Source organism: Phocoena sinus, chromosome 17 (genome assembly GCF_008692025.1).
Source record: "Phocoena sinus isolate mPhoSin1 chromosome 17, mPhoSin1.pri, whole genome shotgun sequence".
Lineage (NCBI taxonomy): Eukaryota > Metazoa > Chordata > Mammalia > Artiodactyla > Phocoenidae > Phocoena > Phocoena sinus.
The window spans coordinates 38327908-38451239 of record NC_045779.1 but is presented as its reverse complement, the minus strand read 5'-3'; the positions used below and the strand labels follow the sequence as shown (position 1 = coordinate 38451239).

Below are 123332 nucleotides of genomic sequence, written 5' to 3'. Positions count from 1 at the left end.
ACATCTAATAAAATCTGTACTTTATATACAGAAATGAAGTTTATACTTTGAGAAAATAGTCATAGTTTCCTCAAGAGATATCACACTGAGCCTATATAATCTGGCATAAAATATAGAGTTCTCTGGGCTTCCCTGGTGGCGCAGTGGTTGAGAGTCCGCCTGCCAATGCAGGGGACACGGGTTCGTGCCCCGGTCCGGGAAGATCACACATGCCGCAGAGCGGCTGGGCCCGTGAGCCATGGCCGCTGAGCCTGCGCATCCGGAGCCTGTGCTCCGCGGTGGGAGAGGCCACAACAGTGAGAGACCCGCGTACTGCAAAAAACAAACAAACAAAGAAAATACAGACTTCTCTTAAACAACAAAGGAGTATATGAGTCTCATTCCATCCCTTTATAATGCTGTTTTGTTGAGCTATTTGTGAGTGAATAGAAAGTTTGTTTGCTAGGAAAACCTTGAAGAAAAGCTCAGCTCTAAAGATTCTGTTATTTAAGTGAAAGGTAAGGGAAATTTTTTCATAACTAATGGCCTCAAAAACCCAAGGTAACCTAAACCCCTTTTAATCCTGAAACTAATAAGCTCATTTTCTCTAAATACGCATTTTCCCACTAGATAGAATTTGAAGTTTGTCCTTAATGTCTGACACAATATATGTAAAAATAATTGTTTAAATAATTATGTTTCTTAATAAGAATATATGGCCATATATAGATATGTTTCTTGATTTTCTTTTTTAAGCTTTAGGTTGAATATAAACTCAGAAATATCAGAGAGCCGTTGCTGCTTGTTTGTTAGGTTAGTACCCAGTAATTCAGGCCAGCCAAAGTAATAAATTATTAATGTAGAAGCAAATTAATACCAGGCATATATCACTCAGTCCAGCGAAGGAGGTATTATCCTAACTTCACAGATGAAGAAAGTTGAGGAACTTTACTCGAAAGCGATAGAAACAGGATTTAAAACCAGGTTGGCTGGCTCCTAATTCTTTACTTCTCCTTTGCGTCATGGAGAGCTAAGAAGCTACTTTTTAGGTTGAATGGTATTAGAGATCCTATTAATTTATTCCATGGAAGTGGAGTTCCAAAGACCTACCAGTCTGTTTTAGCCATTTCAGAAGTGCGCCAGGTAGGTACTGGGGGATAGTTGCTGTCATATACATTTAGATGTGTATGTAAGACCACATACCTTCAAAAATAAACATCAGTTTTATGAGTACTTTGGTAGAATAGGTATATGTATTATTTGCAAAATTTTTTTACGTTAAGAGATTTCAGGAAAAGTTTCAAGTGGTGTTTAGAAATTAATGTAAAACTCAGAATACCTTTGCAAATAAAACATTTAATCTATAACACAAGGAGTTGATAGAATGATCTGTATTTGTTGTTTTCTTTTAAATGATTGCTTTTATTTATTTATTTATTTATTTAATTTTTGGCTGTGTTGGGTCTTCCTTGCTGTGCACGGGCTTTCTCTAGTTGCATTGAGTGGGGGCTAGTCTTCGTTGCGGTGCATGGGCTTCTCATTGCGGTGGCTTCTCGTTGCGGAGTATGGGCTCTAGGCACACGGGCTACAGTAGTTGCGGCACGCGGGCTCTAGAGCACAGGCTCAGTAGCTGTGGCGCACGGGCTTACCTGCTCCGCGGCATGTGGGATCTTCCCGGACCAGGGATTGAACCCGTGTCCCCTGCATTGGCAGATGGACTCTTAACCCCTGCGCCACCAGGGAAGTCCCAAAGAAAAAAATGCCCTGAAATATTGCTATGCTTCATTTAAGAGCAATGGTAGTAATCAGGGTGTGTGAAGCAGTACCAGTTCCAGTTTAGTTTTATTGCTTAGTGCAAAGAAATTGCAAAAACAGAGACAGAATGTAGGAACGAGAGTAAGTCTTCTAAGTATCGTGTTCCATATACTGTAGTACAGCCTTGGGAATATAAGGATGAAGAAGATGCAATTTCTGCCCTCAAGAAACTCATATCTAATAGAGAAAACAATCATGTAAACAAGTTTTTTTTTAAAGTAGGTGAGTGTATGAATACGGAACAACTTGGAGTTCTTGACTAATCCAACTAGTACATTTCAAACTGATTTTATTGTGGAGTTTTTAAAGTAAGTGTATATTTAAAATAAGCAAAGGAAAAAAAGAAAAGACTTGACATTACAATTATATTGTTAGACCATAAATAACATCTTTGAAATGGTTTTTGTATAAAGCCTAGTTAGGATGGAAAAAAATATGCATGTGATTTGTATTTTTAAATTCAAAGGACAGGTTGGTAAGTAATGAGCAAGATCTTTTTTTTTTTTTTTAATTTATTTATTTATTGATTTATGGCTGTGTTGGGTCTTCGTTTCTGTGCGAGGGCTTTCTCTAGTTGCGGCAAGTGGGGGCCACTCCTCATCGCGGTGCGCGGGCCTCTCACTATTGCGGCCTCTCTTGCTGCAGAGCATAGGCTCCAGGCGCGCAGGCTCAGTAATTGTGGCTCACGGAGCTAGTTGCTCCACGGCATGTGGGATCTTCCCAGACCAGGGCTTGAACCCATGTCCCCTGCATTGGCAGGCAGATTCTCAACCACTGCGCCACCAGGGAAGCCCAATGAGCAAGATCTTATAAACATTCTGTAAATTCATGAGCCAGAGAAAAGGATGCAAACTCAAGTACTAGCAATGGCCTTGAAAGTAACAAATGAGAGAAGAGAACCAGGTGAAGAATAGGCAGTGAAAACTGCGGAAGAGTTGGCCGTTGACACTTTGGCCTTGGTATGAGGGAGAAAACTTGGAGAGTTGGAGCTGGTGGTCCTGGAGAGGGCTTACAGTGTTAAACTACTCTGCTTCAGCTGATTGATACGTTGGAAAACTGAGAGATACAATGCTGATGCATCTTCTAAAAAAATTTGTTTTTAATGTTTTAAGTTTTAAAATTAAAAAATAATTTGTGGTTAAAAAAACAAAATTTACCATCTTAACCATTTTTTAGTCTACAGTTCAGTAGTGTTAAGTATATTTACATTGTTGTGCAACCAACCAACCTCCAGAACTTTTTCATCTTGCACATCTGAAACTATACCCATTAAGCAACAACTTCCCCATCCCCTCCTCCTCCAGTCACTGGCACCCACCATTCTACTTTCTGTCTCTGAATTTGACTACATAACTTATTTAAGTGGCATTTGCCTTTTTGTCACTGGCTTATTTCATTTAGCATGATGTCCTCAAGATTCATCTATTCTGTAACATATGTCAAAATTTCCTTCCTTATAAGGCTGAATAGTATTCCATTGTATGTATATACCACATTTTGTTCGTTCATCTGTCAATAGACATTTGAGTTGCTTCTACTTTTTGGCTATTATGAATAGTGCTGTTATGAGCATGGATATACAAATATCTGCTCAAGACCCTACTTTGAATTCTTTTGGGAACATACACAGAAACAGGAATGCTGAATCATATGGTAGTTCCTTTTATATAAGTTTTTTAGGAATCGCCATACTGTTTTCCATAGTGCCTGCACCATTTTGCATTTCTACCAGTAAGAATTCTAATTTCTCCGCATCCTCACCAACACTTATTTTCTTTTTGTTTATTTTAATAATATCCATCCTAATGGATGTGCTTTCGACTCTTAAAAAGAAGCCAAAAATCTGGATTGTTGATGTGTAATCAATTTTCAAGTATGGCAATTGAAATTAAATAATTTAAAACATTACATGAGCCAAGCAAATGTGCAGGGCAAAATGTGGCCAGAGGGTTCCAGCCCGAAGATAAGATCAGTTTTAGAAATTGGAACTTGATTACTATAAAAACTTATTTTCATTTGAGATGGTAAAATTTACCGAGTAAGTTTGTGATAGGACATGATACTGTAGAGAAGTACTTTGGAGCCAAATCTCTGCTATGCCTACCTCACTGAATTTTGGAGATTAAAGTCCATATTTATTTGATTTTTTAAAAAATATGTAGAGCAATATTGGTTCAAGTGTTTTCCTGGAAAAAAGTATACCATATATGACGTTCTTGATAAATTATTTCTGAAGTCATTGGAATTAATGCCTGCTTGAGAAATAACATGTAAGTTAGTAGAATTATACTAATTTATAGCTCTACCAGACAAGTTAGATTTTTAGTTTGGGGGAGAGTTTTAGTTTGGGGGCACTATTTTATAATGGTCTTATAGATTGTAAGTGAAAATAGTCTACTTTCTAAGAATTTCCAGGATACTTTGGGGCATGTGGTAGTATTTTTAAAATATAGTATTTATACTTTATAAAAGGTTGTAGATGGTATGAAAATGCAGAGAACAGTGAGTAGTCTACTTTGGCCAGTGTAGAATGCAGGGGTGGGAGTAGAGGAAATGGAGGAAAGGTGTACTTGGAGATTAGGCCTAAATTATGAAAATTATTAAAGGTCGTCTTATTTGCTATATAAGCCATAGGGAGTAACTAAAGTTTGGTTGTTGTTAATTTGAATGACTTTTTTTTTTTTTTTTTTTTTGAAGTACGCGGGCATCTCAATGCTGTGGGCTCTCCCGTTTCGGAGCACAGGCTCCAGACACGCAGACTCAGTGGCCATGGCTCACGGGCCCAGCCGCTCCGCGGCATGTGGGATCTTCCCGGACCGGGGCATGAACCCGTGTCCGCTGCATTGGCAGGCGGACTCTCAACCACTGCGCCACCAGGGAATCCTGACATTTGTAAATTTGGTACATTTTTATGAGGATCTACTATTAGCCAGTCGCTATAAAAGGCGTTTTCCATAAATTAATTCGTAATCATCTGCGTTAGAAAGACTCTTCCTCTGGTGCAGCAGGGAGGACGGATTAGAGAGGGAAGAGTCTGAGTCAGTAAGAGCAGTTAAGCAATTACAGCAAAGATCTGTTGATAAATCAGTGATCCTCAAAGAATGGTTCTCAGCCCAGTAGCCCAGCATCAGCTGGAAATCTATTAGATGTTCATATTCTTAAGCACCACCCCAGACGTAAGAAACTGGAGATGGGGCCTAGCAATGTGTGCTTTGACAAGTCCTGCAAGTTATTGTGCTAAAGTCTGATGCCCCCCAAAGTTTGTATATCAATGGATTTCAAATTTAGGAATCATCTGGGGAGGTCATTAAAAATTCAGGTTCCAGACAGAGGAATGGATATAGAAGATGTGGTACATATATACAGTGGAATATTACTCAGCCATTAAAAAGAATGAAATAACACCATTTTCAGCAACATGGATGGACCCTAGAGATTGTGATACTGAGTGAAGTAAGTCAGAGAAAGAGCAGTATCATATGATATTGCTTATATGCAAAAAAGAAATGATACAAATGAACTTATTTACAAAACAGAAAGAGACTTAGAGAATGAACTTATGCTTATGGAGGTGGGGGTGGGAGGAATAGTTAGGGAGTTTGGGATTGATATGTACACACTGCTATATTTAAAATGGATAACCAACAAGGCTTACTGTATAACACAGGGAACTCTGCTCAATATTACATAACAACCTAAATGGGAAAAGATTTTGAAAAAGAATAGATACATGTATATGTATAACTGAATCACTTTGCTGTACACCTGAAACTAACACAATATTGTTAATCAGCTATACTCCAATATAGAATAAAAAGTTTAAAAAAATCCAAGTTCCAGGGGCTACAAATCTATTTTTAAAAACTTCTCAGGAGATTCATCAGCCAGGTTTGGATCCAGTGACCTAGATGAAAAGTAATGTCTTCAGCTAAGATAGTGGTAATGGAAATGGAAGGATCAAATAGAAAAGATATTTCTAAGACACTCTAATACCTCTAGGATTATGTTAGGCCATGATGGCATAAAATTATATGAAGCAGTTACTGGTTTGAAAGTACTTTCTAGTGGGAAAAGAGACGGGCAGGTGCTTGAACAGGTTGAGGAATAAGTTAGCATGTTAGTAAAGCAGAACTGAAACAGCTGAAGAGACCTGAGGTTTAGGGGTGGTAAGTATGTGCCACATGCTCCAAATGATCACAAAAGGTGAAGATGAAAAGATGGCCTAGATTTGGCAATTTGAAAGATTTTATAACTTGTCATGGCAATTACATTGGAGTGTGAATTTGTGGGAAGGTACGCAGAATTCATAATGCTATTTGTAGCATGATTGAGAAGTAAGAAAGTATATGTTCAATTTGTGGGGAACAAAGAAGAGATTGCTAAAAGCTATGTGTGCCAAAGCCCTCCTCTTTCCAATAGTTTACATATAAAGATTGCCTTTGGGTTTATTGTCCTAGATTGTAACTGCAGAATCTAGTTGTACTTTTTGTGGTTACCAACTGCTTTGGAAATTCCATTTCTGATTGTTGTGTTCTAGGTTCTTATATCTGCTTCTTTCATATCTAAGATGTTCTTAAATATGCTGCATTGTTTCATGCTGCCTAAGTATCCTCGAAGTGTAGTTTTTTGGTTTGTTTTTTGTTTTCTTAATTAATTAATTAATTTTTGGCTGTGTTGGGTCTTCCTTTCTGTGCGAGGGCTTTCTCTAGTCGCGACGAGTGGGGGCCACTCTTCATCGCAGTGCACAGGCCTCTCACTGTCGCGGCCTCTCTTGTTGGGGAGCACAGGCTCCAGACGCGCAGGCTCAGTAGTTGTGGCTCACGGGCCTAGTTGCTCCGCGGCATGTGGGATCTTCCCAGACCAGGGCTCGAACCCGTGTCCCCTGCATTGGCAGGCAGATTCTCAACCACTGCACCACCAGGGAAGCCCCGAAGTGTAGTTTTTTAATGACCCTATTCTGGTTAGTATGTTTATCATATTATGTATTCTTGGGTTTTTGTTTTATTTTGTTTTGTTTTGTTTTTGGCCAAGCCACACGTGGAATCTTAGTTCCCTGACCAGAGAGATTGAACCCCATGCCATGGCAGTGAAAGTGGCAAGTCCTAAACACTGGACCACCAGGGAATTCCCTAAGGGTTTTTTTTTTTTTTTTTTTTTTTTTTTTGCGATACGCGGGCCTCTCACTGTTGGGGCCTCTCCCGTGGCGGGGCACAGGCTCCGGACACGCAGGCTCAGCAGCCATGGCTCATGGGGCCAGTCGCTCCGCGGTATGTTGGATCTTCCTGAACCGGGGCACGAACCCGTGTCCCCTGCATCGGCAGGCAGACTCTCAACCACTGCGCCACCAGGGAAGCCCTCCCTAAGGGTTTTAAATGGAATAATGTTTTGAGGTATTAATTTGGAAAAATATAATGCTGAATTGCAAGGTTTTCATTTTAAAGCAAAGGAGAAGACCAAAATAGCCAAAGAAAATTTCAAAAATTTTTAAAGCTAGTAAATCTTTTCTTTTTTTAATATTTATTTATTTAGTTAGTTTTTTGGCTGTGCTGGGTCTTAGTTGTGGCACACAGGATCTTCAGTTGTGGCAATGCGAATTCTTTGTTGTGGCATGTGAACTTTTAGTTGCAGCATGTGGGATCTAGTTCCCTGACCAGGGATTGAACCTGGGCCACCTGCATTGGGAGCATGGAGTCTTTAGGCACTGGACCACCAGGGAAGTCCCTCAAGTTAATAAATCTTAAAAAATGATTTGTGTTGACAAACTGTATATTATTCCTCAGTGAAGTTCTCTTTGTTTGCTAAAGAGAGGCTTTGGGAGTATTTTGGTAAAGGTTTGAACTAAAGCAGGCCTAATGGTCCCCCTTAAGTCTGCAGCTGCTTTAAGTTGTTTAGGGATGAAGCTTTTCAATGTTCTGGTAAACCTGGAACAGTACAATTGCTACTTACTCTGACTAAACATTTCACCTGGCTCTGCTAGAACAATTTAGGGTCCTCTGGAGTCATTGTTTCCTTTAAGTTAAATAAGGAATCAAAAAGAATTCACTTGTAAGCCAAAGTCATGTAAAACAAATATCCAAAGCTGCTCCATAAACATGTGAAATTTTAAAAAGCTGTTCAATAACTGTATCTCCAAAACTCATTTTGATGAAAAAGCATAAAAATTAGGAATGAAAAAGGCTAGGCACTAGTCCTGACTTTCTTATTCATTAACTTGCTGTGTGATATGAACAAATTAAACTATCAGTGGACTTCTGTTTTCTCATATATTCTTAAGTATAAAATAGGATTCAGGTGATAAACCATAATGGAAAATAATATGAAAAATTATTTTAAAAAATATAACTGAGTCACTTTGCTGTACAGCAGTAACTAACACATAGTTGTAATTCAACTATACTTCAGTAAAAAATAAATTAAAAAATAGGATTCAGAATGTATGTACTGTAGAGTATGAATCATAAGAGATGTTATTACAGATATTTATTGAACAGTTGAAGTAAAAAGTAGCAGTCCAAAATTGATGAAATGTAGTGGCTAAGAAATAAGTGGAATAAACACAACTGAAAAAAGAAGGGTAATCTCACGAAAAGGAGGCATTCAAATTCTTTTTCTCCTCTCCATTCCCCCTGGGAGAAACATTCAGCTCTGATGTTGGTGTTGGTTAATCAATTAGCCAACATTATCAAAACCCAATTAACAAATGTTAATTCAAAATTTAAAGTTACAGAAACTTTTACTTTCAGTAGTTCTGAAGTTAACTGAACCTGAGGACACAGTATAATGTCTTTATAAAAAGTATTTAATTGTGATAACACTTTAGTATTTAATTAATCATTAAAGAAGGAAAGGAACTAAAGTTTACCAAAATGTTTTTTTTCCAAAGATATCTGTATCCATAGAATTGCCTGGATGAAGATTTTTTATTTATTTTTATTTATTTTTGGCTGCGCCTCACGGCTTGAGGTATCTTAGTTCCCCGAACAGGGTTTGAACCCAGGACACGGCAGTGAACGCGCTGAGTCCCAACCACTGGACTGCTAGGGAATTCCCCCGATGAAGATTTTTTTTTTTTTTTTTATAACTATATTCGCTATCTTGTCCTTATTCAGAGTCATGGCTTTATTTTATTTGTCTGTTTTTTAAATTTTTTGTTCTTGGGGTCACAGCTTTAAATAGCACCTATACATGCTGATTCCTCTAAATTTCCAACCTAGACTTCTCCTGTGATGCCCCAGATTTGCATCTTGACATCTCCACCATTGCCTAGTAAGCACCCAGCAGGAACCACCTCACACAAAAGGGCCCACAACACAAAGGGGATAAGGAACCAAGCAGGAACCACCTCACACCAAAGGGCCCACATCACAAAGGGGATGAGGAACCCATTCCCTCCATGGTAACTACTCCTCTGATATTTTCTTTTTCTCAATAAATGGCAACTTCATGTTTCTAGTTTCTCAGGCCAAAAACCTTAGTCATTCTTATCTACTCTTTTTCTCTCACACTCTGCCTCCGATCTGGCTTCTACCTTCAAAACATATCTTGACTCCAAATGTTACCGTCTCTGCTGCAGCCACCCGGGCTAAGCCACCATTGTTTCTTGTCTCAATTATGTAAATAGTCTTCTAACTCAGCTCAAAACCCTCCCATTTCAGAATAAAAGCCAGAGTTCTTATAATGGTCCACAAGTTTCTACATGATTTTCCCCCTCGTTATCTCTTTGACCTCATCTACTACTCCCTGAACTCACTCTGCTTCAGCTACCACTTCCTGATTTTACCAAAATAAAGTCCAAAAAATTGTAACAATTTATTATATAAAAAAGATAGCTACTCTACTACAATTTGGTAAGATTTAATACTGTAATTCTTCACGTATTTTAGAGTTAATGTCTTTTGAAAATCATGCTAAATAATGAAAATTATTGTATTCACACGTTTTAAAGTGTTTTGTTCAAACCGGAATATTTTTCTACATATTAACAGACGGTGACCTGGTTTGGGGATACTTTTACATTAAAGGGCCCACGACCTATGTATTTCTAACTAGTCACCATATTAAAAGGTGTTGGACCAACTTTAAAACGTCAGTTCACTTATTTCAGCTGGGTACCTAAAAGGAACATATTAACAAAGTCGTTGAAATTCCCTCATTCCTAAAATGCGGCATAATTTAGGAGCTATATGGTAAAAATCCATTATATTTGTATATTTTTACAATGCAGACAGACCATCAAACTGCACGAACATATCCATGTAGATGTTCTCAGATTTAAGAAATATGCCTCATCTATCTTAGGATGTGGTCTGTAGCCTCAGCATGAACATCATGCCTGACCGTAGGCAGCAAATAAATACTTTCCGAATTGAACCATAATCCCGAATCCAACTTGGCAGAGGTCAAGGAGAAACGCAAAAACACTTGCGCAGTGATGCGATAAGGTCGTCCAATCAGAGTCGAGCTGGACTGGGATCTGCGGAAGGAAGGTAGTGCGCACGCGCGATGGGCTCGTCCGCAATTGGCAGCGCCGAGGCGGGAACCTTGAGCTGCTCTGTCGTTGAGGGAGCGCTGTCTCCTCCGGTTCCTCCTGGCTGGTGGCACAGCTTCCTTCGGATCCTCTCTGGTGCGTCCCTGGAGGGGGAGGCTTGTGAGGCTGCGACAGCCTGTAGGCTTGTGTGGGACAAAGAGGGGAGAGGCGCCGGAGTAGGCCTCCGACAGAGGAGGGAAGAAAGGCGGCGGAGCGCCTGTGGCCGCCTCCTGCGGGTCTGGGAGCGCGGAGGGGTCTCAAGTGTGAGGGGCGCCTTCGCTGCTGGCCGTGGGGTGGCTGGTGGCGGAGGGCGCGCCCTGGGGGTGTGTTTGTGGTGGGGAGGCCGACGCGAGAGGCGACTCCGGACGGTGGTGCTTCCGCGCCCGCACTGCGGTCAGCCCGCTCGGCTTCTGTGGCGCTTGGGTTTCTTTCCCCAGGACTAATCTCCACTCTCCTGCACGGTATTAATTAATAGTAAGTAACGGAAGATTTTTGTAGGCCGGTTTAGCGAGGCCACAAAATCAAAGGAGCGATTTAAGCCACGAAGTGAAATAACTGCTACCTAATGTAGTTAGAAGGCGAAAAGCAGAAACAGCAGGGGAGGTGCGTTGCTGGTTCTTGACTGTTTTATTTGCATTCTTGCGTCCTAGAGGTTTTTTTTTCATACTAGAGGTTTGATGGTTGCACCCCATCCCCCCTTCAAAGCCAAACCGAATCCACAGATTCTGGTCATAATCCCCTTTGTCGAACTTCATCCTTTGTTATCCCCCCTCGCGGAAACTTTGTTATCTCTGCTCTTATAGGACCTTATGTATGAAACATCTAATAATGATTATCATAGATAGTAATATTACAGGTAACATTGAGTGCTTACTGTGTGTCAGACTTTGTACTTTTAAGTATTTCATTTAATCCTCCCAACAATCTTATGAGTAATTATTGTTGTACCGCCTGTCATAGATGAGGAAAGGGAGATACAAAGAGGTTATGTAAACTGTGCAAGATCACATGCTTGGAAGTGTCAGTCCAGATTTATATTCAGGCATTTGCCTCCAAAACTGTATTCTTAATTATTACACAGTGCAGTGTATTAAATTGCCAAGTACTGTAGGCCTTGTGATGTATCATCAGCCTGGATTTGACCTTTTACTTGGGAGAACAGAAGCAGTAGGTGTTAAGGGTGTAAGAGATGTTGGAACATCACAGTAGGGCTGCCAAATGGGTGTTATTTTTAGGGCCTGGGAAGAGGGCTCAAATAGCACTAATTTAAGAAGTAATAATGATCCAGAAGCATTTAGGGGGAAATATACTGATGTCTGCAGTTTACTTTGAAATGCATCAACAAGTTAAATGGCTTGATGGATGCCTAAGGTCATATATAAATGGCAGAGCTAGAAATCAAGCCAAGGCAGGCTGGCTCCAGAGTGTTTTCTTAACCACTGCCCTGTGCTGCTTCTCATATGCCTGCATACTCAAATTCATTATTATTTTCTTTAGTTTACAGGTTAAATAGAAGGGTTGAAAAATTAGACATTGTGTATTAGGTGTAGAAAAGTTTAAGGGTTTAAGGTAGTGATTCTTAGGATTTAGTGTTGAAAGAAGTTTTAGCAGCTAGTCTGTTCTCTTTATTTTATAAATGAGGAAGTTGATATACAGAGCATTTAAATAGCTTGCCCAAAGTTTCTAGTTACTGTATTTTTCTAGTGTTCCTCTTAAAAAGGTGTCAGTCTGCAGGCGGGTCTGACTAAATGTAGAGAATGGAACCTGTTAAATTTCATGATGTGGACATCATGTTTTTTTTAATTTTAAGTAATTAATATATTTTTATTTTTGGCTGTGTTGGGTCTTTGTTGCTGCGCGTGTTGCTAGGCACGCGGGCTTCAGTAGTTGTGGCACGCAGACTCAGTAGTTGTGGCTCGTGGACTCTAGAGAACAGGCTTAGTAGTTGTGGTGCACGGGCTTAGTTGCTCTGCAGCATGTGGGATCTTCCCGGACCAGGACTTGAACCTGTGTACCCTGCATTGGTAGGCAGATTCTTAACCACTGTGCCACCAGGGAAGTCCTCTGGTCTGTATTTTAATTGAGGTTTCTGTTTATTAATTCTTACACCACTACTAATCCCTCAAACTATATAAAGCCTGGTTATTTATCGAATACTCATGTATGTCATCATTTTTAAGTTGCTGTACTTGGGAAATGTCTAACCATCAGTGATGGCGTGTCACAGCTTAATTGGCTGCAGTTCTTTTTTTTTTTTGGTAGAAAATTGGAAATATGTAGGAAAGAACTCAGAAGAAAATAAAAAATCACTGGTAATTCTAACATCTAGACATAGTCAGTGTTAATGTTGTGGCATGTGTTTTTCTAGTCTTTTAAAAATCTTTATAGATGTGTAATTTACAGTTTATAATTCAATGCGTATACTTAGATGAGTTTTGACAAACTTGTAATCATACTACAATCTGATGCAGGTTATCTCAGTCACCCCGAAAAGTTCCTCATGCCCCTTTGCTTTCTAGTCTTTTAAAAAGTACAAACACACATACTATTTTTTTAAATAAAATTGGAATGATGCTGAACATGTTTGGTAGCCATTTGTGAAATTAAAACTTATTATTTTTAGAGCAGTTTTAGGCTTACAGCAAAGTTGAGGGGAAGGTGGAGATTTCCCATATATCCCTGCCTTCCCTCATTATCAGCATCCCTCACCAGAATGGTACATTTTTTACAGTTGACACACATAAGCACCCAAAGTCCATAGTTTACAATAGTGTTCATTCTTGGCATTCTACATTCTGTGGATTTGGACAAATATATAATGACATGTATCCATCATTAGGGCATTATACAGAATATTTTCATTGCCTTAAAAAATTCTGTGCTCTGCCTTTGCCTCCCTGCCGCTCCCCTAACTCTTGGCAACCACTGATCTTTTTAATGTCTCCATAGTTTTTCAGGATGTCACATTGTTGGAATCATACAGTATGTAGCCTTTTCAGATTGCTTCTTTAATTTAGTAATATGCATTTTTGGTTCCTCCATGTCTTTTCATGGCATGACAGCTTTTTTTTTTTAAAGTGTGGAATAACATGCCATGGTCTGGATACACCACAGTTTATTTATCCATTCACCTACTGAAGCTTGGTTGCTTTCAAGTTTGGCAGTTACGAATAAAGTTGCTATAAATATTTGTATGCAAGTTTTTGTGAGGACATAAATTTTCAACTCTTTGTTGAAAGGAGTTATCCTATGTTAAAAGTATGTTCAGTTTTGCAAGAAAGTGCTAAAATGCTTTCCAGAATGGCTGCACCATTTTGCATTCCCACCAGCAATGAACAAAAATTTGTACTGCTCCACATCCTCACCAGCATTTGGTGTTGTCAGTGTTCTGGATTTTCTTCATTCTTGATGACATCTGATGTGGAGCATCTTTCCATGTACTTATTTGTTATCTGTATATCTTTTGTGATATGTCTTTTAAGGTCTTTGGCCCACTTTTTAACTGGGTTTTCTTATTGTTGAGTTTTAAGATTTCTTTGTATGTTTTGGATAATAGTCCTTTATCAGATGCACCTTTTGCAAATATTTTTTCCCAGTCTGTGGCTTGTCTTTTCATTCCCTTGACATTGCCTTTTTTCAGAGCAGAAGTTTTTAATTTTAATGAAGTCCAGATTATCAGTTATCGTCTTTCATGGATTGTGCCTTTGGTGTTGTAGTTAAAAAGTCATCACCATACCCAAGATCATCTGGCTTTTCTTCTATATTATCTTCTAGGAGTTTTATAGCTTTGCGTTTTACATGTAAGCCTCTGATTCATTTTGAGTTAATTTTTGTGAAGTGTGTAAATCTGTTTCTAGATTCATTTTCTTTGATGTGAATGTCCAGTTGTCTCAGCACCATTTGTGGAAGACACTGTCTTTGCTCCATTGTATTGCCTTTGCTCCTTTGTCAAAGCCTGTCTTTTTGTGGGTCTATTTCTGGCTCTCTATTTTATTCTATTGATTCATTTGTCTATTTCATCAATACCACACTGTCTTGATTACTGTAGCTATATGTTAAATCTTAAAGTCAGGTAGTGTCAGTTCTCTTTGTTCTCTTCTTTCCATATTGTGTTGGCTATTCGGGGTCATTTGCCTCTCCATATAAACTTTAGAATCAGTGTTTTGATATCCACAAAATAACTTGCTGGGATTTTAGTTGGGATGGTATTAATCTATAAAGTTGAAAAGAACTGACATCTTAACAATATTTAGTCTTTCTATCCATGAACATGGAATATCTCTCCATTTATTTAGTTCTTTGATTTCGCTCAGCAGAGTTTTATAGTTTTTTCCCATATAGATCTTATACATGTTTTGTTAGATTACACTTAAGTGTTTCATTTTTATGGGGTGCTGATGTAAATGGTATTGTGTTTTTAATTTCAAAGTCCACTTATTCATTGCTGGTATGTTGGAAGACAATTGACTTTTGGGTATTAACCTGGTATCTTGCAACCTTGCTAAAATTGCTTTCTGTAGCCATTTTTTATTTGATATATAAAAAACATTTCTCACATCATTAAACAGTCTTTTATTTTTTTTAATTTAAGGACTTATTTTTATTTTTAACTTGGAAGTATTTTTGATACCAGTTTTTATTATTTTTAAAATATTTATTTATTTATTTGGTTGCACTGGGTCTTAGTTGCGGCAGGTGGGCTCCTTAGTTGTGGCATGCAAACTCTTAGTTGCGGCATGATGTGGGATCTAGTTCCCTGACCATCGATCGAACCTGAGCCCCCTGCATTGGGACCGCAGAGTCTTATCCACTGCACCACCAGGGAAGTCCCTAAACATTCTTTTAAAATGTGATTTTTTTCCCCCATTAATGGCTGTAGAATTATTTATATAACAAATACTGAATGCCTTCTTGTGTTGGTACTGGCAATATAGTGATGAATGGAATGTAAGACTTCATGCCTGATCCAGGAGTTTACAGCTTGGGTGAATTAATAGGTAGTTTCATTACAGTGTGAAAAGTGCTTGGGTAGTGCACACGTAGGAAGGGTCTCTAATCCAGTCTTTGAGCAGAGATGAAGAGGGCTCATAGTTAAGAGTCCTAAAGGATAAATTGGAATCAGTCAGGCAAAGGAAAATGCTAAAGGCATTCCCAACACTGTATAGGGGAAAGTTTGTTCAAAGGCCTAGAGGAAAAGAGAACATGGCTTGCTTGGGAAACTGCAGTACTACTCACCATTTTAGTGGTGTATGAAGAGAGTGTGTTCCATTTTGTGGATGTGACGTAACTTATTTGTCTAGTACCTTGTTATGGATCTTCAAATTTCCTTTTTTTCTCTTACTATAAGTAATATTGGCATGATTACCCTTATACATAATTCTTTGAGTATATCTTTGGTAATTCCTTAGAGTAAATTTCCAGAAGTGGAATTTCTGGATTAAACAAATAATTTTGGTAGCCATGTACATCCTTGTTGATGCCATATCTTGTGTAGTGTTTTGTGAGATTACTTTGAATAAGAGTGCTTACTGCCGTCCATTGCAGAAGCCTGATGTGTGCATGTAATGTTCTTGCCTTTTATCTGTCTCACCTGTCCTGTCCTGGTGGAAATAATATTGAGCAAAAGTTTGGAAACCTGGTTCTAGTCTCTTGATTAATATATTTAACATATCCCATGGTTTTAAAAGGAGATTGAACTGTAAATGTGTTCTTTTAATTGCCAGGATTTTATTCATTCATTCAAAAATATTCTTTAGTGATTATAATGTATCTGGCTTTGTGGTCGAAGCAGCTTACAGAGTGGTGAAGAAAAGAAGAATGATTGCTACCCTCATGCAGTTTATGGATTAATGGAATAGAAAAAAAGCAACATGTTGGATGTATGTCTGTGAATAATTATGTTTCTTTTGATTTTGAAACTACTATCTAAATTGAGTTTAAGGCTATATAATCATTATCTAATCTATAGTTTTATCAAAATTGATACAATATATGCTCAGGTTTACACCATGTAATTTAAATCTTAAATATTTTTCAGAAGCCTTTTGTGATGGAAAATAAAATGCTACCAGCTGTTGAATTTGTTTCCTAAGGCTTTTTACAGGTTTATTCTCTTATATTTTTAAAGATGTCATGATTGTAGTTATGATATACTTGGAGGTGATTCTAATCTGACTTATGATTAGATCATTTTTGTTTTGGGTATTTTTCAGGTTAATACTGCTGAATATGAGACGATCGGCAGCACCAAGTCAGTTGCAAGGGAATCCCTTCAAAAAGCCAAAATTTATACCGCCAGCAAGAAGTAATCCAAGTCCTAATGAAGAGGTTACAAAGCTGAATTCAGATGTAAAATTATCTGAGGTAAAAAAACAAAACAAAACAGGAAAGGAAGTATAATCTAGAGAAGCATGTATTTTTTAAAAAGTGCCATTTAAACAGGTAGTAATACTTAATGCCTGTATCTCTGATAAATTCTTCTAAAAACCTTAGAAATAATGACTAAATATATATATTTTAAAGGAATGACATAAAATAAACTTGGGTTAGGTCTGTAAAATAAACTTTTGTTAACAGTGAAAAATACCTCTGCAAGGGAAGGGGTGGAGATTCTTGTTAAAAAAAAAGTTGTTCTGATCAGTGTTCTTTTTAAAGGTAACACATAAATACGTGAAAACTTTAAGGCACTTTAAAGAGAAAACATATAAATAATGCTTTATATCACTGTTCTGGACACTCCCTTTCATTTATGCTTGTAAAAGTAAGTGCTCGAAACAGTCTTTTTTTTAAAACAAATCTACATTATTTATTTATTTGTTTGTTTGTTTATTTGGTTGCGTCAGGTCCTAGTTGCGGCACACGGGATCTTCTTTGTGGCCTGTGGGGTCCTTTGCTGTGGCAAGCGGGCGTCTCTCTAGTTGCGGCGTGAGGGCTCCAGGGTGCGCAGGCCCAGTTGTTGCAGCATGTGGGATCCCAGTTCCCTAACCAGGGATTGAACCCATGCTCCCTGCATTGGAAGGCGGACTCCCAGCCACTGGACCACCAGGGAAGTCCCGAAGCAGTCTTTTTTTAAAAATTTTATTAATTTTTATAAATTTATTTGTTTTTTTTGACTGCGTTGGGTCTTCGTTGCTGTGCGCGGGCTTTCTCTAGTTGCGGCGAGCAGGGGCTACTCTTCATTGTGGTGTGCAGTCTTCTCATTGTGGTGGCTTCTTGTTGCGGAGCGTGGGCTCTAGCCACACAGGCTTCAGTAGTTGTGGCTCACGGGCTCTAGAGTGCAGGCTCAGTAGTTGTGGCGCATGGGCTTAGTTGCTCCGCGGCATGTGGGATCTTCCCAGACCAGGGATCAAACCCGTGTCCTCTGCACTGGTGGGCGGATTCTTAACTACTGTGCCACCAGAGAAGCCCCTGAAGCAGTCTTAATATATATTCTTTACTATTAAGATGAAGGATTGTTTTAGTCTTAGGTATATAGAAGTTATATAAAGGTTATATAGAGCATATATAAAATGGGCAGTCCACACTTCTGCTACACTACAGTTCTCTGATTCATTTATGTTATGGAGATTAAAGTCTACTAATATTTCTTCTATTTTTTTTTATTATGGTAAGATATGTATAACATAAAATTTGCCATTTTACCATTTTTAAGCGTGCAGGTAGGTGGCATTAATTTCGTTCACACTGTTGTGCAAAAATCACCACTGTCTGTGTTCAAAACTTTTTCATTACTCTAAACAGAAACTTTGTAACCATTAGGCAATAATTCCCTGTTCTCCCCTCCGGTCATCACTATTCTACTTTCTGTCTCCATGGATTTGATTACCCTAGGTACCTCATATAAATGGAATCATAAATATTTGCCCTGTTGTCTCTGGCTTATTTCACTTAGCCTGACGTTTTCAGGATCATTCATGTTGTAGCAGGTATCAGAACATCAGTGCTTTGTATGGTTAAGTAGTATTCAGTTGTATATGTATATACTGTATTTTGTTTATTCACTCATTTATTGATAGATACTTGAGTTGTTTCCACTTTTTGGCTATTATGAATAATGCTGATGTGAACACTGGCATACAAGTTTCTGTTTGGGTACCTGTTTTCAGTTCTCTTGTGTATATACTTAGGAGTGGAATTGCTAGATCATATGGTGATTCTGTGTTTAGATTTTGAGGAACTACCAAATTGTTTCCCTAGCTACTGAACCATTTTACATTCCCATCAGCAATGTATGAGGGTTCCAGTTTCTCCACATCCTCAGCAACACTGGTTATTTTCTGTTTTCATTGCTGTTGTTTTTTTTGTTTGTTTTGATTATGGCCATTCTTGTTGGTGTGAAGTGGCATTTCATTGTGGTCTTGATTTGCATTTTCCTAATGACTAGTAATGCTGAGCATCTTTTCATGTGCTTATTGACCATTTGCTTATCTTCTTTGGAGAAATATCTGTTCAAGTCCTTGGCTTTTAACTGGTGTTTTGTCTTTTTGTTGCTGAAAACATCTATTGATTTTTGACTCTGTGTTTTTTGGCCTGCATCTGTTTATTTTATCTTACACTCCTTTAGAATTCTGGCCACAATGTAAGGAGAAAACTATGTAAGCATAGTTTTTAATTTTAAATAAGGTTTCTTTTTGTACAAGCAGCTTTATTTAAATACAATTCACATACCTGTAGTCTACCTACTACAATTCAGTTGTCTTTAGTATGTTCAGAGTTGTGCAGTGCTCACCAAAAGAACATTTTTATCATTCCAGAAAGAGACCTCATACACATCAGCCCATCAAAATCCCCCAGCCCTTAGCAACCACTAATCTACTTTCTGTTTCTATATATTTATCTATTATGAACATTTCATATAAATGGAATCACACATGTGGCCTTTTGTGACTCACTTTTTTCAGTTAGCATAGTGTTTTTCAAAAGACTCATCCACATTGTAGCATGTATCAGTAATTCATTTCTTTTTATTGCTGAATGTATTAGTTTTCTATTGCTGCTGTAACAGGTTACCAGAAATTTAGTGTCTTAAAACAATGCAAATGTGGGACTTCCCTGGTGGTCCAGTGGTTAAGATTCTGCCTTCCCATGCAAGAGACGTGGGTTCGATCTCTGGTCAGGGAACTAAGATCCCACATGCTGCAGGGCAACTAAGCTCACACACCACAACTACTGAGCCTGCGCTCTCTTGAACCCACACACCACAACTAGAGAGAAGCCCATGCGCTACAACGAAGAACCTGTGCACCACAACAAAAGGTTCTGTGTGCCGCAACTAAGAACCAATGCAGCCAAATAAATAAATATTTAAAAAAAAAGAAAATAATGCAAATGTATTATCTTACAGATCTGTAGGTCAGAAGCCCAACGTGGGTCTCACTGGGCTAAGATCAAGGTGTTGGCAGGGTTGCATTTATTTCTGGAGGTTTTAAGAATGTTTCCTGGGCTTCCCTGGTGGCGCAGTGGTTGAGAGTCCACCTGCCGATGCAGGGGACACAGGTTTGTGCCCCGGTCCGGGAAGATCCCACATGCTGTGGAGCGGCTGGGCCTGTGAGCCATGGCTGCTGAGCCTGCATGTCCAGAGCCTGTGCTCCATAATAGGAGAGGCCACAACAGTGAGAGGCCCACATACCGCAAAAAAAAAAAAGAATGTTTCCTTTGCCTTTTCTAGGTTCTGCAGACCACCTACATTCCTTTGCTCATGGTCCCCTTCCTACGTTTTCAAAATTGGTAATGGTGGTTTGAGTTCTTATATTGCCATCTTTTTGGTTCTCTGAAACTGGAACTCATTTGGTTAGATTGAGCCTGCCTGGATAATTCAGGATAATCTCTCTATTTCAAGGTCCTTAACCTTAATTGCATCTGCAAAGCGTCTTCTGCCACATAAGGTAACATATCCACAGGTTCTGGGAATTAGGGTGTGGACACCTTCTGGAGGCATTATTCTGCTTGCCACACTGAATACTATTTCATTTTATTAATATACCGTATTTTATTTTTCCATCTGTTGGTTGATGGGTGTTTGGTTTGTTTCCATTTAAAAAATTTTTTAGGTATTATGAATAATGCTGATGAATATTAGCGTATAAATTGTTGTGTAGACGTATTTTTTTTTGTTTTTGTTGTTTTTGCGGTATGTGGGCCTCTCACTGTTGTGGCCTCTCCAGTTGCGGAGCACAGGCTCCGGACGCGCAGGCTCAGCGGCCATGGCTCATGGGCCCAGCTGCTCCGCGGCATGTGGGATCTTCCCGGACCAGGGCACGAAGCTGTGTCCCCTGCATCGGCAGGCGGACTCTCAACCACTGCGCCACCAGGGAAGCCCCTAGATGTATGTTTTCATTTCTGTTGGGTGCATTTCTAGGAGTGGAATTGCTGGATCATATGATAATTCTGTGGTTAACCTTTTAATAAAATGCCAGACTCTTTTCCAAGGTGGCTGTACTGTTTCATTCCCACCATTAGTGTATGATGGTTTCAGTCCTCCACATCCTTGTCAATACTTATTATTATCTATTTGATTATAAACCATACTGTGGATGAAGTAATATCTCATTTGGGATTATGGTTTACATTTCCTTGATGGCTGATGTCATTGAGCATCTTTATATGTGCGTATCAGCCATTTGAATATCTTCTTTGGAGAACTGTCTATTCAGATCCTTTGTCCTTTTTTTAAGTTGGATTATTTGCTTTTTATTATAGAGTTGTAAGAGTTCTTTGTATATTCTAAACATAGGTCCGTTATCAGATATATGATTTGCAAATATTTTCACCCATTCTGTTTTTGCCTTTCACTTTCTTGATGGTTTCATTTGTAGCATAAAAGTTTAAAATTTTTACGAAGTCCAGTTTATCTGTTTTTTTTTTTTTTTGGTGTTGGTAGTACTTGTGGTTTTAGTGTTATATCTAAGAAGGTCATGAAGATTTACTATATTTTCTTCTAAGAGTTTTATAGTTTTAGTTCTTACATTTCAGCCTGTGACCCATTTTGAATTAGTTTTCACGTATGGTGTGAGGTAGGAATCCAATTTTATCTTTTTTCATGTGGATATCTAATTGTTCCAGGACCATTTGTTGAAAAGACTGTATTTTTCCCCCATTGAATCGTCTTGACACCCTTGACTTTATGTTTATTTTCTGATGGAGTTTCTAATGACTAATTCCAAACCAAAAATGCTGATTTATTCTTTTCCTGTTATAATTAATATCAAGAATCTAAATAGTTGTCTTTAAAAACTAATGAAGTAGGCATTTTTTGAAATTATACAGCTATTTTAAGCAAGGCAACATGCGAAGCGCAAAAGTATTAAGCTTAGCAGTCAACTTTAGTGTCCCGTTACTTTGTTTATTCCATTCTTAAATTTTTGTTCTTGAATTATTTCTCATCTTAGATTGGATTAATCCAGACTGAGAAAGTATTGTTTTGGTGACTTCAGGGGTTTTATACTTGAGTGGTCTGATAAATACAAAATCTGGAACAGATTGAGCATCAAAATAAATATACTAATGGATAATAACCCACTGAATAATGTGGGTTATTTTAGGAGTCTGAATCCGTACTAATACAACTAAATAACTAAATGGGGAGGAGCGTAAGCTCTTTCTCAGAGTGGAATGCTAAATCATAAAAATAAAAGTAATGATGGTGTTGGAAAATATTAATGGATTCCAAAACAAGTGGGTGAATGTTTGGTCAGGAAATAGGATATTTGAATAGACTCAAGCATCTCCTTACAACATACTTAAAAAAATTACAAATAGAAAAATACTAGCTTTGCAGGAATACCTGGTAGACACCACTTTAATCAAGTGAATGCCTCCTGTAATGGGACAAATTAATATTATGTGCCTCTGGTATGATGAACTGTGATATTCCTGTCCAAAATGCATAACCTGAAACTCATCATTAGGAAATATCAGACAATCCAGATAGAGGAGCATTCTACAAAATAACTGGCCTGTAGTCTTCAAAAGTGTCAAAAATCACAAAAGATAAATAAAGGTTGAGGAACTGTTCTAGATTAAAGGAGACTAAAGAAACTTGTTGATTAAATGTATTGTGTGACCTGGGATTGGATCCTGGCTCAGGGAAGAACTATCAAAAGACATTGTTGGGGTAAGCGACCCCATTTGAATATGAACTGTGGATTGGGTAATAGTACTATACTACCAATGTTAAATTCTTGGTTTTGATAATTTTACTGTGATTATGTAAGAGAGTGTCTTTGCTCTTTGCAAGCACACTTTGTAGTATTTAGACATAGAGGAGCACAGTGTGTCCAGCTTACTTTCAGATGTGTATATACACACACACACACACGGAGAGATAGAGGGAAAGTAAAAGGAGCAAAATGTAAACAAATGATGAATTTGGGTAAAGGGTATATGAGACTTCCTTGTATTATTTCTGGATTGTTTAAGTTTAAAATTATATAAAAATAAAATGTTGCAAAAAATAAAATTTAGGCCTTCATTAGTTTATTGCCATGACTTACTTTATTTTTTATTTATTTTTTGGGATCAGCAGTAATCTTTTTTTAATTAAAAAATTTTTTTAATAGATCTTTATTGGAGTATAATTGCTTCACAATACTGTGTTAGTTTCTGTTGCACAACAAAGCGAATCAGCCATATGCCTACACATGTCCCCATATCCCCTCGCTCTTGGGCCTCCCTCCCATCCTTCCTATCCCACTCTAGGTTGTCACAAAGCACTGAGCTGATCTCCTTGTGCTTTGCTGCTGCTTCCCACCTGCCAACTATTTTACATTCAGTAGTGTATATATGTCGATACTACTCTCACTTTGCCCCAGCTTCGCCCTCCCACCCCATGTCATCAAGTCCATTCTCTATGTCTACCTCTTTATTCCTGCCCTGCAACTAGGTTCATCAGTACCATTTTTTTAAAATTGCATATATATGCTTTAGCACATGGTATTTGTTTTTCTCTTTCTGACTTACTTCACTCTGTATGACAGACTCTAGGTCCATCCACCTCACTACAAATAACTCAATTTCTTTTCTTTTTATGGCTGAGTAATATTCCACTGTATATATGTACGATGTCTTCTTTATCCATTCATCTGTTGATGGACATCTAGGTTGGTTCCATGTCCTGGCTATTGTAAATAGTGCTTCAGTGAACATTGTGGTGCATGTCTCTTTTTGAATTATGGTTTTCTCAGGGTATATACCCAGCAGTGGGATCGCTGGGTCATATGGTAGTTCTATTTTTAGTTTTTTAAGGAACGTCCATACTGTTTCTGTAGTGTTTGTATCAACTTACATTCCCACCAACAGTGTAGGAGGGTTCCCTTTTCACCACACCCTTTCCAGCATTTACTGTTTCTAGCTTTTTCAATAATGGCCATTCTGATGGGCGTGAGGTGATACCTCATTGTAGTTTTGATTTGCATTTCTCTAATAATTAGTGATGTTGAGCATCTTTTTATGTGCCTCTTGGCCATCTGTATGTCTTCCTTGGTGAAATGTCTAGTTAGGTCTTCCCCCATTTTTTTAACTGGATTGTTTGTTTTCTTGATATTGAGCTCCATGAGCTGTTTGTATATTTGGAGATTAATCCTTTGTCTGCTGTTTCATTTGCAAATATTTTCTCCCATTCTGAGGGATGTCTTTTTGTCTTGTTTATGGTTTCCTTTACTGTGCAAAGCATTTAAGTTTAATTAAGTCCCATTTGTTTATTTTTGTTTTTATTTCTGTTACTCTAGGAGGTGGGTCAAAAAAGATCTTGCTGTGATTTATGTCAAAGAATGTTTTTCCTTGTTTTCGTCTAAAAGTTTTATAGTGCCTGGTCTTAAATTTAAGTCTTTAATCCTTTTTGAGTTTATTTTTTTTTTTTTTTTTTTTTTTTTTTTTTTTTTTTTTTTGCGGTACACGGGCCTTTCACCGCTGCGGCCTCTCCCGCTGCGGAGCACAGGCCCCGGATGCGCAGGCCCAGCGGCCATGGCTCACGGGCCCAGCCGCTCCGTGGCATGTGGGATCCTCCCGGACTGGGGCACGAACCCGCGTCCCCTGCATCGGCAGGCGGGCTCTCAACCACTGCGCCACCAGGGAAGCCCTTGAGTTTATTTTTGTTTATGGTGTTAGGTAGTGTTCTAATTTCATTCTTCTACATGTAGCTGTCCAGTTTTCCCAGCACCACTGATTGAAGAGGCTGTCTTTTCTCCATTGTATGTTCTTGCCTCCTTTGTCGTAAATTAGGTGCCCATATGTACCTGGGTTTATCTCTGGGCATTCTATCCTGTACCATTGATCTATATTTCTTTTTTGTGCCAGTACCATACTGACTTGATTACTGTAGCTTTGTGGTATAGTTTGAAGTTGGGGAGCCTGATTCCTCCAACTCTGTTTTTCTTTCTCAAGATTGCTTTGGCTGTTTGGGGTCTTTAGTGTTTCCATACAAATTGTAAGATTTTTTGTTCTAATTCTGTGAAGAATGCCATTGGTAGTTTGATAGGGATTGCACTGAATCTGTAGCTTGCTTTGGGTAGGATAGTCATTTTCACAATAGTGATTCTTCCAATCCAAGAACATGGTATATTTCTCTGCCTGTTTATGTCATCTTTGAGTTCTTTCATCAGTGTTTTATAGTTTTCTGAGTACAAGTCTTTCACTTCCTTAGGCAGGTTTATTCCTAGGTATTTTATTCTTTTTGTTGCAGTGGTAAGTGGGATTGTTTCCTTAATTTCTTTTTCTGATTTTTCATTGTTGGTGTATAGGAATGCCAGAGATTTCTGTGCATTAATTTTGTATCCTGCAACCTTACCAAATTCATTGATTAGTTCTAGTAGTTTTCTGGTCACATCTTTAGAATTTTCTATATATGGTGTCATGTCATCTGCAAACAGTGACAGTTTCGCTTTTTCCTTTCCAATTTGGATTCCTTTTATTTCTTGTTCTTAGATTGCTGTGGCTAGGACTTCCAAACTATGTTGAATAATAGTGGCGAGAGTGAACATACTGTTCTTCTTCCTGATCTGAGAGGAAATGCTTTCAGTTTTTCACCATTGAGAATGATGTTAGCTGTGGGTTTGTTGTATATGGGCTTTATTATGTTGAGGTATGTTCCCTCTATGCCCACTTTCTGGAGAGTTTTTATCATACATGGGTGTTGAATTTTGTCAAAAGCTTTTTCTGCATCTATTGAGATGATCATATGGTTTTTATTCTTCAGTTTGTTAATGTGGTGTGTCACATTGATTGATTTACTTATATTGAAGAATCCTTGCATCCCTGGGATAAATCCCACTTGATCATGGTGTATGATCCTTTTAATGTGCTGTTGGATTCTGTTTGCTAGTATTTTGTTCAGGATTTTTGCATCTATGTTCATCAGTGATATTGGCCTGTAGTTTTCTTTTTTTGGTGGCATCTTTGCCTGGTTTTGGTATCAGGGTGGTGGTGGGTTCGTAAAATGAATTTGGGAGTTTCTCCCTCTGCAATTTTTTGGAAGAGTTTTAGGAGGATTGGTGTTAGCTCTTCTCTAAACATTTGATAGAATTTGCCTGTGAAGCCATCTGGTCCTAGACTTTTGTTTGTTGGAAGATTTTTAATCACAGCTTCAGTTTCATTACTTGTGATGGGTCTGTTTATATTTTCTAATTTTTCTTGGTTCAGTCTTGGAAAATTGTACCTTTCCAAGAATTTGTCCATTTCTTCTTGGCTGTCCATTTTATTGGCGTATAATTGTTTGGAGTAGTCTCTTATAATCCTTTGTATTTCTGCAGTGTCAGTTGTGACTTCTCCTTTTTCATTTCTAATTTTATTGATTTGCATCCTCTCCCTTTTTTTCTTGATGAGTCTGGCTAAAGGTTTATCAATTTTATCTTCTCAAAGAATCAACTTTTAGTTTTGTTGATCTTTGCTATTGTTTTCTTCGTTTCTATTTCATTTATTTCTGTTCTGATCTTTATGATTTCTTTCCTTCTACTGCCTTTGGGTTTTCTTTGTTCTTCCTTCTCTAGTTGCTTTAGGTGTAAGGTTACATTGTTTATTTGAAATTTTTCTTGTTTCTTGAGGTGAGATTAAATTTCTGTAATCTTCCCTCTTAGAACTGCTTTGGCTGCGTCCCATAGCTTTGGGTCATCGTGTTTTTGTTATTTGTTTCTGTGTATTTTTTGATTTCCTCAGTGATCTCTTGGTTATTTAGTAGCTCACTGTTTAGCACCCATGTATTTGTGTTTTTTACAGTTTTTTTTCCTGTAATTGATTTCTGATCTCATAGCGTCGTGGTCAGAAAAGATGCTTGATATGATTTCAATTTTCTTAAATTTTCTGAGGCTTGATTTGTGACCCAAGATGTGATCTATCCTGGAGAATGTTCCATGTGCACTTGAGAAGAAAGTGTATTCTGCCACTTTTGGGTGGAATGTTCTATAATTATCAATTAGATCTATCTGGTCTATTGTATCATTTAAAGCTTGTGTTTCCTTATTTATTTTCTGTTTGGATGATTTGTCCATTGGTGTAAGTGGGGTGTTAATGTCCCCTACTATTATTGTGTTACTGTCGATTTCTCGTTTCATGGTTGTTAGCATTTGCCTTATGTATTAGAGTGCACCTATGTTGGGTGCATAAACATTTATAATTGTTATATCTTCTTAGATTGATCCTCATGTAGGGTCCCTGCTTATCTCCTGTAACAGTCTTTATTTTAAAGTCTATTTTATCTGATGTGAGTATTGCTACTCCAGCTTACTTTTTGATTTCTATTTGCATGGAATATCATTTTCCATCCCTTCAGTTTCAGTCTTTATGTGTCCCTAGGTCTGAAGTGGGTCTCTTGTAGACAGCATATATATGGATCTTGTTTTTGTATTCATTCAGCCAGTCTGTGTCTTTTGGTTGGGGCATTTAATCCATTTACCTTCAGGGTTATTATTGATATATATGTTGCTATTACCATTTTCTTAATTGTTTTGGGTTTGTTTCTGTGGGTGTTTTTCTTCTCTTTTGTTTCCCACTTAGAAAAGTTTCTTTAGTGTTTGTTTTCTTTTTTTTTTTTTGGCCACGCTGCACCGCATGTGGGATCTTAGTTCCCTGACCAGGGATTGAACCCGTGTCCCCTGCATTGAAAGGTGGATTCTTTACCACTGGACCACCAGGGAAGTCCCTAGTGTTTGTTTTAAAGCTGGTTTGATGGTGCCGAATTCTCTTTGCTTTTGTTTGTCTGAAAAGCTTTTGACTTCTCCATGGAATCTGAATGAGATCTTTGCTGGGGAGAGTAATCTTGGTTGTAGATTTCTTCTCTTTCATCACTTTAAGTATATCCTGCCATTCCCTTCTGGCCTGCAGAGTTTCCACTGAAAAATTAGCTGGTAACCTTATGGGGATTCCTTTGTATGCTATTTTTGTTTTTTTCCTGTCTGCTTTTAATATTTTTTCTTTGAATTTAATTTTTGTTAGTTTGATTAATATGTCTCTTGGTGTGTTTTTCGTAAGGTTTATCCTGTATGGGACTCTTTGCTTACTGGACTCAGGTGACTATTTCCTTTTCCACATTAGGGAAGTTTTCGACTATAATCTCTTCAAATATTTTCTCAGACCCTTTCTTGGGACCACTGTAATTCAAATGTTGGTGCATTTAGTCTTGTCCGAGAGGTTTCTGAGATTGTCTTCAATTCTTTTCATTCTTTTTCTTTATTCTGCTCCTCAACAGTTATTTCCACCAGTTTGTCTTCCCACTCACTTATTCGGTTCTTCTGCCTCCATTATTCTGTTATTGCTTCCTTCTAGTGTATTTTTTATTTCAGTTATAGTGTTGTTCATCTCTCTTTGTTTGTTCTTTAGTTCTTCTAGATCTTTGTTAAACATTTCTTGTATTTTCTCAATCCATGCTTCCATTCTATTTCTGAGATTCTGGATCACCTTTGCTATCATTACTGTGAATTCTTTTTCAGGTGGGTTGCCTATTTCCACTTGATTTATTTAGTCTTGTAGGGTTTTGCCTTGCTCCTTCATCTGTGACATATTTTCTTGTTGTCTCATTGTGTTTTTTCTTTTTCAGGTGGGTTGCCTATTTCCTCTTCATTTATTTGGTCTTGTAGGTTTTTACCTTGCTTCCTCATCTGTGACATACTTTTTTGCCATCTCTCTCTCTCTTTTTTTTTAAATGAGTGGGATTGTGTTCCTGTTTTACTCGTTGTTTGGCCTGAGGCTTCCAACACTGGAGTTTGAAGGCTATTGGGTAGAGCTGGGTCTTAGTGCTGAGATGAGGAACTCTGTGAGACCTCACGCCAATAAATATTCCCTGGGGTCAGAGGTTCTCTGTTAGTCCAGTGGTTCGGACTCGGAGCTCCCACCGCAGGAGCTTCCCCCAGCCCCAGGCTCATGAATCAAGATCCTGCAAGCCGTGTGTGGTGGCAAAAAAATAAAAGAGAGAAAAATAACAAAGTAGAAAATAAAATTAGACTAGGAGACTAACAGATATGTTAGAAAGAATGTAAAAATAAAAATACAGATGAATCAACAACCAGAAGGTACATCAGTACCACAAGAGTAGAAAAAAGGAGGGGGGAAAGGAAAAAAAAGGGGTGGGTAAGGCCTTGGCTGTGGAGAGCAGGGCCTAAGCAAGGGCGAAGTTTGGGTGGTGGGCCTGGCGCATGATCAGGACCCACAGGGCTGGAAAAGGCCCTGGCAGTGCGGATTAGGCTCAAAGAACAGAAGGGGCCCAGTTGTGCCCCCAACCCTGGTCTCAGAGGGCAGGGAACCGCACCTGGGAGCCTAGCAGGCTTCCTGGGGTTGAGTGGGTGGGGCAAACGCCCTCCTCTCCTCTCCTGCTCCTCCGGTCTGGGGTCTGGGAGGGCCCTTCCTGCCTGCCTCTCCTGATCTCCCTAGTCTCCCTCCTATGCCCCAGGACCAATGCAGCCAGTATGGGGGGGAGGACAGGAGAAGGGGGGGCCTTGGAGGGCAGGGGTCCGGCCTGGGAGCTCAGCAGCCTCCCCTGCCCAAGAGGGCCAGACAGTTGCCCTCTGCTCTGTCTAGGTAGGAGAGTCCCTCCTACCTGCCTCTCCTGATCTCCCTGGCCTCAGAGGTGCTGATCTTGTCTGGCCTCCACTTCTCCCCACTTTGTATCTCTCTGTCCTACTGGTTCACCTTGGGGTTCCTCCCATCTCCTTGGGGGTCAGAATCCCCCACCAACGGCCAGCAGGCACCCTAGTTGTGGGGAGACGCTAACTCCGCATCTTCCCACACCGCCATCTTGACTCCTCCCTCACCTGACTTACTTTAAAATCTTATCAGACAGGTTTTTGAATGTCTCTGAAATTTATTATAATGAATATTTATAGAGATATGACGACTGTGTCTGTTATTGTGAGTTGTTATTTTAAAAACATTTCAAACATACTATGGTAGGCAGAAAAATGGCCTTCTAAAAATGTCCATGTCCTAATCCCTGGAACCTGTGAATATGTTACCTCACGTGGCAAAAGGGACTTTGACTAGGTGATTAATGTTAAGGACCTTGAGATGAGGTGGGGGGTGGTCATCCTGGATTATCCAGATGGGCCCAGTATAATCACAGAGGTCCTTAAAAGTAGAAGAGGGAGACAGATGAGAGGGTTAGAGAAAGAGATGTGATTAAGGAAGCAGGGGCAGAGAGATGCAGAGGAACTGGCTTTGAAGTAGAGGAATGGGGCCACAAGCCAAGGAATGTGGGTAGCTTTTAGAAGTTTGAAAAGTCAAGGAAATGTTTTCTCCCTTAGAACCTCCTGAAAGAAATGCTGCCCTGCTGATTACCTTGATTTTAGTCCATTAAGAGCCAAGTGAGAGTTCAAACTTACAAAATTATAAAATAAATTTATGTTGTTTTAAGCCACTAAGTTTCTTGTAATCTGTTACAGCAGCAACAGAAAGCTAATACATATACAAAAATAGAGAAAAGAGTATATGAAGAACCCCCATGTACCCATCATCCAGCTTCAACAATTGTCAGTTTATGGCAGTTGTTCTTGCTTCATTTTTTCCTCTCCAGCTCCCTCCCCGCTTCTTCCCCTCTCATTATTTTCATGCAGATTCCAGGAATATCTTTTCATTTGTAAATATTTTAGTATTTGTCTTTAAAACATAAGGTACTGTTAAAACAACAACAATACAGTACAGGTATCATTATCACACTTAAATTAACAATATTTAAGTGTTTCTTTTAATATTGAGAAATTTAGCAAGAAAAAAAGCAGTTGACTGAGAATGGCATATTGTGACTTGTTTAAAACCTTATTTGATACGTTGCTTAAAATACGCTATAATTGTAAGCATAATTTTCATTTTGTGATGTCTTTCAGCTTTTATTATGTAATAAAAGTAGCTTAAAAAACAAACAATAAAAATTATAATTTTTATGTTTAAATATTCCCCATTTAGGTATGAGAAACTAGTAGCTCACATTTTAAATTAGGAATCTATTAAGTAAAAATATGGGAAATTAAGTTTAATATCAGCATAAAATACATATTTTGTTCTTTTAGGTTGCTGCAAATAAGAATACTTTTCTGCAGTCACAAAGTGATCCCAGAATATGCAATCTGCCTACTGAAGAAAGTTCTAGAGGAATTAATCATGAGGATAATTACAGGGAAAAATATTGTTTGGAAGCATCTGCAAAGACAACATCAGACCCACATCATACAGGTAAGACTGTTCAGGTTTATACTTGACCAGGCTTATTACAGTATTATTTAAATTGATTATTTACAAGAATGAATATGTTATATTTGAAAATAGTTGATATAATACCACTAGGTCGCTGGCAATTCAGATTTTTTGTTGTTGTAATTTATCTTTAATGATGGATTAATAACCACATCATTCAAATCTTGCATTTTGTAGTAGGCATATGTCTAACCTTATTCATTGTAAACTTATTGGTCAAATAATGGTCTTTACCTCAAGTAGCAAAATAAATAGTGTTTAAAGATTTTTTTTTAACTTACTTATTTTTACTTATTTATTTTTGGTTGCGTTGGGTCTTCGTTGCTGCATGTGGGCTTTCTCTAGTTGCGGTGAGTGGGGGCTACTGTTTGTTGCAGTGCGCGGGTGTCTCATTGCAGTGGCTTCTCTTGTTGCAGAGCACAGGCTCTAGGCATGTGGGCTTCAGTAGTTGTGACACGTGGGCTCAGTAGTTGTGGCTTGCGGGCTCTAGTGCATGGGCTCAGTAGTTGTGGCGCATGGGCTTAATTGCTCCGTGGCATGTGAGATCTTCCCGGACCAGGGCTTGAACCCATGTCCCCTGTATTGGCAGGTGGATTCTTAACCACTGAGCCACCAGGGAAGTCCTAAAGATTTGATTTTTAAAAAAGTTTTAAAATGCATTAACAGCACTAAAAGGAGTGGTGAACTTTAAATGAGTAAAACTGTTGATTCATTTTAGTCCATTGGAGTAACTTAAAATCAGTTAGATTTGAATTATGAAAGTATATAATTGCAGGAAAACCAAGCATTTAACAAGTTGAATTGAGTTAAAATAATGGCTATGGTTCTTTTTGCATCTGTAAGAGATTAGTATTTTTCAGGTAATTAAAATTTATCTAGGATGTTCATGGATGTTTATTTGGCCTGTGAAAGGCACCATTAAGACTACATTTTTCTAAATAACATTTTATTTTTTGGTTGAATAAGGAGTGTCAGGGAGAGAGCCTCATTTGCTGGTCTATAGAATATAACTACTATTTTAAGATACCAGTGCAAATCAACAAAGTGCCTTAAACGCTTAACCCTTTTGAAGGAAGTTTTGGAGCTTTGTGATAATTAATACATTTTACATATAAATGAGTTCATTTCTCGTTGGGCAGAAGGGACTTCTGATTTTTCTCAACTGGCCAGGATCCTTAGTACCATTTACGTGCTCTCAAATTTGTAACAAGTGTCAGGATGAAGTTGAGAAGGACTTTTGGTGGTATCAATTTAGGGAGATCCCTAGAGATAGCTCTGGGTATGGCAGTTTAGCTTCTGCCCTGTTTCACGGATTTGCTCTCCCTTTATTACTTTCCTCCTTACCTCCCTCCTTTTCTCTTTTCTTCCTTCCATCTTCGTTAGGTGAATATCCTATTTCCCCAGACTTTTTTCTCTACTGTCAAGCCTGTGATGGATAATGATCCATCTATGCCTGTTTCTTTTCTATCTTGGTAGCTAATCTCTTCACCAGAGAATGATATTTAGACTCTAGAATATAATACATTTCATGTTACTGATTTGGGTCTTTTTTTGCGTTCTACTATAGTTTCTCATTCTGTTCCCTGTTAAATATGAGAAGGGAGTTAAGAGTTAAAATAAATTGAAGAGGGAGTTAATTTACTCAACCTTTAATCCCTTAATCCCTTCTTTTTTTTAGTACATTCACTGGACTGGGGAACCTGTGCCAACCTCCTGATACCCTCCTGCCTCTCATTTAGAGAGAGGTTAACTGGGGAAAAGAGCATTGTGAGAAACATCTTGCTTTCTATGGTGATTGCTGGAGAGGAATGTTGTATATAGAAAAGTATGGAGATGAAAGACCTGTGTAGTATATATTCACCTTTTGACATTCTTTCAATTCCAGGTCTAATCCACCTTGAAGTCAGGTCCAAGCCTGCATGTCCCAGTTAAAATATGTCCTCATTTCCTGTTACCTTTTTATTTTGAAAAGTTTCCTACATATAGAGAGGTTGAAAGAATAATCCAGTTATCATCATAAATTCAATAGTTGTTAACATTCTGCCTCATTTGTCCCTCCCCACCCAGCCCCACCCCATGTATGCAATTTTTTTTTTCTGGACCATTTGAAAATAAGATGCAGATATCATGCCACTTCACTTCTAAATACTTCAGCATGCATATCTTAAAATAAATGTTTTCTCCTATATAACCACATTATTACACCAAACAAGATTAACAATAATTCATAATATTTAATATCTAGTTCATCAGGAAAACCATTTTTACTTAAGGTAGTTTAAGTTTGGTTTATTAACAACCAAAAAAGCCCTAATAAGTACATTTTCACTCTATTGAATTTTACTGTGCACTTCAAGTCTCATCAAGTCTGTTGAGGTCATACTGGATTAGGGTGGACCCTAAATCTGTTGCAGGAAGGGGGACCCCTTCCAAGGGCCCGAGAGTGGGCTCTTGTCTAACACTTGGAAATGAAATGTCCGAGGGGACACACGTGCTGACAAAGCAAGAGACTTTAGTGGGAAGGAGCACCCGTGTGGAGAGCAGGAGGGAAAGGGAACCCAGGAGGACTGCTGTGCCACGTGGCTCACAGTCCCGGGTTTTATGGTGATGGGATTAGTTTCTGGGTTACTCTCTGGCCAATCATTCTGACTCAGGGTCCTTCCTGGTGGTGCACGCATGGCTCAGCCAAGAAGGAGTCCAGCGAGGAGGATTCTGGGAGGTTGGTAGGACATATGGGCTGGTGTCTCCTTTTGACTTCTCCTGAATTCTTCCGGTTGGTGGTGGCTTGTTAGTTCCATGTTCCTTACCAGGACCTCCTTTTGTAAAACAGCTCATGCAGATGGTTACTGTGGTGCCTGGCCAGGGTGGGCAGTTTTCGGCCAGTGGTTCCCCTAACAAATCCAATGGCTGGTTATGAGGAGAGAGACATAGAAATACAGAGGGAAAAAGGCCTTGTGACAGTGGAGACAGAGATCAGAGTAATCCAGCTGCAAGCCTAGGAGCACCAAGGATTGCTGGCAACCACCAGAAGCTAGAAAGGGGCACGGAAGGATTCTCCCACAGATCCTTCAGAGAGAGCATGGCCCTGCTGACGTCTTGATTTTGAACTTCTGGTCTCCATGTTGTGAGACAATAAATTCTGTTGTTTTAAGTGTTTGTGGTACTTTGTTATAGCAGTCCTTAGAAATTAATAAAGGGAGCCCTAGACCTTCTGATACTCAACGGCTATACTTACATTCTTTAGAAAAACAAAGAAATTTTTTCATTCTTTCTGATTCCTTTTCATTGTGATGAAGTGTAAGATGAGACCATTAATTCTCCCTTAGGCTGTTCAGCTATACTCTTTATATTTTATCTATTTACCTGAGTCTCGTTCACTAAACTGTGGCATACAAAGGCAGGAACTTTCTGTTGTTCGGGTTTTAAGTCAAACAGTATGAATTCAAAAACATTTTATGACTGATATAAGGGATCTTGAAAAACTTGTAGTTCAGTCCCTTGGCTAAGCCCTTTGGCTCTGAAGTACTTCAGATAAGTCAGGAAGTCAAGAAGAAGTTGCTGGAACATTATAGTTTGCAAGTATTGGTAATACTTAGAATAGTTTCAGAAAGTGTTTGGAACAAAAGCCATATTGTAATGGATAGGTGATGAGTGGAGACAGGCAAATGGAGGCAGTGAATGTAAATAAATAATGTATGTAAATCAATAAAGAAATTTGGTTTTGAAGGGAAGGAGTAGTATCTTGAGGGATAGCAGGGAACCATAGAGGTTTTTTGGTTGTTGTTTTTAAAGGTAGTATGTTGTAGAGGAAAGAGGTATTGAAGAGGGGAAGATTAAAGGTATAAAAAGGGAGTGATAAAACCTCTGTTGGAGAGAGAAGTGTTTTTCTAATGATTTTTAGGTCCCTGGAGATGTTTGGACATATTTTCAGGGGTTTATAAATTCTCAGAGAAGCTTAGAATTCTGTGTTTTCTTTTAAATAATATGAATAAAAGTATATAAGCCTATGTTGGATCTTTCAGTTGGCCACCATATAATTGAGTTTTTCTTTTAAGTGCTACTTGATTTTTTTTGTATTAAATAAATTTATTTATTTATTTTTGGCTGTGTTGGGTCTTCGTTGCTGCGCATGGGCTTTCTTTAGTTGCGGTAAGCGGGGGCTACTCCTCGTTGTGGTGTGCACGCTTCTCATTGTGGTTTCTCTTGTTGTGGAGCACGGGCTCTAGGCGTGCGGGCTTCAGTAGTTGTGGCACATGGGCTCAGTAGTTGTGGCTTGTAGGATCGAGAGCGCAGGCTCAGTAGTTGTGGCACAAGGGCATAGCTGCTCTGCGGCACATGGGATCTTCGTGGACCAGGGCTTGAACCCGTGTCCCCTGCATCGGCAGGCGGACTCTCAACCACTGCGCCACCAGGGAAGCCCTAATTGAGTATTATTACAAGATTTCATGTCGGCAAATGAGAACAGAGGTAGACAGAATGGGGTATACTCCTACCAAATGAGGTTTTGTATATTCAGATTAAGGATAGTTAAAGAATTGAGCCTTCATATGCTGTATTGGAGAAGAGGCTTGTTGGACACAAAAGGACTTGTATGTGCCAAATCTTTTGGTACCATACTTATATTGTGATCAATAGCAGTTTAATTTCAGTAAAATAACACTGTCATTAAATTAATGTGATTTTTGAATTTTATTGGTTTATAATTAATTTATAAATGTTTGATTTATCTTTGAAATCTTTTTTCAGTACATTTAGAACTCCTGCATTCTTGTTTTTTTTTTTTTTTTTTTTTTTTTTTTGCGGTACGCGGGCCTCTCACTGTTGTGGCCTCTCCCGCTGCAGAGCACAGGCTCCGGACGCGCAGGCCCAGCGGCCATGGCTCACGGGCCCAGCCGCTCCACGGCATGTGGGATCCTCCCGGACCGGGGCACGAACCCGTGTCCCCTGCACCGGCAGGCGGACTCCCAACCACTGCGCCACCAGGGAAGCCCTGCATTCTTGTTTTTTTCTTTTTTTTTTTTTTTTTTTTGGCCCTGCTACATGGCTTGCGGGATCTCATAGTTCTGTGACCAAGGATTGAACCCAGGCCATGGCAGTGAAAGCCCGAAATCCTAACCACTAGGCCACCAGGGAACTCCCCTACCTCATTCTTTTTAAAAACTATATAATATTCCATTGTGTGGATTTGCCAGATGTACTTAACCAGTTCCATATTAATGGATATTTAGGTTGCTTGGTATCTTTTCTTATTACAAACAAAGCTACAATGAATAGCTGTATATTATAATCATATGTGAGAATGTATTCATAGGATACCTTTGAGTATCAAAGGTCTCAAGGTATGTGCATTTACCTAAGTGTCCATTGACAGATGAATGGGTAAAGAAGATGTGGCACATATACACAATGGAATATTACTCAGCCATAAAAAGAAACGAAATTGAGTTATTTGTAGTGAGGTGGATGGACCTAGGGTCTGTCATACAGAGTGAAGTAAGTCAGAAAGAGAAAAACAAATACGGTATGCTAACACGTATATATGGAATCTTAAAAAAAAATGGTTCTGATGGACCTAGGGGTAGGACAGGAATAAAGACGCAGACGTAGAGAATGGACTTGAGGACATGGGGAGAGGAAAGTGTAAGCTGGGATGAAGTGAAAGAGTAGCCTTGACATATATACACTACCAAATGTAAAATAGATAGCTAGTGGGAAGCAACTGCATAGCACAGGAAGATCAGCTCGGTGCTTTGTGACCACCTAGAGGGGTGGGATGAGGGAGGGTGGGAGGGAGACGCAAGAGGGAGGGGATATGGGCATATATGTATACATATAGCGAATTCACTTTGTTATACGGCAGAAACTAACACAACATTGTAAACCAATTATGCTTCAATAAAGATGTTAAAAAAAATAAAATAAAAACAAAGGGTGAAGTTGTGATTTAAGCAAGATAAAATAGGCCAACAGGATAAGCACAATGGAAAGAAAGGAAACAATTTTTTAAATATCAGTTAATATGCTTTTGGTTCAAGTATTGTTAAAAATACTGGATTATAAAATTGAATTTTATTAGCATGTATATTTGGAAATTGCAGGCTTTAGGATTGACTGATGTAGCAGTTTAAAGGATGTCATTATGATCCCAATTTCTGTCTACTTCTGTCATCCACAAGATTGGCTTCATTCTTAGACTGGTTCTCCTCATGTTAAATGATAGATACCAGTAACCACTGGGACCACATACTTCCTTTTTCTCGTCAATCTGATGATATGTAGATGGTCCCTACTCATAATCGTTAAATAAGGTTTCTTAACTTTGTGCTGATATAGAGTTACTTTCCTGTGTCCAGAGGGATTCCTAACTTTAGACCTATTGTACCTCAGTGAAGAAGAAGCCTAAGTGGCTTCTGAGAATCATCAGATACACACTCTCCATCCCTTCCTTGGATGTGGGAGCTATCTCACCAAAATTTCCTTGCTGCTACATGCTGGGGGAACACCCATGTTAACTATACTGAAAAATGATTAAGTGAAAAATGTTAAGTTAAAATAAAAATGAATAGCTTTAGCAACATTTTTAGTGTACAAAATTTAACAAAAGGCTAGTTCCCTTTAGCTTACAATGTTTTTACCCCAAAGATAAGACTTGGTCAAACTGAGTTCCTTAATAGGTGGCTGGGAGCTATTTAAAGAAAATGTATGTAAATTTAGATTGTATAGAGTAGGTCTGTGATTCACATAGCATGGCTGGATTAAGTTTTCATAATTTGACTCTGTGAGATAATAGAAAATGTCTGTATTGGTCTCTACCCCCAGTTCCTGGCACAGAGGTCCTAAAACCCTTGTAATTTCCTCAGTGATAAGAGCTTTAGGAGCATCTTTTTTTCTTCTAATACTTGGTCTTTGACCTTAGTTCCTGACACAGAGTTCCTAAATCCCTTGGAATTTCCTGGGTGATAGAAATGTCTTTTGTTCTAATGAGGTGACTCTGGGTGGGCTCCTGGTTGAGGGCTGGTCACCAGAGAGACTAAGCCATGATTAGAAGCTTGGAATTTTCAGCCCCATTCCCATTCTCCAGAGAGGGGAGATGAGTTGGAAATGGAGTTGATGGTTGATCATGCCAATGTGATGAAACCTCTGTAAAAATCCCCAGAGACCTTCCGCGTTGGTGAACATATGGAGGTGCTGAGAGAGTGGTGGTGCCCAGAGAGGGCATAGACACTCCGAGCCTTTTACCTGTGCCTTGCCTATGCATCTCTTCTGTCTGAATGTTCATCTTTTATCATGTACTTTTTGTTTTTTTAGTTTAATTTTATTTATTTTTTTATACAGCAGGTTCTTATTAGTTATCTATTTTATACATATTAGTATATATATGTCAATCCCAATCTCCCAGTTTTATCATATACTTTTATAATTAACTTGTAAAAGTAAGTAAACTGTTTTCCTGAGTTTTGTGAGCTGCTCTAGCAGATTAATTGAACCTGAGGAGGGGGTCCTAGGAACCTCTGATTTATAGCTGATTGGTCAGAAGCACAGCTTAGAACCTGGACGGACTTGTGATTGGCATCTGAAGTGGTGTGGGAGCAGTCTTGTGGGACTGAGCCCTTAACCTGTGGGATGTGATGCTATCTCCAGATAGATGGTGTCAGAATTGAGTTGAATTGTAGAACACCCAGCTGGTGTCGGAGTGGTATGAAAGTAAAGGAGAAACGTAGCAGAAGCACTGAGTTTTTCCTTCTTAGACTTCTTTCAGTTCTGTAAGGGTTTTCAAGATCCCTGTTAACCTAGGTTTTGATTGTCTTTTTTTGGCTGCACCGCGTGGCTTGCAGGATCTTAGTTCCCTGACCAGGGATTGAACCCAGTCCCGTGGCAGTGAAAGTGCTGAGTTCTAACCACTGGACCGCCAGGGAATTCACGGTTTTGATTGTCTTGAGTGCTTAACATTACAGGGTATCATCACCAAAGCACAGTGCTGAAGTATGAGATATAAATGCTATAACTCAGAATGATTCTTAGGGTTTGGATTCACCCTGGTTTTAACCCTGTTTTTATGTGGCAGATTTATAAAGTGTCATCTTCCTCACATATTGCAGTGTGATATATGCCTTCTCAGATTCTCTTGCCACTGTGTGCTTCCTAGACTGACTGCTTCACTGTACCGCACTGTGCTGCCTCACTTGAGCCACCACCTCACGGTGGCCGCCACCCCACCGGGCCGATGAACCACACTCTGAGAGGGTCTGGTGGATGACATGCCACACCAGGGCTTAGGGGTAGCACCCTGTGCCCCTGTGGAGGCTGGATGACACAGGCTGAAAGTGCGGTAGAGTTTATTCCTAGTGGGGTGAGCTTGGCCACTGGGAAATGGGAGACAGGAGGGAACCTGCCTGATAAATTCCACATTTTCGTCCATGAACTACTCTGAGGAATGGTTTCTTTTTGTAGTCTATCAGGAGATGTTCCAAAGAGAGTACCAAGTGGATGCATTTGCCAAGTGACCTACTCTGTGTTTTCATAACTTGTTGTAAAGACGTAGCCAGCACTTTTAAAAATAGTATTTATTTATTTACTTATATTTTGATCTCATGGCCTTCCCGACCAGAGATCGAACCCGTGCCCCCTGCAGTGGAAGCATGGAGTCTTAACCACTGGACTGCCAGAGAAGTCCCCCAGCCACCATTTTACACAGTTCCTTGCTTCAGTTTATTTTTTTTCACTCTTGATGCCCTGTATATACAACGCCCAAGTAAAGCCTCAGCATTCTAGTCATTGCTTCAGGCCCTATTTGCCAGAGAACCTGGGCTAAGACAAAGATTAATAAGGCATAATATCCTTACCTTGGTGTTGTTTTTTTTTATCTCCTAAAATATAGAAATAATCTCAGTAGTCATGGTGAGCTTTTTGCCTAACAAGTAGTTCATAGAAAAAGAAATCACTCCTACCCACAGTTATTCCTTATTTATTAAATTTAATAGATCTAATTATCTAAATTCTATTTTAGAAATTTAGCTTTGTTCAAACTTCTCACATTTTTAATAGCTAAAGAGTTAAAATATATTAGCTGCTATTATTTTATTTTTAAGGATACTTTTTTGAACATATTAGAATTTTCAAACATTAAGTTGATCATTTTACATTGACTACCCATATACCAACCACCTAGATTCCAGAATTAAAATTTTACTGTATCTGCTTTATTGCATATCTATTCATCCATCAGTCTATCTTACTTTTATTATTTATTTATTTATTTTAAAATATTTACTTATTATTTACCTTGGTTGCACCAGGTCTTAGTTGTAGCATGCGGGATCTTTAGTTGTGGCATGCGGGCTTCTTAGTTGCAGCATGCATGTGGGATCCAGTTCCCCGACCAGGGATCGAACCCGGGCCCCTTGGATTAGGAGCACGGAGTGTTACCCACTGGACCACCAGGGAAGTCTCTATCTTACTTTTAAAAAATGAATTTTAAAGTTGCAGACATCAGTACATTTTCCTCAGAATACTTAATGCATTCATTAAGATTAATGTACCTAGGGGCTTCCCTGGTGGCACAGTGGTTGAGAGTCCGCCTGCCGATGCAGGGGACACGGGTTCGTGTCCCGGTCCGGGAAGATCCCACATGCCGCGGAGTGGCTGGGCCCGTGAGCCATGGCTGCTGAGACTGTGCGTCCGGAGCCTGTACTCCGCAACGGGAGAGGCCACAGCAGCGAGAGGCCCGCGTACCGCAAAAAGAAAAAGAAAAAAAAAAAAAGATTAATGTACCTAAATACGTTTTTCCCCATAAAATTATCTAAAATACTACAGGTAAAGCTAGGCTCTTATATATTTTACCTGTAGAAATTGGTATTATTATTATTATTTTTTTTTTTTGCGATACGCGGACCTCTCACTGTTGTGGCCTCTCCCGTTGCGGAGCACAGGCTCTGGACGCGCAGGCTCAGCGGCCATGGCTCACGGGCCCAGCCGCTCCGCGGCATGTGGGATCTTCCCGGACCGGGACACGAACCCGTGTCCCCTGCATCGGCAGGCGGACTCTCAACCACTGTGCCACCAGGGAAAGCCCGCAGAAATTGGTATTATTGATGTGGGTGGTGTGTTTCAAGTAAATGATACTCTACCTACAACTTGATTTTTTCATTCACTAATGTCAAAGATAAACAAAGCCAGACATTAGTTAATGCAGTGGAAGCAGATTTTATTCAGTAACTCCTGACAGTGGGGTAAAGACCTGAGCTCCATTCTGATTTGTGCAGCTTTTGAAGGGAGGATGAGGGAGTCAAAGAGGGAGCTCAAGTAGAGTCAGGGAAGTGAAAAATTACAAAAGGTAGGTCTGTGTAAATGAGATTAGGGCAGCTCTGTCTGCTAGCTAGCAGTTATCAAAGTTAGGATTCTACCTTCTCACTAAGACTGGGAGGCCTTGGCTCTGTTCTTCCTGATAATTACATTTCAAAGGAATGACTTTCAGGTCCTTGAGAAAGACACTCCTGAGTTGTGGGAGATTTAGTAAATGCCCTACCAAAGGGAGGTCAGGGGCCTAGGGTCAGGTGTTAGCTAGAACAAACAGTAAATTCTTTTGATAGCTCTGAGCTTTTCCAGAATGGAGCTCACAAGGAGGCTAGGTTGGGGCCCTTAGGCTGCTAGAGGCCATCCTAGGGTTGGTCAAGTCTCTTAGTGCAGGGGTTTGGATGGAGTTGTTCCGTGCTGAGAGTTACTTTGCAGTTCTCACTAGTATGCTTTGGAGACTTGTTTTCATTTTAGAACATATAGATGTACCTATTCTTTTAATTGCCGCAGGGTATCCATGGTATGAATATAACATGATTTATTTAGGATTTTTATTAAAAACAATCCTGCGGTGAACATCCTTGTACATGTGGTCTTATGAACTTATGCAAATATTTCTCACTTGTCAGATCATAATGTGTTTACATTATATTTTAATATGGTTTGCTAATTGCCTTCTGAAATGGCTCTGCCATCATTACTGTATGAGAGAATTTATTTCCCCAGATTCCTTAACACATGCTATTAAACTTTTTAACTTTTGCCCGTTGAATGGGTAAAAACAAATATGGTCTTTTACTTTTCATCTCCCTGATTACTTGTTGAGCTCTTTATATATTGGATGTTTATATTTTATTCTTTAAATTCTGTTTGTATTCTATATTTGTTTTTCTGTTGCATTTTCTTAGTTTGTAAGAATTATTTATAATTTAATTTTGATTATCTAAGTAATATGAATGTATTTTTATAAATTTCATAATAATACAGTTAAGTTAAAGGTTCTTTACTGTCCCTGTCAATCTTAGTCTCCTTCCAGTAATAGCTGCTGTCATTAGTTTGGTGCCTATCCTTCTATACCAAAGCTGTCCAATAGAAATATAATATAAATCATATATAAATATTAAAAAATTTTCTAGCAACCATGTTACAAAAGTAAAAAGAAACAGGTGAAATTAATTTTAATTAACTCAATATGTATATCATCTCAACATGTGATTAAAAGTTATTAATTATTATTATTCATATTAAGTCTTTGAAAGCTGATGTATATTATACATTTACGGCATATCTCAATTTGGATGCTGTATTTTTATTTTGAATTCTTGATTAGTATTTAGATTTCATAATATTTATGAAATAAATAAGTTCTAAACATATATAAAAGTTGTCCATTAGCTGAATTGAGTTTTAAAAAAGTTTCTGTTTATATTTGTATCTACATCAACAAAACTAGTTCATCTTTTTTAGAAGAATTGATATGACTTGGAAACAAAAGCATGTCAGTTTCAAAAAAAAAAAAAAGTCCAAGTTAAGCAAATTTACTAATTCTTGTGTCAACTCAGTATTATTAACATTGAATTCAAAAGAGCAATGTATAAATTTAAAAGCAGCTCTAAATTTGTCAGTATCAACAGTGTTTTTCAAATTCTTCTTGTAGTTTTTTCATGCAATTTACATAAAACTTAATTATAATTAAAATTTTCTGTCGATTCATGTTAGAGGGATATATATGGTTAGTTACTGAGTTGTACGTTTATGGAAATTTTTACATTAAACATATATTCTTCTACCTATCTAACCAGGTCACAAATATGCCTTTCTTTTCCTTGGATTTTCAAATTTAGCTCACTCATATACAGTGTGATATTGATGAGAAAACGTAAATCACATTGCCATTTTTTTGTCTTTGATTATTGAATGTTTAGCAAGTATTCTTTTTGTTTTAAACAAAATCTTGAGTTGGAGTTAACAGTACAATAATTATAAACAATAATAATTATAAATTTTATAGACAGTACAATAATTTATAAAACTCTCCGTGACTGGGCTTCCCTGGTGGCGCAGTGGTTGAGAGTCCGCCTGCCGATGCAGGGGACACGGGTTCGTGCCCCGGTCTGGGGGGATACTGCATGCCGCGGAGCGGCTGGGCCCGTGAGCCGTGGCCGTTGGGCCTGCGCGTCTGGAGCCTGTGCTCCGCAACGGGAGAGGCCACAGCAGTGAGAGCCCTGCGTACCACACACACAAAAAAAAACTCTCCGTGACTCAACCAATGAGCACTGGCAAAGAACAAAAAAAATCATTAGTGTCCTTTTTTTTTTTTTTTTTTGCGGTACGCGGGCCCCTCACCACCGCGGCCTCTCCCGTTGCGGGGTGCAGGCCCAGCGGCCACGGCTCACGGGCCCAGCCGCTCCACAGCACGCGGGATCCTCCTGGACTGGGGCACGAACCCGCGTCCCCTGCACCGGCAGGCGGACTCCCAACCACTGCGCCACCAGGGAAGCCCTATTTTTTTCTTTTTTAACCAGTTCCATAAACTGGTATTTGCATATGTATTCCAAATGGTTTTAACAACTATATTCTTGACATTTTTTTTTTAATTAATTAATTTTTTTGTCTGTGTTGGGTCTTCGTTTCTGTGCGAGGGCTTTCTCTAGTTGCAGCAAGCGGGGGCCACTCTTCATTGCTGTGTGCGGGCCTCTCACTGTTGCGGCCTTTCTTGTTGCGGAGCATGTGCAGGCTCAGTAGTTGTGACTCACGGGCCTAGTTGCTCCGTGGCATGCGGGATCTTCCTAGACCAGGGCTCGAACCTGTGTCCCCTGCATCGGCAGGCAGATTCTCAACCACTGCGCCACCAGGGAAGCCCCTATTCTTGACACTTTTCAGAGTATGCTCTAGAAAGTTGAGCACAATATTTTCATAATGTGTGTGGAACAGAGTAATAAATGAAATATTAATTTCTTGTTTTAAAATTTCAATAAATCCAGATTTTTAAACTTAACCTAACAGAGCATCATCTATTGCAGTAGAACTATTATTTTTCCATGTCTAGCTAAAATTCTTTGACAGATATAGATTAAAAAATATCTGTGTTATGAGTTCATTTATCTATTTGGTCATGAATTGATAACATTTCTTTGTAAATTTTGAAGTCCTTTGAGATAAAATGTGACCCATGTGTTAATAGGGCAATATCTCTTTTATTGTATAACTTTTTTTGTATAACTCATTTAAATCTAAAGAGAAGTACTTGCAATTTAAAAAATATTGAATCAATTGATGTTTGATATGTTAGGTCTTGTATTCTACAGGCAGTTATTGGCTGCTTAATTGAAGATCTTTCATGTTTAAAATCTTTTCCCCATAATTTTCTGACATTTACATAACTGAAATCGTATATATGTTTTTTTACCATCTCTTTACTAAAAATGGTTTTCTTTTTTTGTGTGTGCAAGAAACCAAACCATTTTATAGCTGGCCAAAGTTACAAGGTCAGACGTTGTTACATATTATTTAAAAATATTTCTGGATATTTAATTCTGATTTGAGGTGCCTAAACTTCATCAGTTCTTGTTTGTTGAGAGGAAACTGCTTGTCAGATTTACTATATGTCTGTTGACAGTGTCTCTTAACGTTGTCTAGTTTATTTTCTTTAACCTTTTAAAATGCATTAAACAGCTTATTCCTGTTGTTCTGCTTTAGCAAATTGCATTTGGTATTCAGTATGAAATATGTAATATGCTTTAGTTCGGTCTCTCATTTTTTTCTTTATTATTCCAGTAAGAGTACTAGCTTCTGCATCTGCATTGATTCTGCATCAGTAGTATACTTTTTTATATTAAAAAGTTTGCCCATTATTTTTTTAGCTAGAAAAATAATTTATAATTAAGACAGAATAAGTAATTCAGATTAATAATCAATTACAGTTTATACAGGGTATCACTATAATTTATGCTGTCTGCATAAAATATTCAAACAAATCCATTAAATGTTATATCAGTGCATAGAAAAAATTCATTCAAGCAGAATTTATATACACTAACACAATGTACCTAGCATTTTCATGAAATGAGGTTTCCACAAAAGTAAATTTTCCAGATAACTAAAGCTTATTCAAGTGCTTTGTAAAATAGATTTCAGAAGTTAACAATAAACATTCTTCTTGTATGTATTATGTACTTATTAGACAAAATATTTGAATAATGAATTAAATAATTAATTAATTAATTCTTTCCAAAAAAAACCAGAATCAATTTACAATTGACTACACTGCTGATGTGATTATGTGTAATGTCAAGAAAAATTCTACCGGACAAGTTAAACAGGCAAGAAGACTTTACTCAAGACTACTGTGGACTTCCCTGGTGGCACAGTGGTTGAGAATCCGCCTGCCAATGCAGGGGACACGGGTTTGAGCCCTGGTCTGGGAAGATCCCACATGCCGTGGAGCAACTAAGCCCATGTGCCACAACTACTGAGCCTACACTCTAGAGCCCGTGAGCCACAACTACTGAAGCGCGTGTGCTCTAGGGCCCGTGTGCTGCAACTACTACTGAAGCCCATGCGCCTAGAGCCTGTGCTCTGCAACAAGAGAAACCGCTGCAATGAGATGCCCATGCACCGCAACGAAGACCCAATGCAGCCAAAAATAAATAAATTAAATAAATAAAAAGAATCCGCCTGCCAGTGCAGGGTACATGGGTTCGATCGCTGCTCCAGGAAGATCCCACATGTTGTGGAGCAACTAAGCTTGTGCCCCACAACTCCTGAGCCTGTGCTCTAGAGCCTGCGAGCCACAGCTACTGAGCCTGCATGCCACAAATACTGAAGCCTGCGTGCCTAGAGCCCGTGCTCCGCAACAAGAGAAGCCACCGCATTGAGAAGCCCATGCACCACAGCGAAGAGTAGCCCCTGCTCACTGCAACTAAAAAAAGCCCATGTGCATCAGCAAAGACCCAATGCAGCCAAAATAAATAAATAAATAATTTTTTTTTTTTTTAAAAAAAGACTTGCAACAGGGGAGAGAGACTGAACTCAACTGCTACTACAACAGGGATTTACAGCCAATAGGCAGGGTAAGGGGGTCAGTGGGTGGAAAATTACTGAGAGGAACTTGGTTAGGTATTAAGGGTGGGAGTATGAAGAATTTGGTTAGGTATCAAGGGTAGGGGGATTCTCTATAAACTGGTTTAGCAGGATCCTTGCTAAAGTCCTAGTTGAGAAGAAGGCTCAGAGGAGCCTGACTAACGTTTGGTCCAGGAGGGAGTTCTTGTCCGTAATACTAGAAACAATAGTATCATTTGTGACAAAAGGGTTAAGTAAAATGTAATCCTACCAATAAAGTTGTGTTTAATGGAAAAATATGCTGCCTCAGGTAAAAAATTTTGTTTAATTAAAATTCAATAAAGTAAAAAGTTCAGTCCCATTAACCACATTTAAAATGCTTAATAGCTGGACTTCCCTGGTGGTCCAGTGGGGCCAAAAAAGAAAAAAAAAAATGCTCCATAGCTACCTGCAACTCATGGCTCCTGTAATTAGGCAGAAAGAGTTCCAGACCTTCCTGGAGTACATTTTCATACCTATGTATGGACCTGCATTCTATACCTACACATATATTTTCTGTACCTACAGAAATATTTAGCTTTGGGTGGTTCGGGTAAGCATAATTGGATTATATTGTATGTATTTTTGTTTTACTTGCTTTTTTCACTTACCATAAATTTTGGAGCTTGTTCTGTGTCAATACACAGAAATCTACCTTTTGCATTTTAGTGCTGCCCAGAGTAGACCATAGTATGGATATACTTTAGTGACTTTAACTTGTCCCCAACTGATGTGCTCTTAGATTGCTTCCAATACTAGGCACCTAAGAAGGCTCTGCTGCTCCTTGTGTGTTTGAGTATTTTTCAAGGTAGATTCTGAGAAGTAAAATTACTGCAATTTTAGAAGTTTTTACACATGTAAACTATTAATACGTACTCTGAGATTGCCATCACAAATGCCATTTTACACTCTCATGAACGGTACAGAAGAGTACTCTGCCCTGCACCCTCATCCACTCCTGACATTTTCATTCTTTAAGAATTTTACCAGTCTTATGGATGAAAATAATTTTTCGTATACATTTCCTTGATAGTGAGATTGAACGTTTTTTCACATTTCCTCATGGATGTCTTATGGATGAAAATCGTTTTTGGTATACATTTCCTTTATGGTGAGATTGAACGTTTTTTCACATCCTTATGGATGTCTTATGGATGAAAATCATTTTTGGTATACATTTCCTTGATAGTGAGATTGAACGTTTTTTCACATTTCCATTAGCACATCATTTCTTAACACAATGCCTGTATTTCTTCCAAAAATAATAATATTGTTTAAAGACAGTATATATCCTGTGTTCTTGCTTTCCTTTGAGTAACTGTGGTCAGGTTGTTGGAGCAGGTCAATTTTCAGTTTGCATCTCTAGGGGCAAGAATCATTTGCATTACTATTTTCTACAATTTTACTCAGCAATAAAACTGCTCAAAGACGGTGAAAGGCTAGGACTACTAAAAATCAGATTACCCAGTAGAGTATGCCAGAAAACACCTAGCATCCTATAGTGTACCCAGCAATCTTTCACTTTTTTCCTGACAAATAACACATTTCCTGACAAATAACACATTCTAGCACATTGTCTGGTTCAAAGTGAGAACTTAACAAATTTAATTTAATTCTCTTCTATTGAAAGAATGAAAAACAAAGTAATTGAAAATTGATGGCATTTCTGTAGAGCTATAGTTCTCTGGATAGGGGCTGTATCTAGATTTACCTTTGTTTTCTTTGGGCCTTTCTCAGTGCTTGGGAACATTTTTACAGGTGTTCAGTAATTGATTGAATGGAACTGTGTTCAAGTATGTTCTAGTTCATTTTCCTATCTGGAGAAACATGTATATCAGGAGAAAATAGGCTTATTTGTTTACATTGTTATTTATCATGTTTCAGACAGAGATTAGAAAATATATCCTAAACACACAAATTGGTGGCCTTGCAAATGACTAGACTAGCTGTTTCCTTTCATAGTCCAAATTGTGTGAAAATGGCTAAATAAAGATCGTACTCTATAATAATAGCAAATGCGATTTTGTTGTGTGCAGTCTTAAGGTGTTATTATGCTGTTCTTACTGTGAATGGTGTTTTTTACACATGCTAAAGCAGGCTAGCATAATGCGTTGCTTTAAAAACACAATTTTTATCTGCTTTTTAGATTTAGTGTTCAACAAAAATTTCTTCTTAAGTAACTGAAAAAAAAAAAAACACGGTGTTTACTGTAGACTGTAAAATGAAGGAGAAGCTTAGCTTTACCGTGGAGTCTGAGCTGGGTGTAACCTAACTAGCTAGAGGATATGCAATTCCTGATTGACAGCAGGTCCAGCATTATGCAGATTTTGTAAGAGAGAACAGCGGCTCAGAAACAGTGATTAGGGGCTCTGTTAGGAATCACTACATTCACCACTCATATCTTTAGTTTTTCATTTTTCTGTCTACTGGATTTGTAAACAAATAGTACAAAACAGTTCCTCTTTTGTTTTTATTAAAGTGATACTGCAGTGCATTTTCAGTCTATCAGCTAGGCAAACGTGTCGGAATTCGATATTCTCCCTAAATTAGCTAATTTTTAGCTGTGTTCCATGCTTATCTCTAGACCTTTGTGTATTAAATCCTACCTCGAGCTGTTCTCTTTATACACAAGTGTGTTTTGCTTGTGCCTTCCTGTCTTCTTCAGTGAGAAGCTTTATGTAGGTCAGGCTTGGCTTAAGCAGATTTCCTGAACCTGCGTCAGCTTAAGCTGGAGGAATTTTAATAAACCCTCCCCTGTAGGCGTGGGCCTAAATGAGGCTAGCCTAGTTAAGCCTGATCTTTTTCTGTTTGTGAAAAGAGCTGAGCAGAGCTGAAGGCTGCATGGTGGTTTCAGAAACTGCCTACTTAATTTGAAAAGAACAATGGTAGGAAAAGCTAGATCTTCCAATTTTACCTTATCTGAAAAGCTTGATTTGTTAAAGCTTGTGAAGCCATATGTTAAAATTCTGGAAGAACACACTAACAAACATTCAGTAATAGTGGAAAAGAATAGATGTTGGGATATCATAGCAGTTAACTATAATGCAAGTGGAGTAGACCGCCCTCCTCGAACAGCGCAGGGCCTACGCACTCTTTACAAAAGGCTCAAAGAATATGCCAAACAGGAGCTATTGCAGCAAAAAGAGACCCAATCAGATTTTAAAAGCAATATTTCTGAGCCAACCAAGAAAGTTATGGAGATGATTCCCCAGATTTCCAGTTTTTGCCTGATAAGAGACAGGAACCACATACAAAGGTAAGCTTTATTTTATTTTGTTGTGAAAATTATGGCGCCTCCTATCTATTGGGCTCTGGCTTAGTTGTGATAAAGATATGCATAGTAAGCATCCCCACTACGGGAGCAGTGAATAGTGTCTTTGTTTTGTATTCTTAAAAAAGAAAAGTGAGGCTATAAGGAATTTTTCTGCTGCACTGGATTTAAGCCACTTTTTATTGTCTTCCCCTCCCCCTTCCCTCCTTCTGTAGTTTCTAAAAAGTAAAGGTTAGGGAAGAATAAATGGGATGTAATTTGTGACATTACCTCATAAACTTTTAAAATTAAATTGTTTAATTAGCTTCTGAGAGATACCTTTTTCTTATTTCATTTAAGATTACATTTCATTAGAATTTTCAATTTTGTATAAAGTTAGCAGTTTCAGGAAAAATGGAACCCTTGCTTTTTTTAATGAATTATCAGTGTCTACACTTACTGAATATTAATTGAGCTAAAAACCTAAAATGAACAATTAAGTAAACTTGTTAATGGCATCATTGTATATATTAAAGTTTAAAGTATTTTTAAATGTACAGTTTAAAGTATTTTTCTAACTTAACATTGAAAATAAAAAAGACAAGAACACAAGAAAAGGAGTTAATGCCTAATTAGGGATTCAGATTACTTAATAAAACTAAAAACTTTTGTTGTTTTTACACAATAATGGTCTAGTTTCACTTTGATTTGGGGTCATACAGGAAAGGGTAAGCTCTCCCATACTATTCTGCAAGGGTATCAAATTATGAATTTTAATATATCAATAAGAGCAACTGGATTAGAAACAGTTTTTTTGGTTGAATTTGTGCTCTACATAAGTACTTGCCTGGAAATCTTCAAAAACTATTATCCTGCTGCTGATTCAGATTTTAACCTCTGGCAAAAGATAAAAATGGCAGCTACAGGCTTCTTCTGAATCATTTAGGGTAATTTAAGCAAACTGTAAACTCCTTGTTAGTTGAGGAACCTTCAAACAAAACTTTACAAGGTACTTTCCTATTGGTGGAAGAGTCATTATATAAGCAAAATTATTAATTACCTATGAAATCCCTTTGAAGTTAGGGAAGAAATGGAAAAACCTTTTTAGCCAAACATATTTGTTATTTTGATAATTTACTAGGATAATATTTTTGAGCCCAGCTTCTTACCATATACTTCTTATTTCTAGTTGATAGCATAGTAAAAAAATAGCACCAGTGGGAATCCAAGATGTGGATACACAGTATATTAATTCATGGGGTCACTGCTTAAACTGTTCACTGTGATGACAGATGATTAAATCCTAGTATGCTGAATGTCCAAAAAAAAAAAAAAACTCCACAGTAGGACTGTTTTATACTCATTAAAATTTTTTCCCTCTTTGAATCATAAAGAACAGTGGCTTTGCATTATAGGTATAAAACTACCTTTGGGGTATACGTTTTTATAATTTGAAAACTACACATAGAAACTGTAGTTTTATCAAGTTGTGTATTTTAAAAATACACTGATATAGAAGAAAAATAATATATAAGATACAAAGATATATTTACATTTTGACCGCTTGTGTGTGTGTGTATGTATGTATGGTGTATATACATGTATATACATAGAATATATATACCTACACAGTCAATCTTTGGGGCATCAACATTTCTCTGATTAAATGCGTTGATTTACACATTTCTATACCTACTGTTTAAACAATCAGTTTTTCAGATTTTAAAGGTAAGAATATCAGAAATACGCCAATTAAATGCTTATTTTTGTTAGCGTGTGTCTGCTCTGCCACTTTCTCTGTACTAGCATTTTAATTTATAATATATTTATGTACTTAATATACTTGTTTGACATCATCTTGAATCTTAATTATCTCAGAAGTTTATAATTCACGATCTTAATTATACTTCTATATAAATATGACAGTTAATCTCATCAAACTCTCTATACTTAATAAGGAAAATATTACTGCTTATATAATTTAACGTATTTAAGTATATACAGCTATTTTGTAAGGCTGTTTATTTCTACAAGTGACATTGATTTATGTCTTTATATTTACCTCTCTTTAACATCAGATTATATTTTGTGTTTTTATAATCAATTTGATCCTCAGAGTTCATATTCATACATTTTAGAAGTTCTTTTCTGTTTTATCATTTTTTTGTGACCTCTAAGTCATTTTTAGACTTTGTTATGCCTTATTTGTAATGTTTTAACTAAAGTGGAATGGAATATTCCAGATATAAGGCGTATTTTTAATTTACATGGGAGTATATTGTCTATGTTTAATTGTCTTTACAGTCTATTATACATACTAATTTGGAAAAGTAATTATGTGGATTTAAAAAATTTAATTTATATCTGTTGTTTTAACTTTTTCCCAATCTAGGATTTAGAGATGTTAATAAAAGCAAATCTTACTAATTTGAATTACATTTATATTCCATTGTTTTGCTTTTGAAAATCATAAAATGACAAAAAAAGACAAGAATGAAAATGAAGGAATTTATATAATCTACAAATAGGTTTTTTATAACATACTAAATATCTTATTATTTCATTTGTGCCTCTTAGACAAATATCTGATATTTCTGGCAATTTAATGTTATTAGTAAGTGACATATGGGGAGTTTAAATTCTTTTCCTTATGTTCTACTTAAACTTGTTCCAGCATTTTAATCATCCATGTAGAATGTATTCTAACCTATATTACTTATTTATAATTTATAAAATGTTATTTAAATAATGTGAAGTGTAGCATTTCCATTAATGTTCCAATAATCTCTTTCACCTCGATAACTTTTAAGTTAAGCAGAAACATAAATTAAAAAGAAAAACCCTCAAGAAACATTATGTATTCTTAATTCACAACTTCATGTTATACATGAAATTATTTAAAAACCAACAATTTTCAGGAACATTGTGTTTATGTCATAACAAATATTGTAATGTCAAAGTTTAAATTATGCTAAAACTGTAGTTGCCTCTAATAGGAATGCATATTTTATGGAAATTTCATGTAAATTTAATAAATTTTCAATATATCATATATAGGCCATTAAAAAAACATTGCATTGAAAAAACCCATTTCATTTATTCAATCATTCAACATATGATGAGTACCTGTGAGGTTCCAAGTAGAGTATTATACTGGGTACTGATGATCCAGTGGTAGATCTAAACCCTTGCCCTTGTACACTTCACCTGACCACTGGTTAAAAGACTTAAAGATCACCTGAGTCATGTAGTTTAGGATAGGTAAAGGGGAAACACCATTACATCTGAAATTGGATAGTTAGGAGAACCCCCTGATAGTTGGGCATACCCAGAATCATACACAATCTTGTTTTTCCTGTGTGTGTGTGTGTGTGTGTGTGTGTGTGTGTGTGTGTGTGTGAGAGAGAGAGAGAGACTATTGAGAAATCAATACGTCTCAGAGATTGCCTTCCACTGTCCTGCTGGAAGTCATAGACCCTGGTGATTTTTAGATCAGGACAGGAGAGGAGAAGCAGGAGGTCTAGGACTAAGGTGTCGGGATAGCAAGGCCCAGAATGAATTAAATGACACTTTACACCATTTAAGAACCTCAGACTTATAGGGACAATTGGTATCTCTTTGAGAGTATCAAAAATGCCTTTTCTTTTGTATTTACCTCGATAGCCTTGTGTAGTATTTGTAAGTTCCTGTTCTTTTAAGAGGCCAATTTTAAAGTTAAGGATGGAGATATATATATATATATATATATATATAATTAAAATCCCAACCATAGTCACTTTAATTTATTATTGCAAGGGTTAAAAATATTTTTTGTTTCATAGTTTTCTTTATAGCTTGATAATTTAATGTATATTAAATATGAAATTATGCTTTAAAATGCTCTTATATTCATTTGATTTACATTTTATAATGCTTTTTTGTGTGCTGTAGTGCAAACTTGGATGAGGAAGCACAGGCTGGTACAAGTTCACTACAGGTAATGTTGGACCACCATCCAGTTGCTATTACAGTGGAGGTGAAGCAAGAAGAAGACATTAAGCCCCCTCCTCCACTGGTTTTAAATTCTCAACAGAGTGATACTTTAGAGCAAAGAGAAGAACATGAATTAGTACATGTTATGGAAAGATCTTTGTCACCGTCACTTTCCTCTGTTGATATGAGAATGACATCGTCTCCATCTTCTATCCCAAGGAGAGATGATTTTTTTCGGCATGAAAGTGGAGAAAATTTTAGGTCACAGTTAGGGTATGATCCTCAGATTCTGCAAATGCTGAAAGAGGAGCATCAGATAATTTTAGAAAATCAAAAAAATTTTGGATTATATGTTCAGGAGAAGAGGGATGGATTGAAAAGAAGGCAGCAGCTAGAGGAAGAGCTGCTAAGAGCAAAAATTGAAGTGGAGAAGCTGAAAGCAATTCGCTTACGGCATGATCTATCTGAATATAATAGTCTCTAAGATTTTTTTTGCAGTCTTGCAATTTGATAATTTTAATTTTGGCCAAATTACTTTCATTTGGGAATATCCTGAAGCAGAGTACATATTCTTTTTTTTTTTTGGCCACGCCGCACGGCATGTTATGATCTTAGTTCCCTGACCAGGGGTCGAACCCACACCCCCTGCAGTGGAAGCACAGAGTCTTAACCACTGGACCACTGGGGAAGTCCCAGAGTACATATTCTTAAAAAATATTGCTAATCTCTATTATGAAAAAGGCTTTTTTGACATGATTTTCTAATTATTTAATTTTCCTTTGATATATATTAAAACGCTGATTGGTATGGTTATAAATTTTTTTGTCTTCCTCTAATTTTTTTCCTAAGATGTTTTAATTGTTGGCCTTACAAAAGATGTTTTATTTTGGTTATTAACATATATATAAATAACATATATAAATACATAAGTATTCTTTCAAAGTTCTGAATCTTCAGCATTTTTAATTAGCACTTTTGAAAGCTGTGTGTAGTTCAAAGTTTTTAAGTCAATCTAATTTAGAAGCAATACTAGCCTAATAGAAGCTTGTCTGTATGACATTGATTTTTATGCTTTCATTCTTTGACGGAGTAAGTCCTAGGATTTTAGGGATGGAAGGTATTTGGAGAACACTTTCCCACCTCAGTTTTGAGGTAATGAAACCGAGGTCCAGGGAGAACTCAATGATTTACTTGATGTAACAAAGCTCTTTATGGCAGAGCAATGACCAGCACTCAGTTTTTGTTTCTCTGTAATTTTTTTCCCCCTGCCATTCCACAGAAGTAAAAATCCACAAAAATATCCTACATGTTAAAAAATTAGAAACATTTATTTCATTAAAATTGCTTTTAAAAATTGGTGGGTTATGAAATCAGGGGAATTGTGTCAATTACCCCCTTCCTCCTCCTCCTTTTTTTGTCCAGCAAAATAAGATATTCTATTGGAGCTGTTATATATTTTGACTACAAGATTTAATACGTCAATTCATTTGCAATGTCTTAGTATGAAAAAGATTTCTTTCACAGTAAAATCACAGTAAAAACTTTAATGAACAAAATTAAAATTTTATTTAGAATAAAAATAGCAAAAATTATATGTTTATAATTTATGATATCTATAGTCTTTTATGTTTTTGTAAATATTGCTATTTTAGTATTTGTGGAAATAAAACCTTGATTCTTAAAGCACACATAGACATTTATGTTAAATCTTTAATATGTTTATTACTTAAGGATTTCTATTTTTGCTGGAACTGTGTTGAGGAAGGATATTCAAGCCAAGCTTTAGAATGGGGTAGGTAGGATTTCAGCCGTATTGGGGAGAAAGGATGTTTATGCTAGAGTGAGCAGCATGAAAAAGGCATAGAGAATGAGAAAAAGTGGGTCAGAGTGTATAAGCACAAATACAGTGCTAAGCCAGGTGATGTTTAAGTGATTTTAAGTGAGCATAGGGCCAATTAGGGCTGTGATAATCTGGACAAGGACATAGACCTTGACTAACTGGTGTAGCTACCCTTGAGCTCCAGCAGAATTTTTACATGCAGAAATGAGCCAGAAATCTGCATTTTTATGAGAAATTTTTATTTGTAAAACATTTGCAAATCATTAAAATTATTTAAAATAATAAATAGACGAAACGTGAATGGGCCTCATTCAGCCAGTGGGCTTTCGGCTCATGGCCTGTGGTGTAGAGCAGTGGTTCACCAAGAGTAGACCCTGACCAGCAGCATCAGCATCTCTTGAGAACTTGTGAGATGTGTAAATCCATTCCTTTCGGATCAGCAACTTGAGGGGTAGAGTACAGCAATCTGTTTTAGTAAGTTCTCTAGAGAGATTCTGATGCAAGTGAAAAAACCACTCAAAGAACCACTGGAATAGAGTATTTTGAAACCTAACATGGTGCCTAAATCATATTAGATTTTCAGAAATTTTTGTCGAAGAGTGGGTGAAGGTAAATTGAGGGATATCAGTTTGGAAGTTGGAAGCTGGTTGGTGCCACATTATGGATTACATTAAATGCTGTTTTTAAGGAATCGAATGTGAATATATAATGGCAAGCCATGGAAGGCTTTTGACTAGGGACATATGACTAGAGCGCTGACTTAATGTCATAATAGCAGCATTTCAGGGTGGGTATTGTAGTGAGGGGAAATTAAATCTGAAATTTAGACTATGGCTATAGGAATAGAAAGAATAAAAATAAAACGGACTCTTACAGTACCGTTTTAGCTTGTTGACCGCTTAATTTCATTGGCGTTTTGTATCTGCTGTTAGAGTTAAATATTTTATTGTAAAAATGCCTTGAATGTATGATATATCCTTTTGACAATTTCATCTTTAATCTGTGCTTTGACTTTTCTTTCAGTCTAATGAATCTTATAATTCTTATTTGAGGTAATGTTTTTACAATATTATTCCAATAAATCTTTAAGGTAGTAAGCTTTAACTTTTTGAAATGATTGAAAGCAAATTACCATACAAAATGTAATTCATGTTATAATCTTAGCATGGTACTACTCAGAATTGTTAATGAAAGTTCAATTTGAATGCTGACTTTGTACAGCTAAATCAGTTTTCCAGGTGTGTTCTGTGGAACATTAATTCTGTGAAATGTTTTTAGCCAAGTTATGTGTTCAAAAAAGTGCAATATACATCTTTTTTGGTGGTTAGATTCTAATATAAGTGTGGAAGCTAAAAATGTATACTATATAAAATTGCCCTTGAAAATTTTTTTGCTGCCCAGAAAACAGTGTAAACATAGTCTGCTACAGTCTATTTTTCTCCAGCAGTGTTCAAGATTGTTGTTTCGTTGCTTATGTCATGTGACAGACTTGTTAGCATGTAGGGACTGAGTAGAATAAAAACCTTATTTTACATATTTTTAAACAACAGAATTACACTTATTGCAGTGAGTTTACTGCAGCAGTTTTTCTGAGTCAATCTTGTTTAATTTTAATCTGCAAAAATTAAAGTGAATGTGGTTCTGCTCCATTTTCATTGCTCCATCTCCCCACCTATGCAATTATAATTAGCATAGTATAGTTTATGGGAATTTCTGTGTAAAGAAGACTTGTTTGATGACTGAACTCTTTTTAGAGGCTGTTTATTATTACCTTGCAGAGTATCTTAGGGAAATTATGAGCTAAAGCTTTTTTCTTTTTCTTTCTATATTGAGACTTTTTTGAGTTTTTGACTACTTACCAACTTACATTAGCAGTTTTTGCTGAGGACAAGTTTCACTAAGGGGAATATATAAGGGCAAATTCTATTAGTACCAATGGAATACAATTGAAGCCACCAGACATCCTACTATACAGAGCTGTTTGGGGCCGTGAGTTTACTTACGAAATGTAATGCTGGAAAAACATAGGAAAGAGTGTTTTTATTTTTAAAATGTAGACTTGGTTCTGTAGAAATACTATTTCATCCAACATATTAGAAATTTAGATAGTGCCTAGTTATTCTTGCCACCTTCTTGTCTTTTCTTATCCATTTGAACTTAAATGGATGTTTGTTTTTTTACAAGCTATGATTTTATAAACCTAGGTATGATTTATAGTGGCATTCTGAAAAAGTTAATGAAGCTCTTTCATTTCTAACAAATGCCAGATTTCTTAAAATATTCAAATTAAATATTTTCCTTTTTTGTATAATGCGACATCAACTTGGTGTTATTCTATTTTTGAAAGATTCACTCTACCCTTGCCACTTTACTTATATGAAAATGTTTGAAATATGAATTATTTTCCATGTGCCTTCTTTTAGAGTAATGTCAAGTTTTAAATAGATATGTTTAAATAATTAAGTGTGGTAAATTGTAATTAATATATACTGTAGATAATAGTGGTTAAATGCATTGTTAATACATGTTCTTTTAAATACATGGTAATACATTGTACTGATTTGTGTACTCTTTGTGTGTGCCATGAAACAAAGAATTCAGTACTATAGAGGTAAATTTTTTTGATGAGGCATAATTGAAATACATTTCTTTAGGTGATATAATAGATGCCAAATGTACCATGTCTAAATTTCATAATATATTTATTTTTTTCAAATGTTAAGATTCACAAATTCTCAAAATCAATTAAATATTTGATGGTGACTTTGATTATAAATAGTTAAAAATAATTAGATGAAATATGGTTGCAGTACTTAACAAATACAAAAGAGTAAATTCTTAAAATATGCAACCTAATTAAACATTAGCAGTCATGCTAGATCTTGTATATAATTTTGAGAAATTTGTTCTGTATTTTTAAATGTATCTTCTTAAAGTTGTTTCATTAAAAGTAGCAGCTATAATGTGAATTTATATAATTTATTTTTAGTTTCCACTTCCTTTGTAAATAGTAGAAAGCAAAGTAAATAAATAAATAAAAATACCACCCAAGTTAGCCCAAACAATTTAAACTAAAATGGATGTATCATTAGACTTACACTTTGTTAGTAGATCTTTCATGAGTGTGAATTCACCTCTGTTACAAAGATTAAGAAATCCTTCAAATGTATAGAAACGAAAATGCCTACCACCTACATTCTACAATTAATGTTTTGCCGTATTTGCTTTATCACATGTTTGTCTGTCTATCCATCCATACATTTTTTTTTAAGAAAACTTATTTTAAAACAAGTTGCAGAATTAGAATACTTTACCCATAAACACTTCAGCATGAGTATTATGAACTGGAGTTCAATATTTATTTGTGTGTGTATGATTTTTTTAGGTAAGATTTACAAACAGTGAAATGCACAAATCTTAAATGCACCATTTGATGAGTTTTGACAAATGACTACACCTGTGTAGCTTAAACCCCCATCAAGATTTTAAAAGTTATCACCCCAGAAAGTTCTCTCCTGCCCCTTCCTAACCAATACCCTGGTACCTCAGGCAACCACTGTTTTTAAAAAAACACTAATTTCTAAAAAAACAGATAAGTTTTGCTTGTTCTATGACACAGTATAATTGAGATCATATATAGTGTAGATCCTTTGTTTCTGTTTTTTTCACCCGTCTTAATGTTTTTAATATTCATCCATCCTCTAATCAGTAGTTCATTGTTTTTTGTGGCTGAGTAGTATCCATTTTATAAATATACCACAGTTTGTTTATCCATTATCTTTTGACGGACTTCTGGGCTATTTCCGGATTTTGGCTATTATGTATATTATTGTATAAATGTGTTATGGACTTAATGCTGGATTAAGGAAGATATATGTTTAACTTTTTAAGAAACTGCCAGACCTTTTCTCAAAGTGATTGTACCATTTTACACTTCCCTCCATAGTGTATGGATTACTATTTTTTTAAATAAAGCTTTGCGTGTTCATTGATTGGAATGTCAGAATTGAAATTGATGAATAACTTTTTTTGATATTTAAATGAATTTAAAATGCTGGGCAGATAGTTTAGATATCTGGGAATATTATAGTTTTACTGATTTTTTTTCTATTTTAGCACTTATTGCATATATGCTTTGACATGAAGTACTGAGAAATATGATAAAATGTATATATAGTCCCTGCCATGCTCATGAAGTATCATTCTGAAATGATCTTTAATGCAAAGAAATAACTTCTAGGTTTATTTTGTACGTTTTGATACTTGTACCTAGTTGACCTTCATTCTGTTTTGTTAAAGAAAACTATGGATGATTAGCAGTTTGAAGTAATTTGTATATTAATGTTTGTATATTCTTTAGTGTAATAAAAACTATATGTTTTAAATCTTATATTTCAGTTATATGTTAATGCATATTAAAAGTTCTGGTAGCTTTTGGTAATTTTGAAACTCAAAAAATACAGTCTGCAAGAGTATTTACATTTTTTATTGAATTTGATGATATATGAGATTTTAAATTTTATTTGCTCCGTTGAAAACAGTGTGTGTATTTAGAATTGTTAAAAAAAAAGAATATTAAAGGCTTGGGTTTATGGAATGTATAATTAAACCATGCAACCCTAGAGTTACTATGCTTAGGACTCATTCATTAAGATGATAATGTCCGGGCTTCCCGGGTGGCACAGTGGTTGAGGGTCCGCCTGCCGATGCAGGGGACACGGGTTCGTGCCCCGGTCTGGGAGGATCCCACATGCTGCAGAAAGGCTGGGCCCGTGAGCCATGGCCGCTGAGCCTGCCTGTCTGGAGCCTGTGCTCCGCAACGGGAGAGGCCACAGCAGTGAGAGGTCTGTGTACCGCAAAAAAAAAAAAAAAAAAAAAAAAAAAGATGATAATGTCCACTATTAATATTAAAATGACAGTGTCTCCCCCTTCCTCTTTTATCAAAGCATGGTTTTAAGCACTCTTACCTTGTGAATCTTGCTGTAGGAATTCAAGCCTCTTGTTTATGAAGACCATTTTTGGTGTTTATTTGGGAAGTAAATTACAGGGTCAAGGGGGAAATAGATCAAAACCAAGTTCAGAAACAAAAATTACAGGTAGAGTGGAATTGTTAGTGGTGGTTAGTCTGGGATATAGCAAATTCGTCATTATTTTATACATTACAAATAGTCTAGATGAAGGCAGTTATGTTCCATATATGTTTAATTCCCAGTTATCTTCATTCTACTTTTTTGCAGTCATTCACCCTCTCCCTGCCCTGCCCTATAGCCTACATTTAAAATGGGGCTAAATGGGAAGGGACTAGTGCAAGATGATGATGATAGTTAACATTTAGAGAGCACTTACTGCATGGCAAGTACTGTTCTAAGTATCTTATATATATTAGCTAATTAGATGAAATATGGTTGCAGCAAGTCTGTGAGGTAGGTATTAGTATTACATTCATTTGGCAATTCATAAACTGGCAGAGGGGTGAGTAACTTGTCCAGGGTCACATAGCTAGTAAGGGACAGACTCAAGATTCATATTCAACTAGTCTTGGCTTCCGGGTTCATGCTTTTATCTTTCTTCTGTTCTGCAAAAGAAAGGATATATCTAATTCTGAGAGTCTTATGGTATTTCAAAGTGATTATAAGAAATTCTGGATTCTTAGAATTTAACTACTGTCTTTTGTTCTAGTCAGCTTTTTTTTCTCTTTTGCAGGGGAAAGTTTGGACATAACAGCGTAACAGTCAGCTCCTGAGAATATAACAGGATATTTGACTCTAGGAATGTTTTTCCCAAACATTTTTGATGAAGACACGCTTTTTATCCCCTTTTTAACAGCAATCCTGAGGAATTGCACTTTTCTGTTAGATAACCAAGTAAAAAATGGGAACAACTTTGAAAAACGCAGAAAGATATTGTCAGTCTTTTTTTTTTTTTTTTTTTTTTGCGGTATGCGGGCCTCTCACTGTTGGGGCCTCTCCCATTGCGGAGCACAGGCTCCGGATGCGCAGGCTCAGCAGCCATGGCTCACGGGCCCAGCCGCTCCGCAGCATGTGGGATCTTCCCGGACCAGGGCACGAACCCATGTCCCCTGCATCGGCAAGGCGGACTCTCAACCACTGCGCCACCAGGGAAGCCCTGTCAGTCTTTTACTTAGTGTACAGAGACTGCTACTGGTAGAAATAGTGTAAAAAGAAAACTAATTGAAATTGTCCAAAATTGCACATCACAGATTTTTTTAGAATTAAAAAACTGATCAAAGCATCCCATCTTTTTCGTTAATGCTAAAACCCTCAAAACTTTATCCGGAAAAATCAAGGTTCATGAAACAACAAAACTAACACATGACAACTAACTTACCTAAAAACTGGTAACTTTTTTTTGACTAAAAACTAATGGAGTAATACAGTCTTCATAATATTTAGGCAAAATCTGATTTAACAAAACTGTATTTGGTAGAAATTATAGTTATAAAAGAAAATTCATGTTGGCAAAAGCTATAATCAGGAAAATACGATATATGAAGAAGTGACCGATGAATCAAATCTTTGTAATAACATTTACTTGGAAAATAATCCTGAATGTACAGTATGTACAATAATGCAGCTGGGTTCAAAGTTAATTTCTCAGGCTACTTTCTCAATGAAGATTAATTTTAAAATTAATTAATTAAAAAAATTAATTTTTTACCATCTTTATTGGAGTATAATTACTTTACAATGTTGTGTTACTTTCTGCTGTATAACAAAGTGAATCAGCTATATGCATACATATATCCCCATATCCCCTTCCCTCTTGCATCTCCCTCCCACCCTCACTGTCTCACCCCTCTAGGTGGTCACAAAGCACCGAGCTGATCTACCTGTGCTATGCAGCTGCTTCCCACTAGCTAGCTTTTTTTTTTTTTTTTTAGCTAGCTGTTTTACATTTGGTAGTGTGTGTGTCAATGCTACTCTCTCACTTCGTCCCAGCTTACCCTTCCCCCTCCCCATGTCCTCAAGTCCATTTTCTACGTCTGCATCTTTATTCTTGTCCTGCCCCTAGGTTCATCAGAACCACTTTTATTTTTTAGATTCCATATGTATGTGTTAGCATATAGTATTTGTTTTTCTCTTTCTGACTTACTTCACTCTGTATGACAGACTCTCGGTCCATCCACCTCACTACAAATAACTCAATTTCTTTTTATGGCTGAGTAATATTCCATTATATATATGTGCCATATCTTCTTCATCCATTCATCTGTCAATGGACACTTAGGTTGCTTCCATGTCCTGGCTGTTGTAAATAGAGCTGCAATCAATATTCTGATACATGACTCTTTTTGAATTATGGTTTTCTCAGGATATATTCCCAGTAGTGGGATTGCTGGATTGTATGGTAGTTCTATTTTTAGTTTTTTAAGGAACCTCCATACTGTTCTCCATAGTGGCTGTATCAATTTACATTCCCACCAACAGTGCAAGAGGGTTCCCTTTTCTCCACACCCTCTCCAGCATTTATTGTTTGTAGATTTTTTGATGCTGGCCATTCTGACTGATGTGAGTTTTGATCTGTAGTTTTGATTTGCATTTCTCTAATGAGGTAATTCTGCTTTCATTTAATATTTTTATAATCATGAAGGAAAAATGTGCCTAGAATCAAAATGGCAGTTTTGAAAACTACCTGTTGTTATGGGAATATGGTGATGACCAAGATCAAAAGAGACCCTCCTCTCAACACTTTATAGTTTAGTGGGGAAGGTTTACATTAAATCATTTGTCACATAATTAATTGCTGAGTTAATGCTGAGATAATAACGCAACTTGACATAGTTTGGCAGTCAGGGAAATTTAAACTATGGAAAGCTGAGTAGAAGTTAATTTAGATCAGTGTGTTGGAGGAAGAGAGGTAGAAGGCCCTTTGGCTGGAAGTAGTGTTTTCTTCAATACCTTTAAGACAAATGCATGATCAGATTTACTTTTAAAAATAGATATAGTAAGTATGGAAAATGGCTTTAGGGAGTAGAGGTGGCAAGAGAAGACTTCAACAGAACTGTTTGGAAGACCCAACAATAATGGTACAGTAGTCCAGACCAGAGATGATGACTTGGAAAGAGTAGAGATAATGCAGAAGGCAAACAGTACACAGCTTTGAGAACCATGGAGGGGATAGAATCATCTGGGTTTTGTGGTTGATTGGCTCTGGAACTGAGAAAATGAAGAATGTCGTGGATGATTTCCAATTTTTGGCTTGGATAAGGGTGGTAGTACTTTCCCTGAGAAATAGGAAAACTGAAGGAGGAGCAGTTTTTGGAGAGAAGAGAAGTGGACCTGGTGAGTTGGAGATGTTTATGAGACATTCATGTGGATCCAACTGGATATACTGGTATACTTACAGATCTAGAGTCATGATCTGGGCTAGAGAAAAAATTTTAAGTTAGTACAGGGAAGGTATTGAACCCATGGGAGTAGATGAGCTAATTTTAAGGAGAAGTGGTGCACAGTGAGGGGAGGAGGGCCTAGAACTCAGGAAGAACTCCAATAAACAAAGGTTAGACAAAAAAGTAAGAACTGGCAAAGATGTTTAAGACACAGCAATGAAAGGAGGAGGAAAATCTGAAGTGTGTTAGAAGCTATAAAAATGGAGTTCAATATTTCAAGGTAGAAGTGGTCAACATTGTCCAATGCTTTTTGAGAACTGTGGTCAGGACTAAAAAGTAACCTGTGGATTTATTGACAAAGAGCTCCTTAGTGGCTTTTAACCAGGCAGCTTTGGGGGAGGATCAGACTGGAAGCCAGATTGGAGAAGTTGAGGAGTGACTGGGAATTTGAAGAAACGGAGGGAGTTAAGTGGGTGTTTGGGTGCTTGAAGTGGAAACATGGGGGCAGGCAGCTTTTTCAGGCAGTATAAGTTCCCTTTTTATGCATGTGTTCTAGTTTATTCCTGAACATAACGCATCACAGAATAACTTTATTTTTCCATGCTGTGGCCTCTTTCTGTGATTTATTGTGGGGAAAGGAGTTTAGCAAGTGGGAAGTCAAGAGTGATCTTTTTAAGAGCTCTTTATTACCCCTAAAATAATGCACTAATTATCCCTCATTGTTTCTCTTATTAAGTTTCTCTTAATGAGAAACTAATCCTCATTAAGAAATAAAAAGAATCAACCTTTGGACCTGTTGCTAAAACATAATCATTTATTGAGTTACAGAATGATGTTTAATAATTTCTAGTGAGTGGGCTTATTTCAACCTGGCACATTTAAATCTGTTAAATGCTACATGTTGCCAAAACATAATAGTTTTCTTTTTTTAGGGGGGAGGGATAGAGAGGAGTGTTTAAATGACCTGGGCTTATTTAAAATTCCACAAGTTATGTAAAATTTTATTACAATAGAAGGTATAGTGAATTCCTTATATTAAAGAAGATGTAAATGGATTCTTGATTCTTCTAGCAACAGTCGACACTTTTTAAGTGTTAGCCTTTTACATACTAAAATTTAATAGTGTTTTATATTTTAATTTTGACATAATTTCTTATAATTCAGGTTCTCTTTAATGCCTGTTTTCTACTCATAGACGTCACTGAAATGTTGTAATAAGATAAGAGTTTGGGTTTAGAGTACATTTTGGGCAATCTATAAGTTGCTGGATGAATGAATGTTGAGGGTTTTCAGATCAGATTGAAAATGCAGTTTAAAGAAATGAAACTTATTTTAGGTGCATCCTTTGTAGTGTGAAATTAGAGGAGTCAAGCAAAGAAGAGATGTGTGTGTGTATATATATATATATATATATATATATAAACCACTAATAATGAAATTCAAATTATAATGTTAAGTAAATGCCATTTCTGTTTGTTAAATTGGTAAAGATGAATGTTTACACAAAAATCTGTACATAGATGTTCATAGCAGCTTGATTTGTGATAGTTAAGAGCTAGAAACACCTCAACTGTCAGTATTCCGTACAATAATAAGGAAGAAGCTTGATACAGGCAGCAACTTGGGATGAATCTCAGAGACATTATGCTGAGTGGGAGAAACCAGCTTGAAAGGTTGTATACTGTATGATTTCCATTTATTCGACATTCTCAAAAAGACAAAACTATATTGGTAGAAAACAGATCAGTAACTGAATAGGGTTAGGGTCTGACTAAAAAGGAATAGCCTGAGGGAGACTTTTGGAGTGATAGAACTCTTCTATATCCTGATTGTGGTAGTGGGTAAATAAATTTATACCTGTGTTAAAATTTGTAAAACTGTACACCAAGAGAAAAAGTCAGTTTTACTGTATGATAATTGTAACAAAAAATAACTACAGTTAGAGAAAAATTCGTAAGGTAATATATTATGCTGATATATAGTAGTGAAGTGGATCCTCTCCGTTGGTGGGAATATCATTGGTAATACCATTATGCAGATATTAAACACCATTTTACTTTTTAATTTAATGATATGGGAAATGTATTCACAATAATATATCAAAAGAGGAGGCTAAAAACTCTACATCATAATTCCTGGTATATTAGAAGCATGTTTTCCCCCAAAGAAGTATATAAAATTACCCTTTGTTCAAACACCTTCATTATGAGAGGAAAGCCGGAAACTGGGGCCACTGCACTTAAGTCCTTTGCCTGCTTGACTGTTCTGTTCAGGATTATAGCAGCCAGAGTCCTTTCAGGGACTGATAAAAGGTCATTGGGCCAAGCATTCTGAACACAGCTGTCTCAGCTGCATATCAATCATTTGTTTTCTCAGAAAAAAGCTTTGATGGTTCTGAAGATAATTTATTGTTTGGAGAGAGTCAAGATTCACTTTCTAAATCCATGAATACCAATGATCAACATATGCATTAACTGAATTCTAGTAGTGACTGGTTTTTCAGGCTTTCAGGAGATTGGTTTACCTGGCTTGAAGTTGTACAAGGTTTTTTTTTTTTGTCATATGTTTTCTCTTTGGTAAATACCTTCCAGTGGAATGACTGGTTATAGGAGGTGTATGTTTAACTTTCTAGGAGTCTGCCAAACTGTTTTCCAAAGTGATTGTACTACTTTACATTCCTTCCAGTAGTGTGTGATATTTCTAGGTGCTCAACATCTCTTTTTTTTTAAGTTATAATTGACTCTACATCTTTGTTAACACTTAATATAGTCAGTTTAAAAAATTTTAGTCAATTTAGTGAGTGTGTGGTGATATGTCATGTTTTGAAACAACTTTATTGATTTATAATTCACATACCATATAATTCACCCACATAAAACATATAATTAATAATTTTTAGTAGTATATTCACAGTTATGTGCAACTATCACTACCATTGTAAGATGTTTTCAACACTTCAAAAAGAAATCCTGGGGACTTCCCTGGTGGCACAGTGGTTAAGAATCCACCTGCCAGGGCTTCCCTGGTGGCGCAGTGGTTGAGAGTCCGCCTGCCGATGCAGGGGACACGGGTTCATGCCCCGGTCCGGGAAGATCCCACATACCGCGGAGCGGCTGGACCCATGAGCCATGGCCGCTGAGCCTGCGCGTCCGGAGCCTGTGCTCCACAACGGGAGAGGCCACAACAGTGAGAGGCCCGTGTACCGCAAAAACCAAAACCAAAACAAACAAACAAAAAAAGAATCCACCTGCCAATGCAGGGGACACGGGTTCGAGCCCTGGTCCAGGAAGATCCCACATGCTGCGGAGCAGCTAAGTCCATGCACCACAACTACTGAGCCTGCGCTCTAGAGCCTATGAGCCACAACTGCTGAGCCCACGAGCCACAACTACTGAAGACCTTGCGCCTAGAGCCTGTGCTCCGTAACAAGAGAAGCCACTGCAATGAGAAGCCTGTGCACCATAACAAAGAGTAGCCCCCGCTCACCGCAACTAGAAAAAGCCTGCACACAACAAGACCCAACACAGCCATAAATAAACAAACAAATAAATTTATTAAAAAAAAAAAGAAATCCTGTACTCTTTAGCTTTCAACCCGCCCCCACCATGTGCCCCCCCCCCACCCACAACTCACCCTCACCTCCCAGCCCTAAGTAACCACTAAACTACTTTCTGTCTGTATAGATTTACCTGTTCTGGACATTTCATATAAATGGAATCATGTAATGTGTAGTCCTTTGGTGACTGGCTTCTCTCACTTAGCATAATGTTTTCAAGGTTTATACATGTTGTAGCATGTATCGGTATTTTAATCCTTTTAATGGCTGAATAATATTACATTGTAGTGATGTACCACAATTTGTTTATTCATTTGTCAGTTGAATGGATATTTGGGATGTTTCTACCTTTGGGCCATTATGAATAATCCTGGTATAAACATTCATGTACAAGTTTTTTGTGTGAATGTGTTTTTCTCTCTCTTGAGCATATACCTAGGAGTGGAATTGCTGGGTCATATGGTAACTCTAATCTTTTGAAGAACTGCAGATCTGTTTTCTAAAGTGGCTGTATTATTTTACATTCCACCAGCAGTGTGTGAGGATTCCAATTTCTCCACGTCTGCATCACACTTTTTATTATCTGTTTGATACTTATCATCCTAGTGGATGTGAAGTGTATCTTGTAAATTCATTTATTTATTTATTTTTGGCTGCATTGGATCTTTGCTGCACACAGGCTTTCTCTAGTTGTGGCGAGTGGGGACTACTCTTTGTTGCAGTGCGCGGGCTTCTCATTGCGGTGGCTTCTCTCGTTGCGGAGCATTGGCTCTAAGCACATGAGCTTCAGTAGTTGTGGCACGTGGGCTCAGTAGTTGTGGCTCACGGGCTCTAGAGTGCAGGCTCTGTAGTTGTGGCACACTGGCTTAGTTGCTCCGTGGCATGTGAGATCTTCCTGGACCAGAGATCAAACCGGTGTCCCCTGCATTGGGAGGTGGATTCTTAACCACTGTGCCACCAGGGAAGTCCCATTAAGTAGGTGGTGTATTTTAAAAGATAAAGTAATCATTTGGTTTTTGTTTTGTAAATTATATTGTTTTGATAGCTTCCACGGGTCAAGTGTGTATTTGGTAAAAGACATAGTGAATAGCTCTTCAGTGATGGGGGAATGAGATTTTCCTCTGTTCAGCTGGAATAACTTTTATCTAGCCATTGAAAATATAGTGTACAAGTTAGGTGAGAAGTAAGAGCTAGGGCTCAGTATGAGGGTGGTCTGTATTCCTCAAGGAAGTGCTCATGTTTTAACTGTAACTGCCAAGGGGAAAAGAGAAAATAAGACAGAAATAAGGGGAGATTTTGTCTCTAGTGTCAAGTGTACTTTGAATTAATAGATAACTTTTAGTGTTTTTGCTTCAAAACACTAAAAGATATCATTATATAGAATATCATATACATGCCTTTCAACCTATTCTGCTGTTATTCTTTGTCTTATTTTATTATGTTTTATCTTTTTTAAGTTGAACTATAATTTACATGCAATAAAATGTATAGCTCTTAAATGATCAGTGATGATTTTTGTTAAATGTGTATACGCATGTACCTGTCACTCAGAACAAATTCTTGTATTTATTTTTTTTTAATTTGTATTGGAGTATAGTTGATTTACAATGTTGTGTTAGTTTCAGGTGTACAGCAAAGTGAATCAGTTATATATATACATATATCCACTCTTTTTTAGATTCTTTTCCCATATAGGTCATTACAGAGTATTGAATAGAGTTCCCTGTGCTATACTGTAAGTGCTTATTAGTTATCTGTCTTATATATAGTAGTGTGTATGTGTTGGTCCAATCTCCCAATTTATCCCTCCCCCTCTCCACCCCCGCCTTACCCCTGGTAACGGTAAGTTTGTTTTCTACATCTGTAACTCTGTTTCTGTTTTGTAGATAAGTTCATTTGTACCCCTTTTTTAGATTCCACATATAAGTGATATCATATGATATTCGTCTTTCTCTGACTTACTTCACTCAGTATGACAATAGAACAAATTCTTCTCTCCTGCCTCTTTCCAGTCAATTTCCCAACTGTAGAGGCAGCAACCACTTTCTGGTTTCTATCACCATAAATTAGTTTCTCCATTGCTGGAGAATTTTCTGTGTTAGACTGTTTGGATATGTTTTTGTAAGGTGATATTGGAAATGTTTTCAAGAGGAGTATAGACTTTCGTAAGAAACTTGATTTCCTGATTATATACTACTGAATTCTCAGAATCAGTGGTCCAACCTGATTGCTCCCTAACTAGGAGACAAGAGTATATTAATGAAATTTAGTCTGATTGCTACTTTACTGTTTTACTTTGTTCTTATTTGAAAAAACTACAGGTTTTTCTTTGAGAGAACTCTGTGATCTTATATTACTTTTCCTTGATTTTGTCATGTCACTGTTAATTAAATCAGTTGTTTATTCAGAATGTGATTATAGATCTTTTTCCATGGATGCTGAAATTTTATCTTTAATTAGTAGAGTTTAAAATCTTGCCAGTGATTATTATGTTATTTTATTTTAACATAGTTTGTATGATGATAAGAAATTTACATTCATCATACTCATGGTAATGTTAGCACGTGACATTTGCAATTTCCCAGTTTATAAAATGCTAACATGTGCATGAAAAAATACTTAATACAATCTAATTCACCTGTGCTTTTATTTGTTGCATGATCTTACTATTTAAATATTAAAGTCATCTTTAATAATGTGGTTTTTATTTTATTTTTTATTCTAGTTCATTTAGCCCCTAAAGAAATAACAGTGTCTAAGGGACAAGAAGAGGAGCCTGATAGCCTAGTTAAATATTTCAGTGTTGTTTGGTGTAAGCCTTCAAAGAAAAAACACAAAAAGTGGGAAGGCGATGCTGTTCTTATTGTAAAAGGAAAGTCATTTACATTAAAGGATTTGGAAGGCAAAGACATTGGAAGAGGTATTGTTATATTACCTGATGTTTATGATTTGGTCTAAAATTAATATATATCTCTGGCAACAAAATTGAAATGTAATTGGGTTTTACAAAGTTGTTCCTTAATTGACTTTCATGTCTAAATTATCTCATAAACATAAAATTATCTCTTAATCGTGAGTCTGGCAGTCTTACGTATACTCAGTGAGATGAATCTCATCCCATGGTTTCATTTTCTCCAAAAATGGCCATCCAGGTATATACAGTTACATTGGCATTTTTGTGAGATTAAGCAGTTTGTCTTGGTGTGTTTTACATCTTTTTTTTTTTTCCAGAATGCTGAGTGATTAAAAGTTTAAAAAATGTTGGTATTAGGAGTGGAATGATAAATTTAACTTCAATGATACCTAAAAAAATTTGAAAAATAGCAAGGAGATAATGACTAGACATGACCTAGATTAATACATACAAATTGGAGGTTACCATTATTTCCGTTATAAAGTGTTGCCAGCATGATTTGTACAAATTAGTCCACAAATTCAGAATACCTAAAACCATTATGGTTGTTTTGCATTGTCTCTTACTGTTCAGTTCTGAGTGTGGCCCAGAATTATAAAATCTGTTCTACAAGTTCACTCATTCATTTGAAAACACCATAATTTATAGCTTTCAGTAACTTATGTGCTAAGCACTATGCTAGGAGTAAGCATTCAAAGATGGATATAGTTTACAGTTTAGTGGGGACAGGGCAATGTAATTAATAATTAGGAAGCACTAAGGTAATTGTTTCAATGAGAATTTTTGCTAAGCACAATACAAGCATATACAGAAGGACCATTTAAGTTGACCTTCGAGGCTAACGGAAAGCTTCATAGGAGTTATTGTTTAAGGTAATATTTGAAGGATGGATAATTTTGTAGGGGATGAGAAAGGGGCAAGGCATATGTACAGGTTCAAAGGCAAAACTACTTCAGTGTTTCAGGAATATAGTATATGAAGGGCAGTGGCAAAGAGGCAAGAGTTGAGGCTGTATGGAATTATCTGCAATAGAATTTTTTATTATAAAAATATTGAACAAATGCTATATATTCACTATTATTCTTAGTGTTTAGAGAAATTTAAAAAGAAAAATTGCAGTACACATTCCATGTTGTTGGTTAGGGTAGATTGAGGCAAAATTTTTGGAGAACTTGTTTATACCTATTTAGTGAAATTATATTCTAAAGCCTCGTAGAGAGGTAAAAATTATCAAAATTACTCTGGAACATCTGTTACCCATAAGGTATAGTATATATGGTTTTGAGTATGTATAGTTTGTAATAAAATGATCTTTCAGTTGCAAGTAGTGATAAATGCAGATTAGTTTATAAACAGTGGGTTTTTGCTCTGACTACCCAAGTACAGTCACCTATGGTGCTTTTAAAAAATGCCAGTGCTTAGGCCTTGACCTCTGAGGCTCTGATTATTTGGTCTGGATGGTGGGGAGAGGGGCTGGACATCCATATGTTTTAGATTTCCAGATGATTCTCATATCCAGCAGGAGTTGAATCCACTGGTTTAAACATTAATGGAGGTTTTAATTGGCTTTCAAAGTGAAAACATCCAAACATAAGACTTGGTTGCTTAATTATAACATTAATAAATATATCAACCTGGAGTTAATCTTGCAAGTTATTGCCTATAATGCAAGCGGTTTTTCTTTTAAATAAATTGGGTATACAGCATTTAAATATTGTTAATGTAGGCATAAACACTCTTAAGAAAACTGAAGGCTGTAATGCTGAAATTGCTAATAGCTTGTGATAATGTAGTCAGATTCATTTGACTGTCATTACACAATACCCAGAAAAGAACAGGTGTGGGAAACAGAGTTCAAGAGTTTAAAGAAAGTCTTCTGGAGACTTAGAGATGTTTGAGACAGTCATCACCATGGATCAAAGTGAAATGAGAGATCTTGGAATTAGAGACTTTTGAAGATGCCTCAAAATTATGTTTATTCTTATCTCCCATTTTCATGTGATTAATAGGAATTGGATTAATAGTGTTGGATTCTATATGAAGATAAAACTATTCTCTTCCTTAGTGTGGAGAGATCAAGACTGTTGTTGAATTGAGATAGTCTGGGAAATGGAGGGATGGGTCTTTAGCATTGAGGAGCTCCAGCCAAATACCTTCTTCCTATATCAGACCTCTGTCATAAATAATTGAAGAATGTATATTATGTAGTTACCAGTTGGCATAGATTATAACGATTAGCCCAGTTTTAATAGGGAATTGTAGCAATTTCCAGCTAGTTTTAAAAGGGTCATGTCATGTTTTCTAAAATGTGATGATCTTTTATTTTTTGTTTTTAGAGACTTTAAAAAGTTTTTGTTGTACACAGTTTTTGCCCCTCCTAGTGGCACAAAAACCATGCATTTAATGTAGACAAGCATAGGAATCTAAATTCCCTCACTCTATCTGGTTAATGAGTTCATTTTAAACAGACTCTGACTAACTTACTCATATTTATATTGCATCAGCACCTTACACCTGGCAGCACTTAATAAATGTCTGTTGAATTAATAATAACTCAAGTTTGTTATTATAAAATATGCCACTTTTTTTTTTTTTTTGCGTTATGCGGGCCTCTCACTGCCGTGGCCTCTCCCGTTGCGGAGCACAGGCTCCGGACGCACAGGCTCAGCGGCCATGGCTCATGGGCCCAGCCGCTCCGCGGCATGTGGGATCCTCCTGGACCGGGGCACGAACCCATGTCCCCTGCATCGGCAGGCGGACTCCCAACCACTGCGCCACCATGGAAGCCCTATGCCACTTTTTATTCAGGAGCTAGAACTTGGACTATCAGTGGCCTCTATGACAAATATATTTTTACTATGCTATCTCAGGTGGAACAGTACAGTACTAGTTGTGGTAGAAATTGTTTTTATTGCTAGTTCTGCACATTTCCAGCTGTTTCCAAGTGGAAATAGAGCTGCCCTGGTATTTCTCTAGTTTGTTCACAAGAAAGGAGGGTCCATATAGTCTATCAAACTCTTTTCTTGGCTTGATTTTCTACAGACAGCAGATGGCAAAACTATGAATACAATAGGCTGTATTTTCAGTAATTAAGAAAAGCCTTGCCTCTCTAAAACTTGGCTAATTTTTATAACTATATAATTATTTATGCCTTCTGATTTTTGCATGTATGTGTGTGTGTTTTTACTAAAATGATAAATTATATTTTTGTTCTGGCTAATGGTTATATGAGGCTATTTGCATTCCAAGTAGTTTTTTATTCTGTACAGTTACAGGAAGAAGACTCTGGTTACACTAATTAAGTCATTTTAGAGTGTCAATAAATTAAATTAATTTTTTTCTTCTCAATTTAAAGGCATTGGATATAAATTCAAAGAGCTTGAAAAGATTGAAGAGGGCCAAACAATGACGATTGGTGGAAAAGAAATAGAAGTCATGGGTATAATCTCTCCAGATGATTTCAACAGTGGCAGATGTTTTCAGCTTGGAGGAGGAAGTTCTGCTGCCTTACATTCTTCTCAAGCTGTCAAGAAGTGTTTCTCTAACCCTTTCAAAAGTGTCTGTAAACTAAATTCAAAGGAAAATAGACAGAAAAGTTTCCAAAATTGCAAACCACGCCATGACCCATATGCACCAAGTAAGATTTCAAAACTAATTTGAACATAATAAAACCTATTATGTTTTTACTGTCTAAAGATGTTTTGGTATGTGAATTTAAAGTTTAAATTTTGTATTAAAGCTTTCAGGTAAAAGTAAATATTATTTTTCAGACATACAGTCTGACGTAAGGGATAATGTTGAAGTTGAGTAACAATATAGTGTGAAAATTATTTCATAAGTATATGTACAATTGCAAGAATACAGTAATCAAAATACTATACATGTGTTAAAGGAAAATTGTGTAAATTGTAGATGTATACACACATACATACATGTATATGATTTTGAGTAAAATCTGATATCTTTAGTAGGGAGAAAAATTAGTAAATTCATGAGTTAGGAATATTTTTGAGCTTCCGTTTTGAAGACCATATGCTTTGATCACGTATATTAGTGATTTAATTCAGTATTAAAATATTGAAAGGTCAGATGTCATGTAAAGAATTCAAATTTTATTCACGAGAATTCAGTTCATCAAGTTAACTTGCACATTAATGAATTTAATTAAAAAACTACATAAAAAATAAAACCATGTCTGTTTATGACTTTTTAAAATTTGATTGTTCAGTCAACAAGTATTTTTTGTGTGCCTTTTATACATTGGGCCCCGAGGTGAAACTGTCGTGACAGAGCTTCTCATTTGGAGAGGAGACAGACAAGGAATTTGAATTATAGTGTAGTAGATGTAGAAGTTGGAGAATAGGCTTTTTTTGTAACAGTAGTAAAATAAAAGCATTAAAATAACTATTAAAATAATCATAAATAAAAGTATTAGAATAACTATTTTCCCCTCTTGCAAGTATTATGGAAACATAGAATTTTTGAAATAAAGGGACCTTTTAGGTAATTTAGACCAATCCCTTCACTATGCATTCGAGGAAACTGAGTCCCAGAAGGATGAACTGACTTGCTTGAATTAAAATAACTTGTTGGCATAATTGAGATTAAAACCCCCAAATTAAAAATTCCTAGCTCTATTCTAGCTTGTTTGAGACTTAATTGAAATTTAGAGAGTGGAAGCTTATGCTTCTGATTTTTCTCTTTATCTAAATATTTTGTCTGTCCCACTAGCTCTTTTAACAAGCCTCCTTCTCTCCTTTATTCTTATTTCTCTTTGCCTTCCTGTCATGTAAAAATAGAGGGCTGTGGGGAACTGAAAAGAATACTGTACTTGGTCAAAGACCTGAGTTAGAGTCTTGGTTTTACCACTGAACTAACTGGTTCTTCAACCTGTTGGGGGAGTCACTTCATTAATACTTTTGCCTCCTCATGTGTAAAATGTGGGTTCTAAAAACTACCATAGAGACTTAGAGTGCCTGGTATATGTTGTGTATGATAAATATTTGTTGACTGAATGAATGAAAAATTTTATTGTGATAATTTATATATATGTGTATATGAGCATGTGTGGGTGTGTGTAACAAGCCCTTTTTGTAAATGGTAAATAGTTGATTATTCTCTCTCTCTTTTTTTTAATCTTGCTAAGGTTAGGACTAAATTGTACACTTAAAACTAAAGCATGACAGATTTTGTTAGCATTGAACGATGCCTCATCATTGTGAAGGTTGAGGAGCATCTTAAGATTTGAATTGGTGTCCTATTGCTGTGGTGCTTTAGGTTTTATTTTTCTTGAAGCTGGGTACTTTGTTAGATGACTTAAGATTCTGTGGTCCTTCTTGCTTGAGCTGTGTATCGTCTTTACCTCTATCTTCTTTTTTTCCCTTTGTCCTTTCTAAAAGATAGAAAAAAACGGGGCCATTTCTTGGTTGGAAATCCACAAGGCATACACTCTTGCTTTGTTACTGGGATATAGAGGAAACCCAAGGGCCAAGTTTTCCATTTTCACTCCCTAGTCCCCTGCCTGCCAGGAATTCACCTCAAAAATGAGAGGTGAATTCCTGGTTGCTCAGAAACGTGGGAAGATGACAGAAAATTTTCTTCTGGGTAATTGCTATCAGTAAACACAACCAGACTCTCATTCCTGTGACTATGTATTTCCACACTGATAGTTATTTATTTAATCTTCTTTTTTTTTCAGCCACACCATGCAGCTTGTGGGATTTTAGTTCCCCGACCAGGGATTGAACCCTTGTCCTCGGTAGTGAAAGCTCAGAGTCTTAAGTACTGGACTGACAGGGAATTCCCATATTTGATCTCCTGGAACCCATTTTTTAAAAATCTCCTTTTCTCATCTTTGTTCTTCTCTTTTTTCTTTTTGTTTATTTTTTAAAATTTATTTTTTTAACCATACATATATATATATCCAAATATACAAATATATCCAAAAATTATTTTGGTGAGTTTATTTTCTGATTTCAGATTTATCAGTTGAGACCAGCTTTCTAGTTATGTTTGATTTTGTTTTTTTGGGTGACTTTTAATAAATCTTTTAAATTGTATTAGCGTGTTTCTAAAGAATTACATTGTTATTTGATGGTTACTTAATGCTGCTTTGCAAAGATTCATGAATTTTACATTTATGAACAAAGTAATTAACTTTAAGCAAATAATGGTGGTGAAGTCAATGGAAAATTTGTCATTCTTTCTCAGTTCTTCTGAATAATAGGAGTAATGGTCATTGTTAGTGGGTACAAGAATGAAAAAAGGGAGCCTTTATATTAAATTTAGAAAGCCTTTCCAGAATAAGCAGTTGTGAGTATTAGCAAGAGCATCTTGGCAAAATTCCAGCCTGTGCTTTCAGTTGGAAATAGTTCTCTTTGCTCTGAATACTGAACTATTAAGTGTTGTGGCTGAATTCTTTATTAGACAACAGTGAATTTCAGTGGTTTCAAAGCACTTTTGGGCATGAAGTTTGGAAAGCGCTTCGCAATTCTTTGCATGAAATCTTACATCAATAAGGCAAGAGATTTTATTTTTTTAATTTTGTACCTTTGCTTAGCATTGATGTTACTGAATTTCAAAGTTTTTTTGCCACAAATGGTGGCAAATAGTTCTACCTTCTGAGTAATTAGAGCAAGATAATGTAGTTACTGACAGAGTGAAATTGGAATACATTTATAATTATACTTTTCTGTTTTTCTTAAGATTCCCTTGTTATGCCACGACCAGATAATAATCACCAGTGGATGTTCAGTAAGAACTGTTTTCCTGTTGTGGATGTAGTGATAGATCCTCACCTTGTATTTCACCTTCGACCACATCAGAAAGAAGGGATCATATTCCTTTATGAATGTGTGATGGGAATGAGGTAGGAAAATAAATTGTTTAATCTGAGCTTTGATTTAACCTGCAACATAATGGTTTTCTAGGACAAGCCTGATATATAATGCATCTCAGTGGGTACAGCATATATTTTAGTTGGTAGGAATGGCAAATGGTACTTAATGTGTATGTTTATTCCGCAGGTAGTTCTTTTTTTTTTTTTTTTTGCAGTACGTGGGCCTCTCACTGTTGTGGCCTCTCCCGTTGTGGAGCACAGGCTCCGGACGCGCAGGCCCAGTGGCCACGGATCACGGGCCCAGCCACTCCGCAGCATGTACGGGGCACAAACCCGCGTCCCCTGAATCGGCAGGCGGATTCCCAACCATTGCGCCACCAGGGAAGCCGCCCCCCAGCTTTTTTTAAGCAGATTTTTTTTTTAAATTTATTTTTGGCTGCGTTGGGTCTTCGTTGCAGTGCACGGGCTTTCTCTAGTTGCAGCGAGTGGGGGCTACTCTTCATTACGGTGCACAGGCTTCTCATTGCAGTGGCCTCTCTGTTGTGGAGCACGGCTCTAGGCGCGTGGGCTTCAGTAGTTGTGGCATGTGGGCTCAGTAGTTGTGGCTTGCAGGCTCGAGAGTGCAGGCTCAGTAGTTGTGGCTCACTGACTTAGTTGTTCCACGGCATGTGGGATCTTCCCGGACCAGGGATGGAACCCGTGTCCCCTGCATTGGCAGGTGGATTGCTAAGCACTGCACCACCAGGGAAGTCCCCCTCCTCTCCTTTTAAAATTGAGTTTTCTTAAAGAATTGTAGTCGAAGTACAGTTGAAGTATCAATAGAAGACACACACATACATACAAACCAGACAAAGGGGGTAAAAAGAAATCAAAGGTCTCTGCTAACATGTTAGTACATTTCCTTCCAGTCCTTTTTTGTTTTGTTTTTAATGCATAGGACCTTGACTTTTATATTGGTCATTTACTAGGGAGTTGGGAATGTAAATTTCCCCAAACTCTAAGAACCCGTTGAATGATGACAAGTTAAGGGAAAACTATTTCCTAGAAACTTTCTAGATTCATGTTCTTTCTCAAATCTGTTCTTCCTTTTGGAGATCTTATCTCGCTTGGCCTGAGAATCATCTTTGATTTCTTCTCTCTCACCTTCTCTATCTAATCAAACCTAAACTTTTGATTATTTTGACCTCCCAAATATCATTTGGATCCTAGTTGTTTCTGGCACCTCACTGTAGCAGCTCTAGTAACTGGTGTCATAAAATTATATTTTATCTGGATTATTGCAGTGGTTTCTAACTTGTGTATCTGCTTCTGATACTTGTCAGGTTCATTCTCCTTAGCACCACCAGCTTGATTTTTCTGAAAACAATTCTGAACATGGCATTTCCTTGCTTAAAATTATTACAATTCTCAGAACTTAGAGCAGTGTTTCCTAATCTGTGATATGCACTTTACTGGGTTGTGTATGGGATCATTTTAGGTATACGTGGACAAACTTTATTTTTAACTTTTAATAGTAGCATATTGAGTTAATGAATAATTAGAAAGAAATAGCACATTAAACTTTTTGTTTCACAGATAAATTATGCTTAGAAAGAGTTTTCAAATAAATCTAATTTAAAAAGTGAGTTGGTTTAGAGAAAAATAATAAATAATAACATATAGTATCACACGTATGGCAAAAAATTGTAATGGTAGTCATGAAAGACTGATGTTTGGGAGATGCTGACCTACAGGATACAGTCTGAGCTTTCAAGGATAAGTATCCTCATCTTCTGTCTTCTTCCTATTTTGCCAGCTTCCTAGCTTTTATTTTCTTGCTTGCAATTCATTTCAAGCTCCAACTGTACTGATCTACCTGATTAATGTAATGAATTCCTGTTTATCTTTAAAACTCTGCTCAAGTTTCATCTTCTTCAAGAGAAGTCTTCCTGTTCTCTTCCCTATACCATGATGATGGATGATGGATGGTGGATGATGGATCACTATTCTCTCTCTGCCACTCACTATGTCTCAGTTAGCTGGCATCTTGCAGTGGCAAATTGTTGATCTAAAATAATAATAGTGGCTATGATGCATGTTTGTAATTTTTTCTCTACACTTTGAAATGGAGAACATATATAAAACGGTGTGGGTTTTTTTGGCCGCATCAGGTCTTAGTTGAGGCCTGCGGGATCTTTCATTGCGGCGTGCGGGCTCTTCGTTGCAGTGCGCAGGCTTCTCTCTAGTTGTGGTGTGCAGGCTCCAGAGCTCGTGGGCTCAGTAGTTGCGGCACGCAGGCTTAGTTGCCCCGTGGCATGTGGGATCTTAGTTCCCCGACCAGGGATCGAACCTGCGTCCCCTGCATTGGAAGGCAGATTCTTAACCACAGGACCACCAGGGAAGTCCCCTATAAAATTGTTTTTGGTTATTATTTCTACTAGTAAGAAATACAATAGATTAACAAACTACACTTATATTTTTGGTAATATCCTTAATTCCTTTGGATTTTGTAACTTTAAAAATGTATGTCTAATACCTTCAAAGAGCTTTAAAAACTATGAAGTGTTATAAAATGCCACTTACTTATATTATATTCCTTATAATATTTAATTTTAAATTACATTAACCAAGTAGGTTTGTTGGATGAGAGTTTTACTAAATTACATGTATTAGATCAAATAGTTAGTGTTTATTTTTTCTTACAGCTCAAGGAGCTGTTTTGGTTGAGGACTTCATTTACTGCCAGAGAATCATAAATACAGACCAGTAGATCTTTCTGGTTTACATTTCAATGTATTTTAAACTGTTTTGTTATCTAATACTGAAACTGATAAAAACTGCTCAACTGTTGGTGATGAGAAGCATGGTTATAGTTAAATTATTCAAAGGTAGATATAAAATTGGGATTCATTTCTAATCTCTAAATATAGATACATGATAGTAACAGATGATTTAGATTCAACTCTAATTTCAAGTTGTTTTAGTAATTTAGTTCACAAATATGTAATGAATATAATTAGCAAAGATGCAAAAGAGAGATATGTCATAAATCAGCTGATTGAAGAGCTAGAAAAAGTGTTTAGTGGGGGCTAGGATCATCCTACGTACAAAATATCAGCTTCTGGTTCTTGACTAATAGGTGATGATGTTAGGGACATAAAATATTTTCCTTTTGTAATTGAAGGAAGTATAATTGTTTCTAACAGGGTGAATGGCAGATGTGGAGCTATTCTTGCTGATGAAATGGGTTTAGGGAAAACATTGCAATGTATTTCGCTCATCTGGACTCTACAGTGTCAGGGACCCTACGGTGGCAAGCCAGTAATAAAGAAGACACTTATTGTCTCACCTGGAAGCTTGGTGAATAATTGGAGGAAAGAATTTCAAAAATGGCTAGGAATTGAAAGGATCAAGATATTTACTGTTGATCAGGTAAGAGACTTTTAAAAGTTTAGCCCCGGTCCTTTACTAAATCTCTAGATTTTCAAATCAATACTGCAGTTTTCACTGTCTACGTAGCAGTTTTTCAAGTGTAAGTAGCTCTGACCCTTTGGAGATAAATGGAATCTTGCCCTACAATTTGGTCATGAGTTAACATATTCTAATACCTAGTTAATGGTTGTCAGGAATACGCTGCTTAAATTTGATTTCACACAGTTTTTGCCCATGATTTGTTAAATATTATCTTTTTTTCTTAGGACCACAAAGTAGAAGAATTCACCAAATGTCCATTTTATTCTGTTCTTATCATCAGTTATGAAATGTTACTTCGTTCCCTGGATCAAATTAAGAATATAAAATTTGATCTTCTAATTTGTGATGAAGGGCATCGTTTGAAGAACAGTACCATTAAGACAGCTACAGCCCTCATTAGCCTCGCCTGTGAGAAAAGGATAATTCTAACTGGTCCGTATTTACTTTGGGGGAGATATGATGGTATTTTTGCCTAGTGAATATGCAAAACTTGTAATATGATGTTTGGCATCCAAAGAATTGATGGTATTGAGTGGAATTCATACTAATAAACCTATGTTAGTTGAGTCTTGGTAGGATTCTGAATTATTTAAATCCTATGTAATGTTCTGCAATCCAGATTTTGGATTCTTTGAGGAATAAACACAATGGTATCATGGTAAGGAAGGTAGGAGATGGAACTAGACTGCTTGTGCTTGCTTTCCAAGTCTGATATTTACAGCTGTGCAACTTTGGGCAAGTTATACTTCTCTGTACCTCAATTTCCTTATGTGTGAAACAGGGATAGTAAGACCATCTACTTCACAGAGTTGTTGTGAGGGTCAAATGAGTTAATCCATGTAAAGGTCTTGGAAAACTACCCTATACATGGTAAGTGTTTAATATAAATATCCTCTATTTTCATATGTTTGTGCTGTATGCATAGGGTTTTTTGCTGGCCAAAGCTTCTGGCCCAGACTGTCTGGAAGGATGAGATAGACTGTGTGTAAATACAAGAATCTGTTTCTACCCAATCCTTTTTAGCTTAAGGCCTAGACTAGAATTAGGCCTGAATAACTCAGTGTAGCTTTTCTCCCACACCTCACTTTGGTCTTATGTGGTAGCAGAGGAAAGAAGAGAGTTGTATTCATTACTAAGGTTTGCGACCCTTCCGTTTTCTTCTTAAGGCTCTATTTCCCTATCATCTTTAATCCTTTTGGAAGGGATGGGCAGGGCATGATTATCCTTACTACATCATATCTCATGGTGTCCTTCATGTGTCCTATATGCATGTCAGAGCTCTCCTCTGAAGTTTAAATGAGGAGGGAGAAAGGGTGTGACCAACAGCTTATTCCTCCATTCCACATCTTTAGGGTAGAAGTATGCCCTGGAGCAACAGAGAAAACTCCCCCTGTTGTGCTCTCATTGAGTTGGGGTGTGGAGGGTACCCGTCTTTAAGTAATTTATGATCATTTGACTTCCAGTTTGTGAAGAAGGATTGTATTAACCATTACCAAATGTGATTTTTAAAACTATATGTGCTTTTTAGAAATGATTTTGGGAACTGTTAAATGACCTTTACATTCTTCACATTTAGTCACTTAAAGATAATAAAGATAAAAAGGACAGGGATCAAATCTTACAGTTATATCTGCCCCCCCAAATTTAGTAGATGTTCAACAAATGTTTGTCAGTAATACTGGTGATATGGAAACCAGAGAATAGAAAAACGGACTTTGAACATTTAGTAGAGGCTGTTTTTAAAGAAAAAAATGAGTTGGGGAAATGGAAAACTTAATCTAGGTAATTTCTGTATCTTTGGCTATTTGAGAAACTAAGTGGATTCCTTATACTTCTTGACTAGCTTTTGATTTTGAGATCCTTGGGGTCAGAAAAGCAATGGAAAAAAGATTTAGCTGAATTTAGTTACACTGTGTTGGAAGAAAAAAGCAGAGACTGTTTCTTTTTACTGCTCAATGTGGGGTCAATATTGCTTATGGAGTTAACAGCTATGGAGTTAAAAAGATTGGCATTTGAAGGGGAAAGAAAAATAAAAAGGGAGAGTGAGAAACTAAGATTACTTTTAGGTAATAATAATAGAATAATAAAAAAATAATAGATTCTCCTCTATTTGAAAAACAGATAATGTCCTTTAGCAAAAACGGACAGTTTTACTAATATTCTCAGTTATAAGCAAATACCAGTTCAACTAGCGTTACAGATTAAATTTAATATTTTCAGTAGAAATTGATTCTGGGACTTCATTCAGAAGGACTGTCCTGATGATGACCAGTGAGATTGTTTCCTTTGAGGAATTAGCATTGCCCCCTTTATTCGTACTTTGTCTTCTTTATCTTGTTTCTGTTTTCCTGTCCTTGTCTCTGTTGCTCCTGAGCTGTGAATGTAGGTGAAAACTAGCACTAACTAACCTCTTACATTTAGAAATACTTAGAGTTGGTTTTTATCTCCTTAGAATTGCCTGAATAAATTCTTCTTTTTTTATAGTGGCAGCATATCTTACTCCCAATGTGTTTTGTGTCTTATTAGGAAGTAACATTTATATATGAGTATGTACAGTGCTCATATATAATAGGTGCTCAGAAGCTATTTAAGAATCAAATGAAAGTAATTTTGATTTTGTTTCCTGCTGCTATCTAGCCCAGTGCTGTGAAGAATATTTAGTTAATATTTACTGGAAATTTTAATATTAAAATTAAATTAAATTAAAATTTAATAGAGGTGTATTAGACTTCTAGGGCTGCCATAACAAAATACCAAAGACTGGGTGGTATATTTCTTCAATGACAGAAATGTATTTTCTCACAGTTTTGGAAGCTGGAAGTCCAGTGTCAAGATGTCAGCAGGTTTGGTTTCTCCTGAGGCCTCTCTCCTCGCTTTGCAGATGACCATCTGCTCGCTGGGTCCTCTCATGGCCTGTTCTCTGAGTGTGTGCATCCCTATGTCTTTCTCTCTTCTTGAAAGGATACAAGTCATATTGGATTAGGGCTCCACCCTTATGAGCTTCTTTAACCCTAATTACCTCCTAAAAGGCCCTGTTTCCAAATATAGTCACATTGGGAATTAGGGCTTCAACATATGAATTTTGAGGGGACACAGTTCAATCCACAATCTCTTATTATGTTAGATATCCTTCATTAGATGTTAGATATCCTTTCTTTATATTATAAAAAAGAAAAATCTGAGATTTGAAAAAATTCTTATTAAAAAGTGAGAGTTAAAAATATATATCACACACAGACACAGACACACAGAGATACATACACATATTGCTATATTATAGCATGCTTAGAAAGTAGAGAATGGAAATCATCCTTCAATCTCAATTTCTTAATGAGCCATTAACATTTTGTCATGTTTCATTATTCACACACACACATGCACACATGCACACAGAGAACGTACGTACATATTTTTTATATATACATACAAAATCCGTCTTTATTCATAGACACACATGCACAGCAAAATACACTTAATGTAAACATTTTCCTATGATAGTGCATAATTTTGAAATGTGGTAATGGATATCTACAAGCACATACTTTTCTATATAGATTCCTAGAAGTGGAATTATAGGACCTGAAGGAAAGATACATGTATGAATATGTATAAAGAGCTCTTAGAGCTTTTTATGGAGATAATAGATGCGGATATAGCTGTAGGTTATTAGCAATGTTCCAGTACTTTGGTTGGGTGGTAGATTTATGTCTCCTTAAAAAGTAAACAATAAAACAAAGAAAAAGCTTTTATTGCTGGGATAGAGGTAGGGAAAGAGAAAGAGTTCTCTCAGTTTCCCTAGAAGTTTCACTTCCATAGCCCTGAAAATAGTTTTAGTAAACATACAAACTTTACTTGAAAATTTTTAGTGTTTCCTTTTTTCTTGTCACAGGACTTTGCTGCTCGACTTTTATTAATGTTATATTATTTAGCGTCTTCTACAGGTTCTGCATAGTCTAGAATTAGAAAAGAATACTGAAAGCAGCGAACTGGGGACTAAACTACTTCTAGACAACATTTGTGACAACTCAGAATGATACTATATTAGTGTTTTGGCTATCTTGTAGGCCCTTCTTTTCTTTTCTTTTTCTTCTTTACTGTTTTTCCTTATTATTTTCTGCCCTAAATCCTTTTCCTGATCCCCTTCTTATTGTCTGCCTTTCTTTTTTCCAGTTTTGCTTTTGCCTCTTTCCCTTGTGTATCAATTGGCGTGATTTCAGGTGTAAGTAACAGATATGTGGATCAAATGTGCTTATTCTCCCACATAACTGCAGGTCTAGAGCTAGGGCATGTTCCAGGGGTGGGGTTACATCAGCTTAACAGTGTTGTCAAGGATTCTGATTCTTTTTGTTCTCTGCTGTGCCATGTTTGGTGTTGACTTCATATTCATGCTTGTAACAAGTGGCCAGAGCAGTTGCAGACATCACATCTAGATGTGATGATATTTAAAGGAGAACAGGGGCTGGCTCTGCCTTTATCTCCATCTTTAAGAGTGAGGAGACTATCCCAGGCTCCTCCCTGACTTCCTTTTATATCTCATTGGACAGGATGGGTCGGTCACATGCTGTTGGTGGAAACTGTCGGTGCCCCACGAGCTCCCCTTTTCTGGGCTGTTGGACCCACCCCATAGCTGCTGGAACTGTTGATTAAACAACCCATGTCTCCTGCCTTTTCTGGAGAATTATCATTGGTTGAGTGAGAGGTCCTTCTCTCCCCTGCAGCTTGGTCAGTGATTGACTCGTATAGAGGAGCAAGTAAAATGCCAGCTCCTTTGCCTCAGGATAATTTCAGGAGCACCTTTATAATGTAGTTTATGCTCTAAGGCTCCCTGTAATTTTGCTCAAGCTAAATTGTTAGTTTCTTCCCCTGCATTTTCTGATTCCATTATTCCCTTTCTCCTGAGAATACTTTCTCCATAAATCATGTGTAGCCTAATCCTTATCTCAGGCTCTGCTTCTGAGAAACCAGTCTAAGACAAACGCTTTCTTACATAAGTCATTGGCAAAGGGGTAGAACTAGCATGATTAGCTTGGATTCATCATTTGGCTGGCTGTCTGGAAGCCAATCACAGTGATCCTTGTACCTTTTGTTCCCTTCTTTCCTTCTTGCTTTTCCCATTCCCCCTATTTTTATTAATCATTGTCAATATGATTGTCAATATCATTGGATATTCTTTTAAAGGTTTAACAAAATGCATACCAACATAAATATATTTTCTCTAATTCTGTGATGTGTCTAAAAAATTTAGAACTAACTAGGTGTATTAAAAAAAATTAGTAAAAAAAAAAAAAAAAATTAGTAAGCATTGGTCCAACCTCGAGTCTATGCATTGACTTTCAAAGGAGGTGATCATGAAACTCCTTAACATTGTAAAAATTTGTGTTGTCTGTTATTGAAATAAGTGCATTTTTATTTACTTCTATTATTTATATCTTTGGACAGCTTTTTGTAGTCTGTTATTTGAAACTCATCTGAAATTATGCTGTTTTACTATGCTGATATATATGTTCACTTGATATTATTATAATTATTGAAACATGCTAGTGTCTCTTTGAAAATTAGTTAGCCAAATATTATTGCGTATGTAGTATGTGCAGGGTATATCAATCAATTACAGTCTGTGTCAGTCTTTAGGATCAATGAAGATCCCAATTTTATCTGATAACTTTGTAAGGTATTAATAATAGGTACCATTCACTGTGTCTACTAAATGTCAGGCACTTCACATCCATTGTCTTTACTTTTCATTGTAATAACACTGGGAAATTATTATCTTCCCACTTTTATAAGGAAAAAAATCCCGAGTTTAACTTAAAAGAGCTTAAGTAACTTTGTCCAGAGTCACACAATTATAATAATAACAACTAACAGTTATGGAACGTTTATTGTGCTGCAGGCACAATAGTATATGAATTAACTCATTTGATCCTTACAACTCTAGGAACTGCTATTATTATCCTAATTTTACAGCAAATAAAATTGGGGTAAGTAACTTTTCAGGGTAACTCAGAGAATAAGTGATGCAGGTAGGATTTGAACCCAAGCAGTCAGACTCTAGAGCCTATACTCAGCCAAAATGCTGTACTCAATAGACTTCAGTTCACAGTTAAAACCAGAGTTAAAGTTTTATATGATTATTAATTTTTAAAAACTTGATTTAGCTGGTCTTTCTTAGTTGGAGACTTTGCTTGTATTTAGTGTTCTTAGGGAAGAGAGTACAAATTTCTATAAAGACGTGATACTGTAAAACACAAACTTGACCTCTCATCACTTTTATCTCTTTAGGTACTCCAGTTCAGAATGATCTCCAAGAATTTTTTGCATTAATTGATTTTGTAAATCCAGGAATATTAGGCTCTTTGCCGTCTTATAGAAAAATATATGAAGAACCCATTATTAAATCGAGACAACCTTCTGCTTCTGAGGTATAATTTACTCAATAAGTAGGTTAAAAATGAGCAGTTTGGGAAAATCATTCATAACTTGGGTATTATTTTAATTTAGGAAAAAGTAAATTAATAGAGTGATTTTTAAAATTTTACCCACAATCGTTCAACTCCTTTTGCATATCTTACTTAAGAAAATGACCCTATCACTTGAAAAAGATTCATAAATAGGCACTTCACAGAGAATTATAAATGACAGTAAAACACATAAAAACGTTCATCTTTACTGGTATTGAAAAAGGTAAACCAAATAACCATGAAGTAACTTTCGTACTTTTCTACTGATGTTTTAGTTGGTTAGATTTACATTGTAATAGCAAGTGTACATAGGAGTACTGTTCTCTACTGATTGGAATATAAATTGATATGACTGGAGGATAGTTTGGCAATATATATCAAAAGCCTTAAAATTGGGTATAAATATTTACTGAGCATTTTCCATGAACTAGGAACTATATAAAAAATAATGATTGGGCTTCCCTGGTGGCACAGTGGTTAAGAATCCACCTGCCAATGCAGGGGACATGGGTTTGAGTCCTGGTCCAGGAAGATCCCACATGCCGCGGAGCAACTAAGCCCGTGCACCACAACTACTGAGCCTGCGCCCTAGAGCCCGTGAGCCACAACTACTGATGCCCATGTGCCACGACTACTGAAGCCCATGCGCTTAGAGCCCTGCTCTGCAACAAGGGAAGCCACTGCAGTGAGAAGCCTGCGCACCTTGCACGCCACAATGAAGAGTAGCCCGCGCTCGCCGCGACTAGAGGAAGCCCGCGTGCAGCAATGAAAACCCAACACAGCCAAAAATAAATAAATAAATAAAATTAAATTAAAGGAAAAATAATGATTTAAGCAGATATTTAATAGAATAGGAAATGTTTATGATACATTATTTAAAAATAAAATCACATTCATTTATTTACCCAACACTTACATATTAAATACCTAAAGTGGGCCAAATGCTAAGTGCCAGACACTGGGGAATATGGTGATAAGCCAAACTGGTTGGTTGTTCCCATGAAGCTTTGTGGTTTGAGATACTGTTTTTGTTACAAATAAAAATAAAATATCTAATATATTTACATATTTATGCAAACAAAATGGTTTTGAAGATATACATAAAAAGTCTTGGCAGCATTGGCTGTTTCTGGTTGATGAAAGTTGGCTTTAATTTTCTTATTTTTGCATAACTATATTTTCTGACCTTTCTCCAGTGAACCAATTATTTTGTAATAAAAATTGAGAATAGTTTTAAAATATAAGGGAAATTTTCTGTGATTTATATAGAAACAAATATGTACATATGGGATTTATTTTAAGCTTCCCTGTGACGTTCTATACACTTAAAAGATTCTATGTAGAGAATTTATTTTTTTATTTATTTATATTTTTTGGCTGCGTTGGGTCTTCACTGCTGCGCTGGGCTTTCTCTAGTTGCGGCAAGTGGGGGGCTACTCTTTGTTGTGGTGTGCGGGCTTTTCATTGCAGTGGCTTCTCTTGTTGTAGAGCATGGGCTCTAGGTGCGCAGTCTCAGTAGTTGTGGCGCACAGGCTTAGTTGCTCCGTGGCATGTGGGATCTTACCGGACCAGGGATTGAACCCGTGTCCCCTGCATTGAAAGGCAGATTCTTAACCACTGCACTACCAGGGAAGTCCCCTACGTAGAGAACGTAAACATAAATTTCATTCATACTGTATTTTGACTTTAAAAATGTACTATTATTTTACGAACAATGTGTAATGATTTTGAAAGAGTCAGCAGTACCTTGTGCCAATAATTTCTTGTAAGCTTAGTTTTAGGATCAATTACTTGTCAAAATATTTTCTTCCAAGAATTTGCTCTATTAGGGCTTTGATAATGATTTTAAGACCATGTACTGTTACAGTCTTCTCATAAAAGCTTACTTTCAGACAATTTGGTTTGTGGATTATTGACTTCCAGTGGTTCTCAATGGTGGCAATAGCCAAACAATCAAGGATTCGGAGACTGTGGCTTCACTTGATTAAATGATTATGCTGAACATTTAAAGAGATGATTGTTGATTTTTCTATTCTAAACTGTATTTCATTTCTTTTATTTAAAAAAAATCTGAAGGGAAGCAATTAGTAAATGGTTGATCATTATAAAATGTTTAATGTTCATTTAACTGCATGTTCTGGGTTGGCTAAAAGGTTCGTTTGATTTTTTTCTGTAAGATTTGGCTCTAGTAGCGCTTAGTTGTCTTTAACTTCATTCGAAACAATTTTGTTAGATTGTATTGTGACAGCTGTCACATCAGCATGCATTAAAAAAAAGACTTATCAGAATTGGTGATTTTTTGTGTAGCCATTTTAATATTGAAGATGAAAGAAAAAAAGCAACATTTTTGGAATATTATGCTTTCTTATTTCAAGAAAGGTAGAAACAGAATGGAAATGCAAAAAAAGATTTGTGCAGTATATGGAGAAGGTGCTGTGACTGATTGAATGTGTCAAAAGTGGTTTGCGAAGTTTCGTGCTGGAGTTTTCTTGCTGGATGATGCTCCATGGTCGGGTAGACCAGTTGAAGTTGATAGCGATCAAATCAAGACATTAATTGAGAAAAATTAATCAACATTAAACCACATGGAAGATAGCCAACATACTCACAATATCCATATTAAGCACTGAAAATCATTTACACCAGCTTGGTTTTGTTAATCACTTTGATGTTTGGGTTCCACATAAGTTAAGCAAAACAAACAAACAAACAAAAAAAACCTTCTTGACTGTATTTCCACATGCAATTATCTACTTAAATGTAATGAAAACGTTCCAGTTTTAAAACAAATCGTCTCGGGCGATGAAAAGTGGATACTGTACAATTATGTGGAATGGCAGAGATCGTGGGGCAAGTGAAATGAACCACCACCAACCACACCAAAGGCCGGTCTTCATCCAAAGAAGGTGATGTGTGTATACGGTGGGATTGGGAGTCCTCTATTATGAGCTCCTTCCAGAAAACCAAACGATTAATTCCAACAGTACTGCTACCAATTAGACCAACCGAAAGCAGCACTTGATGAAAAGCATACGGAATTAGTCAACAGGAAACGCATAATCTTCCATCAGGATAATGCAAGAACATATGTTTTTTGATAACCAGACAAAAACTGTTACAGCTTGGCTGGGAAGTTCTGATTCATCTGCCGTATTCACCAGACATTGCACCTTAGTATTTCCATTTATTTCGGTCTTTACAAAATTCTCTTAGTGGAAAAAAATTTCACTTCCCTAGAAGACTGTAAAAGGCACCTGGAACAGTTCTTTGCTCAAAAAGACAGAAAGTTTTGGGAAGATGGAATTATGAAGTTGCCTGAAAAATGACAGAAGGTAGTGGAACAAAACAGTGAATATGTTGTTCAATAAAGATCTTGGTGAGAATGAAAAATGTGTCTTTTATTTTTACTTAAAAACTGAAGGAACTTTTTGGCCAGCCCAGTGGTTTTTTTTTTTTTTTTTTTTTTTTGTCTAAAACACTTCTAAGTCTGCTGTTTTTCCATAGGAAGAAAAGGAGTTAGGAGAGAGAAGAGCAGCTGAACTTACTTGCCTCACTGGGCTCTTTGTCCTTAGAAGAACCCAAGAAGTCATAAATAAATATCTCCCACCTAAGATAGAGAATGTAGTCTTTTGCCGACCAGGAGCCCTACAGATTGAACTTTATCGAAAACTGTTGAATTCTCAGGCTGTCAGATTCTGTCTTCAAGGATTGTTGGAAAATAGTTCTCATCTAATATGTATTGGAGCTCTTAAAAAACTGTGCAATCACCCCTGCCTTTTGTTCAGCTCAGTAAAAGTAAGTAGTGTATGAGCCTACCTCAGGGATATGAGCTGAGGGTTCTATGTCATGTGAACCTAAGAGGGCAGATTGGACTAATCCCTGGGGTTGCATTTGTGGGTTTTCCAAAAGCTGTGCAGCCTCTCCAGTGTGATTCTTCTTTAGAGTTTATCCAGCCTTCTACTTGTTCTTCAGAGCATGACCATATTCATAGAGCTGAACGAGGGATGAAATGGGCTTGAGGCTCTGCCTTCTAGAGTTTGTGGCCCCTGCCCTTTGGTGCCTCATCTAATGCTCGGTCCTGGTTTCCCTTCCTATTTTATATTAATATAGCCAGTCAGTTTGTTTGGAGCTAACAAATACAAAAGTTACCATTAAGAAATAATTTATTTTTTCCTCACAAAAGTGATACATGATTGTTGTATGAAATCTATAAAATTCAAAAAAATCGCAAAGAAGAAAATAAAGATCATCTACTGGTTATAATGTAAATTGGTACAACTGGGAGACAGTTTGGCAATATGTATCAAAAACCTTAAAATTTAATGTATCTTGTGACCTGGTAATACCACTTTGAATAATTTGTCATAAAGAGATAAAGCTCTCCAGCCACAGAAAACCACATTTGGTATTAATAATCTTAGTTAATACTCATTAAACGCCATGTACCAAACACTAAGTACTTTTCTACTATTATTTTTTTTATTCTTCACAAAATTCTATGGAGTAAGTACTATTGTTACCATCCCCATTTTTGGGTGAGGAAACGGACTCAAAGATACCCATAAGTAGTCTTTTCTAGAGGAACTTAATTCTAATGATGCTATGCTTATTATTTAAAAATCTATTATTATTATTATTACTAAATAAATTGTGGACATTTCCCCAAATTAGATGCCTTCTACAAGTATGATTTTAATGGCTACATAGTTGACCTGACCATTTGGATATTAATGAACATAAGGCAGTTTGGGGTATAGTGAGAGTTTTCTGTTTTGGTGTTGGAACTAGGTATCAGTCCCTACTCTACTACTTGTTTAATTAAAGACAAGTTTAACCATGGCCAGGTTGTGTCTGTGAGCCTCAGTTTGTCTTAACTGAAACTCAGAGACAATAATAACTTCCTGATAATGTTATTGTGGCAATTTGATGAATTTTTATTACAACTGTAACTGAATATTACAACTCATAACTGAAGAGTATTGGGTTGCAGAGAGTCAGAGAAGAGATTGCCCTGTCTAGTTGATGTGAGGAATCTAACGGGTAAATCTCTGTGATGCACCTCCATGCATCAGGCTGTCTCAGCATAAAGATATTGTCTGTTAGTTGATTCTTAATTAGGATTATACATTACAGTCTTCAGGGAAGCTTTTAAGACTACATTTGTCCAGCCTAGGCACATATGAGCCGCTTCAGATTCTCTGAGAGTAGGACCCAGTCATGAAGATTTTAAAAAAGCTCTCCCAAGTGATTCTGATTATGTGTTCCTGGCTAAGAACTTGTGCATTAAGATCATTCATCTCCCTTGTATTTTGATTTAATATTCACCAGACAACTTTCTGCTAATGATTTGCTTCCCCATGCACCTTTCATAGGACAGAATGCATAGACCAGTTGGTTTAAACAGGCAGGTCTCATTTATAGGTCAATAAATTTATATTCTGATTTATTCAGTCTCTTAATTTTGTTAGTATGGCTCATTTCCCTAGAGCTTAAGCATATGCAAGTTTCTGAACATGAAAAGCTGTGGATTAGACCCTGGGTCTGTGGTCCTTTGATAACCTCGCCAAGGTGTAGGCATTTTAGGAAACCTAACCCAAGCAGCCAGCAACCATCTCTCCTCTCATGTGTATCCCAGTTATGTAAATATCTTAGGGTTCCAAGTATTTTTAATCAAGTGACTTTACCCAAATATTGCTATGTTTTGGGAATAAGCCAGATTAAAATTAGTACTTTGTGCCCAGCATTTTATACTACTTGATTCACTGCCCTTAAGATGTTTCTAGTATTGTTAAAGGATTACAACACACATTAAAAGATTAGGGAATTGTTAAAAAAAGTATATAGTTAATTGAATAATTAAATAAATTCGAAGTTGAAATGTACTGTGTAACCACAAAGGTTAAAAGTCAATGCCCCCCAAAAGGGGGCATGTGAGTAATCAGGTGGAATTTGCATTGGGCCCTCAAGTATTTATAGGATTGGGATAATTGGGCAAAAAAAAGATGGCGCATTCCAGGCAGGGGTAGTAGGTTGAACAAAGTTTCAAGAACAATGATAAATCTGGTAAATGTGGGAGAGAGTGACGAGAACTGCCAATCCCAGAAATTTTATCTAAAAAAGTGATGCAGTCATTAACAAATGTAATCTCCAGTATGTGTTCACATGTCAGCTAGGCAGTTTCAGGGGGAATTTCAGAGGTGGTGATAATCTCTTTGGAATAAAATTATATAAAAACTATTGGTAAAATAAACAAAACATTATAAATAACAATAGATTTCTCTGTTAACTTCTTGGCAGAGTTGTTCCTTCTTGTAGAAGAAATTGATAAGATTGAGTGGACTGTTGCGCTTGATCTTGAGTATCACCTGGGAGGTGCTGTGTGAGCCTGCAAACTGGGAGAGAAAAGTAATAGCAGGGAGGGAAGGAGGGAAGGAGAGAGAAAAAGGTAGCAATGATGAGAAGTCTCAGGGTTTTGGAGAGGATAGATTTCCTAGAACTGTTTGCCCTCTATTTTCCTCCTGTTTATTTCTCTGCTACCCACTTCCCCATCAATCACACATCGGCAATGATACTGCGCTTGTGGGGTTCAGGGAACAGGCATTTGGAGACAGCATTAGAACTGCTCTGTAATCAAAAATGACCAAATTGTGACCTATGAAGATTAACATAGCAATAAGATTGGGCTTTTCAGGTAGCTATTAATCTTCAGTTTTTTCCCCATAATTTTAGCATTTTTTCCCTTCTGATTAAAAAAACATGAACCAGTGTTGACAGTCATCCTTTTGAACAGGAAAAAGAATGCAGCTCAACTTGGGATGAGAATGAAGAAAGGAATCTATATGAAGGCTTGATAAATGTGTTTCCCGCTGATTACAACCCACTCATGTTTACTGAAGAAGAGTCAGGAAAACTACAGGTGCTTTCAAAGCTCTTAGCTGTTATCCACGAACTTTGTCCTGATGAAAAGTAAGTCAATTTAATAAACCACTTGTAAGTGCTTATGGAATTTCAGCTTAGACTCTGTCCTTATTCCCTCCCCTCACTGCCTCTTTTTGAAAAGAAAACATTAAAAATAAGTTGTTTTCTTCTTTGGGGGCATGGTTAGCTCCCAGTCTTTTGTAAACTTATCATTAACAATGTGTCTGTAAGCTTTTATTTAAGAAAAACTAAATGTAAATACATATATCTTAAAAACCCTAGAGACGTCTTTTGATATTATAACACCTAACTCGTTTCTTTATCACTTTCAGAATCCTTTGTTCTTTTTCTGTCCTGAAAAGTTGATACTCCTGAGGGCTTTGTCTTCAGCCTCCTTCTCACTCTATAAACACCCTTCCTGGTTTAGCTCTACTCCTCGTAGTTTCAGCTATCATCCACATGGTGTTGATTCAAAATCTGTATCTCTAGTCCAAGCCTCTCTTCTAGTTTCCACATCCTTCTTTCTATTTAATGGACATCTAAATCTGTCTGGACCTCAACTTCTCGTGTACTAAACCAGCTTTATCATTTTGCCATTGCAAGACTGATCCTTTTTCATTATTCCTTGGCTTGATGAATGGTACCATAATGCAAGCAAAAAATACTCGTCATTCTAGACTTACTTTTCTCCTTCACTTTCCCGGTGTCATCAGTCACTACATTCTATTCTATTGATTTTACTTAATTTCAGGAATCCGTTTCCTTTCAGGTACCAAGATTTTTTTTTTAGTAACTATTTTAAATTTTATTTAAAAAATTTAATTTTTTAATTTTTTTAAATTTATTTTTTATTGACGTAGAGTTGAATTATAATGTTGTGTTAATTACTGCTGTACAGCACCAAGATATTTGTTTTGATTCTTGTAATTACTGATTGGCTTGTGGTGGTCTCTTATAAATTATGTCCCTCTTACTTTCAATCCCACTGCATATCAATATTGCCCTAAATTATATTAAATACAAATGTGAACATGTTACTCCTTTACTTAAAAATCATTCAAAGATTCCTAGTTGCCTTCCAGAAATTTCTAAACTATAGCACATTGAGCAAGGCTCTTCATGACCTGGGTGGTGCCTCCTTTTCCAGCCTCATACCTCTTGACTCCATCACACTTATCATGTGGTCCAATCATACCAGACTATTCGCAAAACCGGCAATTTGCTCTACTTCTCACCTCTGTTCTTACCTGTTTCAGGTTCCTATGCCTGGTGTACCTGCACTTCTCATTCTTCTGACCAACTTTCTCTTCTTTAAGACTCAGCTCGGATGCTTTCTCCTCTTAGAAGCCACTGGCCTCATAGTGAGTTAGATGCCCCTCTTCTGTACTCCCTTAGCATCCTGTACCTCTCTCTAATGGAGCTCTTCTCACGTTATATTGTAATCATTAGTTCTCTTCTGTGTCAGCACCTATAGTGCAGGGACTATGTCTTAATTATTCTTGTAGGAGGTATTCAAACTGTTTTTGAATTAAGGCAAAAATGCAGAGAAAAAATTGCAAAATAATAATTATATTTAATTGTCAAGGAATCTACTTAACCTCTTTGGAGCATTAATAGTATCATTTGACTTGTGAAAATTTTTAGATTTATTTTTCATAATGAAGTGACTAAAATAAGGAAACTTTCTATGAACTCTTTAATACAGTTTGATTAAAATGTTTTATTAGATAATATTTTATATATACAAGAGTGTGTAATGTATGTATATATATATGCAGATTGTGACCCAGTTTGAACTTAGAGTATAAACTTTTAGTTAGACTTTTATTTGCATCTTGTCTTCACTGGATTCTGTTTTTCCCTTTTTTCTGAACATGGGATAAGTGGTTATTGTTGGACAAGGAATATGAGTGAACAGAATTTTAGAGGAAATGAGAAGAGATCAAGTGTGCCTGTAGGTTTGAGAATTTATCCTTGAAGATGTTCTAGAGGAAAGTTCCCCTCTTGTGGTGGGAAGGAAGGAACGAGGAAGAAAAATATAATTTGGGGGTAGGGGTTGGGTTGGAGTCATTTTGACTGCTTGTGTATCCTAAGAAAACTGAATCCTGCCTTGTCCGATGAAAGAAGAAATAGCACTTCCATCAGTGGCACAGACTGTTCTGGTGCTTCACATTATCTGAAGAGATGGACCTTTCTTTTTAAATTGTGGTAAAATACACATAACATGAATTTACTATCTTAGTTATTTCTAAGTGTATTGTTCATTAGTGTTAGGTATACGCTCACTGTTGTGCAACCAATCTCCAGTACTCTTTTCATCTTGCAAAACTGAGCTATACCCATTAAACAACAACTCCCCATTCCTGCTTTTTCTCTACTTTCTGTCTCCATGAATCTGACTACTGTAGGTACCTTATATAAGTGAAATCATATGATGTTTTGTCTTTTGATGACTAGCTTATTCTACTTAGCATAGTGTCCTCAAAGTTCATCGATGTTGTAGCATGTCAGAATTTCTTTCCTTTTTAAGGCTGAGTAATGTTCCACTGCATATATATAACATTTTGTTTACCCATTCATCTGTCGTTGGATAGTTGGGTTGCTTCTGCCTTTTGACGATTATGAATAGTGTTGCTGTGAACATGGGTGTATCAACACCTTTTTGAGACCCTGTTTTCAGTTCCTTTGAATATATGTCCAGAAGTAGGATTGTTGGATCATATGATAATTCTCTCTTTAATTTTTTGAGGAACCTCCATAATCTTTTTCGTAGCGGCCACACCATTTTACATTCTCACTAACAGTGGACAAAGGTTCCAACTTCTCAACAACCTCGTCAGCTTCGCTATTTTCTGGTCTGTTTTGTTTTTGACAGTAGCCATCCTAACGGGTGTGAGGTGATATCTCATTGTGGTTTTGATTTGCATTTCCCTAGTAATTAGTAATGTTGGGCATCTTTTGATGTACTTGTTGACTATTTTATATTTTCTTTCAAAGACGTCTGTTCAAGTCCTTTGCCCATTATTTTATTTTATTTTATTTATTTTTTTAAATTTATTTATTTTATTATTTATTTATTTATTTAGGCTGTGTTGGGTCTTTTGTTGCTGTGCACGGGCTTTCTCTAGTTGCGGTGAGCGGGGGCTACTCTTCGTTGCAGTGCACGGGCTTCTCATTGCGATGGCTTCTCTTGTTGCAGAGCACGGGCTCTAGGCACATGGGCTTCAGTAGCTGTGGCACACGGGCTCTAGAGCACAGGCTCAGTAGTTGTTGCGTACGGGCTTAGCTGCTCCGCAGCATGTGGGATCTTCCCAGACCAGAGCTTGAACCAGTGTCTCCTGGATTGGCAGGCGGATTCTTAACCACTGCGCCACCAGGGAAGCCCTGCCCATTATTTTAAATTGGGTTGTTTTTTTTTATTGTTGTCGTTATTGAATTGTAGCCCCCTCCCCCCTTTTTTTTAATGGCCAATTGGGTATAGAGGCCAGGTTTTCCACATCTGAGCTGCCTATGCACAAACATCTTCTAAACCTTTAAAATATGTAGCTAGAAGTTGCTCACAGTGTTTGACTTCAGGGATAGTATTACTGTCTACACCTGATCTACTGTGTTATTGTTAACTAGAACCGGATAGTTCTATTTTCGGTCTATAGGCAGAACTCTTCTGCAGTGCTTTTGTGCATATTGAGATGAATTAGAATTGGGTGGAGGCATATCTGAGAACTCCTGGCTTGTCTGGCTGGTGGCCCTTTTATGGAGTTTTTAAAAAGAATACTTCAAAATTTAAAAAGTTCCTCTTCCCTCCTGGTTGTTGCATTCACGCACTAGGCTTCATGGCTTGGAGAGTAGAGTTCATGCCGAATTCTACCCCCCTGCATCTCTTGGTTGGACAGTCTTGTGCTGGGTGCAGCTTGCACTGTACCTGACATGGCAGCCTTGCCTACAGATTTCAACTGCTTTCAGGGACAGTATAGTGACCATAAAAATAATAGCCTTGTTTGAAAGTGGTATGTATGTGTGGCGGGGCTCTAGACCTCTGGAAGGGGATTGTCCAAGGCTCTTTACCAAGATAGTCACCTATCCCATCAATCTACATCTAGCCTTGTAAGAACTTGTTGGGGGAAAATATTCTAAAGCCAGATTTCCTCCAGTCCAGTAAAGTTGTATCAGCAAAACTATGTTTAGATAATGTTATTCATCCCCGTAATAGTATAGAAAAGGAAGGGAAAAATGACTGAATTATTAGTATAGGAATTTTGACAGATTGCATAAATGGTCTTAAGTTCTCCCTCCCTATATCCACGTTCCTTTGCTGGGTAACTTTGGGTGATCTACCATTCTGATCTAACTTTGCTGGTCTAGCTTGGCTGATCTACCATCAGCCACATGATTTGAATTGGTCCATGAGGTGCTGGCAAACATGGCAGAAGAAGAGGCTTGAAAAGATCTTGTGCAGTGGGGCTTGTCCTCCTTTGTGCTTCCTGGAAACTTTTTGTCACCATGTGAATAAGCCTGGGCTAGCCTGCTAGAGGGTAAGAGACCTGAGAAACTCAGATGAGGCTTCCCAGCCGAGGCCCCTCACCAGTCAGCCAGTTCCCGGTCTACTTGGCAGCTGACTGCAGATGCTTGAGTCAGCACAGCCACGACCAGCAGAGGAACCTCTTAGCTGAGCCCAGCCCAAATTGCCAACCTACGGAATTGTGAGCTGAATATAAAATAAATGGTTGCTGTTTTAAGCCACTGAGTTTTGGTTTGGTTTGTTAAGTAGCCAAAGGTAACTGATACAGGAATACAAATATACATGATCTTTACCTTGTTAGCATAGATAATTAAGATAATTCTAACTGTTAAACATTTGCTTTATTTTAAAAATTTCTAGTGCTAATAATTATCCCACTAGTTATAAAACTTGTAGGTAATATTCTTGATCTGTTTTTTATTTTTTGCTTAATTTATCAAACTTTAGCTATTATATAAATTCTGGTTTGACTTTTTAGCATATTTTATTGTTTAAAATTTTTATTTTATCAAAATGTTAAAAGGGCTTATCATGAAAAAAGACAGGAGTTCATAGTTCCATCTCTCCCCCTTTGCATCCTGTTTCTCAGAGTCAATCACCAGCTCCCATTGTATGTTGCCAGACCATGTACTTATACGGCTATTTCTTGTCTTTTCCATATTTTCTTCATGAAAAACTCTAGCAATTTTTCTTCATTCTTTATACATTGAGTTATAATCTCTTTTTAAATATGATAATGCTTTTTGATAGTTTCCCATGGCTTTTATTTTATTTTATTTAGTTTTTGGTGGCACGCAGAACTTCCCTGACCAGGGATTGAACCCTTGCCCCCTGCAGGGGAAGCACAGAGTCTTAAACACTGGACCACTAGGGAAGTCCTGAGTTATAATCTTGATGTGCCTTAATATGGATCATGTTTTCATTTATTGAACTGAAAACTCTATAGTAAGTCGTTTTAATCTGAAGATCCCATGTCTGGGAAGCAGCTTCTTTCACAAAACAATTTTCTTTTGTTTTATTTGGAATTTCTGTCAGTCATATATTGAACCTCATGGATTGATTCTATAATTCTTTTTTCTTTCCTCTCCTATTGGTCATCACTTTTCCTTTTTAATCTTTTTCCGGGAAGATTCTCTTTCTTTCTTCTAAATCTCCTATTAAATTTTTATTTGGGCTGTCATTTTAAATTTCCAAGATAATTTTCTTATTCTTGATTGTTCTTTTTTATTGCCACCTCTTCTTGTGAATGCCATCTCTTATATGAGGGTATTAATTATTTCCTTAAAATTGTCTTCTGTTTCCTCCATTGCTCTGTTTTATTCATGTTTCTTTTTTTCTGTTTATTTGTTTTGGTTTCTATTTTTCATGTTGGAGGCTGGCTTCAAGTAGCTGGTGGCCCTTGGTGTCCATTTATATTTAAGAGTAAGGCAGTAAAACACTAACTGAATGCTCTGTGTGCATGGGCAGGGCTTGTGGACTGCTGACCTGCGTTAGGTAACAGGTAGCGAGCTGGCTTTTTTACTTGGGGATTCCCTATCTGTGGACCTTTTCTCTGGGGTCATTCAAATGAGTCATTCCAGAGGTGAATCTTCCAATAATATTCTTGGGGTGTGGAATGTGAGAGGAATGCTTTGCTGCTGGTGTTCTGGGAGTTGGCAGAAAAGGGGGACTGGAATCTTACCATCCATTTTGCAGACCTTCATTTTGGTTTGTCACTATATCCCTGCCTTCTAGAGTTCCCTGGTCTAAGTTTCTTTGGTTTACTTTCTCCAGAGAATAAACATTCCAGTTGAGAAAGAAAAGCCAACTTAGTTACATGGGATGAGGGCCTGAGTTCTACTTACCAGTGCTCTTGTAATAGCTCCAGTCTAAACTCCTTTCTTCTGAGCTGGCTTTACGAGATTATATGGTGTGAATGAACTTGTACTTGTTTCTTATTGGAATCTCTCTCTTTGGGCACTTAAGTTTCACTTTCTCTGTACTCCTAAGCAGGTCACCATTCCACTATTCTCTGTTTTCATATATAAATGTCTCCTGTTTCATTAAAGATAGAGTTTGTCTTTCTGTTTCTTATTCTCCTGCTGTTCTTAGGGTGACTTAAGAGAGGTAAAGAAAGCAGAAAGTTCTTTACTCCACTATTTTGATGCTGGAAGTCTCTTAGATATTGACTTTTTTTTTTGGCCACGTGGCTTGTGGGAATCCCAGCTCCCCAACCAGGGATTGAACCTGTGCCCTCAGCAGTGAGAGTGTAGAGTCCTAACCACTGGATGGCCAGGGAATTCCCTCTTAGATACTGATTTTAAAATTGAATTTGAAGGAGAATCTGTGTTTTAATTGTACAAGGTCATTGTTGGATGTTCTATAAATATCAGTGATAGTATTATTGTGGTATTTTCCTTCAATTAAAAAAATCTAATATTGCTTTTAAATTGTGTATAAAGATTCTTTCTTTTTGATTGACAGGGTGGTGTTGGTATCCAACTATACACAAACCTTGAATATTTTACAAGAAGTATGCAAGCGTCATGGATATGCTTATACAAGACTTGATGGACAAACACAGATCTCTCAAAGGCAACAAATTGTTGATGGCTTTAATAGTAAATACTCTTCTGATTTTATTTTTTTGTTAAGTTCAAAAGCTGGTGGTGTGGGACTTAACCTTATTGGAGGATCTCACTTAATTCTCTATGACATTGATTGGAATCCAGCCACTGATATCCAGGTACGACTGTTTATGTATTAAACAAACATTATAGAATGCCTATGGGGGATACAGGGCCTGCTGGGGATATGAGGAGGATGATGATGTATAATAACTGCTGCATATTGAACCCTTATTTTGTATCAGGCACTCTGCTAAGTGCTTTACATCTGTTTAATCTTCACAATAATCCTACAAGTGTGGATATTCTAAGCCCTGTTTTACAGATGAAGTTATGGAAGTTTGCTCTCAGTCACATAGCTTATTAGAGGCAGAGCCAGGATTCACACCCAAACCTGTTATGTCTCCAGGCTCTAATATACTGTGTAGTTGGGCCTTCAGGATCCTCATGACCATCAGGGGAAGACAATAAAGTGTTACAGGTGCTATGATCAGTGTTTGTGCAGGGTATGGTAAAGATATAAAATTAGCTTATTTAGGGAAATATTTCAGAAGCAGCCTTTGGTTTTCTTCAGAATACAGTCCATTTTCATGTATTTTGGGATTTCTACCTATGGATTTGCACCTCATATGGTATCTGTGTTAGGAGACCTGGAGACAACCCTCGGGTTCAATGATTCACTAGAAGGACTCACAGAATCAAGAAAAACAGCTATATTCATAGTTAAGTTTTATTACAGTGAAAGAATACAGACTAAAATCAACACAGGTAGAAGGTGCATAGGGTAGAGTCCAGGAGAGACCAGGCACAAGCTTCCAGTTGTCCTTTTCCACTAGACTTGTATGGAACAACACTTAATTTTCCCAACATTAATGAGTGACAACACATGGAATGGTGTCAACCAGAGAAGTTCACTTGAGCCTTGGTGTCCAGAGTTTTTGTTGGAGGTCAGTCATGTAGACATGGATACCTGTGTGACTGACCTTAGTTGCTCAGTCTTCAATCCCTGCAGAGGTCAACTGGCCCAAGTCCCCACCTAAATCACACTGTTAGCATAAACTACTTAGTGTGGCCCAAGGTCCCAAGTAAACTAAGATGCTCTTATAGGGCAGGATACTCCAGGGCTTCCAGGAGCTGGTTGAAGGCCCGACTTTTCTTTGGAATGTGCAAGGTTTGAACATCAACCTTTTACTGTACAGTATCAGTGATAAATCCTAACACCACAGAGATCTACGTAGAGCCTGAGCTGATTGCAGGTATCCTAGGGATTCCTTAGGGGTGAGTCATTAGCCTCTTAGACTGAGAATAAGCCCTCCATGCTATGCTATACTTGATTCTTTGCATTCTTACTGCCCAAACTCGCTGTCCCATTTTTTGACGCAGATAGACCCTCTCACTGTTGCATGGCGCCCTGTAATTATTTTATAGTACCACAATGAGTGTTCATTCATCCCTTTCCTTATCCCAGGAAAAAAATTTGAAGTGGAGAATGCTTAGGTATGCCTGGGCTTTGTTTTTTGAAGCTATAAGTGAAATCTAGAATTCCTAATCTTAATTGTATTAATGCAAGTTGCTTATGTGGCAAGGGTTATCATTAGTTTCTACTTGTACTCTCAGAATTCTCGTTAATTTTCTATAGGCAATGTCTAGAGTGTGGAGAGATGGTCAGAAACATCCTGTACATATTTACAGACTCCTAACCACAGGTAATAACCCTTCAGTGTGACAAAAATGTATTCCCTTTGAATAATTAAAGATTCTTTTTGTTGTTAATCTGTGCTTCAGTATCAGGAATACTGTTATTTTGTTAGCTAGTATACTAAGAAACATGCTTTACCCAACAAAAATAACAGATGTAAAGATCTGAAGGAAATCTAATGAATGTTTTCTCTTCAGGTACGATAGAAGAAAAGATCTATCAAAGGCAGATCAGTAAGCAAGGTCTTTCTGGGGCAGTTGTAGACCTAACCAAGACATGTGATCATATTCAGTTTTCAGTAGAAGAGCTTAAAAATTTGTTCACATTACATGAAAGTTCACATTGTGTTACTCATGACCTGCTTGACTGTGAATGTACAGGAGAAAATCATACAGGTTAGTTGTATTTTAATTGTTACGATGATGAAGTTAATTGGTCTCCCTTTAGTAGTTGAAAATATTTAAATACAGAATAACTAAAATAATTACCCCTTGCATATGTTAGTTTTCTTTTCTCCTCAGGTCACAGGGCAGCTGCCACATGGGTATTTGAGAAAATTTTAGTTAGAACCTTATTAGTTCTCTCAATTCAGCTTCTTATTTACGAATCAGTTGTGAAAAATTTGGCCTATTGGTAAAATCTTTCAAATCCTGATAATAATGACTTCAGAATTAGGGAAATGTTTTTAATCCTTATTTCTGTTTCACAAAAAAACATAACACTTGACAGAATAATCCTACTGTCTAGGATTTTGTGTAGAACTTTTATTTTTAAAAAGTTTATTTTGTGTAGAACTTATTCCTAGTGAGGTCATATTTTCCGGGGCAGTAAGCGTGAGCTGCCATACTTCTCAGTGCTTCATGCCCTGCTTGTGCTGCTTAAATGAGGCTGACAGCGTCAACCCTCCAGAATTAGTACCATTCAAATAGGTACTGGATCAGGAGTAGCACTTGAGCAACCAATGTCCAGTAGTTGGAAATCACTTGATAAATTGTGTTGAGATGGGTTTAAGAAGTAAAACTGTATAAGACTAACATGGAAGAATTTACATTTTATATAATCCACACTGATCTTCTCTATAGTATGATTTTTCCATCTTAGTAATTTCTTCTCTTATTATTTCTCTTTTCCCCTGTATTTATCTAAATTTTTTTTTTTCTTATTTTCTAAAGCTGAATCCTTAGCTTAATGGCTCTCAGTCCTCTTTTCTGAAATGGGAATTTAAGGCTGTAAATTTTCCTCTAAGCTGAATCTCATAATTTTCATATGCAGTCTTTTTATTATTCAGTTCTAAATAGTTTTTTTCCATTATAATTTATTCTTTGGCTCAGAGGTGTTTAAAAGTATGTTTTATGATGTATTTTAGTTTTTGTTATTGAATTTTAGCTACTGCACTGTAGTCACAAATATGGTCTGCATGATATTGATTCTTTGGAAACTAGAGACTTGGTGTGTGGCCTGGTGTGTTTACTTTGTAAATATTTTTGTACATGAAAAGAATGTGTATTCTCTTAATTACTTAGTTTAGAGTTCGCCATATTAGTCAAATTTTCTGTTACCGAATTAGTTTTTTCTTATTTTACAGATTTAAAAATTTACTAATTTAACTGAAAAATTGATAATATATTTACCTGTCTCAACTATTTAAAAATATAAAATGTATATGGTGAAAACTCTTCCTCCCATAATGCCGTCATCTGCCTAGTTTCTAGTCCTGCTACCCTATGCAAAACCAGTATTATTAGTTTTATGTGTATCCTTCTAGATATATTTTTATGCATATGCAAGGAACTCTTGCCCAGTTTTTCCCCCAATAAAGGGTAGTGTAATATGTGTATAGTTCTGTACCTGTTTCATTGAATAGTATCTTGAGATCTCCCGTATCATTAAAGAGTTTCCTCATTCTTTTTTTCTCTCAGCTATGTAATCCTCCGTTGGATGAATAGACCATAATTTATTCATCTGACCTTACAGTTGTATAATTAGGTTCCTTCCAGTCAGTATATATCTTTATTTGTACATCTTTTTCTATATCTTCAAATATCTCTATAAGGTAAATTATCAGTGTTGCTGTGTCAGAGAATATGTGCATTTGTAATTCTGATAGGTCTTGCTAAGGTGCCCTCACTGGGGGTTGTATCATTTATACCCCACCAACAATATACTATTTCCCCACAGCTTTACCAGTTTAGGATTATCAATTGCTTGGATTTTTGCCAATCTGATAGTAAAAGACATGGTATATTGGTCTAGTTTTAATTTAATTTAACCTTATTATGAGTGAAGTTGGGTGTATTTTCCTATGGTTAAGAGCTGTATTTCCTTTATGTGAACCACCTGCTCATATCATTTGCCCATTTTTCTATTAATGACCTAATTCTGTGTTAGGCATATCTGTTATTGAAAGAGATATGTTAAAATCTTACAGTATGACAGTGGATTTGTCAGTTTCTTGTTATTCTGTCAATTTTTGCTTTATATATTTTGTATCTTCTTTGTAAAAATTTTTTCATTATTATTCATTTATTTTATTATTATGTAGTGATTGCATTATCTCTGATGTCTTTTGCTTTCATTTTGTCTTTAGTTAACGTATTACACTGACTTTTTAAAATTTTTATTGGAGTATAGTGGATTTACGATGTGTTAGTTTCAGGTGTACAGCAAATACACTGACTTTCTTATTGTTAGTATTTGTCTGGTATATCTTTTTCTGTTCTTTTATCTTGAATCTTTCTGTGTCCTTATGTTTTAGGTATCTTTCATGTAAATAATATGAGGCTGGATTTTCTATTTTATCCAGTGTGATGTTCTCTTTTTTAAAGATTTAATTTTATTTATTTTTGGCTGCATTGGGTCTTCGTTGATGCACGCGGGCTTTCTCTAGTTGCGGCGAGCAGGGGCTACTCTTTGTTGCAGTGCGTGGGCTTCTCATTGCGGTGGCTTCTCTTGTTGCGGAGCACGGGCTCTAGGCACGTGGGCTTCAGTAGTTGTGGCACGAGGGCTCAGTAGTTGTGGCTCACGGGCTCTATAGTGCAGCCTCAGTAGTTGTGGCACATGGGCTTAGTTGCTCTGCGGCATGTGGGATCTTCCTGGACCAGGGCTCGAACCCACGCCCCCTGCATTGGCAGGCGGATTCTTAACCACTACGCCACCAGGGAAGCCCTTGCTACAGAATATTAATGAGTTTGATTATGGAGTGTTAACCCACATTGTTACAGTTATGTTCTGAATTTGGAAACATATCTGGCTCCACAGGCTTTTAGGTAAGAAACTGTGGACCTGTAATACATCTCTTTGGATGATTAATTTGTTTAATGTGTATTTCTCCTGCTAGACCATAAAGTCCTTGAAAACAGAGACCATGTCTATTTTTGTTCACCATTTTGGCCCCCATTGCTCAAATCAGCACATTGTAAACAATTTATAACTATTTGTAGAAGGAATGAATTAATTGAATTTGCTTATTTTAACATAAACCATGGTGATCAAATGTAACAAATCATATAAACTCATTATATATTTAAAAAGTATTGTATGTAATAGGATATTGATTGGCCTAAGGATTTCCTCATTGTTTTACTTATTTCAGGTGATTCATTGGAAAAATTCCCTGTCTTTAGAAATTGTCAGCTTGGTACACATCAGCAGAAGTCTGACTCCCTGAAACCTGTCTCCATGTCACAGCTGAAGCAATGGAAACATTTTTCTGGAGATCATTTAAATCTTACAGATCCTTTTCTTGAAAGAATAAGAGAAAATGTGTCATTCTTTTTTCAGAATATAACCAATCAAACTACTGCTATATAACCCCCTTTAAAAAATTAATCTAGGGCTTCCCTGGTGGCGCAGATGGTTGGGAGTCCGCCTGCCGAGGCAGGGGACACGGGTTCTGTGCCCCGGTCCGGGAAGATCCCACATGTCGCGGAGGGCCTGGGCCCGTGAGCCATGGCCGCTGAGCCTGCGCGTCCGGAGCTTGTGCTCCGCAACGGGAGAAGCCACAGCGGTGAGAGGCCCGCATACCACAAAAAAAAAAAAAAAAAATTAATCTAGTAAGTAAATGTAATTTTGGAAAACAAATAGAATTATTTTAATTATAATAATATATTTTATTGCAAAATGTATTATAGTTTTGATATAATAATCAAAACTGAGTTGTTTAATTTTTTGTATATATTCTTAAATATTGAAACATTAAAGACATACTTGTATCATCCTATAATTGTTTATTAATAATTCTGTAATTCATGCAGTTTCATTAAGTAATTTCTAAGGAATTTTCAGTATTAAAAGGTAAAATGCCCTGTTTCTATCTTTGGGAAATCTAAACTGATTAGGAATATTAGACAGATGTGGGAGACAACTGAAAAATTTGGTAAGTTTAAACTACAGCTCAAAGGAGAAAGAATCAGAGACTAGGATTGCTAATGCTGAAGATTCAGTTGGACATAATAGTTGCTGCAGGGCGGTTTGGGTGAGAGTGGTCTGTGGGTTGTGGCAGGATGCGGAGGAGTACTGGACACTTCAAAGCACCGGTTTCTAATCTGGGACTTCAGACTGTAAAGCCATGTCCAGCAAGCATTGTTTGTACTCTGGTTAATGGTTCAGCTACCATCATGTCAAGGGGTTTCTGTAGTAATTTTTGACATTAAATAGGAAGTTTTAATGTACAAAGCAAGCTTTAGAAGACTGAAGTCTGCAAGGAGAAAGGAGTTACTCATTTAATCTCCAATTGGGGTTTCTGCAATCAGCTTTTGCTTCCTTTCAGGGAAATTTCTTTTAGACTGAATATTGTCTTGAGATGTTGAATAAAGACTCAATTGTGTATCATCAAATCTGAGTTCTTTGGATCTGTGGTGCCATGCCTGGGCACTTGTACATCTAGGATTCATGAACTGGCAGTTTGGGGATCAAGTTTGTCGGTAAGGAAGTAGTCAACTAATAAAAAGCAAAAATGGTGTTTCTTGGCCCTTTGTATATGCCTCTTATATGAGGCTTTGCATATAAAACGTCTTCCAATATGTATCTTGTATCACATATTCTCAGGTGTAAAATCTTAAAAAAAAATAAGAGACTAGCAACTTTATTGTCTATCTTAACTGTAGTGGATACTAGGGTGTATTGCCCAGATTGCCCCCTTCAGGACCAATGTGCTCATTTACCCATCTATTGGGGGTGCTGCCTCTGACCACTCATAGCCAGATCTCTCCCTAAGAATATCCCACAGCTGAAAGGAGCTCAAGGTTACCCTCCCTCCCCTGGGTGGCTGGCATCCAGTGATTTGTTGTTGCAGGGTAGAAAGGCCCAGCCTCCTTGCCTCAATTTGGGACAACTCTTCAGGATCATTCCAGCTCCAGAGCTCCTCAGTTGAGGCCGGTGTTGCAGCTTCATTGCAGTCCAGCTTCTCTGTCTTTCCAGTGCCTTACAGATAATCGTGTATTATAAGTTTTGCTTTATACCACATTTGAAAAATAGACCATGACGAAATGAATTACTATTTGTACATTCACAGTGTTGTACAATCGTCACTACTATCCATTTTCAGAAGAGAGTTCTCTTCTTAGTGTGTCCCTTCCCAACACTCAAGGCCTCCATCCCAGCCACTCCCTAGTTGACAAATGCAGTGAACTCTGCAGTCTTTATCTTGACTTCTGTTCACATTAGGTATTGGTAAACTTCTTGAAATTCCTGCCTTTCTTAATTTTGATTAAATGATTAAACTCATTTGTCATTCCACAGATATTTATTGAGTACCTAGTACATGCTGGACATTGTCTTAGGCGTTATGCCTATAACAATTAAATAGGCAAAGTCTCTGCCCTCATTGTGCTTTCGTTCTAGCACCGTGAGAGTAATACACATATATAATATTGTACATGGTGATAATTGCTATGAAAAGAAATAAGCAGAATAAGGGAGATACTAAACAAGGTGGGGATGGGGGTTGCTATTTATATAGGGTGGATTTATGCAGAGACCTGAAAAAACTGAGGGACTGAGAACCATGACATTCTCTGGAAAAAAGTGTTCCAGACAGAAGGAACCACAAATGCAGAGGTCCTGAGACAGGTGAAGGAGTGTTCAACATATCTGAGAAACAGCCAGAGGCCGTGTGGAGAAAGTAAGAAGCAAGTTAGAGCTGAGGTGAAAGAGGCAATTGCAATGGGGGATCAAATGTTACAGGGCATTGAAAACCACTTTGAGGGCTTTAGTTTTTCTCTGAGGGAGATGGAAAACCTCTGGAAATTGAGCCAAGGAAAGTCATGACCTGAGTTGCTCTGTGATGAGAACAGACTGTGGTGGAAACAATGAGATGAGTTAGGAGGCTCTTGCCATAATCCAGTCAAGAGGTGTTGGTCATTTAGACCAAGTGGCAGCAGGGCAGTGTTGAATTCTGCATATTTTTGAAGGCAGGGCCAATAAGATGTCTGAATGAAAGGTATAAGAAAAAGAGAAAAATCACGAGTGATCTTGGAGTCATTTGGAATCATCGAGTTTCTGGTCTGAGCCAAAGGAGAAGTGGAGTTGCCAGTTACTGGGATAAGAAGACTGGGAGAGGAGAGGTTTGTGGGGGGAAAGCACAAGTTCACATTTGATTATGTCAAGTTTGATATGCCTATTAGATATCCAGTGGAGATGTCAGATAAGCAGTTTGGTACATGAGTTGAATTCAGAAGCATTGGTCAAGGCTGGAGATAAATTTAGGATTTGTCAGCATGTAGATGGTATTTAATAAAGTCATGAGATTGGAGGATATTACCTAGGTAGTAAGTGTAGCTACAAAAGAGATAGAACGAATATTATAGTGATAAAAATAATAATGGCTAACATTTATTAAGTGTTGATTACTGTGTTCTAAATGCTAAGTGCTTTCCATGCATTAGCAACCTATGACATAGGGTTAGTATTGTCTTAGATGAATTGAGTTTTCCTGTCTGTTCAATGATATGTCCAAGGGTAGTTGTGAAGCTTAAATGAAATAATATATGGCCAGCCAGGTAGAGAAATATTATCTTTTTCTTTTTTCTTTTCTTGTTGAAGTATATAGTTAGTTCACAATGTTGTGTTAATTTCAGGTGTACAACAAAGTGATTCAATTATACATATATATCTATTCTTTTTCAGATTCTTTACCCTTATAGACTATTATAAGATACTGAATATAGTTCCCTGTGCTATACAGTAGGTCTTTGTTGTTTATCTATTTTATATATAGTCATGTGTATCTGTTGATCCCAAACTCCTAATTTATCCCTCCCCACTCCCTTTCCCCTTTGGTAACCATAAATGTGTTTTCTGTGTCTGTGGAGAAATATTATGTTTACTGAGTTCAGAAAAACACGTGTTAATACTTGGGTGAGCCTTTCAAGACCGTGGGTGTTGGTTGCTGTCAAAGTGTAATGGAGGAAGGAAAATTTGGAAGTTTGGAGACCATCTGAGAGGGAAGGGTGAGGGGAGAATACGGAGGGACTCTGGGACTGGGTTAGATAAGGGAAACTCTCTGTGATGAGAACCAGGGAGGATATTTGAATTATAGTTGTTCTCCAGTTGGTTGTTTGCTAAGTAGTGTGGAAAGTAACGTTCCCTTCATCTCTGCCCCACCCTGAAATCTTGCCAGAATTTCAGAAGAGAGGCTGAGTTTGGTGAGGGAATCCACGTGACATGGGACAAAGGCAGCGTGCATGACACAGCAGCCCAGAGGCTGAGAAGCACAGTGCCCAGCCCTTGGGAATCGAGGAAGCCTCTGGGACTCTGACAGGCTGGAGGTTTGCGGGGGTTCAAACTCATTGAATGCAAGTGGTAAAGAGTACGTGTTGGGCTTCCCTGGTGGCGCAGTGGTTGAGAGTCCGCCTGCCGATGCAGGGGACACTGGTTCGTGCCCCGGTCCGGGAAGATCCCACATGCCGCGGAGCGGCTGGGCCTGTGAGCCATGGCCGCTGAGCCTGTGCGTCCGGAGCCTGTGCTCCGCAACTGGAGAGACCACAGCAGTGAGAGGCCCGCGTACAGGAAAAAAAAAAAAAAAAAGAGTATGTGTTAACATCTGGTTTACACATACAAAGCACCTCTTCTGTGGTAGATACTCAATTTATAAAAAATTCTCTTCTTTCGTCCATCATCTACTCCTAGTCCGTACCTCTGCTATGTAGCATTTAACATAGTTTGTAACTGTTTATTTACCTTTCTCCCTCTCATGCTAAGCTGAATTCTTTGAGGACAGGGATTTTATCTTATTCATCCTAGTACCTCAGTACCTTGTATAGTCCCTGGTACAAGACAGCTACTTTTAAGTAAGAAATGAATGAATGAATACTTCATTGTTTTTCCCCCTTAGCCGCCATGATCGGGTTCCTTGCTCAGAGATCTCAGTTCCAAGGTATTTTTAAAGCCTTTTTCTGAGCATGGAGCTATGCTTGACACTGAAGGAGGCAGAGCCAGCGATTTTTTTTTTCCCTTCTGGCAGCATAGAGATTTCTCTTTTTGATTCCATGATTTCCATCAATCTGCACGAGCTGACAAAAGCTGTCAGCGCAATGGGTATTATTTGAGTTACATACATGATTCGTTTCTAATTACACAAATACACCTTTGACACATTCATGTGAAAATCTTGCTCTAAATGACAACATAAATACATTTTAATCACATTCAAATACATTTTAATCACATTCTCATTAGGACTGAATCACTAGTGATGAATTAAAACGTGAGCGGCTCTGATCTGTAGAATTCAACTTCCTGGCAGCCTATCCATCCATTAAACAGGGTGTATGATAAAGGAACAAGTCAAAAAACCCTGCTGTCATTTTGTTTCTGAGTATTGCAATCTAGGCGTACATCACATTGCCTGGCAACTTTATTTATATATTTATGTTAAAAAAAATATTACCCCCATTGGGCTTCCCTGGTGGCGCAGTGGTTGAGAGTCCGCCTGCCAATGCAGGGGACACTGGTTCGTGCCCCGGTCCGGGAAGATCCCACATGCCGCGGAGCGGCTGGGCCCGTGACCATGGCCGCTGAGCCTGCGTGCTCCGCAACGGGAGAGGCCACAACAGTGAGAGGCCCGTGTACCGCAAAAAAAAAAAAAAATTACCCACTGATAATACAGTATAATTCTATTTCCAGTATCGGTGTTCATTTTCTTTATTATTTATTTATTTATTTACTTATTTATTTACTTACTTAGTCTGCGCCGGGTCTTAGTTGTGGTATGCGGGATCTTCATTGTGGCATGCAGAATCTTTAGTTGCCGCCTGCAGGCTTCTTAGCTGTGGCACGCCTGCAGGATCTAGTTCCCAGTGCAGGGGTCCCAGGATCGAACCCAGGACCCCTGCGTTGGGAGTGGGGAGTCTTACCCACTGGACCCCCAGGGAAGTCCCTTGCCTGGCAACTTTAGTGTTTGTCATATTAATGTTGGCAAGATTGAAATTCTGTGACTTGCAGCAAACAGCATGTATAATCAGCAGATGGCACTGTTTCTCTGAGTTGGTTCCGAATTAGTATATTGGGCCTTAGAGGGGTTTGTGGACATGCTATTTTTGTTGTTGAAGAAAGGATGCAACTAAGGGGTATTATTTTCTCTTACCTTGTGTGGCACAGAGTTTTTTTTTTTTTTTTTTTTTGGTTTAGAATAGCTTCCTGTGGCACTCTTCTATAGCTGGTCTGTGTTCTTTGCTTCAAGCCATTACAAACTTTCATCCCCTGAGATCCCTTGTTGTCCACAAAATCAAAACCAGTTCAGCATACAGCTTTTATGGTTAAAAAAAAAACTGGGAAAAAAATCTTTATTGATGCAGACAGAATGGTTTGTTGGAGTTTGTTACACTTATTTGAAAACCTAAAGTGTTAAATGTAATTTAATCTTTATTAAAAAAATTATAAATCTCTTTGAGTAAGAGATAATGAAAATCCAACAAAGCAGACCAAACAATTCCTTTATTTTTATTCTTTGAGGAAATATCAGCAAATACTGGACATTTTTGAGTAGTTTTAAATATGTTTAATGTCATAGGTAGGGACGTAGCATGGGGTGGGAGGGAAGCTCACTTCAACGTCTTATCCCTCATCTTTGCTGTTATCTTTATTTTTATATTGATGGAAATATTTGGTCCACATAGATGTTCATACTGTCACAGAACAGTATAGAAATGATATTTTACCGTCGATGCAGTTGATTTGATTGTACCACCTGTTCTGCTCAGGTCGTTCAGATTGACAAACTCACAAGACACAGTAGGCTGCATCCAGCTCTAGGGTTACTTATATTCAGGATGGGGAAAAAGAAAGCATGTACTGTAAAAGCAGAGCAGAAGTTTCCTGACTCCAGGTAAGGCTTCCAAATGTCGCAGCCACTCTGTACTTGGGGTACACGTGGTCATGGGAGATAAGACTGAGTTGGTGTGGACAACCTCAGTTACTGGGAGCCATCAGCCCTGGCGTCCTTCAGCCTTTATGCCCTGTTGAGGTTGGGGAATAAAGAGTCAATATGGAGGCCAAGCTATCCCTTTCATTATCGACAGTAGCTTAGTTGGTGGACTTGGCTTGAGGTCTGTTACCAAGTGAGTATGATACTGAGCTCTATGCTGCCAATGAGGAAATGCTTCCCTGGGAAAGCTATGACATGGAGGCACTAGGAGAGCTTGGGCTTTCTATGTCTCGTCAAGCAGGAAGGAGGTGGAAATTTTTTTATTGAGGTAAAATTCGCATCACATAAAATTCATCATTGAAAATTTATTGGGGACGTCCCTGGCGGTCCAGTGGTTAAGACTCTGTGCTTCCACTGCAGGGGTCACGGGTTTGATCCCTGGTCAGGGAACTAAGATCCCTCATGCTGCAAGGCACGGCCAAAAAAAAAAAGAAAAGAATTTACTGAGGTGAGGTTCACATAACATAAAATCAATCATTTTAAAGTGAATAATTCACTTCCATTTATTATATTCGAAATGTTGCTTAGCCATCACCACTCTCTTATTCTAGAACATTTTCATCACCCCAAAAAGAAACACTGTGCCTATAAAGCTTTACTCCCAGCGCTGGGGTAGACTGTTACCATTATGGGCCCTCTCATCTTCTGCTCTAAATCAGTGGCAAGGAAAGGAGGGTGACTGAACATTTGGGGTCCTGGAGAGGTTATTCCTCAGGGCGGCTGTGAGAGGAGAGGAGGTATGGGGAGTGATGGATGGTGTGTTGAACAAGGCTTCTAGTCTGACTACTCTGGTCCCTCAACCCACCTCCCAGCTGTCAACATACAAATTCCAGTGGCTTCTAGTACAGGTTTATGTTAACTTTCCATTTGTATTAGCATTCTCTAGAGAAACAGAATCAGTACAGGGTCAGTCTCCTTTACTTATAGTCATCTGATCGTAATCTTTAATCATATCTAAAATATACCTTCACCACAGACTTTAGACCAGTGCTTTACTAAACAACTGAGCACCATAGCCTAGCCAACTTGACACAAAATTAACCACCACACCATTCATTCTTATTTATTTTTAGTTAGTAGCACCTTTATAATATTTACTGTGTGCTAAGGATTTTTCAAAGTGCTTTATAAATATTAACTTATTTAGTGTACTTATGCTTATTGAGAATCCATTATATGTGCACGTGAATACAAATCTTGTGTATGAATATAGATCACGACTTGTTAGATTGTTCCCCAGATATGTTTCCCCCCCACCACCATTCATCTACTTTCTGTTCACCCTTCATCACTTTACTCTTTGATTTGGACTTATTGACTGAGTTTCCTTTTCCTGGGCTGCATCTCCCCCTGCCCCTGCATTCCTAGAGTCTCTGCTGCCATTCTGTGGCTATAATTGTCAGAGAATCCAAAATAACAGGAGCTAAAATGAGGCAGAAGTTTATTTCTTAAGTTAAAAGTCTGGGTTGGTAGTTCAGGCTGTTGTGATGATTTCAGTCATCAGGGACCCAGGCTCCCAGCTTGCTGCTACCCCTCTGTTCTTATTATGCAGCTTCTGCCTTGCGGTCCAGACTGGCTCTAGCAATAGTCTCTGTATTACAGCAGACAGGAAGGAGGAGGACAAACTCTTCACTTGAGGGCCCATTCTTGAAATTGCATGCCCCACTTTCACTTACATTGGCCAGAACTCGTCACATGCCAAGGTGGAATTATTCTTGACAAATGCGCCAGATAAGTCAGCCCTTCTCCCAGGGAATAAAGGAGCAAAGAGAGGCAGGGGTTATATTAATCGAGCCCTCTTTACTGGAATGTTGGGAAAGAAGCCCATCCCCCTAATAATGCTCAGTCTGCACAATCTTATTGAACATCAACATATGGAAAACCATTCACTAGACAACTGGGGATGATGGGGAGTGTGGTATCCAATAAGATTTGAAAAAGTAGCTTGTAAGAGGGCTTTGTGAAGAAGACTGATGTACATATAGGCTACGATTCTTTCAGGCATTGTTGAATTTATTTTCAAGTTCTGGACAGAGTGTGATTATTTATATGATTGCTATTTAATCTGTCATAATGAGAACAGCAGTAATGCTAATAGCCTGTGGCTTATATCAGCACTTGGAAATGTTAACACAGTAATGACTATTTTCTACTGTTAGCAATAACCATCACAATAGGGTGTCACATTAACCTTTATTCTCTGAATCCTGTTTATATTTTTAAGTTCAATCGCTGGAATAGCAGACACTGCCAGCTGTATTATAGGAAACCAGTTGCTGTTATCTGTCTCCCTTTATTCATTCACACCTTCTCAACCATAGGAGGAAACCATCAAGGAGAAACTCCTTGTTCTCTTCATGAGGCCTCATTAAACATGGTCAGGATGGAAATGTAGCCATAATTTGCCCCAGGGTTGGCTTTGAAAATCAGTTTCTAATTAGGGGCCAGCAAAAACATGTAGCACTAAGGCCGTTGTGGGTGACACTTTGTTTCTTTCTTCCTGACGTTTATGCTCCCTTTGCTCAGGGGCAAAGCTAAGTGAAGACAGCTCACGGTCCACCAGAGTCCATAAGCCGTGAGGAGGGGCCCACGGCTCTGTCATCTCAGCTAGAACAAGGGACTTTGCTCATCCCACAGAACAGCCACTAACGCGCTCACTCTTATAGTTGATGAGGAATTTCTGGAGAGGAGATTAGGGAAAGTAGGAAGGGTAGGCAAGTGTTAGGGAGCAAGAGGGAGGTGACTGACGCGGAACCAAAGCCCCTGTTCAGGTCCCAGTCCATGGGCTACTTTGTAAGACTGAGCAATAGTCCACTCTGAACATTTGTTTGAATCCTGCAGTGCCTGGGGGTGTCTGTGGAAGCCCCTGTGACAATGCCCAGGGTGATGGGGACATGGTACCTAATACTGGGGCATCCATTTTTAATAATTTGGTAATTTTGCTCTTATCAACAAAGGAAAAAAAAATTCTGCTTTTTCCCTCCAAACCTCATTCTTCTCACAGTGAGAGTCTAAGTCCTAGCAATGGCCTCAGGTAGACATGATCTGGCTGCATTACCTTTATGACCTCATCTTGCCTCAGTAACTCCACTCCATGCCTACCATCCTCCTCGCTGTTCCTTGAATGTCAAGCAGGCTCCCGTCCAGGTGCCCTGCGGCCTGGCCCATAGTGAGTAGATTCTCAGCAACTGATTGGGAACTTGAATTGAAGGAAGGAGTGTCCAATGGTATCTAACCTTTTCTATGGAAACAAGAAGGAATGGGAGACAGGAAAAAGCCGTCAGATGAGTACCAAGACTTTCCTTGTAGTGAAGGCACTTTTAAAAATGGGTTTTATGGTCCGTTACCCATATTGACATACTGTTGCCGGAGACAAAATTCTTAGGTGTCGCTGTACCCTTGAAAGGTAATTAAGAAAGAACTGCATGATTGAGAAGGTTGACTGGATGCCAAAGAGCATTGATGTTTACTTTTCTTATACACTAAGACCCACTATCAGTCGTGGAGAGCTAGAGCCTTAAGAAAACACAGTAAGTGGCGGGCGTGTGAGTGGGTGGGGAGTCAGGATGGTGGAATAGGAGGCTGCAGAATTCGTCGCTCCTTACAAGTACATCAAGAATTCATCTACAGATGGAACAGTTCCCACAGAGCATCTACTGAACATTAGCAGAAGACTTCGGACACCTAAAAGAATGAAAGAAAGAAGAAAAAAGAAAAGAGGAATCAAAAAAGGGACCAGCTAGGAGATGAAAACATCATAGAGATTTGTAGATGTGTTCATGCTTTGTGTAGCTTCTTTAAAAAACATTTTTAATAGTAAAAAATGAGTTATGTGCTTTTAAAAAAGTTACAAACTTCTAGTTGTAAGATAAATAAGCACCAGGGATGTAATGCACAAAATGATAAGTATAATTACCACTGCTCCATGTTATTTATAAAAGTTGTTAAGAGAGCAAATCCCAAGAGTTCTCATCACAGGAAAAATATTTTTTTCTATTTTTTTAATTGTGTATTTATATAAGATGATGGTTGTTCACTAAATTTATTATGATAATCATTTCATGATGCATGTAAGTCAAATCATTATGCTGTACACCTTAAACTTATACGGCACTGCATGTCAATTATATCTCAATAAAAGTAGACAACAAAAATTAAAAAAAAAAAAAAAAAAAAAGGGACCAGCAACCCTGGCGGGAAGCTGAAAGTAAGCAGAAGTCCCCACACTCAGGAAAACTCCGTCACGGTGGGGAAGTCAGCTGGGACAGAAAAGGACCTTCAGGGGATCAAAGGAGAATGCAGCAGATGTTCTGTGGAAGGCAGGACAGAGTAGGAACTGCATGCAAGGTCTCCACCACAGCTCTGCACATTCCAGCCTGAATCATGAGTTGCCTGTTGCGAAAGGGGGCTGGGTGCTGGAAAGTGGAGTTTCCAGCGCAGACCCAGGGAGGGGACAGCTGTTGGCTGTGAAAAGACAGCCTGAAGGGACAGGAGTAAGGAGCTCCACAACCGGGAAAGTCTGCAGAAAAAGCCTGAGATACCATAAAAGTAAGGTGTCATTGTTGAGTGGTGTGCAAGGGGCGGAGCTGCCATTATAACCCCTCTCCCCAGCTGCCAGCTTCTTCCGCCTCCGTGGGTGCTGGGAGGGGCTCCCACCTGAGCGGACGTCCTCCCCCCTCGGGCCGGGGTCTCCTCCATCCGCCCGGGCTTCAGGGCCCAGAGCGCTGCCAATCCCAAAGCCTCCTTGGGAATCAGCCCTGGGTGTCCCTGCCTGAGATGAGAGTCTGTCAGTGCTGGTGGAGGCTGGGTGCTAAAGCGTGGGGTTGGGAGGATGGATCCGGGGAGAGGAACGCTGTTGGCTGCATGGATACAGCAGAGGGGACGGGAGTGAGGGGACGCGTGACCAGGAATGCCCCCAGGGGAAGCATGGTCTGCCTGGAAAGTGAGGCGCCATGGTTGACAGGTGCGATGGGGGTGGGGCCGCCACCGCCCTCATTCTCCAGTTCCTCCTCCGTGGGCACTGGGAGGGACACCTACCAGAGCAAGCACACCACAGTCTGTTCCAGTTGCCTGTCAGTCCCGCTGCCGCAGGCAACTTGTAGACACTTCAACTGTGGCCGCAGTAACCCTGCCCCGGCTTGAGTGAGTAAACGTGCCCCAAGCAGCCACTGCTTTCACTCCCTCTTGCCTGAGCAAGGAGAAGACACCTGAGGGCGGCACATACACAGAGGTGGGGTCAAAGTCAAAGCTGAGCCCCAGGGGCGGTGCGACTAAGGAAGAGAAACGGAAATCTTTCTGTGCAGCTGCACAAGCTGTGGATTAAATCCCCAGTATCTGCTGGGTAAATCCTGTGTCTGTGGAAACCTGAATAGGCAATGAGCGTTTCAGCAATTGAGACTGGTCCAGCCTTCACAGCAGTGGACTCTAGGGACAAGTACATGCGATACTTGGGCCAGGTCAGAGTCTGAGCTGGCTCCACAGTGCCCACAGTAGGTCCAGAGACCTACCTAGAGGTATTGGAAGGCCTCCTGGGGAGGCGGGGATAGGCTCAGGCTCACTGTGAGAGCAAGGACACTGACAGACGAGGCCCTAGGAGAATATTCTTGGTACTATTATTCTTCTTTTGTTTGTTTCATTTTGCTCAGTTGTTGGTGTTGTAGCTTTTATTTTTAATTTTTTAATCTTTTTTCAATATATACAATTTTTTATTTTTCTGTTTTTACTTTTTTTTGCTTTGTGGATTTTTCTTGTTTTTGTCCTTTGTTTTTTATTTCCTTTTTTTTAGCATCTTTATTGGAGTATAATTGCTGTTTTTTACTTTCATTTTCTTTTTTTTCATTGTTTTTATGTGTATATTTTCTTTGCTTTTTTGTTGTTTGTTTGCTTTCTGTTATTGTGTTATTTTTCATTCTTTGTTTTTGTAAGTTTAGTCCTTATTGACTGTTCTCATATTAGAATTCTTTTCTTTGCTTGTCTGTTCCCTTGGTTTCTTTGTTGTTTTTTTTTGTCTGTTTGCTTTTTTTTTTCTTTTTTCTGTGTGTGTGTGTGTGTTTGTGTGTATACTGTTGCTACTCTTTGCTATTGTTTTTGCTATTTGTCTTGAGTTTTGTTTGTTTGTTTTCCTTTCTTTTCATTTTTTTCTTTCCTTTTCTTTCTTTTGTCTGGCTGCACTGCAAGGCTTGTGGGCTCTTGGTTCCCTGGGTCTCTGGAGTGGAAGCGTAGTGCCCAGGATGGTGGACCACCAGAGAATTCCCAGGTCTAGGGAATATTAATTGGCGTATGCACTCCCAGGGGTATCCATATCAACACCAAGACCCACCCCACACAACAGTCTGCAGGCTCCAGTGCTGGACATCTCATGCCAAACAACCAGCAAGACAGGAACACAGCCCCACCCATCAGGAGACAGGCTGCCTAAAGTTGTACTAAGCTCACAGACACCCCAGAACACACCACCTGACAAGGCCCTCCCCTTCAGAGGGAAAAGACTCTACTCCACCCATCAGAATGCAGGCACCAGTCCCTCCCACCAGGAAGCCTACACAAGCCCCTGGACCAACCTCACTCACCAGGGGCCAGACAACAGAAGCAAGAGGAACTATGACCCTGCCGCCTGCAGAAAGAAGACCATAAACACAGTAGGTTAGACAATATGAAACGACAGAGTAATATGTTGCAGACAGAGGACCAAGGTAAAATCCCACAAGACCAAATAAATGAAGAGTAAATAGGCAATCTACATGAAAAAGAATAAAGAATAATGATAGTAAAGATGATCCAAGATCTTCGAAATAGAATGGAGGCACAGATTGAGATGATTCAAGAAATGTTTAACAAGGACCTAGAAGAACTAAAGAACAAATAATCAGTGATGGACAACACAATAACTGAAATGAAAAATACACTAGAAGAAATCAACAGCAGAATAACTGAGGCAGAAGAACGAATAAGTGAGTTGGAAGATAGAATGGTGGAAATAACTGCCGAAGAGCAGAATAAAGAAAAAAGAATGAAAAGAATTGAGGACAGTCTCAGAGACCTCTGGGACAACATTAAATTCACCAACATTCAAATTAAAGGGGTTCCAGAAGAAGAAGAGAAAGGGAAAGGGCCTGAGAAAATATTTGAAGAGATTATAGTCAAAAACTTCCCTAACATGGGAAAGGAAATAGTCAATCAAGTCTAGGAAGCACATGGAGTTCCACACAGGATAAACCCAAGGAGAAACATACCTAGACACATATTAATCAAACTAAAAAAAATTAAATACAAAGAAAAAATATTAAAACACCAGGGGAAAAGCAAAAAAATAACCTACAAGGGAATTCCCATGAAGTTATCAGCTGATTTTTCAGCAGAAACTCTGCAGGCCAGAAGGGAGTGGCAGAACATAAAGTGATGAAAGGGAAAAACCTACAACCAAGATTACCCAGTGAGGATCTCATTCAGATTCGACAGAAATCAAAAGCTTTACAGACAAGCAAAAGCTAAGAGAATTCAGCACCCCAAACCAGCTTTACAACAAATGCTAAAGGAACTTCTCTAGGTGGGAGACACAGGAAAAGAAAGAGACCTACAAGAACAAACTCAAAACAATTGAGGAAATTGTAATAGGAACATGCATATCTATAATTACCTTAAATGTAAATGGATTAAATGCTCCAACCAAAAGACACAGACTAGCTGAATGTATACAAAAACAAAATCCGTACATATGCTGTCTACAAGAGACCCAGTTCATACCTAGGGACACATACAGACTGAAAGTGAGGGGATAGAAAAAGATATTCCATGCACATGGGAATCAAAAGAAAGCTGGAGTAGCAATACTCATATCAGACAAGATAGACATTAAAATAAAGACTATTGCAAGAGACAAGGAAGAACACTACATACTGATCAAGGGATCAATCCAAGAAGAAGGTATACCAATTGTAAATATCTATGCATCCAATAAAGGAGCACCTCAATACATAAGGCAAGTGCTAACAGCCATAAAAGAAGAAATCAGCAGTAACACAATAATAGTGGGGAATTTTAACAAACCACTTACACCAATGGACATGTCATCCAGACAGAAAATAAATAAGGAAACACAAGCATTAAATGACACAATAGACAAAATAGACTTAATTGATAATTTATAGGACATTCCATCCAAAAGCAGCAGAATACATTTTCTTCAAAAGTGCTCACGGAATATTCCTCAGGATAGACCACATCTTGGGTCACAAATCAAGCCTCAGTAAATTTAAGAAAATTAAAATTATATCAAGCGTCTATTCTGACCACAACGCTATGAGATTAGAAATCAATTACAGGAAAAAAAAAACTGTAAAAAATACAAACACATGGAGGCTAAATAACACACTACTAAATAACCAAGAACTCACTGCAGAAATCAAAGAGGACATCAAAAAATACCTAGAAACAAATGACAACAAAAACACGATGACCCAAAAGCTATGGTATGCAGCAAAAACAGTTCTAAGAGGGAAGTTTATAGCAATACAATCCTATCTCAAGAAACAAGAAACATCTCACATAAACAACCTAACCTTACACCTAAAGCAACTAGAGAAAGAAGAACAAACAAAAGTTAGCAGGAAAGAAATCATAAAGATCAGAGCAGAAATAAATGAAATAGAAACAAAGAAAACAATAGCAGGGACTTCCCTGGTGGTCCAGTGGTGAAGAATCTGCCTTCCAATGCAGGGGACATGGGTTCGATCCCTGGTCAGGGAGCTAAGATCCCACATGCTGCAGGGCAACTAAGTCTGCTCATTGCAACTATGGAGCCCGTGCACTCTAGAGCCTGTGTGCCACAACTAGAGAGCCTGCATGCTGCAACTACTGAGCCTGCACACTCTGGGGCCCGTGCATCACAACTAGAGAGGCTGCTCATTGCAACTGCTGAGCCCACAGGTTCTGGAGCCCGTGCGCCACAACTAGATAGAAGCCCGCACACCACAACAAAAGATCCTGCATGCTGAAACTAAGGTCCCACGTGCCGCAACTAAGATCCGACGCAGCCGAAATAAATAAAATAAATTAAAAATATAAGAAAGCAACCAGTAAAGTTTAAAAGAAAAGAAGAAAACAATAGCAAAGATCAATAAAACTAAAAGTTTGTTCTTTGAGAAGATAAACAAGACTGATAAACCTTTGGCCAGACCCATCAAGAGAAAGGGGAGAAGACTGAAATCAATAAAATTAGAAATGAAAAAGGAGAGGTTACAACTGACACCGCAGAAATACAAAGGATCATAAGAGAGTACTATAAGCAACTATATGCCAATAAAATGGACACCCTGGAAGAAATGGACAAATTCTTAGAAAAGTACCACCTTCCAAGACTGAACCAGGAATAAACAGAAAATATGAACAGACCGATCACAAGTAATGAAATTGAAACTGTGATTAAGAATCTTCCAACATGCAAGAGGGAAGAGATATGGGAGCATATGTATATGTATAACTGATTCACTTTGTTATAAAGCAGAAACTAACACACCATTGTAAAGCAATTATACTCCACCAATAAAGATGTAAAAAAAAAAAAGAATCTTCCAACAAACAAAAGTCCAGGACCAGGTGGCTTCACAGGTGAATTCTATCAAACATTTAGAGAAGAGCTAACACCTGTCCTTCTCAAGCTCTTCCAAAAAACTGCAGAGGGAAGAACACTCCCAAATTCGTTTTACGAGGCCACCATCACCCTGATATCAAAACCAGACAAAGAAATCACACAAAAAAGAAAATTACAGGCCAATATCATTGATGAACATAGACACAAAAATCCTCAACAAAATACTGGCAAACCAAATCCAACAGCACATTAAAAGGATCATACTCCACAATCAAATGGGACATATCCCAGGGATGCAAGGATTTTTCAATATATGCAAATCAATTAATGTAATACACCACATTAAGAAATTGAAGAAGAGAAACCATATGATCATCTTAATAGATGCAGAAAAAGCTTTTGACAAAATTCAACACCCATTCATGATAAAAACTCTTCAGAAAGTGGGCATAGATGGAACCTACCTTAGAATAATAAAGGCCATATACAGCAAACCCACAGCAAACATCATTCTCAATGGTGAAAAGCTGAAAGAATTTCCTCTAAAATCAGGAATAAGACAA

The 123332-nt window shown here is 37.6% G+C and overlaps 2 protein-coding genes across 3 annotated transcripts; both read left to right on the top strand.

Annotated features, from left to right (window-relative positions):
• The first annotated feature begins 10301 nt into the window (after window positions 1–10301).
• Window positions 10302–106618, top strand: RAD54B (RAD54 homolog B). Of its 2 annotated transcripts, XM_032610501.1 has the most exons (15): window positions 10302–10417; window positions 16534–16684; window positions 30805–30967; window positions 70075–70269; window positions 73619–73900; window positions 76969–77131; window positions 80287–80512; window positions 80779–80986; window positions 86837–86976; window positions 90520–90810; window positions 93806–93981; window positions 100916–101177; window positions 102698–102764; window positions 102955–103152; window positions 106350–106618. In XM_032610501.1, the coding sequence occupies exons 2-15, from the start codon at window positions 16550–16552 to the stop codon at window positions 106565–106567; spliced, it is 2724 nt and encodes a 907-aa protein (XP_032466392.1). In that variant the 5' UTR covers window positions 10302–10417; window positions 16534–16549; the 3' UTR covers window positions 106568–106618. The 2 variants fall into 2 exon arrangements, with proteins under 2 accessions (XP_032466392.1, XP_032466394.1); XM_032610503.1 differs by lacking the exon at window positions 90520–90810.
• FSBP (fibrinogen silencer binding protein) lies at window positions 49177–59833 on the top strand. Its single transcript, XM_032610504.1, has 2 exons — window positions 49177–49637; window positions 53562–59833. Exons 1-2 carry the CDS (start codon window positions 49264–49266, stop codon window positions 54085–54087), a joined length of 900 nt encoding a protein of 299 aa, XP_032466395.1. The 5' UTR covers window positions 49177–49263; the 3' UTR covers window positions 54088–59833.
• Window positions 106619–123332: the final 16714 nt, after the last annotated feature.

Bases quoted from the DNA above. Each gene is read 5' to 3' on its own strand.
- RAD54B (XM_032610501.1), top strand. From the start codon at position 16,550: ATGAGACGATCGGCAGCACCAAGTCAGTTGCAAGGGAATCCCTTCAAA. The intron at 73,901-76,968 runs GTAAGATTTCAA...GTTTTTCTTAAG, and splicing joins CCATGACCCATATGCACCAA to ATTCCCTTGTTATGCCACGA. The intron at 86,977-90,519 runs GTATAATTTACT...GTTTTTCCATAG, and splicing joins GACAACCTTCTGCTTCTGAG to GAAGAAAAGGAGTTAGGAGA.
- FSBP (XM_032610504.1), top strand. From the start codon at position 49,264: ATGGTAGGAAAAGCTAGATCTTCCAATTTTACCTTATCTGAAAAGCTT. The intron at 49,638-53,561 runs GTAAGCTTTATT...TGTGTGCTGTAG, and splicing joins GACAGGAACCACATACAAAG to TGCAAACTTGGATGAGGAAG.